The sequence below is a fragment of the Phocoena sinus genome, chromosome 16 (assembly GCF_008692025.1).
Source record: "Phocoena sinus isolate mPhoSin1 chromosome 16, mPhoSin1.pri, whole genome shotgun sequence".
Taxonomy (NCBI): Eukaryota; Metazoa; Chordata; class Mammalia; order Artiodactyla; family Phocoenidae; genus Phocoena; species Phocoena sinus.
In genome coordinates, this window is record NC_045778.1 from 31,109,133 (window position 1) to 31,232,182 (window position 123,050).

Consider the following 123,050-nt stretch of genomic DNA (forward strand, 5'->3'; position numbering starts at 1 on the left):
CCCAGGGCTCGGGTAGCATGTGCTCCCTGAGAAGTGCTCCATCTGGATCATCAGATGTGTGACCCAAGTCTAGAAGCTCTGTTTGTTTGTTTTTTAAATTAAACTATAGTTGATCTGTAACATTATATTATCTTCAGGTATACAACAGTGATTCAATATTTTTATAGACTATACTCCATTTAAAGTTATTATAAAATATTGGCTGTATTCCCTGTGCTGTACAATATTCCCTTGTCACCAATTTATATTAAAGATAGTGCTTTACCTCTTAATCCTGCCCCTATCTTGCCCCTCCCCGCTTCTCTCCCTATTATGGTAACCGCTAGTTTATTCTCTGTATCTGTGAGTCTGTTTCCTTTTTGTTATATTCATTCGTTTTGCTTTTTAGATTTCAAATATCAGTGACAACATACAGTATTTGTCTTTCTCTGTTTGATTTATTTCACTAAGCATAATACTCTCCAGGTCCATTCATGTTGTTGCAAATGGCAAAACTCCATTCTTTTTTACGGCTGAATAATATTCCATCGTCAATACGTACCACATCTTCTTTTCCATTCCTCTGTTGATGGACACTTAGTTTGCCCCTTATCTTAGCTGCTGTAAATAATGCAGTTATGAATATTAGGATGCATATATCTTTTTGAATTCGTGTTTTTGTTTTCTTCAGATAAGTACCCAGGAGTGGAATTGCTGAATCATATGGTAGTTCTATTTTTAATATTTTGAGGAACCTCCATACTGTTTTCCATATACCATTCCCACAAATGGTATATGTACTAGGGTTCCCTTTTCTCCACATCTTCACCAACATTTATTATTTATTCTCTCTCTCTGTGGATTTTTTTTTTTTTCAGTCATGCCACGCAGCTTGTGAGATCTTAGTTCCCGGACCAGGGGTTGAACCCGGGCCATGGCAGTGAAAGCACCGAGTCCTAACCACTGGACTACCAAGGAACTCCTTATTTATTCTCTTTTTGATCATAGCCATTATGACAGGTTCAAGGTGATACCTCATTGTGGTTGTGATTTTCATCTCCTGATGCTTAGTGATGTTGAGCATCTTTTCATGTGAATGTTGGCCACCTGTATGTGTTCTTTGGAAAAATGTCTGCTCAGGTCTTGTCCATTTTTTTTATTGGGTTGTTTGGGTTTTTTTTACATTGAGTTGTAAGAGCTCCCTTCTGGCCTGTGAAGTTTCTGCAGAAAAATTGGCTGATGAGGGTTCCCTTGTATGTGAATCTTTTTTTTTTTTCTCTTGCTGCCCTTAAAATTCTCTTTAACTTTCGCCATTTTAATTATCTTGATATACCTTGGTGTGGGTCTGTTTGGGTCCATCTTGTTTGAGACCCTCTGTGCTATCTGTACCTGGAAATCTGTTTCCTTCTTCAGCTTTGGGAAATTTTCAGCCATAATTTCATCAAATACATTTTCTACCCCTTTCACTCTCTTCTCCTTCTGGGACTCCCATACTGTGAACGTTAGTATACTGGATGTTGTCCCCAAGGGGCTGCCCCTCCTGCTGGAGAACATGCACAGCTCCGAGTGTCCTCACACCCCGCCAGAGCAGCAGGACGAGGCCCAGTGCTGGGTGAGGACACGATCCAGCCACTTCTCCCAACGAAGGGAAGGGGAATCGTGCCGCCACACCGTGGTTCCCATCCTGCCCGGGGACGGGGTCTGCCCTTTACTGAGCGGGGATCCTCAGAAGTGGCCTCACCCGCCTGAGCCTCAGTTTCCTCCTCTGTAACCTGGGGATCTGAATGGTCCTCTTAGGCTGCCATGATCGCCTCAGCAGCTGCAGCCTTGGCTTGTGCAGGACGGGGGCTCCTCCCAGCCCCCGTGTCCCAGGGCCATCTTTTGGGGGCTCCACAAAACCCCCTAGAGGTAGCCCCCTCAGCCTTGGCAGCAAGGGAGGGAGTCCTGCTCTTAGGAGGCCAAGAACAGACGTGGGCTTCCTAAGAGTCCCCCCTCCCCCCGACCACCCTGATCCGGTCAGCCCACACGGACCTTGCCCTCCTGCTGTCCTCAGGACAGGGTGTGGCCACCTGACCCATAGGTCTGGGAGCAAAGCACTCCCTCCCTATCTTGATGGCACCTCTGACCCAAGGGTCAAACCTGACACACATGGCATTTAAATTTCAAGAAAAAAGAACGAAGTACCCTCCAGAAAGTTTGTAACAAGTCACACCGACCGCATTTGGAAATGCACATTTCCTTACGTCTTTGCCAGCCCTGGATTTTAAGAACATTTCCCCCCAGCCATTTGTTCGCCAAAATACAATATTGCATTTTTAAAAAGTTATTCCTTGAAATGTGCGCCTTCGAGCAACTTTCATTTCTTGTGGTTTCTTCCATTTCTTTAATTACATGTTTATTCCTGTCCTTATACTTTGTCCATTTACTTCTGGGGTTTTGGCTGCTTTCTTATTGATCTGTGGTTCATTAAATTTGACATCATAAATATTTTCCATTTGTCAGTTATGTTTTATCTTTGTGGGTTTTTTCACCTAATGCACAAGAATTTCTTTTATGACATCAGATTTAGCGAATTATTTCCCTTATGCCTTTTGAGCCTCACACTGTCCTGTGACAGTCACATCAAATGGGTCTGCTGTAACCTCTCATATTGTAAGGGGACGTCCAATGCCACCTTTGACGCGGATTTTGGGGGCTGTAAACTCCCCTGTTCCCCCTGGTTGGTTTCCTCTTCCAATGAATTATTTTCCTCCCCACATTTTTTTGCATCTAGGGCTGATACGAACTGAACTCAGAATACAGCCCCTCTTCCTTATTTCTCCAAAACCTCTTTCATGAAGATGCCAAGGCAGTAGACCTCAGAGCCCAGGAACCAGGTGTCTGTCTCAGTTTTTTTTCCCCACAGACTAATTGAGATATAATTGACATATAACATTGTATAAGTTTAAGGTGTGCAAAGTGCTGATTTGACACACTGCACAATGATTACCACCAGCGCATTAGCTCACACCTCCATCATGTCATGTAGTTACCGTTTCTTTTTTGTGGTGGGAACGTTTAAGATCTGCTCCCTTAGCAATTTTTAAGTATATAATACACTGCTATTAGCTATAATCACCATGCTATACATTAGATCCCCAGAACTTACCTTTTAACTGGAAGTGTGTACCCTTTAACCAACATCTCCCCACTCCCCCATCCACTCACCCTCCCACCCCCTCGAGCCCCTGGTAACCACCATCCTACTCTTTTCTGTGAGTTTGGCTTTTGTAGATCCCACACGTAAGTGACGTCATACAGTGTGTGTCTTTCCCCGACTTACCTCACTCAGCACAACGCCCTCCAGGTCCATCCACGTTGTTGCAAACGGCAGGATTTCCTCCTTGCTCATGAGTGATGTTCCACTGTACATATACGACACATCATCTTTATTTATCCTTCCATTGGTGGACACTTAGGTTGCTTCCACATCTTGGCTATGGTGTCACTGCTTCTTACACTGTGCCTGGGTCACATCTGCTCTGGGGAATTTGTCCCAGGCCAAAATTTCTCCTGAAGTTTCAATTTCCAAGCCTTTCACCCCAGCCACCCACGGCTGTTTCTCCCATTCGCCTTTCATTCCCCCACCCCTCCATCCACCACCACCTCTCAGACCAAACTCCCAACTCCCCTTCCTCGATACCCGCCTCCGAGTGCCTCCCCATCTGACGTCACCTTCCTCTGGACCCTCTGTGGGAAATGGGCTTTGTCATATCGTGCCGTTCATTCCGTTCACTTCCAGTGTTGAAACATTAAACTGCCAAGTGATTGCTGTGTAACTACTCACGGTTACAGTGCTCCTTCCTAACAAGTGCTAAAACACACACACACACACCAAACAACAAACCTCCACACAACTCTGATGAAGGATAGTAATCTACATCTACATCTCTGGGCACCTGAGCCTGGCACAGAACCCACTGGAGGGCAAGCAGGATTCGCAGCGCCTGCAGAACCTCTTTGATAAGGGGAGCTCAGGGAGCAGGAGAGATGGGCACACCTAGGATTCATTCTGATATGACTACATCGAGCACCTTCTCTGTGCCAGGCCCTGCACTGGAGCCAGGTATGAAATGGCAAACAAAGCAGCCAAGGCAAGACCTCAAGAATTCTGAGTCTGGGGCTTCCCTGGTGGTGCAGTGGCTAAGAATCCTCCTGCCAATGCAGGGGACACGGGTTTAAGTCCTGGTCCGGGAAGATCCCACATGCTGCGGAGCAACTAAACCTGTGCGCCACAACTACTGAGCCTGCGCTCCAGAGCCTGCGAGCCACAACTCCTGAAGCTCAAGTGCCTAGAGCCCATGCTCTGCAACAAGCCACCGCCGCGCACCGCAACGAATAGCCCCTGCTCACCGGAACTAGAGAAAGCCTGCACACAGCAACAAAGACCCAATGCAGCCATAAATGAATGAATGAATGAATGAATGAATGAATGAATAAATAAAAGAATTCTGAGTCCTATGGATGCGACAGGCGTGAACAAGCAAGCACTGCCACCCACAAGGAATTACAGCTTTTGATGGCTCAGGACGAGAGTAAGATGGCCATCATTTACGGAGGATGTTTGGGAGAGTCTTTCTGGAGGGTGATTAGTAAACGGAGACTGGAAGGGTTCGGAGGAACCACCTGTGAAGAGACGAGAGGGTGGGTGGGTATAGGAGGAGACACGAGGGGTTTGGGCCCCAAGGTTAAACGAGGAAATCACATATTTACACATTATACACACTGAACAAGAAAGAAAACATGGGAGTAGAAAGGGGAGGTTACCAAGGAAGGGGTTTTTCAGAAACACAGAAATTTCATCTGAAACCTACAGGATGAGACAGAGCATCCATCCAAAGGCAGAAGAAGTGTATCACAGAAAGAATGGCACTTGCAAAGGTCCTGGGGCAGGAGTGAGTGGGGCCTGTTTGGTGAAGCCAGGGAGTCTGGAGTGGGGTGGGTGGGAGAGCCCAGAACGAGGGCAGACAGATGGGTAGTGGGCAGGCACATGGGACACTGAGAGCTAATACCTGGTGTATTAGAGGTACTCAAGGATTACAACTGGGGTGCGAAACACGGCCACATTATTTTAAGGAGTCTCCTTTCCCCAGGTCACCGACATCTCCATGTGGCTGAAGTCCCTGGGCACTCGGAGGCCTCATGTCACGTAAGCCGCTGGTGTCATTCCACGTGGGCGACCCGCACTCATCTTCACTTAGCTCCGAAGGACGCTCCCCACCCCCACAACTCTCCTGGCTTCCCCCTCCCCCATACCCACCCCCGCTCCCCCCACCCCCCACCCCCATGGCTCCCTTCCCGTCTCCTTTGCTATTTCATTTCCCTGACACTTGACACTTGGGAACTTCATGGCCCAGAAAGGGCTTCCCCTCCATGCTTTCACTAATTATTCGGCCTTTGCTGCCTACAGAGCCATTGTTCTACCACCTTCCCTCCCGGGCACATATCCTAACACGGCTCTCGTGCATCTTTTATGTGTTCTCATGTGTGTTATTTTCTAGGAAAGGTAGTCATTGCACAGCCCAGGCAATAGCCGCTAGAGCACAGGTCTCCTCTCTCTGCCACACTCCCAGGTCTGTCCTTCCTGGCGCCCTGGTCAGCCTGTCTTCCGCCGGGGTGTCACCAGAAACCTCTTTCCGCAGTCTCTCCATCCTCCGGACATTTCCCCAGAGCTGACCCCCTCCCCACCGCCTGCTCTGACCACGCCCCAGGACGACCTCTCCGGGGGCTCCTGCGGGGACAATCTCTCATCCAAACGATGGTCTGTTAACTCTCCTCACGAGACGTGTGAAGGGAAACGTGCACCCGCCGAAGGCCTGGCTCGTCTCTCTGCCAACCAAGCCCCTTCACTCACTCACCTCACTTCAGTCCACCGAACCGGCTGACCAATACCGCACGAGCGCCCGCCTCGTGCCAGGCTTACTGCAGACAACACGCAGGGAGGGGCAGCAGAAGGAACCAGGCGAGGACAAGGGGCACAAATGCCTGACGATGGAGGGGGCACACTCTGAAGCCACCTGCCAGCCAGGTGCCCTCGGCCACACTGCCATCCCACTTGGGGCCTCAGGGTCTCCACGTGTGACACGGGTTTGCTAGGAACGCCTGCCTCTGGGCGGCGTGCTGCAGAATGAATGATGCCGCAGGAGGTGGCACGAGACGCCATAACCTGTGCTGGCTGGACCCCGCACACACGGGATCGGAGGGACCCTGGCTGGCAAACCCTGAGGGCCGGACCCCTGCTTTGCTGCGGGACCGGGATCAGGTAATGTTACTTGGAGGGGAGGTTTCTAGGGGGTTGTAGACAAAAACTAAGCATAGAGTAGTTGCTCCTTGTGTTTTTATTCACCGGTTTAGCAGGAACTATCAACAAATGGACTCTAGTTTCATATAAACAGTGTTGACCCAAAAAAACCTTGTTTCTCCAGCGGGTGGGGAAAGTATAAAATTCTGAATTTTCACTTCGAATATGGCCCAGGTTAGAGGAACTCAGCCACCTGCAAGGCTGAGCCTCCCTCTCCCGAAAGGAACTCAAGACTTCCTGGGTGACCTGGAGCCCTGAGAGAGACCTGAGCTTCCGTATCACACACATCAGCTCTAGGCTTTTATGGAGATCTGGGCTCCTTTCTCTGCCCTGAACAAGCTGCCTTTTCCCTGAGGGGAAGAGAAAGCCAAGGGTCTTCGTGCTTCAGGCCTAGAGCCCAGCTGCTGGCCGTCTGCCACCCAGATGAGGCTTCCTGGGCTGTGTCTCCCAGCCAGATCCAGCACTGTGTGCCCCAGAAAGCAGGCCAGTCCGCAGTGTTCTCCAGAAGCCGGAGGCCCCTACCTGAGCCTGTGGTCTGGGGAGCTGGGGAGAACGTAGAGGTGCAGCTGTCAGAGGCCCAGGCTGAGGAAGGGGGATGGGGGGAGTGGGTGCCAGCCACAGATGGAAAGGCTGGGGAATGTGCAGCTTCCAAGACCCCGGTGCACAAAGGAGCACCCAGGACCTCAGGGGTAGAGCTGCCCCCAGAGGCTGCCTGGTAAAGGCAGAAATCACCTCTTAACATCCTGACTTATCTCCCATTAGGAGTCAAGCCCTGCCACTTTGAGTCACCATTTAACATCTGATATTCAGGCCTTAGGGCTGTCCTCTCTGGAAGTGGGGTCTGAGGGGCTCACCCACTGATTCTAACAGCAGTCAGACTGCAGGGGTTACAGAAGGGCCAGAGAGAGAGCAAGCCGTGGAGGACACAGGGTTCCATCCCCTGTTTAAGGGCCAAGCAGGAGGAACACGGCTCCTGCTCTAGGAAGCCCAATGGGACAGGACTGGCCTTGGACCCTTTCCCCAGGGGTCCACAGGCCCAGCCCTGCATGTCCCTGAGTGGTCAGGGGCTGGGATTATACCACTGCCTCTTAATTCCCAACTCCAGCCCAGCCCCGTGGGCCAGGATAGCCAGCGCACCCCGAACTGTCTTCTGAAATGAAAGAGGCAAAGGAAACACCCCTCTGGGTCTGTCCTGACTCTGCAGATCATGGCCCAGGGCTCACCAAGGGCTTAATCCCCTAATTCCCAGAGACCTCAAGTCTTCAGGACAGAGGTCACAGCCTCATCTCAATGCACCTGGTCATCGCTCAGACCTGTCTCTGGCATGAGATGGGGGCGCTGGCGGGGGGAGACACGGTGTATGGGCTCCCGCTCTCACATCTAGGCCCTGACCCATGCAGCTGTGGAGCCTTGTGAAAGCTACTTCGGCTTCCCCATCTATACATGCAGGTAACACAGGGGGTCACCTCACTGTGTTGCAGTGAAGAAGAAATGAGATCAGTGAGTAGCTCAGTCCCTTACACACTAGACGCTCTCACCCCTGCCACAAGCCCAGCCTGGGAGGGCCTCTGGAAGGCCTGGGCTCAGGACGCTGACCGCACGGCCGCAGACGTGAGGGGCAGCCCCGGCACACCCAGGCCCACACAGAGCCCTGAGATCTGCGCCGTGTGCTGCCCTCGGCACACGCCAGGGAGGCAGGGGCTGGTCAGCGTCCAGGCCGTGGTAGAAGGTGAGCGAGGGGATTTACTGCCGACACGAGTGGGATTTCCACTAAATTCGCATCGCCTTGGCCTGAGGGAGAGGCAGGGGAACCTCGTGACTGTCCTCACGAGGAGATCTGAGCCCGGCACCAGGAGGCCCACCTCCTCCTGCTAAATCAGAGGGGCCTGGCTTTGCCAGGGAGGCGGCAGTGGGTGGGCAAGGCCCAGCCCGGGGTCTGGGAGATCTGAGAGTTGGGGTCCTAGAAAAGAGGAACACGCCTCTGTTCCACCCAGATGCCTCCACGGTGTGGCCAGGCCTGGTCCCACCAGCACTAAAACACAAGCTTTTTCGGAACTTCCCAGGGGAACTCGCTTCTTCCGAAATGGCCGTAGCATGCCGTCTTCTGGTAGATGGGCTTCTTCAAATCCAAGTCCCTGCGTGTTCAGCAGAAAAAATGGTCATTTCTAATGGAAAAAGAGCAGAGTTCCTTCCTCCGAATTTGGGTACAGGAGCAATTAAGAGACTACGACAATCTGTGTGGGTGGTGTTACCCACCCGAGAACAACTAACTCCCCGTAAGTGTTCTGTCTCCGCCGTGCCACGTCTTATGAGGTGACTGCCACTGGTGCTTAGGAAACAGGCTCAGAGTTCAGGGACAGCCCGACTGATCACACAAATGCAGCAGGAACCAGGGATTTGAACTCTGGCCTACTCTCCACTCCACTCACTTGCCCAGACCGACATCAACACTGCCAAGCTCCACGCAGCAGGGGTGGCATCAGAAACAAGAGCAGGTGGGGCTGGACTTGCCGACTAAATTCCCAGCCAACGGGCCCCGTGATTATTTTCCTAAGATCCCCCACCTGCTCAAAGATGGCCCCCCTGGGGTCAGGGTCTGCTGGGCCAGCAGGGACCCGACCCAGCCGCCTTCAACCTGAAAACCAGACATCCTGCATTTGGGGTTTGCATTGTGCTGGACCAAGAGCCTGAAGCCCCTCCTGCTTCTGGGAGGCCGAACATCCTTCCTTCTGCTTCCCTTTCCAGTGAGCTGAGCACCGGGTGAGGGAAGAGGGTCCTGCCCAACAGAGGGGGCGGTCCTTTTACCTAACGATGACGCCAGGCCGAAGGTCGAAGTTCTTGTTGACCACATCCAGCAGCTCTCTCTCTGTCTTCTGGGACGTTCCGTAGGTGAAGATGGAAATGGACAGTGGCTCGGCCACACCAATGGCATAGGACACCTTCCAGAAGAGTCCAGGGTCAAGGACGGGCCCCTTGCAGAGACCCTGACATCCTCAGGGAGGGGATGCTGAAACCACACACGCCCTGCCCAACACGTTCCCCCAGCCCCCCATCTGCCTAGAAATCCCTGCCATCTTCACGGTGGGCAGTTTCTGTACGTGCCCCACTGCCTGAAGACTTGTTTTCCCGCTCCCAGGTTTGCAGGGCACCGGCCACAGAGCCCAACACGACACACACAGAGTCACATCCTCCGGCAAAGTGTGGGCCTTCCCCTAGGCCAGGGTGCCCTTACTCAGGGTAGACCTGGGGGTCCGACCCACCTGTACAAGCACTCTCCGGCAGAGCCCCGCCTTCACCAGGGACTTGGCCACCCAGCGGGCAGCGTACGCGGCCGAGCGGTCCACCTTGGTGTAGTCCTTCCCGGAGAAGGCGCCCCCGCCGTGCGCCCCCCAGCCGCCATAGGTGTCCACAATAATCTTACGGCCAGTGACGCCTGCGTCCCCCTGCGGAGGGACAGGAAGACACAGAGGGAGGATGTGGGAGGAGGGGGCGGCCAAAGCACTGCAGTGGCCGCTGGACCACAACTTGGAGGTGGTCCCCGAAGCTTCCGGGGGCACACGTTCCAAAGACCCCTTGGCTGGGAGTCAGCCAGAAACCCTGGGCTCTAATCCCAGTTCAATCACTGACTAGTCACAGAAGTCAGGTCACCTGTCAGAGCCTCGTCAGAAAGGGCAAAAGGTGGGCCAGCTGGGGTCACAACCCGCTCGTAAAGCCTTTGTTTGTAGGAGTCAATCATAACGGAGAAATCCAAGTGCAGGAGGAAACCACGCTGTGACAAATACACCCCGGGCTGTGCCCCAGCTGGTGCCACCCGGCAAACGTTAAGTTGCCCATTTCCTCAGGTGTCTGCTCTGTGCATCTCTGTCAACAAAGACGTTTGGGGGCGGGGGGGGGGCGGATCTCTATGTTTCTCTGTTGAATGATGTGGGGGAAGTCTGCATACTACACCATCCCCCCCTACCCCGCTTAGAGAGCCACAGTTCACAGCAGCATGCCGAGGCCCTGAGAAGTCCTGCAGGAAAACAGTGAGCTGTGCCTTCCTTTCACCCTGGGTTTCTGCGCTACTTTGGCTATAGCACCCAACCTAGGGACTCCGCTTTGCGGCAACACGTCCACAGGGAGGTGCCCCGGCAGTGGTCAGCAGCCTCTCGGAGGGTCTAGGGCACTCTCCGACTGCTCACGCCAGCTGCACAGGAGAAAGGGGCACCCCCACATCCCCATCTAAAACACAGCCCCACCTTGGTGCCCAGAAGAGCTGCAGGTCACGTGTGGCCAAGACCCAGGAAGCGCCACCTGGGCAAGCTCAGCGCCCATGATGGTGAGTTAGCCCCGGGCAGGGTCAGGCGGCAGCTGGACACGTGTGAGACGTCTCGAGCGGGAGGGCCAGGCAGCACTGAGGGGGAGCCTCCTGGGGACATGTCCCCGTTCCTCCTGTACTCAAGGGCGCACAGCAGGCTTCACAGAACAAGCTGACTTCACATTTCGTCCAGGGCCAGACCTACCTGGCCGAGCCACACAAAGCCACCACCCTCCTGCGGCCTTTGCACTCAGGGAGGTAAGCAAAGGCAGGGCCTCGTGCAGAGCCGAGGACGCACCTGGGGGCCTCCGATGACAAACCGCCCGCTGGGCTGCAGGTGGTAGATGGTGTCCTTGTCCAGGTACTGGGCCGGCACCACGGCCCCGATCACCTGCTCCTTCAGCGCCCTGCGCATGTCCTCCAGCGTTATGTCTTCGTTGTGCTGCACGGAGATGACGATGGTGTGGATGCGCACGGGGATGACGGCGCCGCTCTCCTGCGTGTACTGCACTGTCACCTGGCGGGGGGCAGGGAGGGAGGAAACGTCGTGAGGCCCTGCCCTGAGCTCAGGACACACTGCTGCCAGGCGCAGGTGCCCAGGAGCCAGAGGGAGCCCCTGTCCTCAAAGGGCCTTCAGGCAAGTTCATCTGACACATTCTTCAACTGGATAACTGCCTGGTGCTGTGAGATGACTGGGCACGAGGCACAAGCTATTCCCACCTGGGACCACAATCAATGCCACTTGGAGACTCGGGTGTCACAGAGTTTCCGCTCTGTGACCCGCTAGACTCCACTCCTCCTACCTCAGAGGGCTCTGGGTGCCAGCAAATGTCCCTCTGCCAAAGCCCTGTCTTGACCCTCCGTGGCCCAGGACCAAGACACCCCGGCTCCCACCAAGGAACACAGGAGGCCACAGGCCACACGCCCACTGCCCCGGCTCCCTCGGTGAAGGAGCTCTGGAAGCATATGGGGCCAGAGGCCTTGCCTGCTGGAGGGACAGGGTGACAGGGACTCAAGCCAGGAGGACTGAAGTGGAGGGAGCAGCAAGCTCTGGGTCACCAGCCTCTGTGTGTCTGCACAAAAGCAGAGCGCGTGGAGGGAAGGATCCTGCCTGCAGCTCCCGCGCAGGGCAGGCCACAGGGACAGAGCGGGGGTTCACTCCCTCCAGCGTGGGTCAGTTCTGTGCCCACTCTATGTATTATCGATGAATATTTAAACCATCCCAGCAAGATCGGCATTACTGTCTCCACTTTACAAATGAGGAAGACCAGGCTCTGAGAAGTGAAACAACTTCCCTGAAGTCACACGCCAGTCAGTGAAAAGCCCAGGGGCCAACAGTGCTCTGCCTGCCCCCAACGCTGTGTCCCGCCCAGAGCAGCACGGAGAAAATGCCTCTGCACTCTGTCCTCTACCGACGCGTCAGGAGGGCGCGAGAGCCCGACATCACAGCCTGAGCTGTCCCGCGACGAAGGACAGCAGCCTGGGCACCCTGGGCTTACAGAGCGAGAGGGAAAGGGATGGTGAGGATGGCAGATGAGGCTGGGAAAAGAAAAGAGAAGCCAGCAAAACACACTCAGCCAGACCGAGTGTGTACTGTACGCGACAAGCCATGCCAAAAGTCGTGAGAAGCTGTTACCAGCCCCACTTTAAAGACAAGAAAGCTGAGATTCCAGAACATAAACGCTCTAGAGCTCAAGATCGCACAGCCAGCAGAGGTGGGCTGTGACCTTGCGCTGTGCGGCCTGGTGCCTGCAGCTCTGCCCAGCACAAGGTCGTCACCCAAGACCCTCAAGGCTGGAGCCACAGGCCCCGTCACTACCCGAGGCAGCATGGACCCACAAGGGCAGTGCCCAGAGGGGCTGTGCGCCTGCAGGAGTGCAGCTACGCTGCGTGGTCTGGCAGGGACACTGGCCGGCAGGCACATGACTGCTCCCCACCCCAAGGGCCTTGACAGGACCACAGGGCAGCAAACAGCGGCCCCTGGGGCTATGCCTGAGGCGAGGTCCCGGCCTGCCCAAAGGCCCCTCAGATATCCATCAAACACGGGACGTGTATCAAACGCTACTCTATGTCCTGCCTGGTCCAAAGAGCCAAAGGGTGGGATCCAGCAGAAGGAAGGGAAAGAGCCCTGACCCCACGATGCCAGATCCTGGTGAGACGGGCAGACGCACACCGCCCGTGCTCCGAGAGCAGCCCTTAACGCTGGGCCGCGTGCACACAGGGCCCTGTGAGAGGGAGCTGGAGTTGGGGCCTTGGCGGGCGGCTCTGGGACCCGACCTGCGGCACCTGGCCTCAGGAGAAGGCTCCTATCCTGCACAGCTGCTGAGGCCCATCTCCACTGCTACCGACTCCCCTGCCCTGCCACAAACCCCAAGCAGAGCTGTGGCAGAGCAAAGGGCCCCAAGCGTCGCTCTTATCTCGTCAAGTCAGCAAGATGTGGGGAAAAGTACACCGTGGAAAACACAACTCTGGCCAGGTACAAAAATAGCCATCCGTGCTGCCACTCAGTTCTCAGTATCAGCAGCAAGAATTTGCTCAGGTGGAAAGGTTCCTCCTGTTCACAGTCGACACTCTGGGTAGATGATGAAAATCCTTTACCAGTAAGGTATAGAGGAGAAGGCCCGGACATTGTTCCTGGCAGGGTGCCCGTCCCAGTGCAGCGGCCGCGTGGAGGCCGGCCGAGGGCCTCAGGGAGAGGCTCCGTCAGCAGACCCCCGCACCCTCTCTGATGCCCGCTGGCTCAGGGCCTGCCTCTGGCAGGGGAGTGAGGCCGACTTTGGTATCCGAAGTAGCATTTGTAAGAGAATTCAGTGTCTCCTTGCGGGAAGGGAAAGCCTGGAAGAGCCCATCCTCCCCTCCCTCCCTCACTGCCTTCTGAACTCAGAAACGTTCTATTACTAAGCAAATAGAGGAGGCCTTTCCTATCTCAGCGGGTCCAGTAGGTGGACCCTCCAGTCCTTACCCTCAGGCGGGGAGAAGGAAACCCAAGTCACCCCACTTACTTCCTCCCATCCCTGTTCTAGGATTTCCTTTTCTGTGAATCTCCCACCTGCTTCCCACCACAGCGCAGCTCTGGCACAGGACGGGGAGGGCTCTCTTCTTTTGGCACCATCACAATCTACATGTTTTCGCTCTCCTGCCCACAACCGCAAAGAACACCTGAGGGATGCTCATGATCCCCCTTCTCACCTCGGGGGTCACGTGGATAGCACCAGAAGTCCCAAGGGTGGGCTTCTTTTAGGCCACAGAGGTACTCCCTTGCCCCAGGTACAGCCAATATGCAACTTCTGCCTTGTGTGGCCTTACACTTGGGGTGAGAAGGATGCACCTCTGTGAAGCTGGAGGAACGGGACAGAGTCGCGCGCACAGCGCTGAGCTATAAAACCACGTGAGCCAAATTCCAAGTGCGGGGCCAAGAGGAGGTCCCACCTGAGGGCGGCCAGAGAAGACCATGAGGAGGTGGGAACCACGCTGGCCACTGACGGACAGGTGGAGGCCAGAGAAAGCTTCCAAGGAAGGTGAAGTGTGGGAGCGCAGGTGCAAAGCACCGAGAAAAAAGGGGAGCGTGAGTGAAAGGATATGGTTTAAGCAAAGACTGGGGGTGGGGACAGAAGAAGGTAAAGCTGGAAGACCATACAAGGCGTTAAATACCAGAATAACGAGTAGGAAGGAAGCAGAAAGTTGTAGACAATTCTGAGCAGATACAAGGAAATTAAAAGTGAAGCCCAAAGGGAATTACCTGAAGTTTCCAGGCAGGGAGAACCTTTGGGAGGACACAGCACTGTTCCTGGGCCTGGCCTGGGAAATGGGGCCGGAGCGGAAGGGATGCACTAGAGGGAAAACGGGAGCCCAGGTAGAGTGGAGACGGACAGGGCCGGGAAAAGGTGGGCTCCATCACACTCCTTCAGCTGAGGAGAGCTCCCGGGGCCCGGGTGTTTGCTGGGTGAGTGAGAAATGGGGCTGGTGATTCAGTTAGACCTGCAGGTGGAAGATCTGGAAGCGGAGCGTGCAGAGGTGAAAGCTGGATTCACAAGCGTGGGCAGGAGGAAAGAGCGTGGAAGAGGAAGTGCCAAGACCCCGCTGGAGTGTGGAAGAGGAGCTGGGGAAGGAAGCCTTGAGGAAAGGGGCCATCAGGGCCGTCAGGATGCAGGGAGAGGAGGCGGACAGGAGGCCTCTGCGTGTGCCAACACGTGTATCACCACCGGCCTTCAAATAGTACAGACTTCGGTGTGGATTTCTTCACTGCAGGGAGCACAGGGGTCAGGGCGGCTTTGCCACACAGAGTCAGAATCGGCAAAGCCTTCTTATGAGAAACGAAGCGAAAGGGCCACAGCGAGCTGCAGACAGTACTCGTTCACGGTGTGTTCAAGGTTTGCTCAAGACGCGGAGACCTGATAGGCAGCGACCGAAAGTCTGAAACCTGTTGCAGAGGAGGTTTGTGGCAGGAATTGGGGAATCATATTACTAGAGTCAACTTATGCTAAGAAAGCCCCCCCCACTAAAAACCTAGAACTGCTCTTTTCATTTTTCTGTGTCTTCTGAAATTTTTCATAAAAAAGTGTTGGGGGCAGGGGAGCAAAGATCTGGAGCTGAAGATTTTTGAAACAAATAGATCTTTTCAGAATCAACAATTCTTTGAATGCCCAGACGGAACATTTGGATCTAACAACGATCAGAATCAAGAGGAAGGGGGGTGGTGTTTGAGGCACGCGTCTGGAGCCCCACAGGGGGCGGAGCGCAAGGGCTCACCTGCGTCTTGGAGTCAGGCCGCAGCCAGGGGAGCTGCCCCGAGCGCCGCAGTTCCGCCATGCGGGCGTTGAGTCTGTGCGCCAGGATGATGGTGAGGGGCATGCACTCCTCCGTCTCGTCTGTGGCGTAGCCGAACATCAGGCCCTGCAGCAGACACCTGCTTCAGACCACAGGCAACAACCCTCCTCAAATCTAAAGCCCCACTGGCCCTCCATCCTCGCGGGTATGTAACTTTTGCACTGGGCACTTGTGGGGGGAAGACGTGGTCCCCGAACTCAACACTCTAGAAGGGGAGACAAGCCCACACCGGGTGTCCCCAACCCTCCCTGCCCTCAAGTCGCTACCCTAAAGAAGGGGTGACTCACCCCAGGCATGGGGACGGGGGTCTACCCCATAGTGCATTCAGTCCACGACGCATGAACTTCCCCGGCTAGCCCCTCACACAGAGCACACTGCACTACCGTCCTGACGCAGGGCCAACGCTCAGCGTTTAGTGACCTGGTCTCCGGCACCGACATCCTCTTCGTTTCTGTCCAGATGGACACACTGGGCAATATCCGGGGACTGCTGCTCCAAAGCCACCAGCACGTTGCAGGTCTTGAAGTCAAAGCCTAGGCACAAGGAGAGCAGGCCTGAGCAGAGGGAGGCTGGAGCCCCTGGGGGACTGCTCGGCACACGACAGGACACTTAGCGGCGTGGGTGGTCTCTCCACCATCCGTCTGGGCCCAGAGCTGAGGCCCAGGATGGGGAACATCAGTATCCTTCCCATCCTATCACGTGTAACTCTTCAGTCAAAAACACTCTTCCACAGAGTGTTAAATTACACCTCGATTATAAATATATATCCTGCACAGAGCGGCAGTACGAAGGCCAGGTAACAGCTACAGCTGCCCTGGCTGAAGGGCAGGTGCGTGACTCACGGCCCTGCCCCCTCTGCCCCTCCCAGAGGCACCTCCCAGGACCCGGTGGAAAATCACTGCACTGAATGAGCATCAAGGGCCCTTTCAACACTGCCGTTCAGAAGCCCAGGCACACGCCAAAGCCAAGCATCAAATATACTGAACAATACGGTGCATGTGAACCGTCCAGAGACGCTCCCAGAGCCAGAGTCCCCTGAGCCCGAGACGTGCCCGCGGCCCCTTCAGGCCGTCCCCAAAGCTCAGGCACAGAGGTGGAGGCCAGCCCCCCGCAGGTGGGGACAGCGGGCTGGGGCCTGGGACATGGAGTCTTGGGTAGCAGCAGCCCAGGCCAAGGAGCCCTGAGAGGGAGCCGCCGGGCAGACAGCACAATCTCCCCGACACTGGTCCTCACTGGGCTCAGCTACAGGACGGACACAAATGAGGAGCTAAAACGCACAGAGGCCGCACCACAGGGACACGTATCAGTGACGAGATGACTGTCACCCTCTTTCCAGTCTGTCCTCCTACCCCTGTGGCCAGAATGGGCTTATTAAAACAAACAAAACCACAGAAAAGCCTAGGTTCGATCTATCGTTTATGCTCATGCTTCAAGTGGGGACCTGCCGCCAAAGGAAGTAAACCGGAAACCGCTCAGCTCCAGCCAGGCCTTCCCGGCTGAGAGCGCTCAGCCAACGGGAACTCAGGCTTAGCCTTAAATACGACCTCCTTTGCCACCTCCACTAGGGCTCTCTGCCTAGAATGCTCCTCCTCTGCCTCCCATCCCCCTCCACAAGTCCATCTAGCTCTCTGAAAACGTCCTTGGACGGTCCCCGCCGCAGCTCTTCACTGCACACTGCCTCCGACTGGCCGCCGGGCACCCTGTACTGTATCACTAATGCCAGGCAGTGCCCCCACTCAGGAGTCCTCTGCAGCCCCTGTTCGCAGTGCCGGTTTCTGAATGCACAAGCCAAGGAACAACCTTTAGGGAACAATCTTTAGCTGCCAAGGACTCACCTCCTCACTCCGGGTCTAAATAATAAATCTTCTTAGCGCTGAAAATTAAAGGCTCCAAGTGACTCAGGAGAACAGAGTTCAGGGGACTAAGGGGAGAGGAGGAGGGCTTGGAAGGGGCAGGGGGAGCCACTAGCCTAGGGCCTTGTGGCTGCAGGCCAGCCCGCAGCCTGCTGGCCGCTTGGTGCAGGCGCACTGACAGGCACAGGTGGGCGCGCTCCCACTCCTCCCTTTCCGGGGGACGTAGTACCTCCGGGAAACGTTCCTGCTGCCTAACGCAGAGCAAGGTTCGCTCTCGAACAAGGTCTAGGTGTACATAAGCAAGTCGGCTCTTCCTGGCAGAACAGGGCGAAGGCTCTGCGTGGTGACGTGTCAGGAGGCTGCTGCTCCGGGACGACGCGTCTCCTCCGCGGACACCCCGCACGCTGGCTGGGAGAACCGACCTGTACTCACTGGTTTCCTCCCAGCGATTCTTGATATACCCCCAAAACGTTCGTGTGCTCGAGCGAGTCCTTTGGGCGAGCCAGAAGGTGGCTGCACCGAGCTTCTGTGTGTCCGCGCCCTCACGCAGAGAGAGCCTCTCTCACTTATGGAGACGCGTGCACGTCACCCCAGCCTGCCCTGACCCACAAAGATGCCACACGTCAGCCCAAACAACCCATAAGTACAACGTAGTATATACTGGCCCTAGCATCTGGCCCTCGCACCTTGTCCTTTCACGCCCTCCAGGCTGGGCCCCTTCCCAGCCTGCCCGTCCCAGGTGTGGGAGTCTGCTTCAGGGCCCTCAGTTCTCTCCAGCTCTCACTCCTACCCCATCACAGAGCTCTTCCTCAGCTCCCGCCAGGGCCTGGGCCCCTTCGCTGGGTTGTAGGCTCCCACACTGCCTGGCACTGGAGCTGCCCTGGGCCAGCCTGTCTCCTCTGCCTGCTTTCGGCACCCGTTCTGGACTGAGTCCCCTTCTCCTTTGTCTATGTGGGGAAGCGGCATAACTTAGTAGAAAGTGCAGGAGTCCCAACCAGGGTGGGGGGGGGCGGCCACTTACTGACCGTGTCACCTTACACAAGTTACCGACATATGGAAGTTTCAACTTCCTCATCTGCGTAAGGAGCAGAGCAGAGTTCCTCGAACAGTTAGGTAGGAAGATGCACACAGAGACCAGCCCCAGAGCCCGGCAGAGAACACGTCCCCAACAGAGGGCAGCTCCTTGTACTGGGAGCTTCCTCCTCTTCCAAGATGGCAGGACCATGAACAAGACCAGAGTCAGCCATGGCTGGACGGGGGCTGATCCGCCTGGGCTGCCACCCTGCTGTACCAGAGGCTGTGAGCCCTGGACCCTGGCAGGCGGGCCTAGGAGCGTTCTTCCCCTGGGAGGCATCTGCTCTTCCAGGAGACGGAGAGCCTCAGGTGGGACTCAGCCCCGGGGCCCTGGCCTCACCCTTGGCCGAGTCGTCGTAGCCGATGTGCTTGATGGTGTCCCGCACCACCCGCTGGTAGTCCACCATGGCCATGGAGGTGATCTCCCCACACAGCAGCACCATGCCCGTCTTACACACCGTCTCTGAAGCGAAGGAGACATGTTAGTGGCCACGTGCTGGCGAAGGGGGCTCCACACCTGGACCTCTCACAGTGCTGAGACAGAGACACGCAAGGAGCCGCACGAGGAATGGACTCCAGAAGGAAGTCATGATGCTAATAAGGGGAGCAAATCCCGGCACGAGTGCCGACCATTTCACAGGCCACCCGGAGAACTGCTGCTCGGAAAGAACGGGTCACACCTGACTTTTCACACCTCGCACTTACTACTGCATACTTGCCTGACCCTGAACTACTTATTCAGCCTCAGCTGTTGGGTGAAGATAATCATAAGACCGCTTTGTGGATTAGAATGAGACACTAGCTGTATGCGGTCATAAAGAATGCAGAATGCAGCCAACATACGTGAGGCCTCTCCTGCCCCCTTATTGCTAAAACTCCACTGTGGGCTTTAGGCATGGGGTCCTGAGCAGAGAATCAAGGCAGGTTATTTGTAAAGATGTCAGGGTCAAGTCCACCCTCAGAGGGGCACGGGTCCCTACAGTGCTCATTCTGGGGGCTAGGGTGGCCCTGGAGAGGGAAGGGTGGGTCTGTACAGCAAAAAGGACAGGGTGCTGACCATGAGGAGAGCGGGGCTCTGATCTCCATGCCGGGACCCCTACCCCGTGACCTTGGCCAAGGGCCTGATTAAGCTGCACCCAAGATCTCCTCAGTAAAGTGAGGGGGCTAGACCTATCACCCCTGGAGCCCTCCAGGCTCTGAAGTCCCCGGCTCTCTGCTGTGCTGAAGGCACAGCTTTCAAGCTCAGCCCACTCAGGTCTCCAGCAGGAGGGATTAGGCGTTTCTTACCGCAGGCCACCTTGGCATTGGGGTCCTGCTTGAGATGCGCATCCAGCACTGCATCGCTGATCTGGTCACAGATCTTATCTGGACAAGAATGAACATGTGTAAGAATCACAGGAATATTAAGCCTAGCAAACTGAAATGTTAAAATAATTAGGTATTTCGTCAGTTTACATATCGAATCTACCTAAGAGGACACTTTTTAAATACGAGAAATTATAAATTTTTTGGAATTTTAATTTCTTCCCACTTCTGCCTTAATATTGGATGATGTATACTATATAAAGTCATAAAATTCCCTAAAAAAGGAAATATATTCCAAAACCAGTTACAAGAGCCTAAAGCAATTCACACACACACACACACACACACACACACACACACACACTCTTCTAACTAAAAAGTATCTCATTCCTCAGCATATTCCCTTTAATTCTAACATCTAGAAAAGTCCTAGAAACAGAAGTTAAAACACTAACTGATGACATCGGTAAGATTAGGTGCCAAGAGGCGGACTAGGATGGGACAGACACATGGTACCGCTGGCCCCGCAAGACGCAGTGCGCTGTGTAGAAAATACCACGCCCAGTTCTGGGACTACACCTGTAAGAATCGCGTAAGAGAACCTCTGCACATTACTGCCACTGCTGTTTTGCAGAATACTTCCACAAGCAGCTCTCAGATCCTTCCCGCCGTCACTCAGCCTCCTGAAAGCCGGATATCCTAACAGCTGGGTTTGACCTCCTCAATCAAGGTGGGACTGACAAAGAGTCCAACATGAACTGGCATTTCATCTTATTCTACGATTTGCCTTAAAGACTCCCCATGGCCTAGGGCTTCCCTGGTGGCGCAGTGGTTAAGAATCCGCCTGCCAGCGCAGGGGACACAGGTTCGAGCCCTGGCCCGGGAAGATCCCACATGCCGCGGAGCAACTAAGCCCATGCGTCACAACTACTGAGCCTGCGCTCTAGAGCCCGCGAGCCACAACTACTGAAGACCACGTGCCTAGAGCCCGTGCTCTGCAACAAGAGAAGCCACAACAATGAGAAGCCCGCGCAACGCAACGAAGAGTAGCCCCCGCTTGCCGCAACTAGAGAAGGCCTGCACGTAGCAACAAACACCCAACGCAGCCAAAAATAAAAACAAGTAAATCAATAAATTTTTAAAAAAAGACTCCCCATGGTCGAGTATGTAGACACTGTGGAAAAATCCACTCTTGCTTTGGCGTCATGTTCACAAATTCAGGAAAAAAAGTGACATCTATTTACACATATTACATCTCATTTAGTGTTCAAAAATACCCATAGAGTCTGCTCTTAGTAAATTAATAAGTTTTTTTCCAGCTTTATTTGGGTATAATTGGTATATAAAAATCTGCATATAATTAATGTATGTAATTTGGTAAGTTTGGTCATATGTACATACGTGTATTACCATCACCACCATCAAGGTTTAATAAACATCCATCACCTCCAAAATCTCGTGTCCCGCCTGTCGTTTTTTAAGTTTTTAAATTAAGGATGCAGGTCCAGAATCAAGCATTTCTGCTTTTGAAAGTGCCTATTAAGTTCTGTAGTTAAAATGTTAGTTAATCTGAAGGTGAATTCTCTAATCTTTCCTTCAGAAACTGCTACTAAACATATATTTGAGTTTTTCTATCTTCCTGCAGATCCTGTTCATAAATCTAGGTTTGCCTGAGTCCAAGCCTCTGCAACCCCCTACCAATCATGGCCTCCTGCTCCCAAAGATCCACTTTAGACCCAGCCATCAGGCCTCCTAGGAGCCACTCACACAACACCCATGGATGACTCTGCTCGTTTAGACGACACAGGTCACATGTTTCCAATGCACACAGGGAAATAGGATAAGGGATATTTATTAGGGATAAAGCTGGAGTTGAGCAAGGGTATTAAGACAGCTTCACAGACTAAGATAATGCCTTAGGAGGTCCTTTCTGAACTGTTTCTTGAGGCTTTCGAAATTTCTATCAATATCACTTAGTAGTCTTAAGACAGCCAATGTTGGTTTTCATGGAAGTTGAAAAAGAAGCATTAATTTTATCTTTGTGATGGAGAGGAGTTCAGCACTGGAATGACAAGCAGAAAGACACCAAGGAAACTGTCTTAACATGAATGGCTAATTTATAGTGGCAAGCGCAAGGAGAATCAGGCAAATTGAAGGGCTGCCATTAAGTAGACAAAACAGCCAACTGATTGGCTGGAATTTTCATTCTCTGTCCATTGAGCACATTGTTGTGTGTACAATGGGACCACTGGCCACTGCGTGACAAAGCACCCACTTCCTCCGCATGGAGCGAATCCTATCTATGGCCATCTCCTAACCTGTATATGGCTTTCACACGTCATGGAGCTGTCCAGAATATGTCAGACATAGCAATGGATCTGAGATTATGAGTACGGTAAACCTAGAAACTTCATAAAGTCGTGCAGAATTAAAGATGCTATTTACGTTGAATTGAGCTAAGTCACATACAAAACTCAGTTTAAGCCAAGATTTCTCAATGGCAATACTGACCTTTGGGGCTGGAAAATTTCTTCTTTGTGGGGGATGGTCTTGTGCATTCAGGGTGTTTAGAAGCACACCTGGCCTCTCTCCACTAAATGCCAGTCTCACCCCACGCCCACCCCGCCCCCCGACAGCTGTGACAGCCAAAACGTTCCAGACACCACAAAATGCCCTTGCGGGAAAAGGGCACACCCTCCCCAGCTGAGAACCAGCGGCTGAAGCATATGGAGGGAGCAGTGCGCTGAGGTATCTAAAGCTGGGCTACGAGGTATGAAAGCTAAAGCTCTTTGAGAAAGAACAAGGATGAGGAAGATGAAAAAAAGTCAGACTTGGTGATGATTAGTGACCAAGAACTTCAAATACTCTAGCGAATTTTGAAGAGGTGCTTAAATACATAAATCAGTGTGTCTGGCCCCCAAGGTTCTCCTAGACCAGTGGTTCTGAAAGTGTGGCTCCCTCATCAGCAACATCATCATCGCCTGGGAACTTCTTAAGAATGCAAATTCTTGAGCCTCACCCAAGATCTACTAAATCCGAAACTCTGGGGGTGGAGCCCAGCACGTTGTGTTCTAACAAGCCCGTGGGGTGACGCTGATGCGCCCTGAAGCCTGGGAACCACTGTCCCAGAAAGTTGAGGCTCCCACTGTGGTCTTCACGGAAGCCTCTCTCGTTTCCCCACATCACAGTCCTCCTACCTTTCAGAGACCCAATAAAATGCTGGAGTTTTCTTCCAGAGATCCGTCTCAGCCCCTGTTGAGGACGCACTGCCGTTCATTTCTCAACTGCACATGCTTTACATGCAAAACTTAGTGACCCGTGGTCTTGCTTGCGGGAACATTCTCTGTTGACTTAAGCTGCTCATTGATAATAAAGCTTTACTCAAAAAAAAAAAAATCTCTATATATAGAGTTAATACCTGATGATACATTTTACACGTATGTTTATCCAACCAACCGTGTGTTCTCTGTCGCAGTCCCACTGTGAGGAGATGCTGGTGGTGGGCTGCGGCACAGATCCTCGGCTTTGTTAACTTACAATCTATTATTTGCATAACAAGTGACTGTTTTACAAGACTGCAAATTAACAGAATAAAAAAATACTGCATATTGTTCTTGCCAAGACCCCTTACAGTTACTGACACACACCGTTTTCCAGGCCTTCAGTAACAGCGACCCCCACCCCCGGTACAGGTCACCATCCAACCAGGACCACCTACTTACCCGGGTGCCCCTCTCCTACAGATTCCGAGGTGAACATGAAGGCCCCTTCCTCACTTAGAGAATGGTCACACAAGCCATCCACCGGTCCATTCATCTCTTCACACTGTCCACTCGGCTTCTTCAAGGTAACAATTTTAATGCTGGGACTTGGCCTGAAGGTTCTGTTTGTTTCCTTCTTTAAACCCAACAGGCTCGTCTCCGCAGAGCCACAGGGCTCACTTCTGCCTAAGTGCCTGCAAGCGCACGTGAGGGTAAAGGTGCGGAGGGATGAGAAGGGAGGGACTGGAGAAGGATGTGTCACTCCCTCCAACTGGCCAGAGCTTGCTCCTGAGTGACTCCTATATATGGAAAAGTGAAAGTGCCTGAATAATCATGTGAGAAAATTGGAGGAGTCCACTTCCGGGGTGTGTGTGTGTGTGTGTGTCTTCTCACCTTGAGGAATTTCAGCCCTTAGCTCTCATCTCCCAAGCCCTAAGCCTGTGGCCAATGTATGGCAAAGAAGGTTGTACAGATTCTGCATAACTGAAGCTCCTCTGGGACTCTGCTTTAGCTCTGCAGCTCATCTCCTCAGTGCACCAAGGTTAACATCCCACGTTGGAGGCGGGGGTCTGTGGTTACTCAGGGATACAAATAAATAGGAAGCAAAAAAACTCCTGCCCAGAGATATGGTTTAGGCTGAGATTACAGCACAGGACGCCTTTGCTCTTGGGTGCCCTGCCTCCTCGCCCACACCTTGTCTGAATTGGGCTCTTCCCCTTCTTCTACCTTCTCAGAGCAAGAATATGCACCTATATTCTGAGTCAGCTTGGATGTTACACAACAGATTCATTTAGAGGAAAAACTTTCGAGCCCACATTTTTCTGCTAATAGAAATCACAGAAACTGTCAACTTCTCTAAGACGCTGGCAATCACATTAACAAGCAAGATGTTAGAAAAGTATCCGCACGGGCTACAGAGAACAATGATTTCTGGAAAAGGATTCCTGAGAGGCAGATTCATTATGGGGAAATCATCAGAGTCCAGTTTCCCAAAGCTTCTTATGATAAATTGGTCCTATACACGTGAGAAACATCCTGCTCACGTGACTCCTGCATTATTTTTGCTTTGACCAAGAAAAGAAGTGGACGGGATTATATCCTGAACCAATTCCTACACTAAAGGACAGCATCTTTCACTTCACTCCCTCCCACTCTCAGATCTAGCTGCATCCTCAGGCCCAAGGAACAATAGGGAATTGAGATCACGGAGAGTGAGAATGGGTGGAGAAACTGGTTCCCACTAGAATGCAATACAAAGTAATCAACCAAAACCTTGTGCATCAAGCACCGGACTGTGGGAAGCAAAAGGGAGGACACAATTGCCCCAACGAACAGTTCTGGCAACCAAATCCCCTCTGTACCTATGAGCATTTAAATTTTTTTTTTTCCAAATCTTGAGTTTTCCAACTGGTCAACAGTGGCAGTACTATCCCTCCAGGGAATTAAAATCATTATTAAAGCGATGTCTTCTGGGATAAAGTAAGAGATTTTACATATACACATTTAATCAGAGGCATTTTACAAACAGGGAGCTAGAATGCTCAGTCACAAGACTGCAGAAGGTCCAAAGAGGAAGAGGCCACTGGGAAGGGACGGAAAATGAGGAATCAAACAGGGACTTTAGACAACATAGCCTTGTCCCTGTCAACACACAGGAATCCTGCTGTTTGCACTTAAAATATTTCAACATCACTGTCCTTTTGTAAATTTCTTCTGGGTACACTGGTTTCAAACCTGGAGGCAATGTGAGCTAATGTTTAATGTGAACTGTAGACCTAGGTTACCGTAGCATTTACAACGACAGCCATTAGGTTCTAAATGTGCTTTAAGAGCAAGATGAAGTTTCAAGTACTCATGCAGATTCCTAGAGCTTGCAAGAAGCCAGAAAACAAAGCAGCCTAATGGGGCGGGGGCGGGGGTGGGGGAGTGGGTGGGATGGAGGGGACAATGTCGGGTCCGGAGAAGCGGCACTTTCAGAAACGTATGCAGGAGGCTTCTGCAGCCTGGACATAAATGCAGAGTGAGGGAAGGATCTGGAAGGCACCTAGTTGAGTATCCATCTTATATGAGTCTCATATGACATCCCTACTAACTACTAGGCCACCGTACCCTCTTTCAGTAGATAAATGTTAACAAGAAGTGCACAAAACACGGTGGCTGGGAGTGCAGGCTTCAGGGCTGGAGTCCTGTTTTGCCTCTAACCCACTATGCACCCTGGGGTAGGCTTCCTACACTCTCTAGGCTGCTGTTTCCTCATCTTTAAAGCAGGTTAAATAATTACCTACCTCAGAGCATTGCTGTCCGAACTACAAGAGATCACATGGGTATGCTGAGTATTGAGCATAGTGCTAGCACACACTAAGGGTTTAATAAAATATTACCTAAGCACCTTCTATGTACATATACATGATTTTCTTCTGAAAAAAAAATAGCTCACCAGATACATGTTATTTGCATCTTGCTTTTCACAATATAATACGGTCCTCTTTTTACATCTCAACATATAGGCAGACCTCATTTTTAGCACTTGACTAGTATCCCACAATGAGGATATACCGTAAATTATTTAACCACTCATTCCCCAATGGCTGGATATTTTCAACTTCTAATTATTTAGTGTTACCATAATGCTGCAGAGTAGATACTAATCACTGGCATCCTTTTGTAAAAAGACAAAATGCAAGGGCCTGGCAATGCTGAACTAGACCAAAGATTTCCCTTTTGTAATAAATTTTACCCAGTTAGAGAAAAGAAACAGCACTTCAACAATGAGTTAAAACAGCAGCATCAATCTGCCCCCTTCAGATATAATTGGCAGACCTTGGCAATGACATAATTACTTAGAGAGCTGAACCTACAAGAACTACATAGTCCTAATCTGCTATCATAAACTCAAATTAAAGCCTCCCTTACGCAAAGACTGTCCTGTTCTCCCTTACGCATGAATTGTCCTAATGTCCCCTGACCCAGCCCCACTGATTACCTAAGTCCAATACGTGTCAAAGGCCCAGAGTTGATCTCACTTCCATGTAGCAACCTTCAACTCTAAACCTCTGCTAACTAATCTCTGAAGAAACCTGCCTTTGAAAATATCACTTTCAGTTAGATTTACCCCTGAGGAATCTCTAAATGTAAAATACCAAGTGGAAAACCATGTTTCCGATGAACAGTATATGTAAGCCACACTGACCAGTTTCAGGAATAAGCTTAAGGGCACCTTATCCCACAATACACCATGAGGCAGCAGAACTAGTGGAAAGCAGCTGGCCAATGGTGCCCTTTGCCTGCCCCTGCACTGCCATGTATGATGGCTATGCCATAGGCAGAAGAAAGGTCAGTTTGATGACCTAAAACTCTGATGCAGAAGTGGAGTGTGCATCCACCTCTTAAATGCTGTTTAAGTGCAAACATTTCTAAACTTTGGTGAGAAACTCCCCTAACTTAAATGGCATAATAACCACATGGAATATTTGCTTCTTTTGCCCTCATTAAACACAAACTTTTCTCACATATGTCATCCTGGAACACAAATAACTTATTCATGAAAAAAGGTAAAACTGACTCAACACCACTTATTGAAGAGGCTGTCTTTTCCACATTGTGTATTTTTGCCTCCTCTGTCATAGATTAATTGACCATATGTGTGTGGGTTTATTTCTGAGCTCTCTATTCTGTTCCACTGATCTATGTGTCTATTTTTGTGCCATAACCATACTGTTTTGATTACTATAGATTTGTAGTATAGTCCGAAGTCAGGGAGCATGACACCTCTAGTTTTGTTCTTTTTTCTCAAGATTGCCTTTGTTATTTGGGGTCTTTTGTGGTTCCATACAAATTTTAGGATTATTTGTTCTAGTTGTGTGAAAAACATCATAGGTATTTTGATAGGGATTGCATAACACAGCTACATGTAAAAGAATGAAATCAGAACATTTTCTCACATCATATACAAAAATAAACGCAAAATTAACTAAAGACCTAAACGTAAGACTGAAAACCATAAAAATCCTAGAAGAAAACATAGGCAGTACCCTCTCTGATGTAAGTCTTAACAATATATTTTTGGGTCTGTCTCCTCAGGCAAGGGAAGCAAAAGCAAAAATAAACAAATGGAACCTAATTAAGTTCAAAAGTTTTTGCACATCAAAGGAAGCCATCAACAAAACGAAAGGACAAGCTACTGAATGGGAGAAGATATTTGCAAATGACATGCTTGATAAGGGGTTAATATCCAAAATATATAAAGAGCTCTTATAACTCAATATCCAAAAAACAAACAACCTGATTTTAAAATGGGCAGAAGACCTGAATAGACATTTTTCCAAAGAAGACATACAGATGTCCAACAGGCACTTGAAAAGATGATTAACATTTCTGATTATTAGAAAAGTGCAAATCAAAACTACAATGAGGTACCACCTCACACCAGTCAGAAAGGTCATCGTTAAAAAGTCTACAAATAAGAAATGCTGGAGAGGGTGTGGAGAAAAGGGAGCCCTCCTACACTGTTGGTGGGAATGTAAATTGGTACAGCCACTAGGGAAAACAGTATGGAGGTTCCTCAAAAAAAAGAAAGAAAGGAAGAAAAAAAGAAAGAAAACAGAGCTACCATATGATCCAGCAATTCTACTCCTGGGTATATATCCAAAGAAAACAAAAACACTAATGCAAAAAGATATATGCACCTTAATGTTTATAGCAGCATTATTTACAATAGCCAAGATGTGGAAGCAACCTATGTGTCCATCAACAGATGAACAGAAAAGATGTGGGGACTTCCCTGGTGGCGCAGTGGTTAAGAATCTGCCTGCCAATGCAGGGGACACAGGTTCGAGTGCTGGTCTAGGAAGATCCCGGAGCAACTAAGGCCGTGCGCTACAACTACTGAGCCTGTGCTCTAGAGCCCGCAAGCCACAGCTGTTGAGCCCACGAGCCACAACTACTGAAGCCCACATGCCTAGAGCCTGTGCTCCACAACAAGAGAAGCCACCACAAGGAGAAGCCTGCACGCCGCAATGAAGAGTAGCCCCCGATCTCCACAACTAGAGAAAGCCTGCGTGCAGCAACAAAGACCCAAAGCAGCCATAAATAAATAAATGAATTAATTTAAAAAAAGAAAAAAAGATGTGGGGTGTGTGTGTGTATATATACTATACACACATACACATGCACAATGGAATATTATTCAGCCATAAAGAAGAATGAAACTGCCACTTTCAACAACATGGATGGATCTGGAGGGTATTATGCTTAGTGAAGTAAGTCACACAGAGAAAGACAAATACTGTATGTTTTCACATATATGTGTAATCTAAAACATAAAACAAATGAATATAACAAAACAGAAACAGACTCATAGATACAGAGAACAAACAAGTCACTACCAGTGGGGAGAAGTGGGGAGGGACAAGATAGAAGAAGGAGATTAAGAGGTACAAACTACTAGGTATAAAATAAATAAGATACAAGGATGTAATGTATAACACAGGGGATATAGCCAATATTTTATAGTCATTTTTTTTTTTTTTTTTGTGGTATGCGGGCCTCTCACTGTTGTGGCCTCTCCTGTTGCGGAGCACAGGCTCCGGAAGCGCAGGCTCATCAGCCATGGTTCACGGGCCCAACCGCTCCGCGGCATGTGGGATCTTCCTGGACCGGGGCACGAACCCGCGTCCCCTGCATCGGCAGGCGGACTCCCAACCACTGCGCCACCAGGGAAGCCCTATAGTAATTTTAAATGGAGCATAATCTATAAAAATATTGAATCACTATGTTGTACAGCTAAAACTAATAAAATTGTAAATAAGCTATACTTCAATTAAAAAAAAACTGACTCAGACTGTACATTTAAAAAGTTTTAGGTAATTTCAGCATTATGTGAGCTTCATCCAATAAAAAGTCCAAATAAGCACCCCATATATAACAGCTGTTCTGAAAAGGAAGAAAGAAATGTGGAAAGACTTCGTGGAATAAGCAGAACCTGAGCTAGACCCCAAAAGAATTACAGGATTTTAAAAGGCAGCAGAGAGAAAGGGAGGCTCTGGGGGGGCAGGTGGGGAGACTTCACAGCCAAGAAGCCACAGCATTAATTAGAGTTTGTACACTGCTCTGACTCCAACTGAGGGGTGGGGATAACTGGGCAGGGAGGTAGAGGGATGGGAAGCCAGGGAGGTCAGGAGCTGGGATTCAGAGCAGTAAGTAGCCCTGCAGAGAGGCAAGAAAATGGGAGGTTCCATCTGACAGGAAAAGGCAGCTTCCCAGATGGCATTTGCAGAAGGCATTTCAAGGCAAAGGTGTTGGCCACAGCAGACTGAGGCAAAGGGTGACACTTAGGACAAGCAAGAATAGACCAAAAGCCTGGAAAGGAAGAGACTGGGGAAAGAGATATATGGGGAATAAGAGATTTTTAAAGCTACCACGTACACCAGGGAATCAAGAAGGCCAAGAACACGACCACAGCCAGACAGATCCTCAGAACAGGCCTGAGAAGACCCTAAGTTCTCACCTGTGGCTGAACTTCAGGGTCCCAAAAACAGGAAGTCAAGGGTAAGGCAGAGTTGTAGATGGCCTAGCTAAGCACTGAAGAATTCCCTAACATGGAGGCACTCTGCAAAGACTGGGAGAGTATTTTCTTCTTTTCTAGGATCCAGGTATATAAGGAAACTTTGTCAAAACACTAGCTAACCACTAAGCTAATGGAACACAGACTTCATTGGCCACACACAACAAAAGAATATAAAATAGTTCAGAAAAGTATTAAACAACAGTGACCCACAACAAATGGCAACAGCACATGCCAGGGAGAAGAGAATCTTATTCCAGAGTTGCCATATTATAAGATTCAAAATGTCCATTTTTCAACAAAAAATTACCAGGCATGCAAAGAAACAAAAAAGTACAGCCCATATGCAAGGAGGAAAAAAAAAAAGAAACTAATAGAAACTGTCCCTGAGGAAGCCCATGCATTGCACTTACTAGACAAAGATTTAAAATCAACTGTCATATATTCTCAAAGGTATAAAGGAACCACAGACAAAAAAATTAAAGGAAGCCAGCATGGTGTCTCACCAAACAGAATATCAATAAAGTGATAAAAATGAACCAACTAGGAATTTTGAAGCTGAAAAGTATAATAATAGAAATCAAGAATTCATTAAAGGGGTTCAACAGCAGATTCAGGCAGACAAAAGAGTCAGTGAATATGAAGATAGGCCAACTGAGATTGTTCAGTTAGAGAAGCAGAAATAGGAAAGAATAAAGAAAAATGAACAGAGTCAGAGAAGCACGTAGGATACCGTCAAGTTTAACAACATGTGTATATGGGAATCTCACAGGGATAGGAAAGAGAGAAAGGGGCAGAAAGAATACTTGAAGAAACAATGCTTAAAAACTTCCCAAATTTGGTGAAAGACACAAATTTACAGATTCAAGATTCTCAACAAAATCTAAGCAGGATAAAATCAAAGAGATCCACACTGACACACATTATAGTCAAACTTCTGAAGGACAGACAGAGAGAGATTCTTGAAAGCAGCAAGAGAGGCATCCCATGACATACAAGGAATCTTCTATAGTATTTTTTTTTTTTTGCAGTATGCGGGCCTCTCACTGTTGTGGCCTCTCCCATTGCGGAGCACAGGCTCCAGATGCGCAGGCTCAGCGGCCATGGCTCACGGGCCCAGCCGCTCCACGGCATGTGGGATCTTCCCGGACCAGGGCACGAACCCGTGTCCCCTGTATCGGCAGGCGGACTCTCAACCACTGCACCACCAGGGAAGCCCCTCTTCTGTAGTATTAACAGACAATTTCTCTTCAGAAACTGTGGAAGCCAGAAGGCAATGAGATAACATATTTAAAGTATTGAAAGGAAAAAAAGAAAACCTGTCAACCAAGAATTCTACATCCAACAAAATTATACTTCAAAAATGAAGGGGAAATTAAGACATTCAGATAAATAAAAACTGAGGGAGTTTGTCACAGTAGACATGTCCTATATGGAACGCTAAAGGGAGGCTCTGGAGCTGAAATTAAAGGACAGCAGACAGTAACTCCAAGCCACACGAAGAGAAATAACAATGGTACATACACAGGTACATAGGTAAACATAAAATGTAGTATTATTGGAGTTTTCTTTCATAACTCTTTTTGTATTTAAAAGACAAATGTATAAAACAATTATAAACCTTTGTTAATGGACACAGTATGTATAAAGTTGCAATTAGGGCCAATAAACATGACAGAGGAGACCGACTGAGCAGTGTCTCTGTATACTACTGAAACTGTGTTGGTATTAATTCAAACTTGATTGCTATGAATTTAAGATGTTAACTGTAATCCACTAAGGAAAAAATCCAGTAAGGTAAGCACTAAGGAAAAAAAAAACCCTAAAGTATATACAGAAAAAGAAACAGCAAAATGGCTGAAGTCCTTTTTCATCCACAATTATTTTAAATATAAATGAATTAAACTCTCCAATTAAAAGGCAGAATGTATTAAAAACAAAACATGATCCAACTATATACTGTTATAAGAGACTCACTTTAGATCCAAATACACAAATAGATTGAAAGTGACAGGATGGAAAAAGATATTCTACACAAATAATAACCAGAAGAGAGCTAGGATGGCTAACCTAATATCAGAGAAAATAGAATTTAAGTTAAAAATTGTTACAAAATAATTACTTTATATATTGATAAAAGGATAAAGCCATTGAGAAGATATAACCAATATAAACATATATACACCTAACAACAGAGCACCAAAATACATAGAACAAAAACTGACAGAATTGAAGGTAGAAATAGTTGGAGATTTCAATATCCCATTTTCAATAATGGACAGAATAATTATACAGAAGATCAATAAGGAAACAGAGGACTTGAACAACACTACAGACCAACTAGACCTAACTGATGCATATAGAAAAGTCCCCCCGAAAACATAATATAGATTCTTCTCAACTACACATGGAACATTCTCCAGAATAGACCATATATTAGGTGACAAAACTCTCAATAAATTTGAAAAGACTGAAATCATACAAAGTATCTTCTTTGACCACAATGGAATGAAGATAGACATCAGTAACAAGAGGAAAACTAGAAAATTCACAAAAACATGAAAATTAACCTGCACAGTCTTGAGTCAAAAAGAAATTATAAATGAAATTAGAAAATACATTGACATGAAGGAAAATAAACATTACCAAATTTATGTTATGTAGCAAAAGCAGTGCTCAGAGTGAAATTTATAGCTGTAAATGCTTATATATTTTTTAAAAGATTCCAAACCAATAACTTAATTTTACACCTTAAAAACCTAGGAAGAACATGTTAAACCCAAAGCTAGCAGAGGGATAACATAATAGAAATTAGAACAGAGATAAATGAAATAGAGACTAGGAAAAAATAGAATCAACAAAACGAAAAGTTACTTCTTTGAAAAACCAACAAAATTGATAAACATTGAGCTCAATAGACCAAAAGACATCAAAGAGAAGACTGAAATTATTAAAAGCAGAAATAAAGTTGGTGACATTAGTACAGACCTTAAAATAAAAGGGACTATAAGAGTATACATGAACAATTGTAAGCCAATTAGATAACCTAGAAGAAATGAACAAATTTCTAGAAACATACAAACTACAAAAACTGACTCAAAAATAAATAGAAAATCTGAAAAGAACTATAGCAAGTCAAGAGATTGGATCACCAATCAAAAACCTTCCAATTAAAAACAACAACAAGAAAAAAACCTTCCAATAATGAAAAGCCCAGATCCAGATGATTTCACTGGTAAAGTCCCCCAAATCCTTAATTAAAGAATAATTAATACCAATCCTTCTCAAACTCTTCCAAAAAATAAAAGGAGGCAACACTTCCTAACTCATTCTATTTGGCCAGCATTACACTGAAACCAAAGCCAGACAAAGACATCAGAAAAGAACTATAGACCAATACTGTATTTCCTTATGAATACAGATGAAAGAGTCCTCAACAAAATAATAGCAAACAAGTTCCAGCAACATATTAAGAGAATTACACATCACGAACAAAGATGATTTATCCCAGGAATGCAAGGGTGACTAAAATATGAAAATCAGTGTAATACCCTACAGTGATAGAATGAAGGGGGAAAAAAACACATGATCATCTCATTTGATACAAGAAAAGCATCTGGAAAAACCAACTGTCTTACATGATAAAAAAACACTAAACAAACTTGGACTAGAAGGAACTTCCTCAACATGATAAATGGCATTTATGGAAAAACTACAGCTCACGTTATATTCAAAGGCGAATAACTGAAAGCTCCCCCCCCCCCCACCAAGATCAGGAACAAGAGAAGGATGCCCATTTCACCACTTCTATTCAACACTGTACTGGAAGTTCCAGCCAGAGCAAATGGGCAAGAAAAAGAAATAAAAGGCACTGAAATTGGAGAGAAAGAACTAAAACTATCTCTATTTGCAGATAACATAATCTTGCATATAGAAAATCCTAAGGAATCCACACAAAAGTAAACTATTAGAGCTTATAAACTAATTCAGCAAAGCTTTGGGGTACATGATCAACACACAAAAATCAGTTGTATTTCTATACATGATCAATGAACAATATGAAAAGGAAATTAAGAAAACAATTTCAGGGCTTCCCTGGTAGTGCAGTGGTTGAGAATCTGCCTGCCAATGTAGGGGACATGGGTTCGAGCCATGGTCTGGGAAGATCCCACATGCCGTGGAGCAACTAAGCCTGTGCACCATGACTACTGAGCCTGTGCTCTAGAGCCCACAAGCCACAACTTCTGAAGCCTGTGTGCCACAACTACGAAGTCCATGAGCCTAGAGCCCGTGTTCCGCAACAAGAGAAGCCACCCCACAGAGAGGTGGGATAGGGAGGGTGGGGGGGAGACGCAAGAGGGAGGGGGTATGGGGATATATGTATACGTATAGCTGATTCACTTTTTTATACAGCAGAAACTAATACACCATTGTAAAGCAATTATACTCCAATAAAGATGTTAAAAAAAGAGAAGCCCCAATGAGAAGCCCATGCACCGTAACGAAGACCCAAGACAGCCAAAAATAAATTAATTTAAAAAAAAGAAAACAATTCCATTTATAATAGCATCAGAAAGAATAAAGTAATTAGAAAAATTTAAAGAGGTTCAAGATTTTTACACTGGAAAACTAAAAATTGCTGAAATAAATTTTAAAAATTCTAAGTAAATGGAAAGACATCTCATATTCATGGGTTGGAAAACAAACTGTTACGATGGCAATGCTACCCAAAGCAATCTACAGATTCAATGCAATCTCTATCAAAATCCCAGAGGCCTCTTTTGCATAAATGTAAAAGCTTATCTTAAAATTAATATGGAATTGAAAAGGATCTCAAATAGCCAAGACAATCTTGAAAAAGAAAAATGAGGTCGGAGGACTCACATTTCCCAAATTTCAAAACTTACTACAAAGCTACAGCAATCAAAACAGTATCTGATACTGGCATAAGCAAAATGTTTCCAAAACTAGAAAGCAATACAACATCCCCAAACCTCTGGGTTTTCTTAGGCTGGTTTCTCATACTGAAATAAAAGCAAAACGTTTCATATTAAATGGTGCTGTGAGGTTCTACTTACAAGGTTCAATTGTATTAGGCTTCTTTTAAAAAAAAAGTTGAGTTTTATTCTGGTGTAATTTATGGTAACTGTGGGAAATTTTTAGAAAATACAGAAAAGAAAAATAATATAGTACATCCTTCCACTCATAGGTTGATGAGCATAGTTCATACATTGGTATATTTTCTCTTGAAGGAAATACATCCATATATCTATATAGGTATAGTCCCCTGTATGTGTTACTTAGATAAAAATTTGAGAGTTGGGGCTTCCCTGGTGGTGCAGCGGTTGAGAGTCCGCCTGCCGATGCAGGGGACGGGGGTTCGTGCCCCGGTCCGGGAAGATCCCACATGCCACAGAGCGGCTGGGCCTGTGAGCCATGGCCGCTGAGCCTGCGCGTCCAGAGCCTGTACTCCGCAACGGGAGAGGCCACAACAGTGAGAGGCCTGCGTACCGCAAAAAAAAAAAAAAAAAAATTGAGAGTTAATTAAACCTGTCAAGTTCTAGTTCCAAACAAGATGGAATAAGCACGATAAGCACACTCCACCCTGTCTCTCCCACTGAGTGCAGCTACAACATCTGGACAGAATGCACGGAGTAGCTGTTTGAGGATTCTGAAAAGCAAACAGTAGTAGGCAAATAGGGGAAGAGACCAAAAAGGCAGTGAGGTTCCCTTTTTTCCCCCCACTCCTGTATCCTGGACCCAAGGCAGTGCAAAACTCAGAAGTGGGTGCCAGGGCCCACACAGAGAAAGCTCTGGGAGAGGCCCTTTTATTGACTTGATCAAGAGCAGGAAAGGGGATTCCCTAAGTTTGCAAGAGTGGAGGGAAATCCTTTGGGTTTCTTTTTCTTTTTTCCATTCTCTTGAGCCCCAGCCCCCCGACAATTCCATGGTGACAAAATTGGCAGTGGAGGCCCGTGGGCACCTAAAATTCTAAGGGAGGGGAAACTTCCTCTCTGAATGGAGAAGCTGTGATCCCAAGAAAGTGGAACCAATCCCTGTTGTTTATTCTGTGTGTATCTTCTGCCACTTGGCTTCAGATACAGGCTTGGCCATACAAAGTGTACAGCAGAATGGGGTAACTGAAACCCAGCTTTCTGGACAAAAGACCAAAAAGAGGAGGGCCAGAGTGGGGAAAAAACTGGAAAGATCACCGAGGGAAGAGCTCAGAAGGAGATCCAATAACACTGTAAGATGCTAATAATAGGGAAAACTGGGTTCAGAATACACAGAAACTCTGTACTAACTTGGCAGTAATTCCGTAAATCCAGAAGTGTTCTAGGGACTTTCCTGGTGGCGCAGTGGTTTAGAATCCGCCTGCCAATGCAGGGGACACGGGTTCAATCCCTGGTCCGGGAAGATCCCACATGCCACAGAGCAACTAAGCCTGTGTGCCACAACTACTGAGCCTGCACTCTAGAGCCCGTGAGCCACAACTACTGAACCCCATGCGCCTAGACCCCGTGCTCCACAACACGAGAAGCCACCGCAATGAGAAGCCTGTGCATGGCAACAGAGTAGCCCCCGCTCGCCACAACTAGAGAAAGCCCATGTGCAGCAAAGAAGACCCAACACAGCTAAAAATAAGATAAACAAATTTACTTTTTAAAAAAAGTGTTCTAAAAATTTTTTTAAACTAAATATTTGCCTCGGCTCCTTCACTCTTATGTTCATTCACGTTACTCACTGAATTATTTTCTTGATGACAAAGGGAAACTGGTGAAGGGTTTCAAGCAAAAGACGTGCATGGATGGGGCATATGATCAGATGCAGACTCTTACAGAAACCATTTTGCCAGCTGCTGCTATTGCTCTATGGTGACCAGACTAGAGAGGGCTGCCCTGGAGGCAGAGAGATTACATGGCATAGGCGGAAAGCAGAAGTGGGATTTGATACCTCACTGGATGTAGGAAGCAAAAAGGTGGGAGGATTCAGGGATGACTTCCACGTGTCTGGCCTGGGTGAATTCACGGGATGCCAGAGTAGAGTAATAATGACAATAAACACAAACACTGTGTGCTCCCAGGATGAGTCAGACCCTGCCAGGAGGTGAGTGAGCGCTGCGCTCTGGGGAGGACTGGGTGCTCTCAGGGACCTGTGTCAGTCTCCTACCCTGCAAATGCTGGTGTATTTGCCTTTACATCATTCCCCAGGTCTTACTCAACAGGTCAGGATGTATTAAATGAGCCTCCAGATATAAAATTTGAAAATAACCCCACACCCTGAACAAGCCATTTCTGTAAGGATTTCTACAAATATGTGATTCTATATTTTAAAAAAAAGCAATATTCTGAAGGTTCTTGTTATCACGAAGTAAACACTACTTTTTATGTAAGCAAACACACTCGCCAAGGTAAATATCCAACTGAAGTAAAAATGGAGGCGACATGGGTGTGTTTAAATTAGCCAGTAATTTGGGAGGAAAAAGCAGAAAGTTGGGTGGGATGGAAGAGCAGCCTATGATTGGCCAGCTGATCTCCCAACTCAGCGTAAACTTGGTGGAGGGAAGGAAGGGGTGGCCTACACAAGCCCAATGTTGTCAGGGAATCACTAATTCAGAGTGCTTCTATGGAGTCCTCTGCTGGGCTAAAAATAGCTTTGCTGTAGAATGACTTCGTATTTTTAAAGTAGAAAAACACTGAGTCAAGTCTATGAGTCAATTCACAGCAATCAATATGAATGTTAAATATACTATACATGGTTTCAAGGAATTAGCCATCACCTCTCAACTCTAAACTCAGAAGATAGCTAGGATGTATCTAGACATCTGTCAGCTTACCCCTAAAGACTATACATATGCACATAACTTCCATTTTGAAATAGAATCATCATGGCCGTAGCCAGTCATTATAAATCAGTTTTATTTTAAAAACTGAAGGTTATAGTATATACACTATTGATACTATGTAGAAAATAGATAACTAATGAGAACCTACTGTATAGCACAAGGAATTCTGCTCAGTGCTCTGTGGTGACCTAAATGGGAAGGAAATCCAGAAAAGAGGGGATATATGTATACATACAGCTGATTCACTTTGCTGTACAGCAGAAGCTAACACAACATTGTAAAGCAACTACACTGATAAAAAATTTAAAAAATAAATTAAAATTGAAGGTTATCCCAACTGACCTTATTACACTTATAGAAATTTAAAATATCACGTCCTTCCCTCTAAGTCAACTCACCATAAACTCATCAACACTGGTGGGAAATCTGGGAAGTGTATGGATTGACAGTGAACTATATGACCTCAGTCCACAATTTACTTAATGGAGTTAAATCGTTGACCTACGGTTACACAATACAGCCAAAGGGTATGGCAGAGACAGAAGTCGTCACCTTTTTCCCAGAATACAGTTTCTTCACTAAACAAATCCCCATCTCAAACACCTAAACAGGGAGGGTGAACATTTTAGAGGCAAAAATTGTAGAGAAAGAAAATTACAGTCATGAAGTCATCTTGGCTTTAGTCTTCTCTTGATATTTTGCCTTTCTCTTGTTTACTCTAGAAAATATTTTTATATAAATGAATAGTGTTGTTGAGGTCTAAATATTTTAAATGAAATAAGAAACTAAAATCATTATTTAGGTAATTTAGGCCAAACTGACCCTCCAATACAAAAATAAATAAAATTTGGTCAGAAGTATTTCATGTTTTGAAACGTCTATAAAATTGTCTCATTTGGGGGGTTGAAAACATATTTTAAAAACCTTTGTGAATGCAAACTATTACATTTAGAATGGATAAACAACAAGGTCCTACTGTATAGCACAGGGAACTACATCCAATCTCCCAGGATAAACCATAATGGAAAAGAATATAAAAAAGAATGTAAAGATGTGTGTAACTGAGTCACCCTGCTATACAGCAGAGACTGGCACAACATTAAATCAACTATACTTCGATTAAAAAAAACAAAACAAAAAATACCTATGTGAAAAAAACCCCACAAACCTATGTGGAAGCGGCCTCCCATTCCTACTCTGTCTCTGATGTCTCTGATGCCAATTTTCCATATTAATAAATACATATAGAAAGTCTTGCGGTTTACAAAGCACCCCTGCAAGTGTCAGCTCAGTCAGCTCTCATGATGACTCAGCAGGGTACTGTCCCCATTTAACAGAGGAGGAAGCCCAGGCCCAGAGAGATTCGGTGATTTATTTTGGGTTACACAACTGGTAAGTGACACCATACTCCAACTCAGTCCTTCCAACTCCAAATATTCTCTGCTTTTCCCACTGTGCTGCCAGTTAAAAGCGCTTCCTTTTTTTCCTAATTCAAGATGATAAAAAAGTAATTACCCACAAAGTGTGGTTATTTATTTAGCTGCTGCCAGCTACTCTAATACTTTCTGCTACCAGAGCTCAGGAAAAAAGCCTTTCTCAGCCTCAAATGCAGAAAGCTTGCTATTGAATACTCCAGAATTACACCAAAGGGTCCTTGGACAATGAGGCAAACACATCTCTACTTCCACCGCTCAGTGTGATCTGCTTTTGCTGGCTTCTGAGCCATAAGGATCACTTGTACTGTAGCACCATGTCTAGTGAATCACCAGACACCATAATGGAGCAAGTGACACTGTGCTCAGCCTGGGCTCTGAACCTACAGCATGAACTAAAGGCACTGCAGGCACAGTGCCCACCACCCACCTCCCCCATCACCCCCACCCAGGCAGCAGCCTCCATCACCTTCCTTAAAACTGCTGCACTGCTGCTCGGCCCTCAAACTCCTCCAGTGACCCATGTGCCTACCAAACACATTTTCTTTCTTCTCCAGTCCGTTCTCCTCCACACACACCTTCTGAGTATAACTTTGGCCTTTGTTATTCAGTGTGGTTCCCTAATGAACAGCCTCAGCATCACCTGCCCACTTGTTAGAAATGCAGAATGTGGGGCTCCACCCTAGACTCGGAAATTAGAATCAACACTTTAACAGAATCCCCTCTCCCCCATTAATTTATAAGAAATTAAAATTTGAGAATTTACCCTAGGAAAAAGGACAAAGCAAGTGAACCTCCTCCTGTCTGGTTGTCACCCCGTGCTGCCCTTGGGTACAAGTATTTCAGGCTCTAAGAAGGTGTTATGGCCAAGTTCAAACCCTCCAGCGACAGCTCATCTATTCCCACAGTATATCCAATTCAGCTAGGTTTCACGGTTCCGCAAAATAACCTGCTTAATATTTAGCAAAGTAGTCACACTGAAGTATGAATAGCTAATAATGCCTACAAAGAGTGGGCTCTGAGAGAATGTTACTGAACACAGTGATAGCAAGAAAGTTGTAAAGTCAGAGAAATCTGGGTTTGCATCTCAGCTCTCTCAATGATTAGCTGTGAGAGTCTCAGAAGCTTTAAAAACTCTCTGAACTTCCATTGCTGCCTCTGTAAAATAAGGACAATCCCTGCCTTACAAAGGGAGTAGACACACTGCAAAGCATCTTGCATACCTTGCCTGGCACATAGTAAGTGCTCTCTTCCTTTTGAATGAATGAGCCAGTAACATCAGAGAAAACTGAATTTCAAAATCATGTTGATGCAAATAAATATCTAGTTGGTGCTGCTCCGGCCAGTGTAGCCACACAGGGGACATTCTGGAGTAGGCAAGCATTTCTTGTGACATGGAAAATCTCATCAGCCAACCGCCACGAGCCTGGAAGTCACACACCACACCTCTCCTACCTGGTAACTTCTCCTACACTAACTTATACTTTGGAGTCCTCTGATTCAAAAGCTCTTCTCCCTTTCTCCTTGGAGAAACTGTTTAATCATCAAATAAAACGGCCAAAAGTATTAGCAGTGGTGGAAGTAATAAGTTTAAATGGCAAGAAGCTCATTTTTAGCACTTAAAATATCATTTCAGCAATATCAGCAATGGACAAGTTACGAACTAGAATTGTTTTTGTTATTCAGTATAACTGGTAAAATCATGCTTTAACCTGATTTTTTTTTTTTTTTTTTGGCCACACCGTGCAGCATGTGGGATCCCAGTTCCCCAACCAGGGATCAAATCCATGTCCCTGCATTGGAAGCACAGAGTCTTAACCACTTGACCTCCAGGGAAGTCCCTAGCTTGATTTTTTTTTTTTTTTTTTGTGGTACACCGGCCCCTCACTGTTGTGGCCTCTCCCATTGTGGAGCACAGGCTCCGGACGCGCAGGCTCAGTGGCCTTGGCTCACGGGCCCAGCCGCTCCGCGGCACGTTGGATCTTCCCGGACCGGGGCACGAACCCGTGTCCCCTGCATCGGCAGGCAGACTCACAACCACTGCGCCACCAGGGAAGCCCCCTAGCCTGATTTTTAAACTGTCGGTTTGATTACTGATTATACCTGAAGGAAATGAATTTGAAAAAATCTAAGTTAAAATACATTTTTAAAGATAATCCTTAAATCAGACTGGGCATCTTATAAGTTTTTCAGAATTAATAATGCTTCATTAATTTGTTAAACAAAAGACCAAAAAAAGCACAAGACATGAATGGAAAAAAAGGTACAGTTAACTAAAATAAAACAACATTTCTGCCTAACAATAAACCAAGTTAAAAGGCAACCCATCAACTGAGAGATTTCCCAACACATACAACCAACAAAGAAAATCAATAAGAAAAAGACAAACAAATCAATAACAAATATAAGCAAACAATATGAACAAGCAACTCCCAGAAGAGCAAACCCATTGTGCAATAAACATGAAAAGATCTGTAACCTCATTAACATCAGGGAAAATGCAAATTAACAAAGAAGCTACCACATTACACTCCTGTTATGGGCAAAAATGTTGAAGTGTGACATTACCAAGTACTGGAAAGGAAATGGCACAAAAGGAACCCCATATCCTGCCGGTAGGATTGTCTAGTAAACTCACATGACCGCTTTGGGAAGCAATTTCACCCTCGTCCAGAAGCTCGAGAATGGGCACCGGCACCACACAGGGGGGCCTCATCTCCCCTAGAGCAGCGTTTTCCAAAGTGTGATCGCTGAGCTGGAGCAGCACCACCCGGAAGCCTGTTAGAAACGCGAATTCTCCAGCCCCAGCCCCAGCCCCAGCCCCAGCCCAGACTTACTGCCTTACTGGGGGTGCATTCTAAAAAGCCCTCCAGGGATAGGGAGGGTGGGAGGGAGGAAGACGCAAGAGGGAATAGATATGGGAACATATGTATATATATAACTGATTTGTTTTGTTGTAAAGCAGAAACTAACACACCATTGTAAAGCAATTATACTTCAATAAAGCTGTTAAAAAAATTTTTTTTAAAAAAAGATGATATGTAAGATAAAAAATAAATAAAAAGCCCTCCAGAAGGTTCTGGTGCATGCTCGAGCTTCTCACACATTTCGTCCTTACCTGTTTCATCAGGACATTGTGTCAGAATACCAGGGACGTGGTCCTTGATACATTCTCTGGGAAGGTGGTCTGACAGACAGACCTTGGTTTACCAGGACAGCATGTCGCTGAGAGTCAAAGGACAGTGTGCAGACAATCAGATTTCCTCAAAGGCACACATTTGCACAAAGAGGTACATACAAAGACGTCTGTATACAAATAAAGCATTTAAAATAGTCTAAACAGCTGCCTGTAGAAGAACAGGTACGACAGTACACTATACAGCAGTTAAAACAGACGAAGTAGATATTCATGAACCGGCAGGGATAAATCTTGAAAATATAACATGAATGAAAAAAAGCGAGCTGCAGAATGACACCTATAGGATGATACCATTTAACACTGTTAAAATCTCACCCCAAAATACTGATGCTATTTTTGAATAAATAAATTAGCATTTGTGTGAAAACATCAGGGGTGTATCTGGGAAGTACATCTACTGATCTCAAGGTAATGGTTACCTGTGGGCAAGAAATGAGAGGAATGGGATGGAGGAGGACAAAAAGAACATCAACTGTAAGATTTTGGTCTTTTTTTAACTGTCAAATATATGATAAAAAGTTAATATCTGTTAGATCTGGGTTGGGGTAAAAGACACTGCTTGCGTTATTCCGTGTATTCTTGTGCATATTTGGGGTATTTCATAATAATTTAAAAAATTTAAAGTAGCATTTCATTATACTTGTTAATACTAGAAAACCGCATTTCTGTACAAAAAGAAATGTTTCAAAGCCACAGCCTCAAGAGGTGTAGGGCCTTTAAAAACTGAATCTTTGTGACACCTAGTGGTAGTAGTAATAGTTACAATTTAATACACAATTCAGTGTATTAATACCTGATTTCTTGGTTTAATTAAATTTCACAAAAAATTTAATACTTGTTCTTTTTGTTTCTATTTTTGTTTTCAGTGGTCTGTACTTGAATATTTTTAATGGGTATGACACTTTAGAATAAGGTTATCATCTCATATTCATTAATTATATGGCTCAGCCACTGGTCTCCTGAAAAATGTATCCATTACATTAGTTCTAGTGTCCCCCAAACAAGGGCGTCCCTGCCATCCCATTCTCTGGGTCAGTGACAGCAGCAGCAGAAGCTCTGAGCTTCTCTCTTACACCCTGCTACATACCCAGCTGCCAGACATCCTTTCCTGCCCCTGACCTACACCTCCTGCATGATCCCTCTAAGCCCTCAATTGCTCCACCATTACTCCAGGCCCCAGGCTCTTCCTACCTCCTTCATATCCACACAATCAGCTTCCAAGTTGGCTTACAGAATGTGCCATGTCTACACCTGTCTGCTTTACATCCCCCACTAAACTGTGAGTGACTTGAGAGTAGGAACCATGTCTAGCACAGATGTTCCCCACGAGAACCTAGAACAGTTCTTAGCACACAGTAGGTACACAATACATGTTACTGATGAATTTCCACTACCACAACCCAGGTCCCGACCTTCATCACCTGAAGCCCAGACTAAGACAACAGCATCCTATGGCAAAACCACCCTAAACACCACCAATTAAGCATCTGAAAACATCTCTTTGCAAAATAACACCACTTTCTCACGCCCTGTCCCTAATAAAGTTTTTCGACGTACACTTCTCATTTCCGTTCTCTCTCTCAGCCTAGACTTCTTAGCTTGGACTTTAATATGCTTCATAATCTGATCCAGATCAACTTTTCTGAACTTCCCTCCTACTTCGTCCCTGCACGGATCTGCTGCTCCTCGGGCAGCCGGCAGGCATTCCTGCCTTCATTTCTCTGCTCACATTTCTCCTCCTACCTGCCCACAATCAATTCTGAACCTTTCTTCTTTGTTTTTTCTGTGTTTTGTATGTTTTGATCTCTTGCTTCCATGAAGCTCTAAGTGACTTCTGTCCATGTAAAAAGTTCATAGCACTAACTACCTGGTCCTTTGCCGCCTCCGTCATGATTTACCTTCTCGCCCGTGCCCTTGCTCACCGTGCGGGGGAGAGCTTTGCAGTGGCACTGAGCACCTCTCACACCAGTCTGTGCGCTCAGAGACCAGCTAAGTTCTCAGAGGGGAGCCAACCTAGAGAGACTTGTTGAAATGAGGTAAGTCAGGTAGAGTGAGGGGGAGGCCATTGACTGCAATTAGGATAAGCCCTTATCATCTTTAAGCTGGAGGAACCCGGCACGTGATTCTGAATAATGTGTTAAACAAGCGGGTCTCTTATAATTTGATGAGGGACTGACGACAGTGACACTAAGGTGATGAGCTAGAAAACCTATCACCGGTGGCTTCGGAACATGAGAGAAAAGAGGAGCGAGTATCAGGCTCCTTGTATTGGACAAGAAGTATGAGAACCACAAGAGGGTTGAGGAAGGCTCCCACCTTATAAACTGGGCACCTGTACAGTAATGAAGCTGCCTGTGATACTGCAGAGGTGAGGAGGGGAGAGAGTGTCTAGGAAAATAAAGTCAACTATGTTTCAGACACAGCTGTTTCTGTAACATTCTTAGCACACACAAATACATTCAGTAGTTTAAATATTTCACACAGAACTGGGCAATGAGGCCAGCTCCAGCACATTAGCTGGACAGCTCGGAACAGTGACTTTCTGAAACTTCCTTTCTCTAATACACTCAAATCCAGGCTCCTATCAACAATTCCATGAACCCTCAGTAGAGCCTTCAGCATTAAGAAGGGCTCAGTGTTAGCCCCCTTCTCTCTCCTTCACCAACTTCACACCTGACCCCTTTCCACCCACTCACAAGCCCACTTCTATCTTGCCCCGATCCTGACAGTGTGTGTTTAGGCTGGACAATGGGCATTGGTCCTGCTCCTGATTTATAGTCAAGCTCCTTGGTAAACACTGACTCCTTGGCTGGGCCAAATCTTTGCAAAATACTCTACCACGAGCTGTGCTGTTTGCTCTCTCCTCTCCTACCTTGCCCCCCTGCCCCCACCTCCCTCCCACTATTGCTCTGTTCCTGGCCGGGAATTTGCTTTGAACAAGGCCACTCACCTCTTGCCCTAGAGCCGCCATGCGGTCATCCAGCTGACAGTGGGCCTGGAAGCCGCACACTCCAGTGCTGCTCTTGCTGGACTCCAGACCCCACGGTCTTGTGACGGTCTACCAACCCTCAGCTCTAGGGCATCGCCGTTAGCCCCTGACTGCTCTACCTCGGAGTTTGTTACGGGCTACTGGAGAACATGATTTAAGAGCTCTGATGAGGTCTCTACTTACCTAGCCCAGTACCCAGCATGTAATAACGTGGTAGTAGTAACAACTTCACTACTTGAGTGCCTACTAAATTCTAGTCACTGCTACAAAAGCTCTACATGAATTAAGTCATTTAATTCATTTAAGTTTAGGGCCCACAGAGCTGTCCAACAATTATTTCATTCATCCATTCCGCCAGCAGATGTTTTAAAATTCATTCTCACTCAAGCACCTGACCAACATCTGCCCTTCTCTCCTTCTTTACCAAGAGGATCAGAGGTATATGTTGCAAATTCTGCAATGCACCACTGTCCCAAATTTCATCCCCTTCCCTCAAAATCTCTCTATATATATATTTCCCACCCCGGATGAGAGAAAAGAGTAATTCCCAAAGTGCTTTCCTCCCTCTGTGACTTTGTTCCACACCCAGTTCTTCTGGAACCCTGCTCTAACCCTCCTGAACCACAGTTTTAGCCCCTCTCTCTCAACTCCCCAACGTTCCTATCGCCAAAACCACAAACAAAACCTCATTTCTCCCCACAAAAAGAATTCCTTCTCAACCTTGCAAAATTCTCAAGCCACTTCCTCTTCATCACCAAATTTCTCCAAAGAATAGCTTTACAATCTTTCCCTTCTTTACCAAAATTCACGCCTTAACCACATGATCTGAATTTCACCTCCACAGCCTTAATGAAAACTGTAAAAAGTCCTCAAAAGCCATCACGAGTCTTCCTACACATCACTGCCGTGTCGCAAGCCCAGACCTTTGAGGCTGGCGCCCAGGCCTCCATGATCTGGCCCCTAACTGTCCCTCTAGCCCTCTCTTTGGCTAGTTTTCTTCACATCCCCATGGGTTTCACGTGTTCAAAACTTACCTCTCCTTTAAGGTTTTTTCCAAGGTTCTCCCTTTCATAAACCTTGCTCAAATCATACTCTCCTCTAAATCCTTAGCTCCTATTTGTGACAATTAATAGTTCTTCATACACACTGCCTCAAACTATATGTGCACACAAGTTATGCTTTTCAACCACACAAAAGCACTGTAAGGGCAAACGTCATGCCTTATTCTTATTTCCCACAGTAATTAGCAGGGATAGGACTGGGACAAGGCAAACGGAGCGCCTACAGGGCAAAATTTGAGGCAGTCACTTAGGTTCCTATAATTACAGAGTCAGCACTTAAACTTTTACCGCATTTGCCTCATCCTGGCCCAGCCCTGTAACTAGTGACGTCTCTCTGACGCAGACTGAGAATAAATGAATCTAAACCAATGAATCAATAAGGTGATAGTGTAAGTACTTTGGGTGATGACTACCCATCTTTGTTGGGAATGAGATTGGAGATGATAGGCATATAGTGCAATCACAAGCAGTGAGGCAGGAAAAGTCTGCTGAGGAGTCTCTAGGAATATAAGTACTACCACCCAGGAAGACTCTCCCCACTTCTCACACAAGATACTGTTGTGTCTGAATAGAACACCTGGATCTATTTACTGCAGCCATGCAAGGAGCGACCCGAGGACGAAACCAACAGAAGAGAAAGATGGAGCCAAGAGGGGGCAGCTAGAGCCCTGATCTGTCATGTTTGTGACCTGCCCATTCTCTGCACTTCTCGTAGGAGACATTAAGTCATTTGATCTATAAAGCCAGTTGAGTCTGGGTTTTTTAGTTATTTCAGCCAAAATAAGACTAATACAGTATAATCTCCCAGAAGAGAATGCTGTGGCAGACGAGGAGGCCGGGCTATTTCTGCACCCTCCTCTCTTGCTCCTCCCAAGAGAAGGATGAGTTGGTCTGGGGTAAAGGTCCTGGGCTCAACCGAGCCTTTGAGCTCTTGCCCCTGAATGTCTCAGCAAGCAGAACCGACCACGGACCCTCCATGCTTCCATCTCCCCTCTGAGAAGCAGAGCAGACCGGGCTCTCCACCTGACACAGAGAGAACTGCAGCTCCCCGAATGCTTTTCCTGAGACTAGCCAGCAGCAATAAAATACTCACTTTGGGCCCAGTGTCCAAAGTGCACTCTGTGGAAGTTTTAACGTTTGTAAAGTTGATACTTCGACTCGCATTTGGCCCTTTATGCCTGGTTCCAAACAGGATAAGAGATATAAGTCATTAGGTACCTCCAGGACCCCCGAAGTTCTTCTCAGAAAATAATCACATTAAACTTCATGAAATTAGGAAAGTTGAGTATAGCAAAGGAATAGTTTTCCATGAGAAAAAGTCTATAGGGTTTGATCTTTGGCTTTAAGCCAGGATGGTCTAAAAGGGATAGGACTTACACGTGAAACAATTAAAACCAGGACAAAATACATGAAACAATACTTGTCAAGACAGTGAGCATAAGGCAACAAGGGACAATAACCCCTGGGAAATGAGAAACAATTAAAGTGTCCCCTACAATTGCCCCAATGTAATTCCTTGAGAGTGATGCCCAGCTACAGTGCCGGGAGGCGGAATGTATACGAAGCCTGGTGGTCTCCCCGACGTAAGGAGAAGGAGCTGAGAGCACAGAGGTACCTACAGAGGGTCCTCCTCGAGTCTTCAGCTGAGTGATAAATGCATGTGTATGAGGAAATGACACAAAGCTAAGGAAAGAACCCCCTGAAGTGATTAGAGGGCATTACCATGGCTCAAAGAGAGCCAGGAAAAATATCCCTTCCTGTCAATCACACATCAATAAAGTGGTTTTACTATATGAGAAAAGAATCTGAAAAAGAATGAATACATGTATATGTAAAACTGAATCATTTTGCTGTATACCTGAAACTAACACATTATAAATCAACTCTACTCCTATAAAATTAAATAAATAAAATAATTTTTTAAAAATAATAGATTTCCATTGGAAAAATAAAGTGGTTTTAAAAATACAATAAAATAGGGCTTCCCTGGTGGCGCAGTGGTTAAGAATCTGCCTGCCAATGCAGGGGACAGGGGTTCAAGCCCTGGTCCGGGAAGATCCCGCATGCCACAGAGCAACTAACCCCGTGGGCCACAACTACTGAGCCTGCACTCTAGAGCCCGCGAGCCACAACTACTGAAGCTCACGTGCCACAACTACTGAAGCCTGCGTGCCTAGAACCCATGCTCCGCAATAAGAGAAGCTACCTCAACGAGAAGCCCACGCACCGCAAGGAAGAGTGGCCCCTGCTCACCGCTACTAGAGAAAGCCTGCAGGCAGCAACAAAGACCCAACTCAGCCAAAAATAAATCTATTAAAAAAATAAAAATACAATAAAATAATTTATCTTCCCACAGCCAAAGTGGAAATTCTCATAATTCACTCAGCATTGGATAGCATACACCCAGAGATGGTTGCCTTAATTGTAGGGCAAAATTAGCCCTAGACTGAATGCTCCCTTAGTCCCACCTAACAAAGCTTCTTAAAACTAAGATCAGAAAAGAAATCAAACTATTTCCAAGTAACTTAATTGCACCTAGGAACAAAACTCGAAAATATTTATTATAGGAATAAAAATACCCAACATTTAAGAAGATAAAATTCGTATCTAATCAAAAATTACCAGGCATAGAAAAAAGTAGAGAAAAACAAATGACCTATAATGAGAAAAAAGCTCTGCCTCAGAAATAATACAATGACAGAATTAGTAACCAAAGACATTAAAGCAGTCACTCTAATTGTCTTCTATGTTTTAGAAGCTAGAGGAAAGAATGAACATATTAAGTAGAGGATGGATGACATTTTAAAAAAATAATATAAATGTTAAATACACCAGACAAGATTAACAGCAGATTTGACATAGCAGAAAAAAAAAAAAGTTAAGTTTACTTGAAGATACAGCAACAGAAACTTTCGAAAACGAAACACAGAGAGAAAAAAAATAAAAAGAAAGGAATTAAAGCATCAGTGAGAGCTCAGTTCACCCAATGGAGAGAAGATAGTGAAAAAATACTTGAAGAAATAATGATTACATTTTTTTTCAAATTTGATAAAAACCTATAAGCCAAGGAACTCAACAAACCTAAGGCATATAAAACATGAAGGAAACTACACCAAGGCACACTATAATCCAATTGTTCAAAACCAGTGATAAAGATAAGATATTAAAATCAGAGGAAACAGACATATTACATAGGAACAGTTAAGGATGATATTTCTTATCAAAAACAATGCAAATGAGAAGACAGCAAGGAATCATCTTTAAAATACTGGAAGAGAAAAAACTGTCAACCTACAGTTCTATAAGCAGTGGAAAACTCCTTCAAAAACAAAGGTAAAAATCCAGAAAATATATTTATATACAAAATTCAAAAACTACACAAAATTCAAAGACTTGTGTCTTATATCATTACATGATAGATGATTACAGATTTCATTTAATGTTAGCAAGAAATGTACCATTTGGCCTTATCTCACTAGGATGCAGAAGAATAAAAATAAATAATTAAAAAATGAAGGTAAAATAATGTCAGCAGAAATGGTAGAATAAGGATCTCCAAAATCCTCTCCTCCATAAAAGCAATGATAGTAATGGTGCAAACTGTCAATATCGACTTTTTCAGAACTCTTAAAATTAACCAAAGGCTTGAAACAATCCAGGGAATATTTATTCAAGAAAAACAGCTGAATCTCAAGAACAGCATTAGCTTTGTGGCTATTTACTTTTCTCTATTCCCATTCCCCTACTCCCATGTCTATGGTAGCCTTGAAAACCAACAGGGCTTTCATGTTGAAACCATGATGAAAACCAGTGACCTGCTAGCCAATAAAAAAGTCAGAATCAAGATGGAACTCTTCTAAAGCCCAATTCCCAGAAAACAGTCATTATTTGACTTGTCTGGAAGTTCCATGGAAACTCCCAATTGAAAAACTGTATTTGACATGACTCAGAGTTCACCCATTGCAACCAGCCTTTTTCCCAGGGTTGTTGTCAACAAAAATCAGCATCAACTTTTTGTTTTTGTTTTTTTGTGGTACGCGGGCCTCTCACTGTTGTGGCCTCTCCCGTTGCAGAGCACAGGCTCCAGACGCGCAGGCTCAGTGGCCATGGCTCACGGGCCCAGCCACTCCACGGCATGTGGGATCTTCCCGAACTGGGGCACGAACCCGTGTCCCCTGCATCAGCAGGCGGACTCTCAACCACTGCGCCACCAAGGAAGCCCAGCATCAACTTTTTAACATCATGTCTGACTGATACAGTGATAACAGCTGGGACAAAGAACAAGATGACCAAAAACTTAAGTGGAAAAGCTTGAGAATAAGATTCCATAAGGGGATTTCAAAATCTCTGGCATATTGCTAGGAATTGAGAAGGCCACACCTATTTGCACATGCCTAAGGCTATGTGCACAGTTGAGAAAGACCCAAGAAGACCCTAGGCTCTCATCTCTGGCTGAACTGGAGGCCTCAACACAATCAGAAAGTGAAGGTTAAAGCAGAGTTGTAAACTGTTGGGCTGGCCAAAAAGTTCATTTGGGTTTTTCTGTAACATCTAATGGAAAACCCAAATGAACTTTTTGCTCAACCCAATACATGCCTCAGCATTGAATGTATGCCACCAACAAAGTCTGGAAGACTTATTGGTTCCAGACATCTAAGGAAATCTCTGTCATATCACTGGCTGACCACTAAGCAATCCAAGCAGACTTCAATGACCACATGTGATAAAACACGCAGACATTACAAAGTTCAGAAAAGGTACTAAACAAACAAATAGGAACAAGAAGAACAAATAGCAATAATAAGAAATCCTGGGAAGGGGGACAGAATCTGTTTTCCAGGATTGCCAATATATGTATTTTAAAATATCCAGTTTTCAGAAACTTATAAGGCATGCAAAGATACAAGAAAGTATGGCCCACATTCAGGAAAAGAAAGGACTATTAGAAATTGTCCCTGAGGTAATGTAAATTGATACAGCCACTATGGAAAACTTAAAAACCTGAAATAGAACTACCATATGACCCAGCAATCCCACTACTGGGCATATACCCAGAGAACACAATAATTCAAAGAAAACACATGCATCTCAATGTTCATAGCAACGCTATTTACAATAGCCAGGACATGGAAACAACCTAAATGTCCACCGACAGAGGAGTGGATAAAGAAGATGTGGTATATATATAGAATGGAATATGACTCAGCCATAAAAAGGAATGAAATTTGGTGATTTTGTAGAGACATGGATGGACCTAGAGAGTGTCATACAGAGTGAAGTAAGTCAGAAAGAGAAAAGCAAATATTGTAATAATAACGCATATATGTGGAATCTAGAAAAATGGTATAGGTGATCTTAGTTGCAAAGCAGAAATAGAGACGCCAATGTAGAGAACAAATGTATGGATACCAAGAGGAAAAGGGGTGGGGTAGGAGGAACTGGGAGACTGGGATTGACACATATACATTATTGATACTATGTATAAAATGGACAACTGATGGGAACATGCTGTATAGCACAAGGAACTCATCTAGTGCACTGTGGTAACCTAAATGGGAGGTAAGTCCAGAAGGGAGGGGATATCTGTACGTGTCTGGCTGATTCATTATGTTGTGCAGTGGAGGCTAACAGAACATTGTAAGGCAACCACACTCCAATAAAAATTAATTTTTAAAAAAGAGGAAGAAATTGTTCCTGAGGAACGCCAAGCATGGGGCTTATTAGACAAAGACCTTAAATCAACTATTTTAAATATGTGCAAAGAGTTAAAATAAACCATTCATAAAACTAAAGAAAACAAATAGAAATTCTGGATTTGAAAAATACAATGACTAGAATGAAAAATTCAAGAGAGGAACTCAACAGCAGATTTGAGCTGGCAGAAGAATAAATCAATGATTATGAAGATATGTCAACTGACATTATTCACTCTGAGACACAGAAAGAAAATATATAGATAAAATAACAAAGCCTAAGAGGCAAATAGGACACCATCAAGTATACCAACATGTGCATAATGGAGGTGCAGAAGGAAAGAGAGACAGAAGCTAAAAAAGTCTTTGAGGAAATAATGGCCCCAAGCTTCCCAAATTTTATGGAAAACATTAATCTACATATCCAAGAAGTTCAATGAACTCCAGGTAAGATAAATTCAAAGAGATGCACACTGAGAGAAATCATAGTCAATCTATCCAAAGACCAAGAGTGAATCCTGGGAGCAGCAATAGAGAAGCAACTCATCACATACAAGGGATCCTCAATGAGATTAACAGCTAATTCCTCATCAGAAACCTTGGAGGCTAGAAGGCAGTGGGGATGACATATTCAAAGTGCTGAAAGAAAATGCTGATAATCAATAATTCTATGTCCAGCAAAACCATCCTTCAGAAATGAATAAGAGGGAAGGGTAAGCTGGGACGAAGTGAGAGAGTGGCATGGACATATATACACTACCAAATGTAAAACAGATAGCTAGTGGGAAGCAGCCGCATAGCACAGGGAGATCAGCTCAGGGCTTTGTGACCACCTAGAGGGGTGGGATAGGGAGGGTGGGAGGGAGACACAGGAAGGAGGAAATATGGGGATATAGTATATGTATAGCTGATTCACTTTGTTATAAAGCAGAAATTAACACACCATTGTAAAGCAATTATACTCCAATAAAGATGTTAATAAATAAATAAATAAATAAATGTTAGGCAGACCAAAAAAAAAAAGAAATGAATGAGAAATTAAGACATTCCCAGGTAAACAAAGCTGACAGAATTCATTGCTAGCAGACTTGCTCTGCAAGAAATGCTAAAGAGAATCTTCAGGCAGAAATGAAAGGATACTAGACAGTTATTTGAATTCCGTGAAGAAATAAAGAGCACTGATCAACATAATTATAGGTAAATATAAAAGACGATATAAATGTATTTTTGTTTGTAACATTTTTTCTCCTATATTATTTAAAAGCAACAATTATAAATCTGTGTTAATGGGTATACAAATTATAAGATGTTATTTCGACGACAATAATAGCACAAAAGAGGAGTGAGGGAACAGAGCTATCTAGCAGCAAAGTTTCTGTAAATAAATAAAATTAAGTAGGTATTATTTTAAAGCAGAGTGTTATATATTAACATATTTCTTGGAAAGAACAGTCTCTTCAATAAATGGTGCTGGGAAAACTGGATAGCCACATGCAAAAGAATGAAACTGGACCACTATCTTACACCACTCACAAAAATTAACTCAAAATTGATTAAAGAACATAAGACCTGAGGCCATAAAACTCCTAGAACAAGGTGGTAAGCTCCTTGACATCTGTCTTGGCGATTGTTTTTTTAATTTGACACCAAAGCAAAGGCAACAAGAGCAAAAATAAACGAGTGGGACTACATCAAACTAAAAAGCTTCTGCACAGCAAAAGAAACCGTCAACAAAATGAAAAGGCAACCTACCAAATGGGAGAAAATATCTGAAAGTCATATATCTGATAAGAACTCATACAACTCAATGGCAAAAAACAGTAATTAAAAAATGGGCAGGGGCTCCAAATAGACATTTTTTCAAAGAAAACATAGAGATGGCCAACATGAAAAGGTGCTCAACATGACTGACCATCAGGGAATGCAAATAAAAACCACAATGAGGTATCACTTCACACCCATTAGAACGGCTTTTATCAAAAACACAAGAAATAACAAGTATTGGTGAGGATGTGGAGAAAAGTGGTCCTCAGTGCACTATTTTTGAGAATGTAAATTGGTGCAGCTGCTATGGAAAACAGTATGAGGTTCCTCAAAAAATAAAATAAAACTATATGATCCACTTTTGGGTATTTTTCAAAGAAAATGAAAACATAACTCAAAAAGATATACACACTCCATAAAGGATTATAAGGGAATACTATAAATAATTGTATATTAACTGTATGCCAATTAGATAACCTGGATGAAATGGACAGACTCCTAGAAAGGCAAACTATAAAAACTGTCTCAAGAAGAAATAGAAATAGAAATCCTGGAAAAGTACAGGCCTAGATGGCTTCATGGGTGAATTATACCAATTTTTAAAAATTCTACCAATTAAAGAATAATAAATATCAATCCTTCATAAACTCTTTCAAAAACAAAAGAGACAGGAACACTTCCCAGCCTATTCTATGAAACTAGTATTAACCTGATACCAAAGCCAGACAAAGACATCACAAAAAAACTACAGACCAGAATCTGTTTTGAATATGGATGCAAATATCCTCAACAAGTTACTAGTGAATTGACTCTAGAACTACATAAAAAAGATCATACCATGATAAGAACACTTAACAAATCATGAATACAGAGGAACTTTCTCAACTGGATAAAAAAATGTATGAAATACCCCAGTAACATCATACTTAATGGTGAAAGATGGAAAGCTTTTTCCCTAAGATCAGGAACAAGACAAGGATTCCTGTTTTCAACACTTCTATTCAACATTATACTGAAAGTTCTGGCCAGGGCAATTAGAGGGGATAAAAAAGAGTAAAAAGGTTCCCAAATTGGAAGAAGTAAAATTATCTCTCTTTGCAAATCACATGATCTTGTGTTTAGAAAATTCTAAGGAATCACAAAAGGAAAAAACTACTAAAGCTAATAAATGAATTCAACGATAGACCAACAAACAAAACCAGTCATATTTCAATACACAAGCAATGAACAATGTAAAAGGGAAATTAAGAAAATGATTCCATTTATAATAGCATTAAAAAATAATTAGGAATAAATTTAACTAAGGAGGGGCAAGACTCGTACACTGAAAACTACAAAACATTGTTGACAGAAATGAAGAAAACTTAAATAAACAGAAAAACATTTCACATTCATGAATTAGAAGACTTAACATTGTTAAGATGGCAATACACCCCAAACCTATCTAAGGAGTCAGTGAAATCCCCATCAAAATCCCAATGTCCTCTCTTGCAGAAATGAAAAAGCCAATCCTAAAATTCATATGTAATTGCAAGGGGGCCTAACAGCCAAAACAATGTTGAAAAAGAATAAAGTTGGAGGAAGCACACTTCCCAGTTTCAAAACTTACAAAAATTACAAAGCTACAGTAGTCAAAAGAGGGTAGTACTGGCATAAAAATAGTAATATAGATCAATTGAATGGAACGGACATTCCAGAGGTAAACCCATACATTATGGTGAACTGATTTCAACAGAGTACCAAGACCATTCAATGGAGTAACAACAGTCTCTTCAACAAAAGATGCTGGGATAACTGAATAGGCAAATGCAAAAGAAGAAAGTCAGACCCTTACCTCATATCATATATAAAAATTGACTCAAAACAGACCAAAGACCCAAATAAAAGCTAAAATTAAAAGAAACTATAGAAGTAAATCTTTATGGCCTTGGATTTGGCAATGACTTCTTACATATGACACCAAAAGCACAAGTAACAAAAGAAAAACATAGATGAACTGGACGTCGTGAAAATGAAAATCATTTGGGCATCAAAGGACACTATCAAGAGAGTGAAATGACAAATCACAGAATGGGAGAAAATATTTGCAAATCATATAAACGGCAAGGGTCTAGAATCCAGAGTATATATTAAAAAAACCCAAAACCTTAAAACTCAACAACAAAAAGACAAACAACCAAATTTAAAAATAGGCAAAGGACCTGAATGAACATTTCTCCAAGGAAGATGTACATATGACCAACAAGCACATGTAAACATGCTTAAAGTCGTTAGTCATTAGGGAAATGTAAACCAAACCACAATGACATACTACTTCACACCCATTAGGATGGCCACAAAAAAAGAAAAAGAAATGGAAAGGACTTCCCTGGTGGTGCAATGGTTAAGAATCCACCTGCCAGTGCAGGGGACATGGGTTCAATCCCCGGTCCGGGAAGATCCCACATGCCATGAAGCAACTAAGCCCATGTGCCACAACTACTGTGCCTGCGCTCTAGAGCCCATGCGCCACAACTACTGAGCCCACGCGCCACAACTACTGAAGCCCACGCACCCTAGAGCCCATGCACCACAACTACTGAGCCCACACACCTCAACTACTGAAGCCTGTGCGCCACAACTACTGAGCCTGCATGCTGCAACTACTGAAGCCTGCATGCCTAGAGCTCATGCTCCATGACAAGAAGCCACCGCAACGAGAAGCTCACACACCGCAACAAAGAGTAGCCGCAACTAGAGAAAGCCTGTGCGCAGCAGTGAAGACCCAACGCAGCCAAAAAAAGAAAATGGAAAACACCAAGTGTGGGTGAGGGTGATACATTGTTGGTACGAATGTAAAATGGTGAGCTACTGTGGAAAATAGTTTGGCGGTTCCTCAAAAACTTCAACATAGAATTTACTGTACGACTCACTCCCAGGTATATACTCAAAAGAACTGAAAACATATGTCCACATAAAAGTTTGTGTACACATGTTCACAGCAGCATTATTCACAACAGCCAAAAGGTAGAAACCACCCAAGTGTCCATGAATTGAAGAATGGATAAGTGTGGTATATCAATACAATAAACGATTATTCAGCAACAAAAAAAGTACTGATACATGCTACAACTTAGATGAACTTTGAAATCATTATGGAAGTGACAGAACCCAGGCCATATATTATGATTCCATTTATTTGAAATTTCCGGAACAGGTAAATTCATAGACAGAAATCTGATTGGTGGTTGCCAGGGGCTGGGAGGAGGGGGAAATGGGGAGTAACTGCTTAATGTGTGTGGAGTCTGCATCTGGGATGATAAAGGAGTCCTGGAACTAGATAGTGGTGATGGCTGACTGTACTTAATACCACTAAATTGTACACTTTAAAATGGTTAAAATGGTAAATTTTATGTTATGCGTGTTTTACCACAGTAAGAAATAAAACATATACTTAAAAAGTCTAATTCTCTATGAACATTGATCTATACAAATATAATTGCTTCAGGTCTTTTTTTAAATTATTGCTTTCAATTTTCTTGCCCCTACCCAGAAGCCGTATAGGGAAGTGACAAAATACTGCCGCTGTGACTTTGGGGCCCAACAAAGGCTAAGTCCAGGTCAGCCCTGTCACTTACCAACTGTATAAAATGAGACAAAACTCCTCTCTTTGTGCCTCAGTTTCTTCATCTGTAGAATAGGGAATAATATCAATTATTCAAGGTCCTGAATAATGACAATACTGTAAATAAGGAATAAAGGAGCTCCCACTTACCAAGGTTATGACAATAAAAAATATTTGTAATGGAATGAAAAACACTAAATGAATGAAATACCATGAGTCCATAATGACAATCAATTAAAAGAAAGCCAGAAAAGAAAAACTGTCACTATTCATAACTACTTCATAACTCCTTACTTTTAACATTAGTAATTAAAGGAAAAGAAACATTTGTTTTTCAGGAGGAATTACATTTTAGAGTAACCCAGTAATTCCCAATGATTAAGAAAAGCTTTTCAGAAAAATGCTAGACATAAAAGTAAAATGAATACAGAATTAACAAAGTGCATTTCACAAATTCCGATGCAAATTTTGATGTGGGTAAAAATTAGCAAATGGTATTAAAATAATTAGAATTGGATGGTCATATTGTCACACAAATTACTCTGGAGTTGCAAGGGGAGCCACAAAAGCTTGGAAAGCACAGACTGTCATCACCCTAACCCAGTGGTTAATCTTAGCTTTACTCATAGTGGGTCAGATACTGTGTCTTCTGATGTACAATAATACAGAAAAACTAGATTAGTGGTTGCCTAGAGTTTAGAGGGAAGGACAGGGGGTGGTGGCCACTTAAGAGTATGGAGTTTCTTCTTGGGGTGACAAAAATGTTCTAAAACTGATGTGGTGATGGTTGCACAAATCTGTGAATGTACTAAAAACCAATGAATAGTAAACTTTAAACGGGTGGTTGTGTGTGTGTGAACTTTATCTCAATAAAGCTGTTACCATCCCCCCAAAATCATATACAGCTATATCCAGAATAAAGTATTTTCAATCCAAACAAAATTAAAAATATAGCATCTACAGAGAAGAAAATGGGATTGGAGAAAAATTAGGTACCCAAAAGTATCAAACACAAAGAATAGAGAGTCTAAAGAAAAAAACACACTAGAGAAATAAAGTACTGAAAAGTATCTCCTCCGTTTTAGCTGAGAATAAACATTTACATAGTATCACTAATGTGTGGCACAGTGACCACAAAAGTTCCATAGCAGTTAAAAATGTTGAGAAATTACGGCTCTAGCACCATAATATTAAACTACCAAAATTTTAATCAAAGTGTAGTTTTCAAATTGTTGTATCTCAGAAGTTAACATAAAACTTCAGCCTTGACTTTGGCTGAACAGTGAGATTAATACTCCGTCATTCAGGCTTCCCTGGTGACGCAGTGGTTGAGAATCTGCCTGCTAATGCAGGGGACACGGGTTCGAGCCCTGGTCTGGGAGGATCCCACATGCCGCGGAGCAACTAGGCCCGTGAGCCACAACTACTGAGCCTGTGCATCTGGAGCCTGTTTTCCGCAACAAGAGAGGCCACGATAGTGAGGGGCCCGCGCACTGCGATGAAGAGTGGCCCCCGCTTGCCACAACTAGAGAAAGTCCTCGCACAGAAACGAAGACCCAACACAGCAAAAATAATTAATTAATAAACGTGTCCCCTGCATTGGCAGGCAAAAAAAAAAAAAAAAAAACTCCGTCATGCAAGATTCAACCAAAACATCTACTTAACTGTATGTTATCACTTACATGTGGAATCTAAAAAAATACAACAAACTAGTGAATAAGACAAAAAAGAAGCAGACTCACAGATACAGAGAACAAACTAGTTCTACCAGTGGGGAGAGGCAATATAGGGGTAGGGGATTTTTTTTAAAAGGGTTATTATGGGATTATACAAAATAATTTGTGTGAAACTTTTGAAAATTGTAAAGCACTATAGAATTTAAAGAATCCTTCATTCAATAAAAAATACATTAAAAAATGTCTATTCAGTGCACCTGTATTTTGATGGTTTGTTCTGTCTCACCTTTTGCAGTGAGAAATGTAGTTTAACTACCTACGTTTAGATCCTTTAGGTCTCTCCATTCTTTCATCCATTTCCTCCTCCCCTTCTGTTACCCTTGCCTTCCACAAGAACCAGATCCACAGGGAAATCAGAATACCTCAGCCAAGACCAGGATGTCACCCAGCTACAGAAAAGCCCGCCAGAACAGGAGCCATCCCACCCCGTCGTTTGGGTGGGTCTAAAATAAGTCTTGCTGCCAATGGCCAAAAACGCTAAGGCCTAGATCCAGACTCAGCATAGGTGTCTGCCCGAAAACAACAGGCTTGCCCCAGTCCCAGCAGGCAGTGGGCATCTGCTCTATCTGTGAGTCATCTCCTTGGGGGCATAGGAGCCTCTTCCCAGGCACCCTGATCACCAGCTAAATCCTCATGAGCGCTCTCTCTCCAGACAGAGGTTGAACATGTTTCATCTCCTTTCTTACCCCATTCCACCTCCTCACTCTTATGCCCAGTTCTGGCTGGGAGCTCTTCATACAAGACTACCCTCTGCCCAGAATCACAATGCTTCAAGAGTGACTAACACTCTGAGTGTTGGCTAACACTCAGAGACTCTTGCTGTCAAATCCCAGAGCCAGACTGCATCCTTCACAGACCAGCATGGGCTGTGCTGAGCCCAAGATGCCCTCTGAGCCTTCCCTTCCACACCTAGCCCTCCACAATGGTACCACATAGGCTGAGACTGAGGCCTTTTAGGACACTCTCTTGCTGCCTTTGACACTCCTACCTGGGTGAAGTGAATGCAGGGCATCCATGTGGGGGGCATGGTGCCTGGTAGACTGACTGACACATAAGTCATCTCTCCAGGGCACCTGAGACTTTTTTCTCAAAAATGTACAGAACTGGAGAGGAGTCAAGATGGCGGTATGGGAAGACACGGAGTTAGCGTCTCTCCTCAACTAGGGTGACTGCCGGCTGCTGGTGGGGAACTCTGAATCCCAAGGAGACAGGAGGAAGCCCAGAGTGAACCGGTAGGACACAGGGGGACCCAGGGGGGAGGAGAAGTAGACGCCAGACAAGATCAGCACCCCTGAGATCAGGGGAGATCAGGAGAGGCAGGCAGGAGGGACTCTCCGGGAAGAGCAGGAAAGGAGCAGAGGGCGATTGCCTGGCCACTCAGGCCTGGGAGTCTGCTGAGCTCCCAAGCTGCTTCCCCCACCTCCAAAGCCCCCTCCAGGCCGCATGGGTCCTGGGGGCATAGGAGGGAGGCCAGGGAGATCAGGAGAGGCAGGCAGGAAGGGCCCTCAGGAGGAGTGGGAGAGGAGCAGAGGGCCACTGCCTTGCCCACTTGGGCCCAGGGAGTCTGCTGAGCTCCCAGGCCAATCCCCCGCCCTCCAAACACCCCTCCAGGCTACATGGGTCCTTGGGGGCATAGGACTGAGGTGGGGAGACCAGGAGAGGCAGGCAGGAGGGGCCCTCTGGGAGGAGCAGGAGAGGAGCAGAGAGCGACTGCCCCACCCACTCAGGCATGGAGAGCCTAAGGAGATCCCAGGCCAGTCCCCAGCCCTCCAAGGCCTCCCTCCCCCCCCACCCCCCCGCAACCCCGCCCCAGCCGTACTGGTCCTGGGGGCATAGGAGGGAAGTGGGGGCGGTTGATCAGGAGAGGAAGGCGGGAGGGGCCCTCCCAGACCCCAGACCAGAGGAGCAGGAGAGGAGAGGAGAAGAGGGCATTTGCCCCACCCATTCGAGCCCAGGAAGCCTGCTGGGCTCCCAGGTGAGGTCCCCTGCCCTCACGCCTGGGTCCCTTCTGTCCTTTGAGCCTAAGCCCCACCCCCCACAGGGCCTTTTCCAGCCCTGTGGGTGCTGCGCACTGGCCCCACCCACTGCACAAACCTTGCCCTTGCTTAGGCCCCACCCTCCACAGCCAAGGCCTTCCCCCACCACCCTGCCCTTGGTTTTTTTTTTTTTTTTTTTCTTTTCCTTCCTCCTCTCTTTTACTGTTGTGGTACTGATGTACCTTCCGGTTGCTGATTCATCTGTATTTTTATTTTTACATTTTTTCTCACATATCTGTTAGTTTCCTAGTCTAATTTTATTTTTTACTTTGCCATTGCTCTCTTTTTTTTTTTTGGCTGCCCCACATGGCTTGCAGGATCTTGATTCACGAGCCCACGGTCAGGCGGAAGCTCCTGAAGCGGGAGCTCCAAGTCTGAACCACTGGACTAACAGAGAATCTCAGACCCCAGGGAATATTCATAGGACTGAGGTCTCACAGAGTTCCTCATCTCAGCACCAAGACCCAGCTCTACCCAAAAGCCTACAAACTCCAGTGTTGGAAGCCTCAGGCCAAACAACCAGTAAGACAGGAACACAATCCCACTCATTAAAAAAAAAAAAAAAAAAAAAAAGAGATGGCAAAACAAAATGTCACAGATGAAGGAGCAAGAGAAAAACCTACAAGACTAAATAAATGAAGAGGAAATAGACAATCTACCTGAAAAAGAATTCAGAGTAATCACAGTAAAGATGATCCAGAATCTCAGAAACAGAATGGAAGCACAGATTGAGAAAATACAAGAAATCTAGACAATAAATACAAGAAATCTTAACAAAGATCTAGAAGAACTAAAGAACAAACAGAGATGAACAATACAATAACTGAAATGAAAAATACACTAGAAGGAATCAATAACAGAATAACGGAGGTAGAAGAACAAATAAATGAGCTGGAAGACAAAATGGTGGAAATAACTGCCAAGGAGCAGAATAAAGAAGAAAGAATGAAAAGAATTGAAGACAATCTCAGAGACCTCTGGGACAACACTAAACACATCAACATTTGAATTATGGGGTCCCAGAAGAAGAGAAAAAGAAAGCGTCTGAGAAAATAATTGAAGAGATTATAGTCGAAAATGTCCCTAATATGGGAAAGGAAATAGTCACCCAAGTCCAGGAAGCACAGAGAGTCCCATACAGCATAAACCCTAGGAAAAACACACCAAGACACATATTAATCAAACTAATAAAAATTAAATTCAAAGAAAAAATATTAAAAGCAGCAAGGGAAAAACAAAAAATAACATACAAAGGAATCCCCATAAGGTTATCAGCTGATTTTTCAGTGGAAACTCTGCAGGCCAGAAGGGAGTGGCAGGATATACTTAAAGTGATGAAAGAGAAAAACCTACAACCAAGATTACTCTACCGAGCAAGGATCTCATTCAGATTCCATGGAGAAGTCAAAAGCTTTTCAGACAAACAAAAGTTAAGAGAATTCAGCACCACCAAACCAGCTTTACAACAAATGCTAAAGAAACTTCTCTAAGCAGGAAACACAAGAGAAGAAAAACACCCACAATAAAAACCCCAAAACAATTAAGAAAATGGTAAAAAAAAAAAAAAACATACATATTGCTAATAAACTTGAATGTAAATGTATTAAATGCCCCAACCAAAAGACACAGACTGGTTGAATGGATACCAAAACAAGACCCATGTATATGCTGTCTACAAGAGACCCACTTCAGACCTATGGACACATACAGACTGAAAGTGAAGGGATGGAAAAAGATATTCCATGCAAATGGAAATCAAAAGAAAGCTGGAGTAGCAATACTCCTATCAGATAAAATAGACTTTAAGATAAAGACAGTTATAAGAGATAAGGAGGGACACTACATAATGATCAAAGGATCAATCCAAGAAGAAGATATAACAATTATAAATGTTTATGCACCCAACATAGAAGCACCTCAATACATAAGGCAAATGCTAACATGAAAGGAGGAATCGACGGTAACACAATAATAGTAGGGGACTTTTAACATCCCACTTACACCAACGGACATATCATCCAAACAGAAAATAAATAAGGAAACACAAGCTTTAAATGACACAGTAGACCAGATAGATTTAATTGATATTTATAGAATATTCCACCCAAAAGTGGCAGAATACACTGTCTTCTCAAGTGCACATGGAACATTCTCCAGGAGAGATCACATCTTGGGTCACAAATCAAGCCTCGGAAAATTTAAGAAAACTGAAACTGTAACAAGCATCCTTTCTGACCACGACACTATGAGACTGGAAATCAATTACAGGGGGAAAAAACTGTAAAAAACAAAAATACGTGGAGGCTAAATAGTGTGCTACTAAATAACCAAGACATCACTGAAGAAATCAAAGAAGAAATTAAAAACTACACAGAAACAAATGACAATGAAAACACGACAACCCAAAAACTATGGGACACACAAAAGCAGTTCTGAGAGAGAAGTTTAGAGCAATTCAATCTCACCTCAAGAAACAAGAAAAATCTCAAATAAACAATCTAACCCTACACTTAAAACAACTAGAGAAAGAAGAACAAAAAAACCCCAAAGTCAGTAGAAGGAAAGAAATCATAAAGATCACAGCAGAAATAAATGAAATAGAAACAAAGAAAACAATAGCCAAGATCAATAAAACTAAAAGCTGGTTCTTTGAGAAGATAAACAAAACTGATAAACCCTTAGCCAGACTCATCAAGAAAAAATGGGAGAGGGCGCAAATGAAAAAGGAGAAATCACAACTGACACTGCAGAAATACAAAGGATTATAAGAGACTACTACAAACAACTATATGCCAATAAAATGGACAACCAGGAAGAAATGGACAAATTCTTGGAAAGGTACAATTTTCCAAGAATGAACCAGGAAGAATTAGAAAATATAAACAGACATATCACAAGTAAGGAAATTGAAACCGTAATTAAAAATCTCCCACAAACAAAAGTCCAGGACCAGATGGCTTCATAGGCGAATTCTATCAAATGTTTAGAGAAGAGCTAACACCAGTCCTTCGCAAACTCTTCCAAAAAATTGCAGAGGGAGAAACACTCCCAAATTCATTCTATGAAGCCACTATCACCCTGATACCAAAACCAGAAAAAGATATCACAAAAAAAAGAAAATTATAGACCAATTTCACTGATGAACATAGATGCAAAAATCCTGAACAAAATACTAGCAAACAGAATCCAACAGCACAATGAAAGGATCATACACTATGATCAAGTGGGATTTATCCCAGGGACACAAAGATTCTTCAATATATGCAAATCAATCAATGTGATACAGCATATTAACAAATTAAGGAATAAAACCCATATGTTCATCTCAATAGATGCAGAAAAAAGCTTTTGACAAAATTCAACACCCATTTATGATAAAAACTCTCCAGAAGGGGCTTCCCTGGTGGCGCAGTGGTTGAGAGTCCGCCTGCCGATGCAGGGGACGCGGGTTCGTGCCCCGGTCCGGGAAGATCCCACATGCCGCGGAGCGGCTGGGCCCGTGAGCCATGGCCACTGAGCCTGCGCGTCCGGAGCCTGTGCTCTGCAACGGGAGAGGCCACAACAGTGAGAGGCCCGCATACCGCAAAAAAAAAAAAAAAAAAAAAAAAAACTCTCCAGAAAATGGGCACAGAGGGAACCTACCTCAACATAATAAAGGCCATATATGACAAACCCACAGCAAACATCATACTCAATGGTGAAAAACTGAAAGCATTTCCACTAGGATCAGGAACAAGACAAGGAGGTCCACTCTTGCCACTCTTATTCAACATAGTTTTGGAAGTCCTAGCCACAGCAATCAGAGAAGAAATAAACGGAATACAAACTGGAAAAGAAGAAGTAAAACCGTCACTATTTCCTGGTGACATACTATACATAGAAAATCTTAAAGATGCCACCAGAAAACTACTAGAACTAATCAATGAATTTGGTAAGGCTGCAGGATACAAAATTAATGCACAGAAATCTCTTGCATTCCTATACACCAACGAAAAATCAGAAAGAGAAATTAAGGAAACACTCCCATATACCATTGTAACAAAATGAATAAAATACCTAGGAATAAACCAGCCTAAGGAGGCCAAAGACTTGTACTCAGAAAAGTATAAAACACTGATGAAAGAAATCAAAGATGACATAAACAGACGGAGAGATATACCATGTTCTTGGATTGGAAGAATCAATATTGTGAAAATGACTATACTGCCAAAAGCAATCTACAGATTCAATGCAATCCCTATCAAACTACCAATGGCATTCTTCACAGATCTAAAACAAAAAAACTTACAATTCGTATGGAAACACGAAAGACACCGAATAGTCAAAGCAATCTTGAGAAAGAAAAACGGAGTTGAAGGAATCAGGCTCCCTGACTTCAAACTATACCACAAAGCTACAGTAATCAAGACAGTATGGTACTGGCACAAAAACAGAAATATAGATCAACAGTACAGGATAGAATGCCCAGAGATAAACCCATGCACATATGGGCACCTAATTTATGACAAAGGAGCAAAACATACAATGGAGAAAAGACAACCTCTTCAATAATTAGTGTTGGGAAAACTGGACAGCTACATGTAAAAGAATGAAATTAGAACACTACCTAACACCATATACAAAAATAAACTCAAAATGGATTAGAGACCTAAATGTAAGACCAGACACTATAAAACTCTTGGAGGAAAACAAAGGAAAAATCACTCTTTGACTTAAACCACAGCAAGATTTTTTTGACCCACCTCCTAGAGTAACACATAAAAACAAAAATAAACAAATGGGACTTAATTAAACTTAAAAGCTTTTGCACAGCAAATGAAGCCATAAACAAGACAAAAAGACAACCCTCAGAATGGGAGAAAATATTTGCAAATGAAACAACAAAGGATTAATCTCTAAAATATACAAACAGCTCATGGAGCTCAATATCAAAAACAAACAATCCAGTTAAAAAATGGGCGGAAGACCTAAATAGACATTTCACCAAGAAGACATACAGATGGCCAAGAGGCACATGAAAAGATGCTCAACATCACTATTAGAGAAATGCAAATCAAAACTACAACGAGGCATCACTTCACACTGGTCAGAATGGCCATTATCAAAAAAGCTAGAAACAACAAATGCTGGAAAGGGTGTGGTGAAAAGGGAAACCTCCTGCACTGTTGGTGGGGATGTAAATTGATACAACCACTATGGAAAACTGTATGGAGGTTCCTTAAAAAACTAAAAATAGAACTACCATACGACCCAGCAATCCCACTACTGGGCATATACCCTGAGAAAACCGTAACTCAAAAAGGGACATGCACCACAATGTTCATTGCAGCAATATTTACAATAGCCAGGTCATGAAAGCAACCTAAATCCCCATCGACTGATGAATGGATAAAGAAGATGTGGCACATATATACAGTGGAATATTACTCAGCCATAAAAAGAAACAAAATTGAGTTATTTGTAGTGAGGTGGATGGACATAGAGTCTGTCATACAGAGGGAAGTAAGTCAGAAAGAGAAAACCAAATACCATATGCTAATGCATATATATGGAATATATTTTAAAAAAGGTACTGATGAACCTAGTTGCAGGGCAGGACTAAAGATGTAGACATAGAGAATGTACTTGAGGACATGGGGTGTGAGGGCGTAGCTGGGGCGAAGTGAGAGTAGCATCAACATATATACACTACTGAATGTAAAATAATTGGCTGGTGGGAAGCAGCAGCATAGTACAGGGAGATCAGCTCGGTGCTTTGCGGTGACCTAGAGGGGTGGGATAGGGAGGATGGGAGGGAGGCTCAAGAGGGAGGGGATATGGGGACATATGTATGCATATGGCTGATTCACTTTGTTGTGCAACAGAAACTAACATGGTACTGTGAAGCAATTATACTCCAATAAAGATGCATTTAAAAAAATGTACAGAACTGGGTTTCCCGGGTGGCGCAGTGGTTAAGAATCCACCTGCCAATGCAGGGGACACGGGTTCTAGCCCTAGTCCGGGAAGATCCCACATGCTGCGGAGCAACTAAGCCCGTGCACCACAACTACTGAGCCTGTGCTCTAGAGCCCGTGAGCCACAACTACTGAGCCCACACGCCTAGAGTCCATGCTCCGCAGCAAGAGAAGTCACCACAATGAGAAGCCTGCCCACCACAACGAAGAGTAGCCCTTGCTCGCTACACTAGAGAAAAGCCCGTGTGCAGCAATGAAGACCAACGCAGCCAAAAATAAATTTATAAAAATTAAAAAAAAACCTTGTTAAAAAATGTACAGAACTGATATAACATTTCAATTTTTTTTTTTTTTTTTTTTTTTTTTTTTTTGCGATACGCGGGCCTCTCACTGTTGTGGCCTCTCCCGTTGCGGAGCACAGGCTCCGGACGCGCAGGCTCAGAGGCCATGGCTCACAGGCCCAGCCGCTCTGCGTCATGTGGGATCTTCCCGGACCAGGGCACGAACCCACGTCCCCTGCATAGGCAGGTGGACTCTCAACCACTGTGCCACCAGGGAAGCCCCATTTCTTTTAATTAAATAGACTTTTTTCCCATTATTTTTTTCTTTTTTCTTTTCCCATTTAAGCAACTAGGCTGTTCTGTTCTCACTACCTCGGGAAAGGTATGTTATAACCAAAAACAGAATTCTTTTTTTTTTAAAGAAGCCTCTTCCTGGCATTTATGCTTCCACCATTCCTTAAAGAACAGAAAGGACTCATAACATAGACTTAGGTTTGGAAGAATTTTATAAAAGAAGCAAAATTCTCCCTAAAGCTCAAAGTTAGACCTGAAACCTCCAGGAGGCCAAGAGTGCAGTCAAGGTCCACAGACCACCCAGCATCCACTGAAGGAAGCACCTTGCATGGCCTGTGTCCACTAAGATCTTCCTTTCAACAGAAGCACAGGCCCTCTGCCCAGTGACTGTTCCAGAAAAAACAATGCTACCCTGTCCCTGGGACCTTTGCATCCCTCCCCATCCCAGCCCCATCAATAAGCATGGATTAAGTGGTACTACAGAGCATCACTCCCCAGCAAACTGGGGGAATCTTTGCAGTGCACTCCCAGGAGGAACCACCATATCTAAAGCATGCTGACAATTCCTGAGCTCTACACAGTGGCAGCCCCTTTCACTTCTCATAGAACCAGTAACTTTCAACTCAGGAAGTCTTGTTCTCACATAGATGCACACATTCTTTTCAGCTCGTCTCCCATTTGCCCCTTTTGGTTGCTTTGGGAAACACTCTCTCCTGTTCTCTCACTGCCATCATACAAGTAATCAAAATGGTGTCATACAAGTAATCAAAACAATATTTTAAGGCCACTCTTGAAGCCCATTTATAAAGCTGTCTTTAGAGGGAGGAAAAGCAGAGTTCAAGTTTGGAGGGGAAAAAAAACAACTGGGGACCTCCTATTTTGAAACTTGAAAGAAGAAGAAAACTTTATTGTTCTTTGGTTGGTTGATCCTACAAATCTTGATCAATGTTTAATGCAACCTAAAAACAAAAAGTAAATATGCTTTAAAATACAACTAGAACTGTGAAATATACAAGCTACAGAAAATTTAAGCTTAGGTAACTTCTATGTGACTATGTAAATGAAGCCTTTTGATAGTTTCAGATTATTTCAAATAAAATCCAAAGTCAATATAATAATAATTTAACTGTGTTCTCAATGTATTTATCAACCCATCCTTTCTTCTACTTCTCTTGCTATTCCCTCTTATTGTTATCCGTATCCTTCTTGCAGGGGTCCTGTACGCATCCCTTAAATGTTGAAATTTCTCATGTAAGCCAGGTAACCTGACTCACTCTCCTAGCTTTACTTGGCATATATGCTGATGACTGCTGAATTCATCTCTGCTGCCTGGACCTCTCTCCTTCCTCCAGACCCATAACATACTTCAAGGGGTCTTTGGCCATTTTCACCTGCATACCTCAGAGTGACCTGAAATGAACATGTCCACAACTGAAGACATCATTTTCACAAAACCTACTTTCTCTTCATATGTTACTCAACTTAACGAATGGTAAAGCTCAAAAAATGGTGAAGAGTTCAGTTGCCCAAGGCAGAAATCTGGGCTTCATCCTTGACTTCTTTCTCTCCCTTATCTTCCCAGCTGATAGCAAATCCACTCAGCTGTCCCCATCTCTGCTGTCTGGTCCTAGCCCTGGTCATCTTGCAACTGGATGACTGTGATAACCTCCTAAGTGGTCTCTTGTTTCCATTCCTGTCCACTCAGATCCTCTCTCTACCTTCTAATAACACATATCTAATCCTTACATAAACCCTTTCAATGACTCCCACTGCACATAAGTCCAAAATCCTTAAGAGGACACACAGAGCCCAGTGTGATCTGGCCTTTATCCACTTCTCCAGCTTCAAATCACACCATTCTCCTAGCTCCATTCAAGTCAGCCAAAATACTGGACTATGTGCATTCCTTGAAAGTATCTTGCTCTCTCCATCCACTGGGCTCATCTCAGGCTAACTCCTTTAACGTCATTTCCTGGAGAAGACTCACCCAGGCTAGGTCAGGTTTCCCTGCTCTGTCCTCTCAGACCACCTGCCCCGCTGGCCCATGGTCCCCAAAGGGCAGAAACCCTATCTGTTTTGTTCACTGGTATTTTCTAGCTCCCTGCATGGCACCAAAACACAGCAGCCATTAAATAAAAATGTATCCACTGACTGATTAGCACCAAATCCTCCCGGCTCCACTTGCTGAACAGCTCTTAAAAACACCACTCACTACTTCAGGCCATCAGTGCCATCCCTCTGTAGATTACAAATAGCCTCCTGGTGCGTCTCCTCAAATCGATCACTCCATTCTCCTCTACACGCTATAGCCAGATGGCCTTCCTAAAACACAGTTCTGATGTTGGCCTCCACTGCCTTTAGGACAAACTATAAACGTCTGAGCACAGATTACAAGTCCTTTCATGGTCTGGCCCCTGCTCTCTACTGCCTCAGCCCTGATCTCTCCCTACCTCCCCCTCTCTCTTCTCCCCTCCCCAGCCTCCCATCCCACCACTGAGTGACAAAGCTGACTTCCTCCAGGAAGCCTTCCCTGACCAAGGGTCCTCAACTGGGTGGCTGTCCCGCTTTGTCAGTGCCCACTGATGCAGGTGGCTCAGTGCAGCCCTCTGCCAGGGCCCGGGTTACAGCTGCTGATGGGCCTGTTAGCAACAGCCCCTCCTCTCGCTCTCCAAGCAAAATGCTCTGGACCAGACATTACCTGCTCACTCTAACAATGACTATCAATTGCTTGTCCAGTTGTCTGTTTCTTCCCTAGACAAGGTCAAGAAGGACCTGTTTTCGGTCATAAAAGCATCGGGCACAGTTTATGTGGTGCATAGGAAACACTATATGTTTATTAAATAAGCAAATGACTTATATACTTTAAACGCATGCACTCTCATTGGGATATTTACTTGGCTCCACGGTTTGCTACTGAGAACCAAAATGTTGGCCCCCAAAATTTAATTGAAAGATTATGTATTTCACCACGATTCTAAATATGTATTTTGAAGAGATTTTGAAATTTTCAAACGCTCATTTCCAAATATACATATCACCCTCTACACAGGAGGGCACACTGCTCCCTCCACATTAATGCCCAGTGACCTCCCCATCAGTGCCCACACGTTTGTGTGGAGCCAGACAAGTGCCCACACGTTTGTGTGGAGCCAGACAAGTGCCCACTCTCACCCTCAGGGCCAGCAGCACAGTGCACAGAAGGGCAGAAGGCCAATTAGGGATAAGTCAGCACCCAGAACACTGGTTTTCTTTCTATGAAACAAAAGGCCCATTTTGCCATCCAACCTTGGCCTGAGATACACTAGGCTCTCCCAAAGTAAAAAAAAAAAAAATCTGCTTTTCACAAAACGCTTTCCTAAGGATACTCACATCCGATAGCATCGGTTCATCAAGTTCTTCCACCCTGCTCAAGTTCGGCGCTCCGTATCGATCACTAATTTCAGCTAGTGTTCTGCCTGAGTCGGCTCCATCCTACAAACACAGAGCTCATTTTCACTTTCAAATGATTTTGAGATTAATACATTAATTTGCTTTCAGTTTTGCTAAGACACTTCTGTATTACAACATCAAAATTCAACATTGTCAGTTAATGGAACGAACCAATACCTGTTAACGACAAGAGAATTCCAGGAATAAACGCAAAAACGTGTTTAAAAAAATACATCAGAAATTTAAAACATATCATTGCATGTAATCATGTGGTCAATAATCTCACAATATTCTGGTTTTTAAAAATACCAAAACAAACCGAATCTCCCAGTTCTACCCACTTGGAGATTTTGCTTTAAAGCACATATTTGTGACTTGTTATTACTAGACTATGTATTTGGACTATCAGTTTTGATAATCTCCTTATTAAAAATTTAGCTATTAATGCATCAAAATTAAGCTTTACATTCCAGGATACTTATTCATTTCCCATAACATAGAGTAACTTTTTCTTCTCACCTCTCCGTGGGAAATATCTTCACCCTTAGCTGTATTTTCCACACTCATTCTCAACTCCTATAATACATAAAAATGAAGAAAAATACTTTTAATATACTTTTTATTTTGATTCCATGTTTAATTTTCAAGCATTTTATTTTTACATTATGATCAATTTAACAGCAAAAATGCTGTCCCTCTTAAAGGAGCAATGTGAATACACAACTGCAGATACAGTCTCATTTAATACTCTATTAAGAGGTGACTACGATGTTCTGTCTATAATTAAATAGAACTTTTTAAAAAATGAAAAAGGCTAACTATTTCACTAACCCTGAAGCCAAATCACTAGCAAATCTGAAAAGTGACAAAATAATAATTTTAATAAACTCTTAGAATACGAGATTTTGAAAGAACTGACAGTTATGTAGAATTTTATACATAGTAAAAAAGAAGCAAATATTTCTGAGGGAATTAATCTGGCCCAAGGCACTATCCAATACATGACACCTCTCCACAGTACCTGGACAATGCCCTCTGTAATGCTCTGAACACATGGGAGACTGCTTTCTGAATGTGAAAACGTAGAATCTGCTAACCAAGCCAAACCTTGCTGTGGCTTCTATCTTTTCATTCTAAGGCAGCAGGCTGACTTAACTGCTCCTGAGCTGATTCATTTCAACTGTTCAAAGATTAGTGATGGGGCTTCCCTGGTGGCGCAGTGGTTGAGAGTCCGCCTGCCTATGCAGGGGACACGGGTTCGTGCCCCGGTCCGGGAAGATCCCACATGCCGCGGAGCGGCTGGGCCCGTGAGCCATGGCCGCTGAGCCTGCGCGTCCGGAGCCTGTGCTCCGCAACGGGAGAGGCCACAACAGTGAGAGGCCTCCGTACCAAAAAAAAAAAAAAAAAAAAAAAAAAGATTAGTGATCTTGTGATCACATACAGTCACCCTGATTATTGGGGACATATATCGTACATATATGGCTTTCTCAAGATCATTCCCTTCTCCTGGGCATGTCTTATCCCACAACCACATGGCTCTGGTGGGAAAGCATATATTCTCACAGGACTCGGTTGCCCAGCCAAGGGATGGATACTTGACACAAACTAAGCCAGGCAGAATCCTTCCCCAAGATTCTTTTCTTAACTAAAACCCAAAAGAAAGGAATCTATTCCTCTCAGACAGTAGGAGCCACGTTACAAGACCCAGGAACTATTAAGGACCGTGATCCTCACCCATGTGCAGCAAACCAGGCCACAGTGAGAGACAACAGCAGAGGTAAGAGCCCTGGCAGCATTGATTCTCTTGCTCCCAAAGGTCTGGAAGACCCAACTCAACCAGAGCCCTTCACGGTTTAGTTGTAAAACCCTTTCTTCAACCCAGGATCCTTCCAATAAATTTCCTTTTGCAACTGATAGTTTAAGTTATGTCTCTGAAGCCATAAAAAGGCGAGGGCAAAAAGACATGGATGAATTTGTCTCTGAGCAAGGGGTCAAGCAGCAGTATGTTGCAGGGAAGAGAGGGGTGATAAGCCAGTAGGAATATGACTTACTAAAGCTACAGTGGCTCTGGTCACATAGTCTGGTAATGGCCGTAGAGTAACATGAATGGGACCCTCTGGAGCCAATCCCTTCTATAAATCACAGACTTCCCAGCACTCAGATATAGCTATCAGGCATCTCAATAAAAAATACTTTCAATTCTCTTATTATTTTGATCACCGTCTTCCTGATGTAGTCTGGTTCTTCTTTCTTTTGCAATCACGGAATCTTAACTGAAGAGGAAGGGGGTATGCATTTACGTGTGTGTGCATGCATGGGTATCCACGTGTCCTACCATATTCAGACAAAGATAGATCAGCATCGGTGTTTTTTAAAACTATGTACAGAGGTTTGAATTTATCCTTTTAAAATCTCATCTTTTTGATTCACAAAAGCAGTTTTCTGACACTTGGGCTACAACAGGACTAAATGATTTCACTTTGTCAAGAACAATTCTTAGTAGATTAATCTCTTATTATAGAATGATGAGCATAGTACATTGATGAGAAGAACTGAATTTATCTCAAGAGTTAAAAAATTAACTAATTAAATCTCATCTTTTAAAAAAATTTAATTTACCCTTCCTACTTTTTAAAATTGCTTTAAATAGTGATGATTTCATCTAAGCCATTAATAAACATCTTCTACAAAACCTACTTCTTTTAAAAATTCTAATTTCGCAATAAATAGAGGAGTAACATTTGAGTAACAGATACTAGCTATAAGCATACAATATGAAATATCCAGTTGAAAAGTATAACTCAGTCATGCAGAAGTTTGGTCTATACAACACATACTTTTCGGATACAAGGAAACATTAGCCAAGCAAGAGGCTTGACATAAGACAGACACAGTCTGGGGGCTTCCCTGGTGGCACAGTGGTTAAGAATCCGCCTGCCAATGCAGGGGACACAGGTTCGAGCCCTGGTCCAAGATCCCACATGCTGCGGAACAACTAAGCCTGTGTACCACAACTACTGAGCCCACATGCCACAACTACTGAAGCCCGTGCTCCGTCAACAAAAGAAGCCACTGCAATGAGAAGCCCACGCACCGCAACCAGAGAAAAGCCCACGCGCAGCAATGAAGACCCAATGCAGCCAAAAAAATAATATAAACTTATTAAAAAAAAACACAGACACAGTCAATGGAGATGGACTTTTTTGACATAAGTTACTGAATAGTTTATTTAAAGAAAGACATGAAAAATCCAAATAAAAACATACATATATATATTTTTTTGGCTGTGTTGGGTCTTCGTTGCTGCACACGGGCTTTCTCTAGTTGTGGCAAGCAGGGGTTACTCTTCGTTGCAGTGTGCAGGCTTCTCATTGTGGTGGCTTCTCTTGTGGTGGAGCACAGGCTCTAAGCACGTGGGCTTCAGTAGCTGCGGCATGTGGGCTCAGCAGTGTGGCTCACGGGCTCTAGAGCGCAGCCTCAGTAGTTGCGGCGCACGGGCTTAGTTGCTCCACGGCATATGGGATCTTCCTGGACCAGGGATTGAACCCATGTCCCCTGCTATGGCAGGCGGATTCTTAACCACTGTGCCACCAGGAAAGTCCCCCAAACATAGTTTTAAATGTAAAGTATTGTTGGTAATACATCTAACATGAAGAAAAGAAACAAACTATTGTCTCAGAGATCAGAATACCCCTAATACTACAAAGAACTTCAGTATCAGCTACCATAATTGGGAACAACTATCTCTTGACTAAAATGTTGACCCCTGCTATAACAGCTGGAAGAAACAGTTTGAGGATTCTCAGAGGTTTTGAATAAAACAGACATTTATAAAACTTCAAATTACCTTCTCAAATTGCTCTTGAGCTCTCTGCAGTTCTTCTATTCTCTGTCTCTCTTTTTCTTGCATTTCCAACTCCAGCTGGAATGCCAACTGTTGCTGAACATTCAGAAATAAATAAGTCATATTAGAGTCAGATCAATTGCAAGGAATTCACTCTATTACTCTAAAGTGTCCCAGGATAATTAAGTTTATGCCCACCTAAATTTCAGAAACTTACAAAAATAAATGGTCACAGCCACCCAATACTTTAGCTTTTACAAATATTTCCTTTAGTAGAAAATTAAAAAGGAAGCTTCCTTAATTGCTAATTTTAGAAAAGCACTATTTGTACAAAATCAAGTCGTTTTCTCTGTTCTTCCTAAAGCTACAAATGAGACTGCAGTGATTTTTTTTTTTTTTTGGATAAAATCTCTTTAAGCACAGATGGATCTTCAAATAGCCAAACCTTGGTTGTAAAATAGTAGATAAGAACATTTTAAGTAGATTATCTTAAACCAGAGATAATCAACAACATATTTGGTCCCAACTCAACCTATATCCTAGCCACGCGAGAATAGGGGTCGGTAGACTAAACTCCTTGGGCCAAGCCTGACCCAACTCCTGTTTTTGTACAGCCCACGAGTAAAGAATGGTTTTTATACATTTTTCATGGTTGAATAATATCAAAAGAATAATATTTCACTGCACATGAAAATTATATGAAATTCAAGTGTCAGTGTCTATAAATAAAGCTCTATTAAAACACTGCCACGCTCACGCTCACTCATTTAGTGTGACTGCTTCTGCCCCATGACAGCACAGCTGAGTGTGCGAAACAGAGACCACGGGCGGTACTCTCACTACCTTGCACTGCTGCTCAGCACACTGCAAGTTCAGTGACACCATTATAACTCACAGCGTTTGGAGTGCCACGGTACCACTGTACCGGGACTTTTTTTTTTATCAGTGCATTACCCATCATAACAAAACAAGAAAAGAAGTGGATTTGGAATGTTGTCCTTTTCAGACACAGTGGAGTGTGAGTTACTTTATTATCAGATTAAACAGCACAGGACAGTGTTTCTCGTGCAACGACACTGAACTAAAAGAATACAGTAAATATCAGCATTACCAGAGGAGGCACTCATCACGATCTTCTCAACTCACACGAATGCAAAGGTCAGGAGTATTAAGAAATTTAAAACAGAATTATTTCATGAGAGCAGGATTTCTTCACAAAAATTAAAAATGAAAAGGAGGCTGCAACAAAAGTAAGATCCCAAGTGGCTCTTTTGTTAGCCAAGCAAAGAATTACATTTATCAATGGTGATTCAATTAAAACAAGTGAGAATTCAATGTCCAGAAAAAACATAAACTTAAGATTATTATCCTTTTGGTGAGAACCGCTGTTCAGAGTCGATTACACGGGGAGCAAAATCAATGGTCAATTAAAGGCAAAGGCAAAGGGTTCTGAGTGGTTTTCCCTGGCTCTTGATGAGTAGACAAACGCTCCCAACACTGCTTACTTGTTGTTTATCAAAGGAGTCAATGTTGAGTTTGCAGTGACTGAAAAATCAACCACTATCAACAGTCTTCATGAACAGTACTACAGGCAAGAACATCTTCAAAGACGTTGAGGAACATTAATTCAGTACGACCAGATGTGACATCTGCTCAGATGTGTTACAACAAACAGTGATAAAAGTGTGTATGGAACAGAAAAAGGTTTAATTGGACAAAATTTACAAAGTTGGTGAAAACATAGTGTTTAAAACCTATGAGTTCTCATTCTATGATTCAACAGCAGCTACTCTGCAGAAAATATTTGACTCTATCATGTGTTATTGAGCCAGCAGTGTTGAAACCGAGTCCCCGCTAAAGCTGAGTTCCCTTACTGAGTTTCTGATTAATCTCTCTATCCAAAACTTTATTCCCTTTCTTGTCCCCTCTGACCTCAATCCTGTGCTAACTGAACACTAATCAACCAGAGTCAGACGACTGAAATTGCTGTTGTCAATAGCATCGTTAATGTACTAAGATTGCTATTATAGATATCATCATTAATGTACAAACTCAGGTTGTTTCTCTAGGACAAGATGAGCTAACAGACCCCTCCCAAGCCATGGACCACCTGGCCGGAGAACTGTAAACTGGAGACATCCTGACTTCCAAAGGAGTCAATGTTGAGTTCAAAATGACTGAAAAAATCGATCATTGACTGAAAAAAGTCAATGACTAAGAAATATAACAGAAGTGCTGCAGCAACATGGATGGACCTAGAGATTATCATACTAAGTGAAGTAAGTCAGAGAAAGACAAGTATCATATGATATCGCTTATATGTGGAAACTGAAAAACAGTACAAATGAACTTATTTACAAAACAGAAACAGACTCACAGACATAGAAAACAAAGTTATGATTACCAAAAGGGGGGGGTTAAACTGGGAGTAGGGGATTAACAGATGCGCACTACCATATATAAAATAAACAACAAGGATTTACTGTACAGCACGGGGAACTATATTCAATATCTCATAATAAACTATAACAAAATAGAATGAAAAAGAACACAGATATATACATATATATGTATATATAACCACTGTGCCGTACACCTGAAACTAACACAATATTGTAAATCAACTATACTTCAATTTAAAAAAAAGAAATGTCACAGAAACGTCACAAGATTAATCCTAGCCTCTTTGCTCTTCCCCTTTAAGAAAACCCCTCACTCAAAGACTCAGTTGGAGTGGATCCGAGGCTTGTCTCCCACTTCCTTGCTTGGCGCCCTGCAGTAAACTCTGTACTTTCCTTCACTAGAACCCACTGTCAATAGATTTGGCTTTGCTGTGCGTTGGGCGAGCAGACCTATTTGGTTCAGTAACAGTGTCAACAGTGACCTTCATTTACCCTTATGAACTTAAGCATGATTTCTGGTGAATTTCTATCAGAAATAGAAGCTGAATATATCTTGACTTGCCCTACCACCCCATAGTTCCATGGCTCAACAGTGGTAATGTTTCATTGTGAATTTTTGAGCTCAGGGACAAGACTGACATTTTTCTTAATGAGAAGACCATTTTCAACCACAGTTATCACACATTAAATAGCTTTGGAAATTAGCTTCCGCTGCAGACTTAATAACGATTTTAAATCAATTTAACCTAAAAGTTGCCTACAAGGCAAAACAGCATCATATGTAACACTTACACGGCAGGAAAGTCATTTTAGCAACAACTAATTTTCTGAATCACAATGTCAAGCTGCTTTATACACTCCCAGTGCTGTCAGAAACGGGATTTCCATTCCCACACAAATTTGTGACAGATACATTTTCCAAGCTCAAACTATAGTTCCAGAGTGTTTTTAGGCCTTGACGTAAGTGCAAAGGAAATTCCCACATTTCAAAATCCATCTAACTTTGTAACTGAGAAGTTTTCACCAACCTTCAACTGGAAGGGATTAATCTACCAGGTAGTGGCTAAAAGACAAATATCAAGAGGAAAATCTAATAGAATTCTACGAACGCCTTCCAAGAGATGAATACGCTCAAAATTATAGGCACATGGACTGATAGCAATATTTGGCAGGACCTATGAGGGAAAAGACATTTTTCAAAGATGACATACATAAAATCTCATTATAGATCAGCATTAACAGATACATATTTTCAATACATTTTGATGACAGGGAACATTATCTTTGAACTCCAACTAAGTGAAACGTTATCTTTAAAAAGGGAATGTAATTCTTCTCAATAATAAGCCTACACTGCAGAAAAAATTATATTTGATTTTTTTAAATTTTTACTTCATCAATAAAACATTTGTAGAAGTTTATTTCTCTCTTGTTATAGCTACATAGTATACCATAATCCCTACATAACATCCTCAATTTTGCTTCTTGGCCTGAAAATCATAAAATATCCACCTTTACAGAAAGAGTCTGTCAACCTCAGCTAGAAAATAATTTCTCACCATCAGTCCAGTGCCACCCCATAAACGACCTAATATAAGCTCATTCCATTAAGAGCACTTTAAAACTATATTTTTAAATAATTTTTACAAAGAGATAATAAACAGTGATTAATATTTATTCACAAAGGGCTGTTTAAGGTAATTTCTTCATATTCCTATATCATCCCCACTAAGATAAAGGTGATGGGCTACGTAGCCGAAATGCAGGAACGTTATCATTCAATCAACTTTCAGATATTTGTAGAGGAAGCGAAATTAACCTCTCAACAATAACACAAAGTGCAGCTGCTAAATACCAACCACATCGGTCAACATAACCGGTTTCTTAACATTTTCAGGAAATGTTCGAAACCCAATCGCTTTCTTCACACATGTGTAAAACCATTAGAAAAACATTCAAACAAATACAAAAGCCAGTACTTCCAAAATGAACTCGTAAGCAGAAAACAGTAAGAAAAATGTTTCCCTGCTCACAAGGACCCAGGCTTGCTGGAGAATGCCTAAAATTTCAAGGGATTTCAAGTCTGTGGTACTGATTATGAGGACACCTGCTCTTGCAACCAACAGGCAGGTGACCAGAGTCCTGACCTTCCAGCTCACTTGACTCGGGGGACACAGAGAGGCCTCTCTCTTTCTCTTCATCTGTTGGTCCACCCGTCTCTTCTCCCCCTCTCATCTATCTCTGCCCACCAATCCACTTCTTTAATGGGCCACCACATCTTCTGCAGGATATCACTATGTCTTCCACCCCCAATACAATGCTTAAGGTTTGAGGCACAGGGGATGGCTTCATACTGATACAGCTAGAAAAATGTCTGGGTTCCAGTATTGCCAAATTTTATTTAAGTAAGGCAAAGAAGATGGGTCAAAGCAAATTACACATCTCCATATCTGTGATCTAACTATCTTAGGGAAGGAGAACTGCTGAGAAGTTCTTATTTTGATAGACGGGACAGATGCCAGCTCTAGGAGCTGGAAGAGGCAGGGCAGATCCTCACTCAAAGTTGGGGCGACTGCAGCAGACGCTTGCCCATTTGGACGGTCATTTGACATCCAACTCAACACTGTGCAACCTGCCCACAAAAATAAGCCAAATGACTGAAAGATGAAGACTCAGAAGCAGTAAAGGTGCCTAGAACAGCCATATCCATCTAAGGTGCCTAGAATGATCTACCCCAGTATCAAGGATGGGAGACAAGACAGAGAAGCTAGTTTCCATGTCTACATTTTCCTTTTTTATCCACACACCCAAATAATAGGCTTCTTTCCCTTTTTATAATATGTAAACTGGAGTTGAGACTCTAGAGTTAAGTACCATATGACAGAAGTATAGGGTGACTCCAACTTGGTTTACAAGAGCTCCATAAATTAAACTGGTCCAGAAGCCACTCTAGAACCTTCCCCTCTCTGGTTTATACTCCATGACCCACCTCTTCAACCATTTTCAAACCAACATCTTTAGCTCCCCAATCCTGCTAACCCAAACTCACTTCAGTCAAAGGGTCAGTCTCCTCCACATCCTCACTCAAATATCCAGGCCTAGGTGGAGAAAATCACATCATCACAAAACCAAACCAAAAGGCCCCATTATGACTGCTTGGTCTCAGGAAATTCAGTCCTACCGAGGGATGCTAAGTTTCCTTGGTCAACTCTACCTCTCCAAAGCCACTGTTTCAAACCTTCACCACTCTCCCCACTCCTCCTACTTTTACCACCTCATTCTGGGCAGGTGATCAGGGTCCCTACTTCATAAAAAAGAAATAGTCACACAGAAATCGCTTTCAACTTTTGCCACAAAACCTACACACCACATGTACCTAACACCGTCCTCTCCTCTTTCCTTGAATCAAAGAATCAGAGAAGGGCCCCTCCACCCGCCTAACCTGTGTTCCAGAGCCAATTTCCTCTGGTCTCCATGAAAAGTTGACTCTAGTAATCATCCCCTTTATTTCTTTACATCAACCACTCCCCTCCACTCTATTCCTTAAAAAAACCAAACAAACAAAAGAAAACTCCTTCCCTGAAAATCTCCTTGAAAGCATTACCTGTACTCACCATCTCCATCTCCCCTGCTTTACCCCACCCCACATTCGGTGCTCCCACCAAGGTCACCAGTGGCCTTAAATGAGATTTGGCAGTTCTGTTCCCACTCAACCAGCCACAGACATGGTTGACCACTCAGGTCTCATTGAGACGCTGTCCCCTTGGCTTCTGTGACAGCAGACTCTCTGGGTTTTCCACCTACCTCATCACTGCTTCTTCTCCAGTAAAGAAGCCACATACAGACATAAAGAGGAAGATATAAGAAAGCTACATCTAAGCACAAGAGATGAGTTTTTCAACACCTGGGTTGCACCACACCAAGGGTGACTCCACTAGTTCCAATCAACACTGAACTCTCTTGTCTCACCTGCTGAAACAGGAGCTCCTCTGCTTTAAGCCTCTCCATCATTTCCTGCTCCATCACAGCTAATTCTCTTTCACGCTCCAACTGGGCCATTTCCTCTTGTCTCTAAAATGGTTTAAAAAAAAAAAACATAATCATGTGACTAATTACAGATAAAACAATCTGTAAAAACAATCTTAACAGCATCTTAATCTCCAACAGTAGGGAAAGGATTAAACAAATTATAGTCTATCCATTTGGAAACTGTATAATAATTGGGGGAAATGTGTGTTTTATTTCAACAAAATTAAAATTACACAGCAAATACAATCACAATTGTGTAAAAAAAAAAAAAATCTCCAGGCAAATGTGTAGAAAAAAGACTAGAATACCTAAAAATACCTAAGATCTAAATAGAGGTCTTCTTTATTTTCTTCTTTCTACTTTTTCATGTTATCTAAGTTTTGTAATAATAAACATACTATTTTTATAATAGAAAGAAATGATAATATTGAACTTTTTTTAAAAAGCAAAGAAGCTGGACCAATTATTTCACTCCTCTAATTTTATAAAAGAAGATCCACAATGGAACAGGATAGAAGGCCCAGAAATAAACCCAAGCACCTATGGTCAATTAATGGAGAAAAGACAGTCTCTTCAATAAGTGGTGCTGGGAAAACTGGACAGTTACCTGTAAAAGAATGAAATTAGAACATTCTCTAGCACCATACACAAAAATAAACTCAAAATGGATTAAAGCGCTAAATGTAAGACTGGATACTATAAAACTTATAGAGCAAAACATAGGCAGGACACTCTTTGACCTAAATCACAGCAATACCTTTTTTGGATCCATCTCCTAGAGTAATGGAAATAAAAACAAAAATAAACAAATGGGACCTGATTAAACTTAAAAACTTTTGCACAGCAAAGGAAGCCATAAACAAAAAGACAACCTATGGAATGGGAGAAAATATTTGCAAACGATGCAACCAACAAGGATTAGTCTCCAAACTATACGAACAGCTCATACAGCTCAATATCAGAAAAACAAACAACCCAATCAAAAAATGGGCAGAAGATCTAAATAGGCATTTCTCCAAAGAAGACATACAGATGGCCAAAGGCACATGAAAAGATGCTCAGCATCACTAATTACTAGAGAAATGCAAACCAAAACTATAATGAGGTATCACCTCACACCAGTCAGAAAGTCTACAAATAATAAATGCTGGAGAAGGTGTGGAGGAAAGGGAACCCTCCTACACTGTTGGTGGGAATATAAACTGGTACAGTCACTATGGAGAACAGTGTGGAGGTTCCTTAAAAAAAACTAAAAATAGAACTACCATATGATCCTTCTATCCCACTCCTGGGCATATATCCGGAGAAAACTATAATTTGAAAAGCTACATACACCCCAATGTTCACTGCAGCACTATTTACAATAGCCAAGACATGGAAGCAACCTAAATGTCCACTGACAGATGAATGGATAAAGAAGATGTGGTATATATATACAATGGAATACTACTCAGCCATAAAAATGAATGAAATAATGCCATTTGTAGCAACATGGATGGACCTAGAGATTATCATATTAAGTGAAATAAGTCAGACAGAGAAAGACAAATATCATATGATATCAGTTATATGTGGAATCTAAAAAATTATCCAAATGAACAGACTCACAGACTTAGAAAACAAACTTACGGTTACGAAAAGGGAAAGGCTGGGAGGGGAGAGATAAATCAGGAATTTGGGAGTAACATATATACACTACTATATATAAAATAGATAAACAACAAGGACCTACTGTACAGTGCAGGGAACTATACTGAATATTTTGTAATAACCTATATGGAAAAAGAATCTGAAAAAAAATATGTGTGTGTGTGTGTGTGTGTATATATATATATACACACACACACACATATATATGCATAACTGATCACTTTGCTGTAGACCTGAAACTAACATAACATTGTAAATCAACTATACTTCAATAAAAAATAAATTTAAAAAAAAGAAGATCCATACTTACTTGTTGCTCCATGGTCACATTTTTCTTATACTTGTAAATCCACAATGCTAAGTATTCTATTGGATCCACTGGGCGCATCCTTGCCACCTCTGCAAGACCTTGAGTTAGACATGTCCCAAGATTCTTTTGAAGATATGCCGACTCCATTTCTAACTGCTAAATAAAAACCTCTAAAAGATAAACGTTTTGCATTAGAGCAGGAAATTTTCAATGAAGGCCCAATCGAAGTAGAGTTCAGTGAGGCCAACAAAGCATTACATCCTGTCACCAGTCATGGGCACCTGCCATCAGGGATGGCACAAGCAAGCTGGCTCCAGGACACTTCTAGCAGTTTCCAAAAAGCCTCCACAGAAGTCACTACAACTAAAATAGTTTCAAAAACCTGAAGGACCCTGGAGTCCAAGTGTCAGAAAAGGGTTACTGTCATTATTGATGGTGAGATGACTATATGGCAAGCGATGCATGTCTTACTAAATCCTTACAACATACCTGAACATGGTATCATTAGCCCCACTGTGCAGATGAGGTCGCCCAGGCCCAAAGAGCATACGTGAACAGCCCAGAATCACACAGGTGGTGTATGATGAAGAGGGATTCATACGCAGCTCTTGATTCCAGAGTCATTACCCTAAGTGACTTACTAAGATGCTCCTCCCGAGCCATGAGAATCATTTCTAGAAAATATCACAATAGACCACCTCAAATTTTTTAAAAATCCAAGTATCTCAAGGCCAAAGAATAAAAAACTCAACCTTCAAAGAACAGCCTATGAAGCTCCTCATGCTTTGGCCCCAATTCTGTTTCCAGGCTCACCTCTCGATGTAGTTGCTGCCTCTAACATATTCTGGGCTCTAACTACACAGAACATCCTGCCATTCTGCTGCTCACACCTTGCATGTTTCCATCTCCATGACTTTTGCACATGATGGCCCCCTCACTCTCAGCTTGGAAAATATATCCTCATTTGCAAGGTATCAATCATCTCCAATTCCTCACCGCTGTGGCTAATACAACCGTCTCCCAGGCAACACAAAGACGTTCCTCCTTCCCCAAGCAGCTCACACGGTACTTTTCACACTATCTGAGCATTATCTGTGTATGCACATGTCTGTCCTCCTGCTAGAGGACAAACTTCTCTAGCTCCTCAAATAATGTGTTTCAATCACAGCGTGGACACAGCTTGCTCTCCATGGTGGCAAGTGAATGAGTTTCTCCACTCTCTCAGTAATGTCCCAGTTTATTTACAAATATGGACAGGAATCATCTCAGATCAGACAGAGAGAGAGAGATGGGGAGGTAGGAAGGGAGGGGGAGGAAGGGAGGGAGGGAGGAGGGAGGGAGGGGGAGGGGGGGAGGGAGGGAGGGAGGGAGGGAGGGAGAGAGGGAGAGAGGGAGAGAGGGAGAGAGGGAGAGAGGGAGAGAGGGAGGGAGGGAGAGAGGGAGGGAGGGGGAGGGGGAGGGAGGAGGGGGAGGGGGGAGGGGGAGGGAGGAGGGGGAGGGAGGAGGGGGAGGGAGGAGGGGGAGGGAGGAGGGGGAGGGAGGAGGGGAGGGAGGGGAGGGAGGGAGGAGGGGGAGGGAGGAGGGGAGGGGGAGGGAGGAGGGGAGGGGGAGGGAGGAGGGGAGGGGGAGGGAGGAGGGGAGGGGGAGGGAGGAGGGGAGGGGGAGGGAGGGAGGGAGGGAGGGAGGGAGGGAGGGGGAGGGAGGGAGGGAGGGAGAGGGAGGGAGAGAGGGGGAGAGAGGGGGAGAGAGGGGGAGAGAGGGGGAGAGAGGGGGAGAGAGGGGGAGAGAAGGAAATGCAGTAACTACTCTATTTAAGGTGCTTTGAAAAAACTGATCACCTTCGAATTACCCTTATGGAATCCAGACTCCTCTGAGAATCCGATGAAATGTACTCATTATTCAACAAATGTATATTGAGGACATATTACGTGTCAGGCATGAGCAATTATAGGGGACAGACTGCCAGTGTCTACACTGTCCCTGGACAAATCCACCTACCATTCTGCACAAAGTTTCAGAAACAATGACCTCCTGAGTTTCATCCATAGACCCCAATACTACTCTCTCATATGATGGTGGCAGAGTACAAAATGGCAGAACCCCATGCAGAAAAATTTGTAAATATCTAGAAAATTACGTATGTATTTACCCTTTGACTGATCAATCTCACTTCTGGGATCCTATCTTGCAAAAATATGCAGTGATATATGCACAGGGTTGTTTTGCACTATTACTAAGGACAGCCAAATTGGGACCCCCATCCAGATGTTCATCATTAAAGGATTAATGAGATACAGCTCCACAATGAATTATTGTGCAGATAAAAAGAGAATGAGGAAGATCTCCAAAATTGGGAATGATCTCTAGAACACAATGTGAAGTGAAAAAAAGCAAGATGAAGAACTTGTCTATAGTCTTTTGTATTAGCAACAGCAGTGGGGAAAGGAATGTGTATGTGTGTATACATAAATGTAGTCATAAAAGCAAACTAAAAACCGGCACAAACGAACCTAATTCCCTAACAAGCTCTGTGTCTTAACCACACAGAGAAAAGAATTATTACAACTGAGTATGGAACACGGTATCCTCATCATACTAATTCAATGGGATAATACTCTTAAGACAAATCTCAATGTCATTTGAAACAGTAACAATTAAAAAGGGAACAGATTCCTGCTGCTAATCCAGAAAGATAACAAACACATGGGAAGGGTACCGTGGTCCGTAAGGAGAAACCTCCCAAGTAGGATTGGTCTCAAACCTACGCAGGCTGCATCTCGTTAACAGCGGAACCCAGGTGAAACTCGTTACCTCGCTTGGTTTGTTTCCTGCCCATGAAACAGCAACAATACCCATCTCAAAAGCCTGTTGTAAGGAATATTATTTTTCATACACAGCAACAGGCTTCTTGGCTCATACATAAGAAACCCCTTCCCACAGAAACAGCTGCCTCAAGCCTGGAGAAGCTGTCAGAAGAAATAGAAGGCGGTTCCTCGCTCATGCTTGGGAGAAAGCCGGCCGAGTAGGAAAGGAAGGGATCGGGTAGGGCTGCCAGTTTTGCAAATAAAACTACAGGATGCCCAGTTAAACTTAAATTTCAGATAAACAATGACTAATTTTGTATTATACTATATTTGTGCTAAAAAGCACAAAATCTGTGAAATTCAGATTTAACTGGGTACGCCGAATTTTATCTGGCAACTCTGGATTCCGAGCGCTTCGCGGGTCGGCGGAAGGGTGCCCGCCTCCCCTGCCCCTCCCAAATGGCGCGTCGCCGCTCACCACCGAGAAGGAGGACCCAGCCGCAGAGGTGCCCACGGAGTCCGGCGCTGAGCTAACCCTCTCTCGCCTCTGGAGCCTGGACGTCGCCTGAGCCCTACACCACTCGCAAGGTCCAACGGTCAAAACCGCCTCCGTCCGCCGGAACCCAGCCCAGCACCGGCCGTTCTTCCAAGACGGCGCCTGCGTTCTAAACGCAGGCGGCTGACGCATGCGCCTACCTACCCGCTAGTCGCGTCCCGTCGCTAGGCAACGAGCGTGCGCGCTCCAGGTGCGGGAGACTGCCTGGGGCAGAGAGGAAGGGGCGCCAGCGGAGAGCTGAGCAGACTGCGCCCGGCGGGGATCGGTGAGGGGGTGGGGGGGCGCGGACGGGGGTTGATCGGAGGCGGGGTCCGGAAGAGGATGTGCTGCAGAGAGCAGAGGCGGGCGGAGCAGGGCGGGGTAGGACGAGCAGTTGAGACCAGGGGGCGCGCGAGGTGTGCAAGGTGCAGGATGGAGAGCAGGGAGCACCTGGGTAGGTGAACAGAGACGTGCAACCTAGAGGCTGTGAGGAGGGGCAGCCGAAAAGGGGAATCGAGCGAGCGGGGCCGGCAGGTGGGCGCATACTGGGAGAGAGAAAGGGCAGAGGGCTGGCCTGAGGGGCGGGGGGGTGTGGGGGAGTAGCCGCAAAGACTACCTATAGGTGAAGCCCCACAGCCTTCCGCCAGAGAAGACTAGCTACCTGAGCAGCCTGGTATTTTCCCAGCTTAGCACCTTTGCATTTGCTGGTGACTTCTGCTTGGTTCCTGTCCACTGAAAAAAATCGCACATCTGAGAGCTGTGAGTTCAGTTTTATTTGGGGACTTAACTGAGGACTCTAGCCCTGGAGACAGCTGCTCTGACAACTCTGAGAAACTGCTTCTGCTTGGAAGAGGTAAGGGGGGAGGTCAGCATGTATGTGATTTTTGGAGAAGGAATACCTGCAATCAAACATATCTAGGTAAAAGGTCACTGCTAGCCACCAGGCACAGATAGCTTAATTATTTTAGTGCTTTTCTAAGTATGGGAAGATGCAAGAAATTGGGTTTAGGGGCTTCCCTGGTGGCGCAGTGGTTGGGAGTCCGCCTGCCGGTGTAGGGGACACGGGTTCGTGCCCCGGTCTGGGGGGATCCCATGTGCCGCGGAGTGGCTGTGCCCGTGAGCCATGGCCGCTGGGCCTGGGCGTCCGGAGCCTGTGCTCCGCAATGGGAGAGGCCACAACAGTCAGAGGCCCACGTACAGCACAAAAAAAAAAAAAAGAAATTGGGTTTATAAAATTTTCTCCTGAAAATTTCTATTTGAAGGTCTGTTCTGTCAATTTTCCCAGAGAGCAGAGTTCCACATTCCTGATCTCCACCCTGAACTCCTTCCAGGGTGTGTTAGTGACTCAACAAGTGCAGTGGCTAATGACTCAAGCCTAGTGTAGCCAGCTGGCTGGGGACATTCTTTAGTTGGCATTCCTTTCAGAACAAGCACAGGTACCCCCACCTCCAGGAAGCCTTCTAGCCTTTGCCATTTGCAGTCTTCCCTGGGCTAGTGGTTTGTGCACAGTCCTCAGCTAGCACTCCCCATGGTCTGTTTCAATTTATGTGGGGCAGTGCTGGGCAGGAGATGCCTCCTTAACCATTAGTTGAGGTAATTAGTAAGTGCCAGTGTGGGCACTGACAAATGGAAGGGAGCATGAGCTCTTGCCTGGGCCCGCAAACATCAGAGCACTCACTGCTTAAGTCAAGAAATATTTGCTGAGCAAGTACTGAGTGCCCAGCACTAAGGATGTGGTGTGAACAAAGACAATCCCTATACTTAGCACCCCGCTTACTGAATGCAGGGCCATGAGCAAGGAGGTCCAGTATAAGCAGACCCTCAGAGGAGCCCTGGGAAACTGAAAAATAGCCCCCTCCTCACTGGTGAGTGTGGCTTGATTTGATGGGGAGTGGGCTATAAAATGCACCCCTTTGGTTCCTCCCTCTCCAGGCTTCACATGGTGGCTGTTTTGTTCTGGCTCTGCTGTTTTCACATCAAGTCTTAGTGACGGTCAGGTCAGTGTATTTTGTTGAGACCAGTGTTGAAAATGTGCAGATGCTCTCTCCAGAAAGGGTTTGCCACACCTACTGCAGTGTGGCAGCCACCAAGGACCAGGCAGTGAAGAGGCTTCCTGGGAATGCAGAGTTGGTGATTCCGCCCTCTGGGAAGGGCAGTTCTACTGTGATAAAGGCAGAGGACATCTGTAACTGTGTGTCACCTGGGGATTTTGTTAAAATGCAGACTCTCAATCTGTAAGTCTGAGGTGGGACCTGAGAATCTGCATTTCAACAACCTCCAGGTGGAGCAGTGCTGCTGACAGTGGACCACACTTTGAGTAGAAGGGGTGTGGAAGACAGTTTATTCAGGTGCATTGGTTCAGGTGGGCCACAGATTGGCAGAAGGAGCCACCACACATCCCATCCCCACCCTCCACCATTACCCCAAACGTAGTGACTTTAAACACTCATTTATGATCTTACAGTTTTTGAAGTTTGAAATCGAAGATGACTCTTACAGGGCTAAAACCTAAGTATCAGCAGGGCTGGCTCCTTCTGGAGGCTTTAGGAGAGAATCTATTTCCTTACCTTTTCCAGCTTCTAGAGGCTACCCACACTCCTTGGCTCGTGGCCCTGAATCACATCACCTTTTCTTCCCCTGCTTCCATCACCACATCTCCTTCTACCCTGTCTGACTTTACTGTGTCCCTCTTATAAAGACCCCTGGGATTACATTGTGCCTACCCGGATAATCCAGTAAAATTTCCCCCAAGCAAAATGCTTAATTTAATCACATCTGCAAAGTCCCCTTTGCCATATAAGGTAACATATTTCATAGGTCCCAGGTATTAGGATGTGGACACTTTGGAAAGTCATTATTCAACCCTACCACACTGTGTATTTTCTAAGGACAAGGACATTATCTTACTTACTCATATTTCAATTACCAAAACCAGGAATTTTAACCCTGATACAATTCTATTATGTAATCTACAATTCACATTCAGTATTTCCAACAACGTCCTTTACAGAATTCTATTTTCTGGTCCAGATCCAACCCAGGATCATGTGTTGCATGTAGTTATAACGGCTGTTTAGGCTCCTTTGATCTGGACTGGGGCCTCATCTTTTTTTATTTTTATTATTATTTTTTAAATATTTTGGCCGCACCGCGCAGCTTGCAGATCTCAGTTCCCCGACCAGGGATCAAACCCAGGCCACAGCAGGGACAGCACAGCACCGACTACTAACCACTAGGCCACCAGGGAACTCCTGGCCTCATCTTTTTTTGTCTTTCATGATCTTGACATTTTTAAGAGTACAGGCCAGTTGTAGACTGTCTCTCAATTTGGCTTTGTTTGATGTTTCCTCAATCAGATTCTAGTTTTGCATTTGGAGCAGGAATTTACAGAAATGTATTATGTCCTTCTAAGCAGTGCATCGCATCAGGAGACACGTGATGTTATTTTGTCCCTTTACTGGTGATGTTTACTTTCATCAATTGGTTGACATTGTGTCGGCCAGGTTTCACCACTGTAAAGTTTCCATGTTTACTTTGGAATTAATCCATAATTTGTGGGGAGAAACTTTGAGAATATATATAAATATCCCGTTCCTTGTCAAATATTCACCAAGTTTTAGTGCTCATTGATAGCTGCTTCAGTTATATTATGATGGTTTCAAAATGTTTCTTTAACTGCATTATTCTTTCCACATTTATTAGTTGGCATTCTACTTTAAGAAAGAACTTACCTGCTCTCCCATTCACTTGTTTATTCCTACATGGACTCATGGATTCTTATTTTATTCAATTGGTTATAATCCATTACAGTCATTATTAATTTTGGTGGCCAAATTGCACCAGGTTTGGCTAGTAGCAGCCCCTTCAAGCTGGCTCCTGTGTCCCCAACCATTTTATTTTTTAGCATTTTCTTTCTGGGACAACAAAACATTCCAGGATTATTAGACATTTCCTGCCCTGATCTTGGAATTAGTCATTTCTCCAAGGAACCTTGATTCTTTTTAAGTGGTGAAGCCTATTTAAAAGCAAATTCTAATGGAATATTACTCAGCCATAAAAAGAACGAAATTGAGTTATTTGCAGTGAGGTGGATGGACCTAGAGACTGTCATACAGAGTGAAGTAAGTCAGAAAGAGAAAAACAAATACCACATGCTAACACACATATATGGAATAAAAAAAAAAAGGTTCTGAAGAACCTAAGGACAGGACAGGAATAAAGACGCAGACGTAGAGAATGGACTTGAGGACACAGGGAGGGGGGAAGGGTAAGCTGGGATGAAATGAGAGATTGGCATGGACATATATACACTACCAAACGTAAAATAGATAGCTAGTGGGAAGCAGCTGCATAGCACAGGGAGATCAGCTTGGTGCTTTGTGACCACCTGGAGGGGTGGGATAGGGAGGGTGGGAGGGAGACGCAAGAGGGAGGAGATATGGGGATATATGTATATGTATAGCTGATTCACTTTGTTATACAGCAGAAACTAACACACCATTGTAAAGCAATTATACTCCAATAAAGATGTTAAAAATAAATAAATAAATAAAAGCAAATTCTGCGGGGAAGGGATGGATTGGGAGTTTGGGGCTAGCAGATGCAAACTGTTATATATAGAATGGATAAACAACAAGGTCCTACTGTATAGCACAGGGAACTATATTCAATATCCTGTGATAAACCATAATGGAAAAGAACATAAAGAAGAATACATATATATGTATAACTGAATCACTTTGCCATACATCAGAAATTAACACAACATTGTAAATCAACTATGCCTCAATTTTTTGAAAAAAGCAAATTCTGTGTGTTCATTGCTACTGAGGTGTTTTTGCTTCTAGGCGTTTGCAGTGGAAAGAGCTGGGAATTTTTTTTTCTGTATTCGTATCTATTTATCTATCTATTTATCTTTCCCTTCTTAAACTGAAAAATGCCTCCAGAAAATGTTAGGAATTGATCTAAGCCTTTATTATTCACGTTATTATTAGCTCTTTTGGAGTTAAAATATGTCAGCTTCAGGAACATAGAGATGTTCAGGCATAGGCTGGGTGCTAGGCCATTTCATGTCGCAAACTTCCACTGTGACAGCTAATATTTATTAAACATGTACTACACGCCAGGCTATGTGCTTCACATGGATTTATTATCTCTTTTAATCCTCACAGTTATGAGATACATATTTTTGTTATTCTGTTCCACAGATCAGGAAACTGAGGCTCAGAGAGACTTAGTAAGTTGCTGAAGATCACACAGCTAATAAAAAGCAGAGCCAGGACTGGAGCTTGGTCTGTCTGATCTCAAATTCTACATTCCTACTGCTACACTACACCTCCCCTCCTAACTTATGGTTTAACTCAGGCTTCATTCCCTCCAATTCTTGACATCTGATTAAGAGTAAATCCAGGGGCTCAACTCAACCTAAAGTAGTTTCTTGCTTAAGCAATAGAAAATGGAATATTTTCTAGCTACAGTGCTGGGCATTCTCCGTCCCTCTCCTCCTCAGGGCTTCTCAGTGGTCCGTTGTGAAATAGATAAGCCTGTCTTATCTGCGTCACAGATGACTGTAGCTCCCAACCTCACAATAGGGCAGCTTGCTGGGTGCTCAGAGCCCCTCCTGGGCCCTCCTGCCTGCTCAGTTATTTCCTCCCTACTCAAGGGTAGAGTCGTGTAGTGGAGGCCTTAGCCTCTTTTAAGCACCAATCCACCAAGCTCCTCTCAGGCCTGATGAGCCCCGGGACCTATTTACTGACCTGGGAGAGCTGGAGAGCTTTAGAAAAAAGTCCATTTGAATGTAAGAGCTATTGGCAAGGACTTATGTATTTATTGGTTCTTTGGGGAAGGATGGGCTCCAGAAACATCTCATATTTGTCCTGAAATGAACCTGCGTTGGTTAGAATGTGTCTATTTTTTATGTCCAATTATATTTGTGAAATAGTGTGACCCTGTTTGACGTTTTCCAAACCCACCAGGATGGAAACCGAATACCTGAAGAGGTGCTTTGGAAATTGCCTGGCTCAGGCGCTGGCAGAAGTGGCAAAGGTTCAGCCCAGTGACCCCATAGAGTACCTGGCTCACTGGCTTTATCATTACAAGAAAACGGCGGTGGCAAAAGAAAAGGTGTGTGTGCACGCAGGGTCGACTTGGGGAGGGCTTTCAGCTTTCCCAGAGGAATTTGAAATCCAAGGCACCACGCTGGAGCTGGCCTGGGGAGTGTCATGGTTTATTCCACTTTTGAGGATGGCTTAGGCCCAGATATCCCTGAAGTATAGGGAGTCTGGGGGCTGAAGAGAGAATCCAACTCAGAGGAGTTGTGGGGTTGGTGGGTTTGGAGATACTAGCAGGTTGAAGCTAGTTAGTTACAGGAGCAAAGTCAGGAGGGCTCAAGGGCCCGGGGCCTGTCCTGGGAGGGTCCCTGCTTCCGAGGACTGACCTTATTCTACTCTGTCATATCGCCCCAGGATAGGCAAGAGAAGATCCAGCTGCAAGAAGAATATGAAAATAGCCTCAAAGAAACCAGAGTGGCAGAAATGCTGATGCAAGAAGAGTGTGAGATTCAAGAGAAGTGTGAAAAGTGTCATCCCGTGGTGGGTACCAGGAAATCTGCAAGACAGCTCAACCACAGTGCACAGTGCACTGAGGCTCCCAAAGCCTACTTTTTCCTCCATATTCATATGTTTGTATGTAAATCAATCTTATCGACAATCCTTGTCAATAAAAGCCTTGTAATGAACAAAGAAAATGCTTAAAGGCAATTCCACTTACGATGTCAGGGAATAAATTACATGTTACTGGTTTAAAAAATCAGATTTTAAGAAAAATCTAATGTGTCACTTGGAACATATATTTCCATACAAGATCCTTTGAATCCTTTTCAAAAATTACTCAATTCAGAAACCAAATATGGTTTCTAGTATATACTTCAGGTATATTATTTAATTTATTATATACTATTTACTTAAGTATTTAATATATGCTATTTATTTATGTATCAAGCCACAGATGTCTTCTCTGTGTTGCTCTAATAGCGGTCATGAATTCACTTATTGAACTTGATATCTGGCATCTTTTTAACTATCACTCTGTCCTGTGCATGAAAATCTTTAATGTAGTCCTATACAATTTACTAGCTTTTGCTAGTTTCAAAGCCAACTTTGATGAAGACATGAAAATATCAAGCTTATGTACATTTATATCAATATTCTCAGATTTCCTCATAATTAATAGATTTATATTTTTAAGTCTGGATGTTTTATAAATAAATCAAAAGAAAGATGGTTTCCTACTACAGTCTGAAAATAGTCGTTGAACGAACTCTCCCTCAGGAACAGTTCATTCTTGGAACAGTTGTCGGGAGATGATAGAATTGAGATCATTAAGCAAAAGTTGTCATCGTCACCTTGCTGCCCACTCTAATCCTTTTCTAACACCATGCTTCACTGTTAATAGAAATATAAATATATAAGGCAGGGAAAGACTCCCAAAACTCTACCCTGGTTTTATGATGCCTTTATTAAAGAACACTTTGCTCACATCAACCTTTTTAATTGTCCCTTTGTGTTATTATACCCTGAAGCAGCATTTCTTAGCAAGATTAGGGTGAGTAAAAGGTTTGCTCTTCTTTTGCCAAGTGTGAGACAATCAGCGATTGTAAGGGAAGTTGAGAAATGAGAGCCAGCCTGATGCCTGTACTGTGTGCAAGTTCTCAGCTTTAGGAAAGAGTTCATGTGCAAATTGTGGTTATGGAAATCGATTCCCTTTGTTAGAAGGAAATAAAGGGAACCCGACGGTGATGTAAAACAAAGCTTATTGCTTACTGGCAAGGGAGAGCCACATCATCCAAGAGCAAGTTGCTCTCCTAGTATAAATTGAAAGAGCTAGATAAAGGGCAAAGAGGTGGAGGTACGTCAGATAAGATGAGATTCTAACTTCTGGCTTCTTGTTGGCTCAAGGTGAATAGCAAATTATTCCTTGCTACTGTCATCTTTAGATTTCATTACCAGAGCTTTAAAACTTATCTGAAATAGCCCCAGGATAGGTTGCATAGGATTTCAGCAGGCCTGTGATTTAGCCGATGGGCTTTTACGCCTATACTAAAAGCTTTGCAAGATTTTCCTTAATATCTTAAAACCATCATTGCTTTCAGTACCCCAGATTGAGTACTGCTGGTCCCGTGGATATGTCCAAAGGGGAGTAGAAACAGCACTACGTGTGGTAGAGATCATACCTAATTATGGGAATCAAGAAGGGACTCACAGAGGAGATAACATTTGAGTCAGACCTAGAAGAAAGCTGGCAGAAGTTGCCCTTGTAGTGATTTCTCTTCATTAAGCAGAGGCAGCTTTGGGTAAGTAAACCATTATTCTGTTTCTAAGTCTGAAAGCAATCCCTTTGATATAAAGATGTGGGCCATACAGGTGTTTTAGAAATAAGTTTTTATGGAAACAATACATAGTTTTGCTGCATAGATTCATAGCACTTTGGAGTTAGAAGGTCTTAGAGATCATGTGGCCAAGTACTCCACAGACCTCGCTGCAGTGCCCCACAGGGTCCACTGTTGAGTGGACAAAGATGGGGGTAGAGATGGCCAGTAGAGCTCAAGCTCCAATCTTCCTACCTCACCAGGGACTGCAGTTACATGGATGCTTGATATCATCTCATAGGTCACTGAGACTGCATTCATTTTTTCCATCTTTTTTCCTCTGTGCTCCAGTTTGGATAATTTCCATTGATATGTCTTCAAGTTAACTGATCCGTTCTCCTGCAATGTCCAATCCTATTTAGGAATTCAATGAATTTTTTTCATTTCAGATATTTTCTCAATTCTAGAATTTGTCTGGTTCCTTTCTATGATTTCCATTTTCTCTGCTGATATACCCTATCTTTTCACTCATTATGGCCATTTTTCTCCTTTCAATTTTAAAAAATATTTATAATCACTGTTTTAAGTTCTTGTCTGCCAGTCTCATCATCTTTGTCATTTTGAGGCCTCTTTCTATTAAATACTTTTTCTCTGGATTGTGGTTCACATTTTCCTACTTCTTCACATGTCTAGTAATTATTACTTGTATGCTAAACATTGTAGATGATACTTTATAGGGCATCTAGATTGTGTAGTGTTCCTTTAAAAGGTGTTGAATTTTGTTCTGTCAGGCAGTTAAATTATTGGTGAGTTATCTTGATCCAATTAGATTTGTTTCATGCTTTGCTGGATTAGGTCTTTTTCAGTTTTGTTCAGTCTTGGTCATGAAAATGGCAATATTGTATTCTTGCCATGCCCAGTATGTTTAGTCTCTGCTAATGACTGTTTTCTCTTCTGTTTTCTGTTTAGCCACTGATATCTGTAGCGAGTTCCACAAAGAAGACCGTGTTCATGTAGGAGAACACAAAACCCCTTGAGAAGGAAGCCTTGAAGCAGGAATCCCTGCCAGGAACTTCCAGTATGACTCCAGGAATGCCTCCACAGATTCCTTCTTCAGAGCCATCTGTCCAGGTTGACTGGAACATTGAAACTCCACAAGACATAGATTACCAGGCTTTTTAGCATGAAATTGCTCCTGAAATGCATCCTAGCTCCACATATCCTCCCTAGGTTATAGAAGGTGGATGATTCTAGTGATGCTTCTCTCAAAGCTGCAAGCTGAGAAAATGGCCAGCTAGAAGAGCTCTTACTTGAAGATGATTAACTATGTGGATTAAACCAAGATATGAGAGGCTGTGGAAGGAGATGTCTGCAGGGACTCTCCAGCCCAAGTCCTGTCCTGACAGCCATGAAAACCCCTTAATCATGTGAAGATTTGAACTACTTATAGGATAAAATAACTCATAATAAGGATTTAAAATAAGTAACCAGGGCCTCCCTGGTGGCGCAGTGGTTAAGAATCCTCCTGCCAATGCGGGGGACATGGGTTCGAGCCCTGGTCCAGGAAGATCCCACATGCCGTGGAGCAACTAAGCCTGTGCGCCACAACTACTGAGCCTGCGCTCTAGAGCCCGTGTGTTACAACTGCTGAGCCCACGTGCCACAGCTACTGAAGCCCGTGTGCCAAGAGCCCATCCTCTGCAACAAGAGAAGCCACGACAATGAGAAGCCCACGCACCGCAACGAAGAGTAGCTCCCATTCGCCACAACTAGAGAAAGCCCACGCGCAGCAATGAAGACCCAACACAGCCTAACTAAATAAATAAAATACATTTATTAAAAAAATAATAATAAGGAACCAAACTGATGAGACTTTTTCCTTTTGCTTTATCATTTTTCTTTGGAGACTAGACAGTGAAAACACATCCATCTCATGTGTTCATATCTTAACTTTAGCTGAATTTTGCAGTCAGGCCTCTTGGAGTGTTTACGCATGTCCTTATTTTTGAAACAGCTCCAGTGACAGTAAAAGTTAGGAGTTTGACTTTTTTTTCAATTATTTTCTATCTGTATTCATGCAAATATCATCTATATGCTGATGACTTGAGATTTATGTCTTTAATCAGAATTTCCTTGAACTTGACTGCCTGTTTGACATTTCTCCTTGGATAACCAATGGACATCTCAAACCTAACTACAGTTGACGCTTGAACAACACAGAGCTCAATCCACATATAACTTATAGTTGGCCATCCATACCTGAGGCTCCTCCATACCCTTGGATTCAACCAACCACTGACTGTATAGTACTGTAGTATTTACTATTGAAAACTATCTGCATGTGAGTGGACCTGTGCAGTTTGAACCCATGTTGTTCAAGGATCAACTGCAATCCAAATGGAATCCTTTATATCCTCCCTGAATTGGTTTCTACCATTTTTTTAAATCTGCTCAGTCAAAACTTCTGGTGCCATCCTTGGCTCTACTCTTTTTTTGTTAGCCCTAAATCTGGTCTGTTGGCTTTCCATTTAAAATAAAGATAGAATTCAACCACTTGAATGCATAAGCCACAATCATCTTTTGCCTAAATTATTACAATAGCCTGTTAACTGAACACCCTTCTTCTGCCCTTGACCTTTCTAGTCTATCCTCAACATTAAAGTCAGGACGATCTTGGTGAAACATTAAGTCAGATCATGTCTAATGAGCAGCTTCCCATCTCAGTCACAGAAACATTTAAGGCCCCTACCATGACCTACCAGACTATAAGAGTGATTCCCCATCACTTTTTTTTTTTTTTTTTGCGGTACGCGGGCCTCTCACTGTTGTGGCCTCTCCCGTTGTGGAGCACAGGCTCCGGCCATGGCTCACGGGCCCAGCCGCTCTGCGGCACGTGGGATCTTCCCGGACCGGGGCACGAACCTGTGTCCCCTGCATCGGCAGGCGGACTCTCAACCACTGCGCCACCAAGGAAGCTCCCCCATCACTTTTTTACTCTCCGTATTGTTCTCTCCATGCCAGCTATGCCAACCTCCTGTTCTTCAAACATGCCAAGCATGGTTCAATCTCAGAACTTTTGCTTTCGCTTCTCTCCACTTGGAAAGCTCCCATCTCCCCATACCCCTGGATTTCTGCAGATTCTCTTGTGGAATTAAAGAAACCTCAGCCAAAGTTGGAGTTGGGACAGGACTGTAGGGGGAGCTCTCATGCCCCTCCATGCATCACCAATTGCTCCAAATAGGAAGAGACAAAATTTGCCTACATCTCCAACTGAAGTGCTCTACTTTACTATCCAGCAGGGGGAATAAAACTTTTCTCCACCCAGTGACAGCCCAGCCAGTAAGAGACTGTAGTAGCACAACCAATGAGAAGCCTCCATACTTTGGACTCCCAGCTTCCTCCAATGGGCTCTTTGATTATCACAGCCCCTCCCAATTCCCCCCTTTTCGCTATAAAAGCAAGTTCCCTTCTTCTCTGGATTTGCTTATGATCTGAATTGCAATTCGTCTGCTATTCCCTAATAAATACTGTTTCTGGTAAAATAACTGTCTTTTCTGTTATTAAAGTTGACACACTCTTCATTTAGATCTTCACTCAAAAGTTGCCTTTTCAATGAGGGCTTTTCAGCCATCCTATCTACATTTCCTATATATACATCCTATTTGTACTGCAGCCCACAACGTTTCACGCCCTCTTCCCTTGTCAGTCCCCCTCAGGAGAATGTGAGCTCCGTGAGGGCAGGGATTTTGTCCGTTTACTTTGGTATCTCCAGCACCAAAAAGAGTGCCCAGTGCACAAGAAGTGGCCAGTAAATATTTGCTGAATAAGTAAACGAATGAACTTATATAAGGGCTGGCAACTCATAGCAGACATGTGAAAATGACAAGCTAGCCAGTTTTGATTGGCACAAGGGTTAGGTTGCAATTCCAGACCCCTGACCCATTCCTCTAGCTCAGGATTGGCTACCTAATATGCAGGGCCCAATGCGAAATGAAAATGTGGGCTGCCTCCATCAAAATTATGTGCTTCAAGATGATGACAGCAGAGCATTAAACCAAGTGTGCAGCCTTTCCTAATTCAGGTCCTGTGTGACTCACGAAGTTGGCCCTGCTGCAGCAAGCACTGCCGCCGCATGGAATATCTATGACAAGGGCTTGTCTTCCCCAACCGTATGTTTAGGCCTTAGGATGGGCAGATCAAGTATATCAAAGATCACACCACTACCCTCTTCAGGGTGAAATCTCCACCCGGCCTTCCCCCACACTCACACACATAAATCAATCCAAGGCTGCCACATGCAGTACCCCACACGTGCCAAGCTTAAGGGAAATGCTCAGAACTTTGGACAGCACAGCTACTGTGGTATCCCCTATGTCTCCTGGACGTGGATGGCTAGCCCAGGTCTCTCCTGAGATGGAAATGAACTCTCCTCAGAAACTGGGGCTTATAATTAATGAGAACTCTTGGAGCCTGTGGAAAACCATACAGTCATGCTGACAATCAGAAAGAATAAACCATCAGTGTAAAAACAGCACTTCTCAAGCCTTAATGTTCATACAGATCACCTGGGGAGCTTGTTAAATGTCGCTGATTCTGATTTACTGGATTCGGGGGGATCTGAGACTCTGCATTTCCAACAGTTTTCTCCACCATGCCCAAGCTGTCTGTCCAAAGACCACACTTAGAGTAGTCAAATGCTAGAGCAGACCCTCACAACCTTAGCACTACTGACATTTTGGACATTCTTTGTTGTAATGAGCTGTTTTGTATGTTGTAAGATGTTAGCAGCTTTCAGGATGCTACTAGAGAAATGCAAATCAAAACTACAATGAGGTATTACTTCACACTGGTCAGAATGGCCATCATCAAAAAGTCTACAAATAATAAATGTTGGAGAGGGTATGGAGAAAAAGGAACCCTCCTACACTGTTGGTGGGAATGTAAACTGGTACAGCCACTATGGAGAACAGTATGAAAGTTACTTAAAAAACTAAAAATAGAGTTACCATATGATCGAGCAGTTCCATTCCTGGGCATACATCCAGAAAAGATGAAAACTCTAATTTGAAAAGGTGCATGCACCCCAGTGTTCATAGCAGCACTATTTATAACAGCCAAGACATGGAAGCAACCTAAATGTCCAATGACAGATGAATGGATAAAGAAGATGTGGTATATATATATATATAGAGAGAGAGAGAGAGAGAGAGAGAGAGATACACACACACACACACACACACACACACACACACACAATGGAATATTAGCCATAAAATAGAATGAAATAATGCCATTTGCAGCAACATGGAAGGACCTAGAGATTAAGTGAAGTTAAGTCAGATAGAGAAAGACAAATATCAGATGATATCACTTATATGTGGAATCTAAAATATGACCCAGGAGCTTCCCTGGTGGCACAGCGGTTAAGAATCCGCCTGCCAACGCAGGGGACATGGGTTCGAGCCCTGGTCCGGGAAGATCCCACATGCCACAGAGCAACTAAGCCTGTGCACCACAACTACTGAGCCTGTGTGCCACAACTACTGAAGCCCATGCACCTAGAGCCGTGTTCTGCAACAAGAGAAGCCACCGCAATGAGAAGCCCGTGCACCACAATGAAGAGTAGCCCCCGCTTACCGCAACTAGAGAAAGCCCGCATGCGGCAGCTAAGACCCAAGGCAGCCAAAAATAAATAAATAAATTTATTCTAAAAAAAAAAAAAGAATTGCCTCCTTCTAAAAAAAAATAAAAGTAAATAAATAAATGTAAAAATGATTAGACCTACTGGTTCCTAGTGAAAAAGTATTAAATCCTAGGTCAGGGATGGGTTATAGGACTAGATCTCAGTTATGGGTTATATGAAAAGGGCCTCAGGCATGGACTTAACACCTTCGGGATGTTGTGGCCACACAGCAAGAAGGTATGAAGAGGTTTATTACTCACATAATGAGGCTTCCGGGCTTCCCAAAACAGGTTTGAAAATGGCTTAAGACAGCTAGGAAAGGAGACCGGCTTGGGGTTTGTATTGTGTTTAGGGGAGGGGCCCAGGTAGGAGCTACCATACATGGGGAGGGGCTTGTGTGGTTTGAAACTCCTGCTGTGCCAAAGTTGGGAGCACCTGAGCTTATCAGCTGGCCTGGTGATGCCAGGCACAAGGAGAAGAGAAAGAGTTAAAGCCAAAAGCTGTCAGGAGTCGAACATCAAAAAATGGAGCCAGGGATTTCCCTGGTGGCACAGTGGTCAAGAATCTACCTGCCAATGCAGGGAACACGGGTTCGAGCCCTGGTCCGGGAAGATCCCACAGGCCGCGGAGCAACTAAACCCACGCGCCACAACTACTGAGCCTGCGCTCTAGAGCCCGCGAGCCACAATTACTGAAGCCCGCGAGCCTAGAGCCTGTGCTCCGCAACAAGAGAAGCCACCGCAGTGAGAAGCCGGCACACCTCAACAAAGAGTAGGCCCCCGCTCGCCGCAACTAAAGAAAGCCCACGAGCAGCAACGAAGACCCAACGCAGGCAAAAATAAATAAATTTACTAAAAATATGGAGCCAGACTCCACTACAGAGGGCAACCCTGGGAAACTTTGAGTGACCTTGACCCGCTCCATCTTTAGTAAAGCACTCCAGGCATGTGCTGAGGTCATTGCATCTAATTTGCACCTGGTGGGAAGGCATGCAGCCAGGCTTTCCAGAGTGGCTGAAAAAGGTCAAGGAATCCCAAAACCCCACACAGAGCAAACAGCTTTGTAGAAGACCCAGTGTACTCCTCGGTGGATCTGCAGCCCCTCAGTGGGAAGGTGAAGTCCAGGTAGCTTGTCCTCCATCTGGGAGCTGCTGTCTCCTGGACATCACAATCTGTGTGAGGGAAGTGTAACCTCTGCCTGCTTGAAAGGATTCCATGCTTTTTTGCCTTTGTTACATTATTTGGCCCCAATTTTGGATTCTATCACTGGGCGGTGATAATTTAATCAGTCACTACCAATGTTCTTTACATTGACTTTTTTGTTGTTGTTTTATTACTAAAAACGTGTTACAGTGAACTTTCTTGTACACGTATCTGAGTAAATCTCCACTGATATATCTATGGATTGCTAAATCAAAAAAATTTGCATTTGGGGGGCAAAAGACAGGAATGAATAGACATTTCATCAAAGAGGATGGACACATGACAGATAAGCACATGAACATATGTTCAACATCAGTAGCCATTAGGGAAATGCAAATTAAAATCACAATGATATTACTACACATATGTCATAATGGCTAAAGTTAAAAGATAATGCCAATACCAAATGTCAATGGCGAGGATGAGGAGAAACCAGATCACTCATACTTTGCTGGTGAGAATGTAAAGTGATACAGTTACTCTGGAAAATAGTTTAGCAGTTTCTTATGAAACTAAGCATATAATTAATAGCCATACAAGCCAGCAATTGTACTCTCGGGCACATATCCCAGAAAAATTAAAACTTATGTTTACATATAAACCTTATGTGAGTGTTTATAAAAGCTTTATTCGTAATAGGCAAAAACTGGAAATAACCCAAGTATTCTTCAGTGGGTGAATAGTTAAACCAACTGTGGTACATTCATATCGTGGAATATTACTCAGCAGTAAAAAGGAACGAAATATTGATACATGATCGACTTGGATGAATCTGAAGGAAATTATGCTAAGTATTTTTACATGCTATAGGAATCCACTTATATAACACTCTTGAAATGACAAAATTACAGAGATGCAGACTAGATTAGTGATTGCCAAGGCTTAGGGACAGGGGTTGGGGAAGGAGGGAGATGGATGTGGTTAAAAAAGAGCAACAAGAGGAATTCTTGTGATGATAAAACTGTTTCATCTTTTGATTGTGGTGATGGATACACAAAGTTACATATGTGAAAAAAATTGCTTAGAATTAAACACACACATATACAAATAAGTACAGGTAAACAGGGGAAATCTGAACCAGACTGGTAAATTGTACCAATGTCAGTATCATAGTAGTTCTATAGTTTTGCAAGATGTTACCTTTTGTACATGAGATCTCTCTATATTATTTCATACAACTGTATGTAAATCTATAATTATCTCAAAATTAAAAGTTTAAAATTTTAAAAGTGGTAAAATTCTTACCTTATGTACAGTCCATTTTCAAACATCCTCAATTATCCCCATAATGTATTTTAACTTTTATTTATTTATTTATTTTAAAAATAAACTTTTATTTTTAATTGCAATCAATTTCACCAAGTTGTCATCTGGAAAGTCTAGACTAATTTACACTCCTACATGAAAATGTCCATTTCTTTATACTCTTGCTACACTGAGTTAGTTTTTTTTTTTTTTTTGGTTGTGCTGGGTCTTAATTACAGCAGGTGGGCTCTTTAGTTGCAGCAGGTGGGCTCCTTAGTTGTGGCTCCAGGCTGAGCTAGTTATTTTACTTTTATTTTCTGCCAATCATACATGAAAAATAGTAAAGTTCTTTATGTATATTCTGAATACTAAACCCTTATCAGTTATATGTTTTGCAAATACATACTGTTGTTATCCCCATTTCACCAGTGAAGAAACTGAGGCACAAAGACATTAGGTAGCCTGTCTGAGCCCGTGTGGCTAGGAGGGGGAGAGCCAGTGTTCAAATCCCAACATTTTGGTTCCAAAGGGAGGGCTTGAGCTCACTCACCAGCACTGTCCTCAGAAAAGCGGGCTTAGAAACAAAGGGTTAAGGGCACTTTGCTCAGAAGCCTCATCCTCTCCCACCTGAGATGGCTCTACCCTGCAGTCCAGGACAGACCAAGTCATGACTGGTTACCAGACTCTCACAGGCTTTCCCGGGGCTAGCCTGGCCCAGGGGTTGAAAATGGCAAAGTGAAATGACCAAGCCCTCTCCCCTCCGACGCCCGGCAACGCCTGGAGGTCACTGCCAGCGCTTGTGCTGCCCGTTCTGATGCACACATTCTTTCTAAAGGGAGCTGAATGCCTTCACTCAGGTTAGAGTCTTTCTCGCCTCTCCCTCTAAGCTTATATTATGCGTCTCACCTCTGACCAGGCTTGCTTTGCTCTTGCTGAGCCATTGACAAGCAACTGAAGAAAGACTCTCTTATTTTCCTCACCCTCTAGTTCTTGTGGTTGGCAGCTTTCCTCACTTATCCTGTCTATCGATCAAGAGCAGCTGTGATGGACAGAAGCAGTAAGGGATTCAGTGTTGAGTGCATGGGAAACGTTCAATGACCACAGTAACGGGCCAGTGCAGGGGGACATGACGGCATAAGCAAAGGCAGGTGAACGACACCACAAAGAGCATTTCAGAGCAGGAGAAGGGCACGTGCAAAGGCACAAAGACAGGAGTGAAGACTCTGAAGCGTAAGCAGGGTGTGTGTGAGGAGCTGCCAGAGAGGCTCAGGGTGCAGGGAAAGGGCTGGATCCGAGAGGAATCTACAGTGAGTGGGAGAGAAGTCCAAAACGGCTTCCAGCTTTCATTTGTTTAGGGGGAAATTAAGGGGCTGAGTAAATTCACCCCAAAATAATGTCTGCTTTTGAAGGGACTTTAAAATCAGGACGTCTCCCAAAGAGCTAGGGTCTAGGATGGAGCACATCTTCCCCCGAAGGGTATGTGCTCATCAGACTTTCCATACCCTTCAAAAGGGAATATGGAAATTCCCACTTTCCACTCAAGTTCATTCCTCCACACATGTTTAAAGAAAGAAAGGGACATAGTTTAAAAGCATGATCTTCATTGTCAGTAATAATATCTGACTTATGTTGGACGTTGAATATGAGCCGGGCACGATGCTAAGTGCTTAATTGCATTACCTCATTTACATCTCACAATACTCCACAAGTTGGATACTTGAATAATCCCCATGTTATGGATGAGGAAACAATTTAGGTTCAGAAGCTGATGGCTGGCCCAAGGTCAGACAGCAAGGCAGTGGCACTCGGGTGTGTCTGTCAGGAGCCCACACACTTGACTGCCAGGTGGTGCTGCCTAATGCTTTCTAGTGAAGGAATTGTAATTCCTCTGTCCGTGGATATTTTGCTTCAAGTCAATTACAGTCTTTTTTTTTTTTTTTTTTTTGCGGTACGCGGGCCTCTCACTGTTGTGGCCTCTCCCGTTGCGGAGCACAGGCTCCGGACGCACAGGCTCAGCGGTCATGGCTCACGGGCCCAACCTCTCCGCGGCATGTGGGATCTCCCCGGACCGGGGCATGAACCCATGTCCCCTGCATCGGCAGGCGGACTCTCAACCACTGCGCCACCAGAGAAGCCCAACTACAGTCTTTTTCTTACCTCTCAGATGAAATCAAATCTTCAAAGAGCTTTCAAATGATCATTGTCATCCGGAAGCATTTAACCCCACTCATTCATATTTTATTGTCTTGATTATCATCCAAAATTAACCAACACTCTTAAGCATTTAAAATCCCAAACAGGATACTTCAAAAATTCATGTTAGACCCTTTAGGGACACTGTGATAACCATATAAGTGATGAAGTCCATCACTAAAGCTCTTCCCAGTGACAGAGTAATACCATCCAGTGAAAATATTCTTTTGAATAACTATTACCTAGTAATATCATTGTTATATTTTTATGTAGATTGTAAATATTTTTCAAAAGGTTGAATAATATCCTGTGGGGTGGAATAAATCTCACTTTTCTATCTTTGGAAAGAGAACACGAAGAATGACTTTGGGGGAACGCATGCAAAACCTGTGATGTCACAACCAGATATTTTCAGAATCTGAGAATGCAATGGCTTAAATCAACTAAAAATGTGGTTCCAAAAGATGCTTGTCAGCAAAGAAAAACTGGTGAGTGATTTTCTGGACAGGATTAAAATTTATGATGTGTATGAAGAGAGTTCAATGCTTACGCCAACAGTTCCTCAAGGAATAGCTCTGAACACTGTTGCATGTCTCATATTACTAATGGGAAAGTTCTCTGGGTCTTTCTGTGTTCATGTTTGAGTTCTTTTTGTCAAGAAGAAACTTCTTCTGATGCCTTTCAACAAAAGGCAAGTCCAAATGTCACAGATGGCAGAAAGTCCCATTAAGTGTTCCCAGAAAGCAGACTTTTGGAAGCCATGGTCAGAAGTCATCCTGACACCCTAGTGTCAGGGATTTCTTGGGTCTTCCCACCTCAAAGAAATTATTAGAAAAGAAAAAAAAAAGTTGGTTGCCATTGTCAAAAAGGATGACCTCCAGGACTAAAAAGATAGCATCCAAAGATATTGTCTAAAAATATTACACTCGTAGATAAGTTTAGCTAAAGTGAAATGGAATTATCAAAAATTTCAGGAGAAATACAGTTCACAGATACCGGTTATCGGGACAAAAATTGCTCCACAAGAGGCACCAGAAAAGAAAAGTCCACATATATAATGCCAAGAAGGGAGAAACTGGTCAGGAATCATTGCCCTTAATGATGAAACACAAGTCTATTTTAAGCCAGACTGCAATAATTCCCTACAGCCCAAAAAAAGTCACCACTGGGGACGTATTCCAAGACCATAATGCGTCAGAATGAATTACCTCCAGATCATTTGTCTGAAAAACGAACTACATGGCCAAAACTAGCTGACGAGAGACTTTGCAAGAATTATCACTAGAGGAGATCAATACTGCAGATGAGCCTGGCTAAGGAAAATCCTCATGAATAATGGCCAATAGAAAGCCATTTCATGAGAAAAGTTAGCCAGGGGAAAAATTCCTCAATATTCATCACTGTCAAAATCAGTGTATAAAACCAGTGCTTATGAGATGCCTCAAAAATCAGTTGCTGGCCTTAGAGAAGTTTCCATCAAGAGGATTGGCCAGAATAGATGTTCAGAAAAGTCATACAGAAAAATAATTCCCAGAGGTCAAGATGTTTAGAATAAAACCCTCAAAAGAGGCAGGATCTGAGGAATGGTTTGTTGACTCAATGAGAAATGATAAAACTAAGAAAACCTTGAGGGACTTCCCTGGTGGCGCAGTGGTTAAGAATTTGCCTGCCAATGCAGGGGACATGGGTTTGAGCCCTGGTCCGGGAAGATCCCACATGCCGAGGAGCAACTAAGCCCGCGAGCCACAATTACTGAGCTGACACTCCACAACTACTGAAGCCCGCACTCCTAGAGCCCGTGCTCTGCAACAAGAGAAGCCACCACAATGAGAAACCCATGCACTGCAACGAAGAGTAGCCTCCGGTCGCCACAAATAGAGAAAGCCTGTGCAGCTACAAACACCCAACGCAGCCAAAAATAAATTAATTAATTAAAAAAAAAAAAAGAAAGAGAGAAAGAAAACCTTGAAATCTGGGGAAATTTAACAATTGTTTAAGGGCAAGCCCCGGGGCAGAAGTTGTCAGGGTTATTCCTCAGAACAGTCAGTAGTCAGGTTTACTGAAGGGGTTCTGCAGGGTGATATTCCTGAGAACATGCCTTGGGGCACATTAGTATTCATCACTAGATCCCTTCAACACAAAATATCAAAAGAATTATCATTGTCGTGGGTAAAGCTACCAAACCAAATAAAGAACCTTAAATAAAGAACAAATTTCTCAGCAAATGTCATCACAAATAATAGTAAGTAAGTCTAGTCAAATAATGCCATCTGGAGATAAAAAAAAAAGGTTCAGGGCTTCCCTGGTGGCGCAGTGGTTGAGAATCTGCCTGCTAGTGCCGGGGATGCGGGTTCAAGCCCTGGTCTGGGAAGATCCCACATGCCGCGGAGCAGCTAGGCCCGTAAGCCACAACTACTGAGCCTGCGGGTCTGGAGCCTGTGCCCCGCAGCGGGAGAGGTCTCGATAGTGAGAGGCCCGCGCACCGTGATGAAGAGTGGCCCCTGCTCGCCGCAACTGGAGAAAGCCCTTGCACAGAAACGAAGACCCAACACAGACATAAATAAATAAATAAATAAATTTAATAATAAAAAAAAAAAAGGTTCAAGCATACGACTAGTCAGCATAAAAATCTTGCAAGCAATTCTTTAGGAGAGGAACAAGTAATGCATACTTTGAGCCAGGAACTTCTCCCCAGCAAATGCTGTCAGAAAATCTATGGAGAGGATCCAACTCAGTGAAGTTCCCTGGCAAACACGATTCCAAGGAAGAAAATCTTTAGAAACAGGTAGTCAAGACAAAACGTCTTAGGGATAGGGAGTGGTTTGGAGCAAGGCTGAGCTGACACGAGCTACTGATGCCATATGTTTGTAGCCCATCAGAAAGAAGTGCTCTGCACATTCTCTGCTTCAGAAATGACCTCTCCTGAGGTCAACTCCGTTATCTCAATTCATTTCTTTTCAGAAAAAACAGATAGCCAAGGTAAAGTAAATCCAGGCCAAGTAGTTCCACAGATGTCATCTTGTAGTGCAAACCCTGTAGTCAGTGTCACCCAAGCTAAAGCTTTAGGTCTTCCTTTTGTATTCTATGACCCATTTCTGGAAAGCCATGAAGGCATGAAGATTTTCTCCACTTCAAGTTTAATTTACTTGCCTTTAGTGATTCAAAAAAAATCTTTTCAGAAGTTTTCACGAGAGGTAACTCCAGACTAAGGTTAACAAAGCTGATAGATAACGGCAAACAGAAATGAAAGTCACAGTATCAGAGAATGAGGTCAGTCAGGATGAAGTACCTAACGGATAAATGAGAGGAGTGTAGCTCCTTCTCTCAGTGAATAATGGAGACAAAACAAAAAATAAGAAACTGATGATAAGATTGGCCAATTTCTACTTGATTTTCATCCCAAGTAAATTGTTATTTATTTGGAAAGCAAGCAGCATAACCTAAGGATTAAGAGCAAGAATTTTGGCCTCCACAAGACCTGGGTGCAAATCCACGCCCCGGCACTTACTAGCTGTATGGCCATGAGCAAGTTACTTAAGCACTCTGGGCCCCATATGCCTGCCCTTCCTAAAATTAGAATTCTAATAAGCTTCACCACGTAAAGTTGTTTTGGGGTTTCCATGAGGCAGTACATACAATACACAATAGCTATTGGCCATGTTTCTGCAGCTTAAACTGGCCTCTGAAAACCATAGCATTAAAAGTGATTATGCATGGGCTTCCCTGGTGGCACAGTGGTTGGGAGTCCGCCTGCCGATGCAGGGGACACGGGTTCGTGCCCCGGTCCGGGAAGATCCCACATGCCGCGGAGCGAGTAGGCCCGTGAGCCATGGCCGCTGGGCCTGCGCGTCTAGAGCCTGTGCTCCGCAACGGGAGGGGCCACGGCAGTGAGAGGCCCGCGTACCGCAAAAAAAAAAAAAAAAAAGTGATTATGCATATTTTATTTTAGTGTCTTATTCCACCTATTAGTTCAGACTCTTCCCTAGCTTATTTTTGTCATCCCTAATGATATGCCAGGTGAGCTCACGCACGATGCCACGTAATGCCTCTCCCACTCAGTGAGCTTGCTCCGCAGGCTTCTACTCTCTGAGGAGTGGTTTGAAGGTTTCTGCCACCAAGCAGTTGCTGCGCCCTTCCACCTCATGACGGCTGCTGCCGCACTGCTCACCCTCCAAGGGATAACACAGCACCGCGCCCCCAGAGGCAGAGCCCTGGGCTGTGGGGCCTTCTGGCAGAAGTGGATCTCTTGCCTCTTTGTGCCACCCGTTTTCACCTGGTCATTGTTGCCCCCAGTCCGGAAGAATTCTCTTTGGAAATAGCTCTTGCAGCTTCTGATGGCAGCCCCTCTGCTCTCACAAAGTAAGTAAGCGATGAGAAAGAGCTTTTTAATTTATCAAGCTGTATAAAGATGTGTGTACAGAGTTGTTCATTAAGATAAGTTTATAAAAATGAAAAACCCGGAGCAATCAGAATGTCCACCAATAGGGAGAATGTGGTACAGCTAAATGATCACATGATTTTTATGTATGTGTGAATGTGTGTGTGTGTGAGAGAGAGAGAGAGAGAGAGAGAGACAGGTGGGAGAAATAAGAGGGGTTTGAAAGGATGCTGTAAAAAAGGGTGGGTTTCTTCTCCTTATTCAAAAACTATTTTTATTAGACTCAGAATCTACATGACTAAAAAGAAAGCTTCTCTCCTTTTTAATATTTCTTCCTCCTGCCTAAGTAGTGCCCTTCAAGAACCCAAGGAAAGGGGAAGAGGTTAAAAGACAGACATGACTGGAGGTTGCAGGGCCCAACCTTGATAGCCCACCACCAGGGGGCAGCATCAGAGAGACAAGGGCAGGGGGGCCTGCGAGGAGCTCCACGTTTCTGAACTTTTTCAAGCCCCGCCTGCCCACCTTTCCATCTAAGGGTTTCGTTTTACATAAATGGCCAAATGAACTCCAGAATCTTGTGTTATTCTATCCCCGGTTCCAATCTGCTTAGCATCTAAACTTTTCTTAAATATTTGAACATTTCCCAAACAACTTCACAGAACAAAAACAAAAACACACAAACACAGACTGACAACAATTTTGAGAGCTGATTACAAAAAGAGTACTTTGATTTGGTATTTAATTTCTTGTATATTTCAGAGATAGAGAGATAAAAGATAGCACAAAAGGCATTACTGGAATTCATCATGGAAGCATTCCACTATGACTATTACGCAGCCATTAAAAGCAATAATGTAGAAAGATATGTGTTGGCATAGCAAATGTATTATCTTAGAGTGTGCATGTGTGTCTAGGCATAGAGAAATATATAGAATGATGGTCATTTAAGTGGTAGGAATACTGCTGAATGTATATTTTGTTATACTTTTCTGCATCACAAACTTCTTTATAATGATCATAAATCTTTTATAAAATTAAAAAGAAAGAAAAAGAAAGAAAACTATTTTCTCCATCGGAGAAACAAAATTTACTTTTTAAAAGTAAAATTTATCAATATGAACCTGAGAAGCCCCAATTTTTTTTTAAGTGTAAAATGTACATTTAAACTTGAGCTTTCACTGTGACTGCTAAATGGATGCTTAATTCCCAGTCCTTGTGTTTCCACAGAATTCTTCAAGACCAGCCTCCAGATGGGACAGTAATGGAGTGAACTCTGCTGGTTACTTGCTCCACCAGTCCTCCCTCTAGGAGGAGAATTGAGCTCTCTGGTTGTTGAGATCATCTGGCGCCTGATAGTCTTGGGGTCACATTTCTCTGCTGGGCAGAGGGAATGTATTAAATGTCACACTGTTTGGGATTTCTTTTCCTCCCTGGTCCCTTGAACCTGTCAGTACTTGTCAGAGGCTCAGCAGGTATTCACGCTCTTGGTTTCAGCTTCTCCACCTACAATTTGGTGGGAAAGTCAGGCTTGTGGAGGGAGATGGGAGACACTACCACATTCTTCATTTAGCAGCTTACCTATCTCTCTGAACACAATCTTAAATAAACTATAGTTCCACTGAAATGCAAGGAGAACCCATTGAAACTGCTCTCTTGTCATAACACTGCCCTTCAGATTATTATTATTTTAATGGCCTTTGAAGTTGCCATTATCCATTGCTCATGACTAGTATAATGATCACTAATACAACCATCATTAGCTAAATGCTTCTAACTCTTTCCTACCAGGCATAGTCCGTCAGGGGTCTCATGCTCAAGAAGTCAGTCTCTGCTATACAGACATTTCTCCAAAGAAGACATATAGATGGCCAATAGATACATGAAAAGATGCTCAACATTACTAATTATTAGAGAAAAGCAAATCAAAACTACAATGAGGTATCACCTCACACTGGTCAAAATGGCCATCATCAAAAATTCTACAAACAACAAATGCTGGAGAGGGTGTGGAGAAAAAGGAGCCCTCCTACACTGTTAGTGGGAATGTAAATTGGTGCAGCCACTATGGAAAACAGTATGGAGGTTCCTTAAAAAACTAAATACAGAGTTGCCATATTACCCAGAAATCCTACTCCTGGGCATATATCCAGAGAAAACTCTAATTGGAAAAGATACACCCACCCCAATGTTCATAGCAGCACTATTTACAATAGCCAAGACATGGAAGCAACCTAAGTGTCCATCCACAGATGAATGGATAAAGAAGATGTGGTACATATATACAATGGAATACTACTCAGCCATAAAAAAAGAATGAAATAGGGCTTCCCCGGTGGCGCAGTGGTTGAGAGTCCACCTGCCGATGCAGGGGACGCAGGTTCGTGCCCCGGTCCGGGAAGATCCCACATGCCGCGGAGCAGCAGAGCCTGCACCTCCAGAGCCTGTGCTCGGCAACGGGAGAGGGCACAACAGTGAGAGGCCCGCGTACCGAAAAAAAAAAAAAAAAAAAAGAATGAAATAATGCCATTTGCAGAAACGTGGATGGACCTAAAGATTATCATACTAAGTGAAGTAAGTCAGACAGAGAAAGACAAATACCATAGGATATCACTCATATGTGGAACCTAAAATATGACACAAGCGAACTTATCTATGAAACAGAAACAGACTCACAGACATAGAGAACAGACTTGTGGTTGCAAGAGGGAGGAGCAGTGGGGGAGGGATGTATTGGGATTTGAGGTTAGCATATACACACTAGTATATGTAGGATGGAAAAACAACAAGGTCCTACTGTAGAGCACAGGGAACTATATTCAATATCCTGTGATAAACCATAGTGGAAAAGAATGTGGAAAAGAATATATATATGTATATATAGAAAACTGAATTACTTTGCTGTACAACAGAAACTAACACAACATTGTAAATCAACTGTACTTCAATAAAATAAAATTTTTTTAAAAGTCAGCCTCTGGTTATTCCACCCATGAACATCCACCTCCAACTTCCAGTACCCTCTGTGACACTTAAATGAGTTAATTCACATAAAGCTCCTAGAGTGGTGTGCCTGGAACATAGGAAATCCTCAATAACATCAGCTGGTGATGCTCTTTTTATCACTATCGTTGTTGTTGTGCTAGGACCATGTAATGCTAAACCTGCAGTTGTGTTGCTGCGGGGGCTTTCCCCCAGCTCCCCACCACTGCCACGATTTTTCTTTCTCCCTTTACAAAAGTTCCAGCCTGTGTTTCCTTTCACAGCCATGTGGTGTCACCAGCACTTCACAAACGTTCATCTGAAGTGGTTGTTCATTTCAGCATCCGGATCATGCCTCTATCAGACAGATCTTTCCGTGGATTGCAGAAACATTTCCTTTATATGTTTGTCTTCATGGAGATGTATTTAGTACTGAATTTTGTGTAAAGTACCCCTGCTTTAGCTTCCATATTTCTTGTTAATTATGCTGAGAAGATAGAAGCACACCAAGGAACAACTTGAAAAGAATAATGGTAATTTATTGAACACCTGCCAGGTGCGGGCACTGTCCTAGGAGAGACAAAGTCCCTGCCCTCCTGGAGCTTACAGAGTAAGCTGAGCCAATGATGAAGATGAAGCTAGAGGAAGGACAGAAGCCACGGTGCAGATCACCTTGTATAGTTCAGGATCTTACAAATCTGGCCAGCCCCAACCTGGGTCTGAACCGATAGCAGCCCCCAAACAGGCAGCCCACGTCACGATGCTGGGTCACGTTGTCTAGGGGGAGCCAGATATCCTCAGGCTTGTGTGACTTGTTTCAGATGTGAGGTGAAAATTTTGCAAATGCGATGATGTGTCTGTATGTGTGTTTCCTTTGGTCGTGTGTGCATCTATCCAGTCATGTGGAGATGGATTAAAACCCCAGCTCTACATTTTCCTTGCTGCATGACCTTGGCCAAGTCACTTATCCTCTCTAGGCCTTCAGTGCTCATCTTTAAGTGGAGGATAGCAAGGCTTTCTTTACAGAACTGAGGTGAGGATTACCTGAGATAACGTATATAGACCACTTAGCACTGGGCCAGACAGATCATGAACACATGGTAATTGGTAGTTATTAGCTTCCCTATTATAACAATTAAGTTAACCCCAAACCACCAGGTACCAAGCATGAGCCAGGTACCGTGCTTGGCTCTGCACAGAGCAGAGAAATCAATCCAACATAATCCTTGCACTGAAAGAGCTTCTAATTCAATAGAGGAGCAAATTATACACCAAATAATGATCATACAGACGGACTGGAATCACTTGCCAAGAGAGGAACCACAAGTTGTAAGAGAATCCAAGGCAGGAGAGCTGCTGTGAATGTAGAAAAGGAGAATTGGCCTAGACCTTTGATCTAAACACAAGTAGGGGATGGAGGGGGCAAAGGTCAGACCCATGGACCCAAGATGGTGCAGAGGGAGCCAACTCCACCACCCAGGGTTGCTTTTACTGGGAAAAACAGAACGCAGGCGGCAGCCTACTAGGAGTGCCCATGCAATATCCTCAAGAAAGCTTCCTTCTTCTCCAAGGCTTGCAGTAGCTGACAAACTGGGTCATATAGGTGCCCCCTTAAGGTCTCACAGACATTCTGTGAAGAGAGAAGCTGTGGGTCTGCTCACAGAAATTTCCAAAGTGCCAGAGAAAGACTAAGCCCCTGTCTCAGGTCCTAGAGCCTCCTGCATTCATGACCACCTGAGGACACATTCGGCAAACCGCCTCTGTGACACAGTGTCTTTATAGCCCAGAGCTACATAAATCGACCTCTAGCACAGATACTTTCCTTCTGGGAGGGTCAATGAAGTCTTCAAGAATGAGGTGACTTTGATCTGGGCCTTGGGGGGATTTGGGGAAGATGCGAGAAGTAAGACAGAGGCAGAGACTGGAATGCACAGACCATGTATACAGTGTACATCTGGTAAATTATCCAGCTCTGCTGGAGCAGAGGACACCTGTACTGTTGACAGTAAGTCCAGTTTCCAAGTGCTTCAGAGAGCGCTTACATTGTACAGGGTTCTAGGCTCAGGTCTGGCGTGCCTTATCTCATCAAGTCCTCACACACTAGATACTGTTATCTGTGTTTTTCTTTAAGAAAGCCTGAGTGAGATAAGTGACTATCTAAGGCTACAGAGATAAAGCCTGTTAAAGTGGAATTCAGCACTGACCCTAAGACTTAAGTCACTGTGCAATCTTAGCTTCCAATATGATCGGAAAAGTACCTTAGAGTTGGGTCAGAGAGGGCCTTGAATACCTAGCAAAGAACATTGCATTCAGGGAAGCGCAAGCTCTGGAGTGAGAACATTTTGGAAATATCCAAGGTTGTGGTGGAATCTCCTTAAGCCTGAGCAGAAAGGTACGTGCAGACCCAAGCCAACACACAACCAAACCTGGGGAGCAGAAAAACTCTGATTTGAGATAAGGTGGTGTCTGCTGGGAGTGTGACTCCAGATCCAGGGCACAGGAGAAGTCTCCCCAGGTGCTGGGTGTACTCACTCTGCCACTCTTGGACAACAGTCTGGGCTTCTGTCATCTTTAGACCCAAAGGACCACCTGACTTGTTTCCATGGTTATACATATTTGTGCCCAGTAAAAATGAGCTAGCCAGGAGGCTGATGAGGAGAAGAGAGTGGAACTGATGAGAATTTGGTGTCTCGCAGGGCCTCCCCCATTGCCCTGGCTCACTTGGGACCACCATGGGGGGCCTTGGGCTCCTCCCTTCCTTAATGAAGGAGGAGGGGAAACCCACTAGAGCTGCTGGAGAGGCAGGCTGCTGGAGCATGGAAAGCATCCAGCCATGAGTCAGGTCACCTTGAACGTGGATGATGACCTTGGGCAAATCTTTGCACCATTTGTAAAACAGTAGGACAAACCAGGTGATCCTGAAGAAACTTTGTTCTGTTTTGTGGTTAAAAAAATGCATAACATGAAATTTACCATCTTAACCATTTTCAAGTATACAGTTCAGTGGTGTTAAGTATATTCACACTGTTGTGCAACTGGTCTCCAGAATTTTTCCTCTTGCAAAATTGAAACTCCATTAAACAAGAACTCCCATGTCCAACCCCCTTCTGCTTGGTAACCACCATGTTATGTTCTCTTTCTATGAGTTAGACCACTTTAGATACATCGTATAAGTGGAATCATACAATGTTTGTCTCTTTGTGGCTGGCTTACTTCACTTAGTATCATGTCCTCAAGGTTCATCCATGTTGTAGCATGAGACAGGATTTTTTTGATGCCTAAAGCTCAGCTTCTCTGTACATCAGTGCCAAATCAAATCTCGGAGACAGAGTTTTGGGTGAAGGAGAAAAGGATAGCTTTACTACTTTGCCAGGCAAAGGGGGACACAGCGGGCTCCTGACTCAAAAAACTATGTGTCCCCACTTGGAGAGGATAGTGAGAAGTTTTATAGCAGTGGTTCAAAGAGGGCATGATCAGCTCATGGCCATTCTTCTGATGGGTTGGTGATGAGGTAAGTAGGAGTCAGTATCATCAGCCTTCAGGTTCCAACTGGTCTGGGGTCTACATGCTTGTGGGCAGCATACCATCCTTAATCCTTAATCGTTAACCTCTCCCCACCTGGAAGGGGTTTCAGTATCTGCAAAACAGCTCAAGGATATTGTTGTGTGTATCCTTTGATGGGGAACGGGGGACCTTGTCCCAATGTTGCCCTATTGTTTCTCTTGACTGTTTGTTTCTCCCTGGTCTCACATCCCCTCCCTTCCCTAATTAACAACTGCTTGAATCTGCCCACTGGAACTCAGGGAAGGTCATGTAGGCTGATTGAAGGATATTTCCTGTAATCAAAGAAATGGGGGAACACAGAAAGGCTTTGTGCCCAGGAGCCCCAAAGGGCCCTGCTCAGTATCATTTAAGGCTGAATAACATTCCATGGTATATATATGCCACATTTTGTTTATCCAGTCACCAGCTGACAGACATTTGGTTGCATCCACCTCTTGGCTACCGTGAATAATGTTGCTATGAACATGGGTGTGCAAACGTCTTTTCAAGACCCAGCTTGACTCTCAGGTTTAAGATGCAACTAGTTTGGTTGTGTTTTTTTTTTTTTTTTTTTTTTTTTTTTTTTTTTTGCGGTACACGGGCCTCTCACTGTTGTAGCCTCTCCCGTTGAGGAGCACAGGCTCCGGACGCACAGGCTCAGCGGCCATGGCTCACGGGCCCAGCCGCTCCGCGGCATGTGGGATCTTCCCGGACCGGGGCATGAACCCGTGTCCCCTGCATCGGCAGGTGGACTCTCAACCACTGCGCCACCAGGGAAGCCCTGGTTGTGTGTTTTATTACAGCTTTCTGTAAACAAACAAACAAATAAACAAACATGGAGCCTTTTGAAGAGTGAACTAATTGAGATTAACACGTCAGATGCTGCAGGGTGACATTAATTTGGGAAGTTTGGACACTCAAAGCTAAGATTTTGGCACTCAGCGAAGTCCCAAAGCTGCAGCACCAGGAGGAGCTAGAATAGCCCTAAACTGGGGCCTTGCAGAGAAAGCCCCGGCATCATTATGACCTTCAGTCATAACATTATCTAGGAACCCCTTTCAGCAGAGATAATGGGGATCTCTTCCTATAAATCATTTGCTGGATGAGTTATGCATTGACTTGTTGGAAAATACGGGAGATTACATGCCAGGTGTGCAGGAAAAACATTCTTCAAATTCAGTCACGTATACCATACCCCCAGGGAAAAACATTTAGGATCCATACAGTTTCCCTTGAAATAAAGGTTTGCTTTTCCTCTCCTGAATAGCATGGTTGAAAGGTCTGGCCAACAATCAGGCTGGCAGGCATGTTACTAAATATTGGAACCTCTGCTTTCAGCACGATGACTCAGTGGGGTGGTGGGTGTTTGTTAGATGATTAATGTTTCAGTATAGGTGTGCCTGCTGGTTGGGGCACAGAAGTAACTTAAATCGCTAATCACAGAATCCTCTTCAGAGAAAACTGTAGTGAAACCTGGCTGATCCATTGAAACTCTCCTCCCTGGGTTTTTTGCCACAATGAGAATGCCTCTCTCAGGATGGTAGGGGGAGAGCCAAGCCATTCTTCTTAATAACAGTTGCCAAGCCCTTGTCTGGGAGTGTGGCTGTGATGAGCACAGTCTCTACCCTCGAGGTCCTAGTCCGGTGGGGGAGACAGAGAGAGGTAGGCAGTGTGGGAACAGAAGTAGGAACAAGCCTTGGGAGCCCAGAAGAGCAGAGCTAACTCAGGCAGAGTGAGAGGAAAAGCATTGCACAGGTTACTTCTGACCTGGGTGTTGAAGAATGAGGAGTCTTACAGGCAGAAAAGCATAAGGAAAGGCAGTCTAGGCCGGGGGAAACAGCCTGCGTGCGTAAGAATGGCAGGATGGCTGAATAGCAGAGGGTTGAGGGTGAGGTTGAGACTTGGGAAGGCCTCTTAATGAAGTGTGAGAACTCCAGAACAGGCCCGCCGTACCCCTGCCAGGAGCTCTGGGGGGATGCGATGCCATTCCTGGTCTCCCTGGCTGCCCACAGTGTCTGACCAGGGAGAAACCACAGCTTACACTGTGCAGCTGCGTGCCCAGAACCGAGGATGGAGAAGGCATTGCTTCATGGGTGGCACAGGCACCACGTTCATGGCCGTGTGTGGGGAGGAGGCCCTCAATCACCAAAGAGGAGACCTTGCCAGCTTTGAGGGGATGTTTCCTCGGGTGAGGCTGAGGAGAGTGTGAAGAATACTCACCTCTCGGCTCTGTGCTGCAGCAGCCCTGGCCATCCCAGCCACTGACCTGAACTCACCAACATTCCTGGGATGCAGAAACAGCATCCACTGGCTCCAGCCAGGTCCCCGGGTGTCCTGGCAGCATGCCAGCGAGGGGAAGGTGACACTCTGAGATAGCAGCAAGAGAACCTAAGGCAAGGTGACTGCAGGCGGGGAGGAAGCTTTAGTTTTCTCTCAGAAGGACTGGCTGGTGGCAGCCTGCTATTGTCCAAAGCAGGTTACCTGTGGTTTGGGAGACAATGCTTTTTATCATCACGACCATGGCTCTTCTATCTGGGACACAAGCTATACTGAATGGGACACTAGGAAAAGAGAGAAAAATTAGACAGTGTTAGGCAAACCTAGACTCTCTCTGGGGTGCTCTTCTTTCTAAACATTTTTAGACTGAAACTGCGTCTCCTGGGATAGCCTCTAATGAATATGGAGCAGCCTGTCTCACTAGACAGATTTCTCTTTGTCCGGGAGTTCTGAGTGTCTTCTCTAGCCTCCAGACACTGTAGGTGATTTTTTAAAATAATCATGAATAATTTAATGAGAGGTAGGCAGAGCTGGGCAGAACTATGGAGAACTCCCAGAGCAGGGGGATGCCCAAGGTGTGGAGTATGAGGAAACAGTTTTTTTTAGCATTGTAGCTATTTTTAGTTATATTGCTTTAAAAAAACCAACATGAGTCTACACGTCGAAAAGTATATCTTCCTCCTTCCCCAAATGGAACAATTGCTATCAATTTGTGGGGTTTCCTTCTAGACTTTGTTCTATGCCCATAGGGTGTCAGCATGTGTCAATACAGACCTACACATAGCTAGATGAAGAGATAGACAGACAGGACCGGAACTGGGATACAGATAAGGATAGAGACACAGCTGATGTCAGTTGTCCCTTCCTGTTCATCAGGAACAGAGAATAGAAAAGCTTAGCTCTTGGGAACAGGGAGTGAGGAGTACACATTTTCTGTTTCCAGCCAGCTGAGCAGTTACACTGGGAGAGACAAGCCAATACTTGGGAGGAAGGAGAGGCTGGAGAAGCCAGACCCATGGTGATGTTGAGATTTCTAAGACAAACAGAAGAGATGGGTCTAGGGTTACCCGACATGATGGAGGGCCTGAGCCCTCTCTGTCCCTGGATTGCTGCAGGATCTTTGTAGAAACTTGACCGTATGCCCTAAAGCATTGACGGTGGCCTCAAGGGTCTAATGGCAAGTGTGCTGTCAGTGGAGGAAACCACAGGGGATGGTGGAAAATACTAAATTTGGTGAGGATGTGGAGAAACTGGAATTCTTAGAATTAGAATGAAAATCATATAGGCACTTTAGAAAACAGTTTGAGAGTGTCTTATAAAGTTAAACATACACTGACCATATGACCACTCCTAGACATTGATCCAAGGGAAATGACAACATATGTCCAGAGGTTGCCTACAAATGTTCCCAGCAACTTTATTCATAGCTGCCCAAAATCTAGAAACAACCCAAATATATCCATCAACTGGTGAATGGAGAAACAAAATTTGGCATATCTATACAATGGAATACTTCTTAGCAATAAGAAGTAATGAAGTACTGCTGTACACAGAAACATGGATGAATCTCAAAAGCATTATTCTAAGTGAAAAAAGCCAAACAAAATACTACATGATTCCATTTATATGAGATTCTACAAAAAGCAAAACTATAGCGATAGGAAGCAGATCAGTGATCTCCTGAGGCTAGGGGTCTGGGGAAGGAATTGACCACAAGGGCCATGAGAGAACTATTGGGGGTAATAGAAATGTTCTATATGATGATGGTGGTGGTGATGGTAGATGTCTGCATATGTGGGTTCCAACTCTTCAAATTCAGCAGTTAAAATTGGTGAATTTTACCTCAACTCTAACTTCATAAAAAATTGTACTTTACTAAAACTGACAAAACTTTAAAAAAAATTTTATTTTTTTATTTTTGGCTGCGTTGGGTCTTCGTTGCTGCGCGCCGGCTTTCTCTAGCTGTGGCAAACGGGGGCTACTCTTCGTTGCGGTGCGTGGGCTTCTCATTGCGGTGGCTTCTCTTGTTGTGGAGCACGGGTTCTAGGCACACGGGCTTCAGTAGTCGTGGCTCTTGGGCTCTAGAGCACAGGCTCAGTAGTTGTGGCACACGCGCTTAGTTGCTCCACAGCATGTGGGATCTTCCCAGATGAGGGCTCGAACCCGGGTCCCCTGCATTGGCAGGCGGATGCTTAACCACTGTGCCACCAGGGAAGTCCCCAAAACATTTTTTTTTTTTTTTCATTTTTTTAATTCAAGCAAAAATAGGTGAGAAGGAAAGTGATAACCAGATTGAGAAATGGGCTATAACTACAGGAAAAGCAGAGTTTTTAGAAACTCATTAGGGAACAACTTTAAATAAATACATCTTAAAACGTAGTTGAAATGGACAATTTTTCAGAAAAATATAACAATAAACTGAATCAACAGGAAAGTTTTTAATGGGTTTTACTATGCTAGATAACCCAGGTGCCCCTAAACCTGTCAAGGACAGTGAGGAGTTTGAGGGAAGCAAGACTTCTGACACCAATTTCCAGTTTAGGGTCCCTGAGACCACACTTAGGTTTGATAATTCACTAGGGGAACTCATAGAACTCACTGAATGCCATTATGCTCACGGTTATATTTTTATTATAGGGAAAAGATACAGATTGAAATTAGCCAAGGGAAGAAGTGCACAGGGCAGAGTAAGTACCAAACTCAGAACTTCCGGTCTTCCTCTAACTATGGAGTATGGAAAAGTGTTACTCTTCCAGCAGTGATGTATGACAATATGCATAGAGTATTGGCAACCAGAGAAGCTCACCTGGACCTTGGTGTCCAGCAAAAGAAGTGAGAAGGAAATCAATACCAGGATTGAAAATTGGGATATAGTTATAGATAAAGCAGAGTTTTTAGAAAATACCATATTTATTTGAATATCAATGACTTTATGGTGTATTTTGATATTTGGTAAGGCAAATTTTGTCTGTTTTTTCATGTAACTTTCACAACTACTTTCAGACATTTGTTTTCCTTCTAAAGCTTGGATTCTCTGTTAAGTTGCCTCCAGTTGCAAGTGCACATTGTTTATATTCCATGAGTTGAGTTTAATTGCTGTATAAAAATCTTCTAAGAGATTGCATTAGGATTTGGCACTAAAGTGAAAAAGTTATTGTGAACACAGAAATTCATGGAAACAGCAAGTGGAAAATAAATTTATATTAGTAGAGGGAATTTTGTTATCAAAGGAATGACTTCATTTTTCTGTTTTCTTGCAAAGCAAAAGCAAGAGGTTTATAGAACCAAGAAATAAAGCTACCCCCCAATCCCCCTTCACACACATATGAAGTCTATTATCTTTCACTACAAGATCCATGCAAAAGGATTGTAATGCAATGGAAAATTTCCCAAATCTCTTGAAATAGATGAAAGAAATTCCAAAGCAATGAGAGATTGTCATCACAATTCATGTGTTTTTTTTTTGGTTTTTTTTTTGCGGTACGCAGGCCTCTCACTGTTGTGGCCTCTCCCATTGCGGAGCACAGGCTCTGGACGCGCAGGCTCAGCGGCCATGGCTCACGGGCCCAGCCGCTCTGTGGCATGTGGGATCTTCCCAGACCGGGTCACAAACCCGTGTCCCCTGCATCGGCAGGCGGACTCTCAACCACTGCACCACCAGGGAAGCCCAATTCCTGTGTTTTGAAGGACTACCATTAAGATGTAAAACGTCTATTTATCAAAACTTCCTGCTGGTTTTGAGCAGAAGACAATAGTGGAGCACTCTTTTTTTAAAAAAGAGTTATTTATTGGGCTGCATTGGGTCTTCATTGCTCACACAGGCTTTCTCTAGTTGTGGCGAGCGGGGGCTACTCTTCATTGCAGTGCGTGGGCTTCTCGTTGCAGTGTAGTGGAGCACTCTTTAAGAAATGAATGCTGCATCACCAGTGTTTCTAATAGCCCAAGGATAATATTGTGTGATAAATGCAGACATCAGTGCTTCTGAGTCAAAAAATGATGGAGAAGAGTTGGACTTTGGATGTGAAAATGTCTTAGGAATATCTTAAGACATTTATTTCACTTCTATTTATCCTTTTAACTATGCACGCAATAATGTATGAGATGGGCACTAACCCAGACTTAGATCAATCAGAGCGCAGCAATACCCTGACCACCACAGTGACCGGCCAATCAGAGTGGCTGACTGGCTCTGGGCTTTGTTCACTCCTTAGTCTAACGGGCCCCTCCCCATGCTGGATCTTGGAAGCCATCCCGTGACCACAAGATGAACCAGTCTTAACATGAACCAACA

The 123,050-nt window shown here is 44.2% G+C and overlaps 2 protein-coding genes across 10 annotated transcripts; one reads left to right on the forward strand and one right to left on the reverse strand.

Moving 5' to 3' along the window:
• Window positions 1-6,344: 6,344 nt before the first annotated feature.
• Window positions 6,345-87,004, reverse strand: LOC116741413 (S-adenosylmethionine synthase). 7 transcript variants are annotated; one of them, XM_032607867.1, is made up of 15 exons: window positions 86,838-87,004; window positions 83,556-83,725; window positions 81,536-81,637; window positions 75,168-75,260; window positions 71,840-71,896; window positions 71,261-71,362; window positions 57,601-57,652; window positions 19,658-19,735; window positions 18,711-18,833; window positions 15,864-15,976; window positions 15,366-15,509; window positions 10,915-11,133; window positions 9,580-9,762; window positions 9,125-9,258; window positions 6,345-8,454 (listed from the first exon to the last, which is right to left on the reverse strand). In XM_032607867.1, the coding sequence occupies exons 2-15, from the start codon at window positions 83,700-83,702 to the stop codon at window positions 8,352-8,354; spliced, it is 1,650 nt and encodes a 549-aa protein (XP_032463758.1). In that variant the 5' UTR covers window positions 83,703-83,725; window positions 86,838-87,004; the 3' UTR covers window positions 6,345-8,351. The 7 variants fall into 7 exon arrangements, 6 of the variants coding, with proteins under 6 accessions (XP_032463758.1, XP_032463759.1, XP_032463760.1 ...); XR_004346136.1 differs by lacking the exons at window positions 6,345-8,454; window positions 9,125-9,258; window positions 9,580-9,762; window positions 10,915-11,133 and having other exon boundaries at window positions 15,372-15,509; window positions 15,731-15,976; XM_032607868.1 differs by lacking the exons at window positions 57,601-57,652; window positions 71,261-71,362; window positions 71,840-71,896; ... (2 more) ...; window positions 83,556-83,725; window positions 86,838-87,004 and adding an exon at window positions 23,398-25,293.
• A 297-nt stretch (window positions 87,005-87,301) lies between these two features.
• On the forward strand, window positions 87,302-96,751 carry DYDC2 (DPY30 domain containing 2). 3 transcript variants are annotated; one of them, XM_032608581.1, is made up of 4 exons: window positions 87,531-87,747; window positions 92,870-93,017; window positions 93,359-93,577; window positions 96,229-96,751. In XM_032608581.1, exons 2-4 carry the CDS (start codon window positions 92,871-92,873, stop codon window positions 96,274-96,276), a joined length of 414 nt encoding a protein of 137 aa, XP_032464472.1. In that variant the 5' UTR covers window positions 87,531-87,747; window position 92,870; the 3' UTR covers window positions 96,277-96,751. The 3 variants fall into 3 exon arrangements, with proteins under 3 accessions (XP_032464470.1, XP_032464472.1, XP_032464473.1); XM_032608582.1 differs by having other exon boundaries at window positions 93,359-93,484; XM_032608579.1 differs by lacking the exons at window positions 87,531-87,747; window positions 96,229-96,751 and adding an exon at window positions 87,302-87,348 and having other exon boundaries at window positions 93,359-94,467.
• Window positions 96,752-123,050: the final 26,299 nt, after the last annotated feature.

Excerpts from the sequence above, each read along its gene's own strand:
- LOC116741413 (XM_032607867.1), bottom strand. The coding sequence starts at position 83,702 with ATGGAGTCGGCATATCTTCAAAAGAATCTTGGGACATGTCTAACTCAA. Across the intron at positions 18,834-19,657 it reads CAATGCCAAGGTGGCCTGCG|AGACGGTGTGTAAGACGGGC; the intron begins GTAAGAAACGCC and ends CCTTCGCTTCAG. Across the intron at positions 9,763-10,914 it reads TTGTCATCGGAGGCCCCCAG|GGGGACGCAGGCGTCACTGG; the intron begins GTGCGTCCTCGG and ends GTCCCTCCGCAG.
- DYDC2 (XM_032608579.1), top strand. The coding sequence starts at position 92,871 with ATGGAAACCGAATACCTGAAGAGGTGCTTTGGAAATTGCCTGGCTCAG. Across the intron at positions 93,018-93,358 it reads CGGCGGTGGCAAAAGAAAAG|GATAGGCAAGAGAAGATCCA; the intron begins GTGTGTGTGCAC and ends ATATCGCCCCAG.